This window comes from Mustelus asterias, chromosome 1 (genome assembly GCF_964213995.1).
Source record: "Mustelus asterias chromosome 1, sMusAst1.hap1.1, whole genome shotgun sequence".
In the NCBI taxonomy this organism is placed as follows: domain Eukaryota; kingdom Metazoa; phylum Chordata; class Chondrichthyes; order Carcharhiniformes; family Triakidae; genus Mustelus; species Mustelus asterias.
In genome coordinates, this window is record NC_135801.1 from 20381219 (window position 1) to 20503114 (window position 121896).

The window sequence follows — 121896 nt, forward strand, 5'->3', positions numbered from 1 at the left end:
GGTGGTCCAAAATTTCACTTAAACATGACAATATATATGCTTCTTATATTGCAACATTCAGGAGGCTATACCCCTTTAATTTTCAAAACATGATTTTCAAACTTTCAACTGACTGGAAATTTTGTAATCTGAAATGACGCAGAACAAACTACATGAAAATGCAAGGCACCTTCCAAGCTGAAGATGGGAAACTAACAAATTACCCTCAAGGGAGTGCGAAGACAGATATTTCCTAGGATTCAAATACTCATTGAAACTCGCCACTGTCTAAAGACAGAGATTAAAGTGTAAGGTATTGGATTTTGAAAGAAAGATTGCCACACACAGACCCATCCAAACGTAAGTACACAACGGGTGAAGTATTAATAGGCCAGCATGCAATCACTGGAGAAAAATTTCAAGAAAGTTTTCAGACGAGGAAACAGGCAGAACCCGGGCTCTCCCTCTTTTAGAACAAGTATATTATCCAGTTCAGAATTCAACTTCACTACAAATCTACCAATGAACCAAGATCTTGTAATAATTGCAATATCTTCTACATCTGAGCGTATCCACAAAACCAACTAATCCAAATCGGCCGCAACCTTTAAAAATCTGTACCTCAAGGACAATCAAAGGGCATTCAACCATATATTATTTTACCTTTATTTAAATTGGACTTTAACTTCCCTTATTTCTGATACATGTGTGTGAGATGTTGTGTTTTTTTTTGTCAAGTTTGTGGTTAGTAAATTTACTCTTAACTCAAGAAAACATTGTTTGATTGGCTCCTTAATTAGTTAATACATTTGGATTGAGAAAAGACATTCTCATGCAAAATAACCTTAAATGTTTGTTGTGACCAACTGAAGTGGCCAAATATTATGTCACACGATGTCCATGAGGCAAGGGATCTTGTTGTTCCATAGCCAGCCTTGTCTACGTCACTCCAGTAATCCAATCCCCCCAGAACAGACCTTGTAACAGCTCTCCATTTTCCCAAACTGCTACCACTGGTTCAAGAAAGCGACTTGCTACTATCTCTGGGCGACTAGGGATGGACAACCTTCCCATATCCCAAAAATAATTACTTAAGTAACAGTTATTTAGAAATCTGAACAGAAACAATTCCAAACCCACAACAGGTGTATTTACACTACTTTACAACACCTTATAACTTACAGGAATTTCTGTACATATATGGGGGGGGGCGGCGGCGGCAGAGGCAATTTTCTGGTCTCCCTGCAGCATCTTTCTCACAACGACACAGATGAAAACACAGAAGGAGATTTTTTTAAATGTGAATCAAGTAGTTTTTTTTTAAACAAGCTTTTTCCCTCCATTTTGTATTCAAAACACTATTTTGCAAATCATATTCATTTCGCTGTCCTTCAGTTTAAAGTTTTTAAAGTTTATTTGTCAGAAGTAGTCTTACATTCACACTGCAATGAAGTTACTGTGAAAATCCCCTAGTCACCAAACTCCGGCACCAGGATGTTGCCTGGTATGGTGGGAAAATCGTATGAGGAAAGGCTGAGGGACTTGAGGTTGTTTTCGTTAGAGAGAAGGTTAAGAGGTGACTTAATAGAGGCATACACGATGATCATAGGGTTAGATAGGGTGGATAGTGAGAGCCTTTTTCCTCGGATGGTGATGGCTAACACGAGGGGACATAGCTTTAAATTGAGGGGTGAGAGATATAGGACAGATGTTAGAGGTAGGTTCTTTACTCAGAGTAGTAAGGGCATGGAATGCCCTGCCTGCAGCAGTAGTGGACTCGTCAACATTAAGAGCATTCAAATGGTTATTGGATAAACATATGGATGATATTGGAATAGTGTAGATTAGAGGGGCTTTAGATTGGTTCCACTGGTCGGCGCAACATCGAGGGCTGAAGGGCCTGTACTGCGCTGTAATGTTCTACGTTCTATGTTTGGGTACATTGAGGGAGAATTCACCTAACCTACGCACTATTCAGCCCTCTGCAGTTCCAAGATCGATTTGGAATCAAATGGTGCAGAAATGAACAGCAACATGGGATCAAAACTCTGCAGAGAAGTGTAAATGACAAAGTTAAAAGGTCGAGCGATGCATACCTTCTCCTAATTGTGGTCTTCCTTCAGTTTACAGCATGCTTTCCAATATGTAAAATAGACCCAAGGATTGCAGGTTTATTTTCTTTGCCAAAATGTTATTTCACATAAACCCCAAGAGCACCTAATGTAGTCATTACACTCTTGCTCCAAACATTCCCCAATCCGACAGTGTGCACAACTTAAAATAGACCAAAGAAATTAGATTAATCATAGATCCAGTTAAAAGCCAGAATATGCACAGATTCAATGGTTGAAGTGTGTTCCTTCTCTGCTGTAATTGTCGTTGTTGTATGAATAGTCCAGGATAATTAAGATGCAGTGTCTAGGCCTTACCAACACAGGTCTCATTACAACTATTTTTTCCTTATTCCCATTAATATTGGTTATGTTGCCATTAAACAAGGACCCATTACACATTAGCCCAGAATTCCCGGCCAAGCTACAGCATAATTACAGTTTAAAATTGGAGCTGTGGGGTTTTTAGTTACATATATATTTTCTCATTTTATAATTTACACCCAAGTTACATTTGGCATGCTTCATTAATGTAGCCCCCACTCCAATGAATCCAAAGAGCCTGGTACATTAATGTAGGTTGGGATCATAGTGGTTAAATTACTGGACTACTAATTCAGAATTAATTCCAATAATTCACTAATAATCTAGAAAATGAGTACATATTCTATTTGGTCATTTTCACAGTTTGAATTTGGTGTAAAGAACTCAGAAATTAAACTTGTAGGATTGGCCACAGAGAAGTGGGCATTCAACTGCTTCACCAATATCCATGAGGCAAGGGATCTTGTTGTCCCATAGCCAGCCTTGTCCATACATCACTCCAGTAACACACTTCCCCCAGAAAAGGCCTTGTAACACAACTCCATTTTCCCAAACTGCTACCACTGGTTCAAGAAAAGCGACTTACCACTATCTTCGGGCAACTTGGGATGGTCACCTTTCCCATATCCCGAAAATAATTTCTTAAGTAATAGTTGTTTACAAGTCTGAACAAAAACTCTAATTCCAAAATCCACAACAGGTGTATTTACAGTACTTTAAAACATCTCAGAACTTATAGGAGGGTGGTTTTCTGGCATCCGTGACATCTTTCTCACAGCGGGAGGTGACATGCCATTCACCAGCTGCAGGATCTTCTGCTCCCACCATTGTTAATGGGATTTCCCATTGACTGTACCCCATGTTGCTGGAAAACATGCGGCAGGGGTGCATCATTGGCAGGACCAGAAGATCCCATCGGCATAAACAGTCGGAAAATTCCAGCCATGTTGTCATCCAGAACCCAGGGCTTTTCTCGGGAAGTTTCTGCGTCTAATTAGCCCTCTAGCCGTACAGGTTTAAGCAATCAAATTTGGTTACAAAGATCAGAGAACAGAATAACGTGATCAAACACAGATCAAACCATTGTACACTGCAGGCCAGAGTTTGTGAAAAGGAAATCACAGCTTCCAAACAATGCGTTTTTGATGTGTAAATCAACTGGCAACTTGGACAGAGAAAGCAATATTCATGAATTGTGCATCGTCACCATTCTATGGCCTAATTTTGCTGCAGCGGGGCATTTCACACGAGTCAGACTTGTTAGTGTAGGCTGGCTTTTCATTTTGGGTACCCGGATTCAACTCCCGGCTTGGGTCACTGTCTGTGTGGAGTTTGCACATTCTCCCCCGTGACTGCGTGGGTTTCCTCCGGGTGCTCCGGTTTCCTCCCACATTCTGAAAGATGTGCTGGTTAGGTGCATTGACCCAAATAGGCGCCGGAGTGTGACGACTAGGGGAATTTCACAGTAACTTTGTTGCAGTGTTAATGTAAGCCTTACTTGTGACTAATAAATAAATAAAATTTTACTTCACCTACAAATGTGAGCTGATAATGGCACGGCAAGAGCATCTGGGACCCGAGTGAACAACGGAGCAAACAAACATTGTCTCTCTAAAGGTATTAGCTTCGCAAAAATGACATCTTAACCTCCTTCAGAGTTTCACAAAGTTGATGAATCTGCATATTATTGTCTCATAACATTTACAGAATTTAGAAATTTAACAGCATCATAATAGATAATGACTGTCAATCAATCTCTTGCCCAGGAAGTACGGAATAGTCTTCCTCCAGAATGTTGATTATTTTAGGAGGCTTTACAAAAAGTTAAATTTTAATAGTATTGAATTTATTTTCTTTCTTTTCATTTCCCCCCCCCCCGCAATTCAGTCTTTCCTTTTCTCGCCCTCTTTCTCTTCCTGTCCTGGATTTGACATTGGATTAGAGTGGAAGAATTCACTCTGTTTCTCAGCCCTCCCAAATTTTTTTAATGTATTAGTATCACAAGTAGGCTTACATTCACACTGCAATGAAGTTACTGTGAAAATCCCCTAGTCGCCACACTCCGGCGCCTGTTCTGGTACACGGAGGGAGAATTTAGCATGGCCGATGCACCCTAACCCCAGCATGTCTTTCAGACTGAGAGAGGGGAAACCCCAGCACCCGGAGGAAACCCACGCAGACACGGGGAGAATGTGCAGACTCCTCACAGACAGTGACCCAAGCAGGGAATTGAACCCGGGTCCTTGGTGCTGTGAGGCAGCAGTGCTAACCACTGTGCCTCAAACCTTAAAGAGACACGTCGTTTGTTCCGTTGTTCACACATGTGCCAGATGCGCTTGCCATGGCATTATCAGCTCACGTTTGTGGGCAAAAAGAAAATGCAAACCCAACCTGCACTAACAGGTCTAATTAGTGTGAAATACCCTGCTCCAGTGAAATGAGGCGCAATCCATCCTCCTTTGAAGCTGCTGTTAGGATTGATCGTGTCAGTATTTGTAATACACTTCATTGGACAAGAGAGGGCACCATTTCACAGTGGAACCATTTCTCACTACTCGCATGCTCTGTCCATACTTCACTTTGTCAAACTTACAATTTTACCCCTTCTCTAAAAAAAAAAGAATTTATCCACAAGAATTCTGTTGTTAGCAGTAATATTCTCATTCATATCTTGCCAAGTTTTGTATTCTCCCAACAGTGACATGGACTGGGCTACATGGTCTTCCAGTTAAACATCTGCTACAAACTGCGTGAGCTCGACAGTGCTTTGCCTTGGCTGCTGCCTCAGGTCGAAGCAGACTGTTCACAACCTCTACCATGCGACCCAGAGTGGGACCACTGATCCCGGATCCTCCCTGTCACAAAGATGTCTCAAGGGAGTGCAGCAAAAGGTTTACCAGGCTGATTCCGGGGATGGCGGGACTGATGTATGAGGAGAGATTGACTGGGTTAGGATTGTTTTCGCTGGAGTTCAGACGAATGAGGGGTGATCTCATCGAGACTTATAAAATTCTAACAGGACCAGACAGGGAGGATGTTCCCGATGGTGGGGGAGTCCAGAACCAAGGATCACAGTCTGAGGATTTGGTTAGGCCATTTAGGACGGAGGTGAGGAGACATTTCTTCACCCAAAGAGTGGTGAGCCTGTGGAATTCATTACCACAGGAAGCAGTTGATGCCAAAACATTGAATGCATTCAAGAGGCAGCTGGATATAGTACTTGGGATGAATGGGGTCAAAGGTTATGGGGAGAAAGCTGGATTAGGCTACTGAGTTGGATGATCAGCCATGATCGTAATGGATGGCGGGCCAGGCTCAAAAGGGCCAAATGGCCTCCTCCTGTTCCCATCGTCTATGTTCCTATGTCCCAGTTCCCCTCCTGCATTACCCATATCAGTCCACCTACTCCTGAAATCTTGTAGTACCTCTAGGCCATTCTAATACTGACATAAGGTGCTTCCAGCCTGTGGGCATACATTAAGCTCACACTGCTAAAAACATCATCTTGAACATGAAGTCCCACTCAGCTGTGACCATATTTCTCCTTGCTGACCTGAAGTGGCTCTCTGTCCCACAATATCTGTGTTCCGACCAGGGAGAAGGGATGAACTGGCTCCCCTCTATTCAACCTCCTCGGCTGGTCAGAGTGTCAGCTTCTTTGTCACGAGAAATATGCCTTTTCCAAAATCAGAACGTTTAAACTATTTATGCTGTGAACAATAAGGGGCCAAACAAAGTATTTTGGAGTCAAAGAAAGGGCAAATTTATTAAGCACTTACCCCAAGAAAAATAATAAACAAGCTACATCAAGCATTCACCTCTCATGCTGTCATTTAGACTGCTCGCATGCAGGCAACAGTAATAGAGGGAGCTATCGAGGGAAATAAAACAGGTAAACGAATATCAAATCAAGTGTCCTTTGATTGTCCTTGAGGCAGCATGGTGGCATAGTGGTTAGCACTGCTGCCTCACAGAGCCAGGGACCCGGGTTCAGTTCTGGCTTTGGGTGACTGTCTGTGTGGAGTTTGCACATTTTCCCCCATGTCTGTGAGAGATTTCTCCGGGTGCACCGGTTTCCTCCCACAATCCAAAGTCAGGTAGATTGGCCATGCTAAATTGACCCCTTAAGTGTGCCAGGATGTGTGGGTTAGGAAGATTAGGGGGCTAAATACGTGGGGTTAGGGCCTGGGTAAGATGCTGTGTCGATGAGTCGGTGCAGACTCGATGTGCTGAATGGCCTCCTTCTGCACTGTAGGGATTCTATTAAGTGATCTTAGTTTGCTGGCAGGTTTCTGGTAGAGTTGGCTTCTCAAACTCGGTGACTCCCCCTCTCTCTTTTGGAACGTGTGTAGAAGAGCAGTCTTCAGCCTGTTTCCTCTGCTGAAGACTTTCTTGACACCATCTGGGTTGCTTGCAATCTCTCGAGTGGCTGGGCAGCCTTGCAATACTTCACCTGTTGTGTATTTCCAAGAGGTTTTGGTGTTTCTGTCTGTGGCAGCCATTGGTCCAATATCCTGGTGTTTTTAACGTCTCTTCCTCAGACTATTAAGTGTTTCAATTGTCTGGATTATAGACAATGTCTCTCTATTCACACTTCCTGGAGGATGGTTTTTGTCTCACCTTAGAACGTGGCCTTGCATTTTTAAGCAGTGTGCTCTGTCTCAATCCAAACTTCAAAATTTCCAGTCAGTCCAATGTTTACAAATTATATTTCTGAAATAAAAAGGGGCAATGCCACATGACAGCCTCCAAATTAAAATGCTCATCTCCCCATATCTTGGCATACTCCCCATGCAACCTCCCAAAACACCCAGTTCCTAACACTGATATCTCATACACCCCCCTCATCCCCGACTGATGGCTACCCCTATAGCGCCTCCCCCCCCCCCCCCCCCTTCCCATCCTCTTGCCCACATACAAACACACCTCACTCTGGAATGCCCTCCCCAAGCCTTTCTGCCTCTACACAGATTGGGCAGCAAGTTTCTAGTGACATCTTATTCTCCTGCCTGCTGGCTTTTAGCAATTTCTGTTTATAGATCCCCTATTATTTGTCATTTATATAAATGACATAGATTACTATGTGGGGAGGGTAAGGGATTAGTAAGTTTGTGGATGACACAAAGATTGGTCAGGTGATTAACAGTGAGGCTGTGTGTCTTGGGCTACAGGAAGATATAAAGGGAATGGTCAAATGGGCAGATAAGTGGCAGATGGAATTTAACCCTGAAAAAAGTGTGAGGTGATGCAGTTTGGAAGGAGTAGTTTGACAAGGATGTATGCAATAAACTGTAGGAGACTGGTAAGTTCTGTGGGACAAAGGGATCTTGGCGTGTTCGTCCATAGATCAATGAAAGCAGAAGGGCATGTTAATAGGGTGGTGATAAAGGCATATGGGACACTTGCCTTTATCAATTGAGGCATAGGTCACAAAAGCAGGAAAGCCCTGGAGTTGTATAGAACTTTGGTGAACCACAGCTGGAGGAGTAGTGCACCACATTATAGAAAGGATGTGACTGTACTGGAGGGGGGTGCAAAGGATATTCACCAGGCTGCTGCCTGGGTTGGAAGAGAGGTAGTGTAGGCTTGGGTTGCTTTTGTTGAACCAGAGAAGACTGAGGGGGCGACCTGATCAAGATGGACAAGATCACGTGCATGCACAGAGTGGATAGTGAGCAGCTGTTCCCATTAGTTGAAGGGTCAGTCACAAGGGGACATAGGGGCAGGAGGTTGCGAGGGGATGTGAGGAAAAACTTCATTACCCAGAGGGTGGTGATGGTCTGGAATGCGCTGCATGGGTTGCCTCACATCCTTTAAAAAGTACCTGGATGAGCACTTGGCGCGTCATAACCTTCAAGGCTACGGGCCAAGTGCTGACAGATGGCATTAGGTGGGAGGTCAGGTGTTTCTCATGTGTTGGTGCTGACTCGATGGGCCAAAGGGCCTCTTCTGCACGATGATTCTATGATCCCAAATATCTGTGCGCTTCAATACAGGATAAGTAGCAGAGATAGTGTGATAATCCTAATAGTCAAACTCCTTCCTCCTGGAGGCTCCCAGCATCACAGAAACCAATCTTCTGCTAATTTGATCCAATCCACCTCAAGAAACAGGTGTGCGCATGGCACACAGCAAAGGCCCAATAACATCCCAGCTGTAAAAATGAAGACATGCCTTTGCCAAGCTGTTTCCGTCCAGCGGCAACAGCAACATCTATCCAACAAGGTGATAAATTGCCCAGGGATATGTTCTGTCCACAAAAGTCATACAAGTGACCATCCATCATTCTACCCTCAAACTGATCAAAGGTAATTTCAATAATGCTACCAAGTGGCACATATACACCAACATGCTCAGGTTAGATTCCGCCAGGACACTTGACTCCAGAAATCATTACAGCCTTGGTGCAAGAATGGAAAAAATGGGCAGAACTCCAGAGGTGAGGCAAGAGCAACTGCCTTGGACAAGCATTTCACCAAATGTGGCATCAAGTGGCCCCAACAAAACTGAGATCAGACTCTCCACTGGCTGGAGTGGCACCAAACATACAGGGAGATATGATTGTTCTCCAACAAGCATCTCATCCCCAGCACATTACTTCCTCCTGGTACCCAAGCCCTCAGCTGCTTTACCAATAACCTTCCCTCCAACATGAGATCAGAAGTGGGATGTTTGCCAAAGTGATCAGTATCATGCACAATTCCTCAGATACTGAAGGAGTCCCTGCCCACACAAAGCAAGACCTAGACAAAATTCAGGCTTGGGCTGGTAAGTTGCAAGGAACACACCACAGGAATGCCAAGAGATGACCACTTCCAAACATGCAGAACCTAATATCTCACCGAGACATTCATCATTGGAGTCTCCACTATCAATATCCTTGAGGGTCACAAATGGACCAGAAACAGAACTGGAGCTGGCACATCAGCTATCATGTGACTACAGATCAGAGACTGAAAATTTTGTGGCAAGTATTTCACCACCTGACTCCCAAAAGCCTGTTTATCTTTTACACGGCACAAGTCAGGAGTGTGAAGGAATATTATCCATATCTTGGATAACGTTCAAAAAACCCGACAGTATCCAGAGCAAACCAGCCCACTTGATTGACGGCCCATCCACCTCATTAAACATTGACTCCCTCCGCCAGCAATGCACAGTAACAGCAGTGTGTACCATCTACAAGATGCACTACAGCAACTTGCCAATGATCTTTCGACAACACCTTTCAAATCCACAACCTCTCGATCATCAGTAAACTGATGGAAAGGTCATCAACAGCGCTATCATGCAGCACCTGCTCAACAATAACCTGCTCAGTAACGCCCAGTCTGGGTTTCACCAGAGTCACTCAGCTCCTGACCTCATTACAGCCTTGGTTCAAACATGGACAAAGGAGCTGAATTCCAGAGGTGAGGTGAGAGTGACAGCCCTTGACATCAGGGCCGCATTTGACCAATGTGGCATCAAGGAGCCCGAGCGAAACTGGAATCAATGGATATCAGGAGGCAAACTCCCTGCTGGTTGGAGTCATACCTGGCACATAGGAAGATGGTTGTGGTTGTGGAGGGTCAGTCATCTCAGTTCCAGGACATCTCTGCAGGAGTCCCTCAGGATAGTGTCCGAGGCCCAACAATCTTCAGCTGCTTCACCAATAATCTTCTCTCTGTCATAAGGTCAGAAGTGGGGATGTTCGCCGCTGATTGCACAACATTCAGCATCATTCGCAATTCCTAAGATACTAAAGCAGTCCATGATCAAATGCAACAAGATCTGGACAATATCCAGGCTTGGACTGACAAGTGACAAGTAACATTCATGCCACACAAATACCAGGCAATGACCATCACCAATAAGAGACACTCTAACCACCACCTCTTGACATTCAATGGTGTTACTATCACTGAATCCCCCACAGTCAACATCTTTGAGGTTACCTTTGACCAGAAATTCAACTGGACTCGCAACATAAGCACAGTGGCTACAAGAGCAGGTCAGAACTTAGGGATACTGCGGCGAGTAACTCACCTCCTGACTCCCCAAAGCCTGTCCATCATCTACAAGGCAGAAGTCAAGAGTGTGATGCAATACTCCCCATTTGCCTGGATGGGTGCAGCTCCAACAACACAAGAAGTTTGACACCATCCAGGACAAAGCAGCCTGCTTGACTGGCACCACATCCACAAACATCCACTCCCTCCACCACTGATGCTCATTAGCAGCAGTGTGTACAATCTACAAGATTCACTGCATCAGTTCACCAAAGATAATTAGACAGCACCTTCCAAACCCACTATCACTTCCATTTAGAAGGGCAAGGGCAGCAGATAATTGGGAACGCCACTCCCTGCAAGTTCCCCTCCAAGCCACTCACCATCCTGACTTGGAAATATGTCACCGTTCCTTCACGGTCACTGGGTCAAAATCCTGGAATTCTCTCCCTAATGGCATTGTGGGTCAACCCACAGCACGTGGACTGCACAGATTCAAGAAGGCAGCTCACCCATTAAAAAGGCACTAACATTAAATGCTAACGGCGTGGCATTTTCCTAAAAAAGTAAAACCCTATTGAGTTGAAAAGAATTATCAAGTAAAATCTTGTGCATTTTTGCTCAAACAGTTTAAAAGGAGAAAGGCCTAAAACACCAGGGACAGAGAGCTAGGGGGATCCCAAGCTCAAGGTTTTAAACAGTATCCAGACTGCGCAGCCGATCTGAAAGACCAGCATTGCATTAAAAACAAATTGAACTGTCAGGCTGATGTCTGCGATTTTTCTTTTTTAAAGCCAGTCTTTTGGTCAGTTTCACCAAGTTATAGTGCTGCTGCTTCTGGCTTATTCGCAATTTCATGGTTCTGAACTTGTTGAAAAGCCTGCTGGAAAAACTCAAAGCAACACAAATGTCAGCATTTCAAAGAGTTGGTGCACTCTTTGCACTGAGTGGCCTCCTTCTGCACTGTAGGACTTCTATGGAAGCACTGGATTTTTTTAAAAAAACTTTGTGGTGCGTGGTCGCTTCCATGGCTGCTGCTTCTCTCTCCGTTTCCCACTCTACATCACCTGTGTTCACATACTTTACTACAGCAGGGTTCCACAAGGAACAAATGGGAACATGTACCAATATGTAACAAGAATGGTAAGGTCGTATCAGCTACAGAGTTGAATTGTTTTGTAAATTTAGCCACTTTCCTAACATCAGTTGATTGTCTGAAGATAATTAATCACAGAGCAATCTGCATTGGGCCTCTAATTTGCTTCAGTCACTCTGCTTGTTGCATGTAGTTGTAATGCAAGAAAGAAAAAAACCTACATTTATGCAACACCTTTCATGATGTCCAAGATATATGCTGTTCAATCTTTCCAATTGGCTGCTCAGGACTCATTGGACCTTTCTACTCTGAGATTATTGATAAAATCGAATCCAATTACACTCCTTGCGTGAAATAAATTTATTGAATATCATGCACCCAGGCAACAGAAATTCGTCAACAGAATGGAAAAGATCTTGTGCACTTGTTGCATTTTGCGCAAGCATTAAATGTTTCCCCCAATAGGAATTGACTGCTGCAGTGTTCATATGGTGCAACATGCAGAACATATTAATGGGGGTTGAGGCAGTCACCAATATCATCCACGCAGTTTCATGAATAACTAATGGGAAATTTTCCTGTCAAACAAACAATATTGCAAGATGATAAAGTATAATTTATACTCTCCAGTCTTTGTTGAACAATCTCAGTGGGATCACCTATAGGCTGCACACAATTTACACTGTATTATATCATTGCTGATCTAAGTATCAAAGATCCGTGCTGCATATATACCGGATGATACTTTAACCAGATGCCAACATTGGGAGTTATCATTTTACCCAAACATTTCTGTGATTGTTTGGTGAACCCTGAAAAATTATCATGCACGATTGAGTGGGGGGGGAGGAGGGATAAAAGGGGAAAGAGAGGGAATAATAAGCCTGGGAAAGAGAGGAGCACCAGGGCCCATTATATCTCTCCCTGGCCTTGCTGACAATATAGATTGGGGGGGTGGGGTGGTACGAGGAGAAAATGTTGATTTTTTACTTCTTTCAGGTAACATTGTGAATTATTATAAACTTAAAATGCTTCAGAATATGTTTATTCGACAAGTCCATTAATTCTCTCTCTTCCATCCAGCGAACTTCCGAGCGTTGATGGAATCACCAGCGGTGATTTTTATTTTTGGTTTTGAAAGGAAAGCAAGTAAGTTCTCTCCTGGGGCAAAAAAAAAAAAAATCAATGCATAAACTCTTTAAAATTAACATTTTTAGCTTCAGATAATAAGCACTAAACCTTTTAAAACTGTAAAATCAAAGTGACACCATATTCATTTGCTACCGCAAAGGTGATGCAAGACCTTTTTGTATATAATTCATTAAGCTTTTCGGCAGTTCTTTTATCACTTTCCCACACCTTGCTCATTCAACAAAGATGATTATTGTTTGTGTTCTGAAGCCCTGCCTCCATTTAAATTCAAGTTGCAACTGACACAATTAATCACTCCTTTGAGAAAACGCATTTGCAGAATAAAGCAGCCCTTCACACTATAAAGGTGTAAACAAGATGAAAAGGACTACTTTGCACAACAATGCTTTGCTGCGTGATTTCCATTCATGCGTCAGAGGTAGGAATTGAATCTCACGATACTAAATCATGTGTGCGTCTTAAATCAAAGCAACAAGAGTCAGGTCTGAGCTCTGAAAATACGTCTCCTAAGAATCCAAATATTCTTCTATGTGATTCGCTGTTGCTAAATTTGGAAACAGTGAAATGAATTACGTCACATCCTATCAGCATTTCTATTCAACCTGAAGTAAGAGCCAAGTAGATCTACAGAGCAATGGAGATCTTGAATCAAAATATCGCTTAGCTACATATCATGGATAGTGAAAAAAAAACAATACGCAGTGTTTTATAGAGCAAATTTTTTTAAATCATAATACTTTGCTTGCCATCCATAACAACTGGCCAACTCTTATGCAATACCAAGTAGGGTGGCACAGGCATCATCAGTCGAAAGTAAAAGTGCTCTCTTTTCAAAGTGACACAAAAAAATAATCTCCAAAATTATAAGCAGACCAGAAGTAAATTTACCAAATTAAATTAAAATGTTGTGCCTGGTGTCAAACAATGCATTGCAATCCTTTCAGCGCTCAGCAATGACAGAAGGCCTCCACGGCATGCTCCCTTTGCAGGAATACCTGGTCATGGACTTACCAGTGAAAGAGAGGCAAGTAGTCTGGTCAAATGGTCCTCTCCACCACTTGTGCTGTATCTCTAGATTTGCTTAAAGCAAACTTACCAATCTCACACAGGACTGGTGAACTAAACATCAGTTCTGTTCATTTGAAGATACAGAATGGGAGTGCTCAGCCGATAGATTTACTATAAAGATTCAACAGCTATTGTTAACATGAAAGTACAGTTGCAACTCCTTCGCACGTGCTGTTGGCTAAATAGAATGCTCCTCTGAATAATATCTGCCAGTCACATGGGTACATCAGCCATGCCCTCTGCCTCTATGCACAGATTCCTTTCAAATCTCTCATCAGCGCATCACTCCTTTGACAACCTTTTTATTGTTTATATGTCTGCATGAGATTTTTGGATTCCCTTGAATTTTAGCTGCCAGCCTCTTCTCAAACTCTCTCTTTGCTACTCTCATTTCTTGTTTTACTTCCCCTCTGAACTTTCAATGTAAAGCCTCGTTCTCACTTATAGAATCAAACTGACATCGGTCACATGCACCCTAATCTCCGCTTCCTCCTACTCTCATTATCGAAGGAGCTCTGGCTTTACTTATCCTACATTTTAGAGAAAGTCTGTAATCAGATCATTGTTCGCTGTGTGACGCACAAACTGCAAATGGGCCAAAGGCTATTAGTTTTGGACCGGGGGAGTGTCTGTTCTACTTCAAATCACCCTGGAAAGCCAAGGTCTGACAGAAATATCAACAGTTGGGGTTAAGCAAGCTGTTTCACATCACCACTGCACAGGTGGCTAGACAAGTGGCATTTTGCATTAACAGGATGATGCTGTCAATCCAGAACAGCATGTTGAGTATGTACAATTGAATAAGTTTGTGTATGAATTTCAGTGCCAGGGTGATGGCAGGTATAGAGGCCGTATGGCCCATTGATTGGGTGATCAAATCAAACAGCATCTTCCTTTAGTTGTTCGTAATAGGCAGAGAACAGGTCATACTCAACCAGTCCGCATTTACAAAACATCTGGTGGATGCGATTCCACAACTGGGCAGCACTTGTTGGACAATCAATCCCTAGTGCACTTACTGCTACCCTAACAACCAATTCAAGGTAATCAGTTGAGATCATAACATGGCTCATCTACCCTTGCTAGAAGCAAGATACTTTTGTACACAAACAGAAGTAATAAGCTTAAGCCTTGTGCCTTTTTGAATTATCCAGGTGCTTGGAGAGCCTATAGATGACTGTTGTTTTCTCCATGGAAACACTTTGACTAGAGTCAACTTGCCAACCAAATCTGCACCTTCATCTCAGAGCATAAACTAACCTGTATTGCTGAAAAAAGGAGACATGCTGTCAAAACTTATCGTATTGCACTCATCAGGACAGATTTGCAAGAATGCCAGACCTCCAAAAGAAACAACAATTTACACTGCCTTTGAAGAGGGTGCTGATCGGTAGAAGTGTGGCCATGGAAAATGTACCTGGGAACAGTTAACTGTCAGGTTTTTGTTTAAATTCAAACCAAGCACGTTGACTCTGTTTGATCAAGGTATTGCCATGGGGAATGAACTGGGAAATGGCTGCTCCCAAGCTTTTCTTTGGTTGAAAAGGGCACAATGCGTGAATACGATCTTGCTGGTTGCAAAAACAGGGCCCTGTGTGACTATGTGGAGCTTCTAGCATGTGAAGATTAGCCACACACTGATCCGACAGCTAATTTTAAGCTGCTTGCTAGTGTAATTGTTCGCACAATCGAGATTGTGTAGTAGATGTTATCCAATCGCAGAGTCACATCTAAGGTTGAATGCGGAGTTTGGATTCTGCAAGCATGGGCTGAGTACAGTCAGTACTTTGTCTGTTGCAAACTAAAGGGATGTGCTGTTTGATATGATCCTCCAGACGTACAAATCTGGCATCACAGCGGCAAATAAATCCACGTACCACATCACTCATTTATGTGGGAGGCAGAACCATCTTTTTGGCTTGACGGCAGCATCGCATTAATGGAGAACAGCACTCATGTTGCGACTGCATAACAACAACATGAAACCGCCAGCTTCACCTGTTGGTCAAATTTTTGAGACACTTTACCAATAAATTGTGATTATTTGCATTTTGACCTGGTGAGTGCAAGATGATAAGCTTCAGCAACATGTCCCTTTATAGCAACCTTTATAGCAATATTCAATTCCCAATAGCCTGGAAGTACAGAAATTCGTACCCTATTCAAAAATGTACAATTCCAATGCAAACTTTCCTACCTATAAATAGTACCAATATTTCAAATATCTCATATGATCAGCCAGAATTTAGCCGTTTTTTAAAAAGATTATTCAAGTGAAGATTGAAACTGCCGACAGCACAATTCCATCGTAAATTGCTACTTACATGTCAAGTATTTCAGTTAGTCACGCTCTCATCAATTCCTGGGCACTCTTGTGCATATTGAAAGAAAAAGCTTGCATTTATATTGTGTCCTTTATGGACTGTCTCAAAGCACTTTACAGCCAACAAGGTATTTTTAGAGTGTATTCATTTTTGCAATGTCAGAAACATGACTGCCGATTTACACACATCAAACTCCTGCATGTAGCGAGTGATTATCACCAGATAATAGGTTTTTGTGATGCTTATGAAGGAATAACTATTGGCTAGCACGCCAGGTATTGTTAAATCACTTAATATCCATGAGGTGAAGGAAGAAACTGCAGCCAATCTGCCTTCAACTGCCAACAAGTGCAGCTTTGGAACCGAGTGCATACTTGGAGTTTGGTGAGTGGGTGAGTAAGTGTCAATCCTGTTCTTGAAAAAGCTAGTCTAGACTTTAACTATCAGTAAATTGAAAGTACTGTGCAAGTAGACAATGTTTCTTTCTTTCAGCTTTCAGCAGGGTAAACCTCATTTATCTAAATTAAACTCCATCTGCCCACTGGCCCAATTGATCAAGATCCCGTTGCAATCCTAGATAACTTTCTTCACTGTCCACTATGCCACTAATCTTGGTGTCATCTGCAAACTTACTAACCATGCCCCATAAATTCTCATCCAAATCATTAATATAAACAATAAATAACAGTGGGCCCAGCACTGATCGCTGAGGCACACCACTGGTTGCAGGCCTCCAGTTTGAAAAACAACCCTCCACAACCACCTTCTGTCTTCCGTCATCAAGCCAATTTTGTATCCAATGGCTACCTCACCCTGGATCCCATGAGATTTAACCTTATGCAACAACCTACTATGCGGTTCCTTGTCAAAGGCCTTGCTAAAGTACATGTAGACAATGCTGACTGCATTGCCCTCATCTACCATCTTGGTTATCCCTTCAAAAAACTCAATCAAATTCGTGAGACATGATTTTCCACTCACAAAGCCATGCTGTCCCTAATCAGTCCTGGTCTCTCTAAATGCCTGTAGATCCTGCCTCTCAGAATACCTTCCAACAACTTACCCACGACTGACATTAGGTTCACCGGTCTGTAGTTCCCAGGCTTTTCCCTGCAGCCCCTCTTAAACAAAAGCACAACATTTATTACCCTCCAATCTTCAGGCACCTCACCTGTGGCTGTCAATGATTCAAATATCTCTGCTAGGGGATGTGCAATTTCCTCCCTAGCTTCCCACAACGTCCTGGGATACATTTCATCAGGCTCCAGGAATTTATCAACCTTGATGCGCTTTAAGACTTCCAGCACCTCCTTCTCTGTAATATGTACGCTCCTCAAGACTCACTATTTATTTCCCCAAGTTCCCTAACATCCATGCTTTTCTCAACAGTAAATACTGATGAGAAATATTCATTTAGGATCTCACCCATCTCTTGTGGATCCGCACATAGATGACCTTGTTGATTCTTAAGAGGCCCTTCTCTCTCCGTTGTTACTCTTTTCGCCTTTATGTATTTGTAGAAGATCTTTGGGTTCTCCTTTGCCTTATCTGCCAAAACAATCTCGTGTCCCCTTTTTGCCCTCCTGATTTCTCTCAACTCAATTCCTACGCCCCCTATACTCTTCAAGGGATTCACTTGATCCCAGCTGCCTATGCATGTCATGTGCCTCCTTCTTCTTCTTCACCAGGGCCTCAATATCCTGAGTCATCCAGGGTTCCCTACTTCTACCAGCCTTGCCCTTCACTCTAAGAGGAATGTGCTATCCCGGAACCCTGGCTAACACACTTTTGAAAGCCTCCCATTTACCAGACATCCCTTTGCCTTCCCACAGACTCCCCCAATTAACTTTTGAAAGTTCCTGCCTGATACCATCAAAATCGGCCTTGCCCCAATTTAGATTATTAACCTTTGGGCCAGACCCATCATTCTCCATAGCTATCTTAAAACTAATGAAATTACGGTCACTGGTCCCAAAGTGATCCCTCACTAATACTTCTGTCATCTGCCCTTCCTTATTTCCCAAGAGGAGGTCAAGTTTTGCCCCCTCTCTAGTCAGGCCATCCATGTACTGAATGAGAAATTCCTCTTGAATACACTCAACAAATTTCTCTCCATCCAACCCTCTAATACAATGTTGGGAAAGTTAAAATCCCCTACTATTACCACCCTATTTTTCTTGGAGCTATCTGTAATCTCTTTACATATTTGCTCCTCAATTTCCTGCTGACTATTTGGGGGCCTGTAGTAAATCCTATCAAAGTGATCTCTCCCTTCTTATTTATCAGTTCTACCCATATTGACTCAGTGGGCGAACCCTTGGATATATCCCCTCTCATTACTGCCATGATGTTCTCCTTAATCAAAAACTCAACTCCCCCTCCTCTCTTACCTCCTGTTCTATCTTTCCTATAGCATCTGTACCCTGCAACATTGAGCTGTCAGCCCTGCCCCTCCCTTAGCCATGTTTCAATAATAGCCAAAGTACCCCAGTCCCATGTACCCATCCATGCCCAGAGTTAATCTGCCTTGCCCGTCAGGCCTCTTGCATTGAAATAAATGCAGTTTAATCTCGACTTCCCTTGCTCTCTCAGACCATCTGTCCTGTCATGTTTTCTTTTTCCTGCCCTCCTGTGCAGCAGAGCAAGCCACAGTATCATGAACTTGGCTGTTGCCACCTTCCCCTGGTGAGTCAACTCCCCCAACAGTATCCAAAACGGTATATCTGTTTTGGAGGGAGATGACTGCAGGGGACCCCTGCACTGCCTTCCTACTCTGTGTCTGGTGGTCACCCATTCCCTATATCCCTCAGTAATTTTTTTTCTGCGGTGTGACCAACTCACTGAGCGTGCTATCCACAACTTCCTCAGCATCATGGATGCTCCAAAGTAAAGCCATCCGCAGCTCCGGAGTCGGTAAATGGTCTAACAGGAGCTGCAGTTGGACGCACTTCTTGGACGTGAAGGAGCCAGGAACACTGGAAAAATTCCTGAATTCCCACATCGCACATGAGGAGCATGAATGGGTCTTTGATCTCCAGCCATGACTTAATCCTTAAGTTAAGTTACAACAACTACAATGCCAAGACAAAAAAAAAAGAGAAAATAAAGAAAGGAAAAACTACTTACCAGTCAATCACTTACCTGGTGGCTGTGACAGCATGGTTCGATTTCTTTCTACCTCTCACGTGCCCCCCCCCCCCCCACATCTCCCTCACAGGTCTTCCCTCCCCCCGAAGATGAGCACTTTTTTTCCTTCAACACCAAATTCCCACTCAATTCCAAATTCCCGATACCCTCACTCTGGCTGAATCTCAAGTAGATTGATTCTTGATGCGCAAATGGGTGAAAGGGTGTCAGAGAGAAGCAGGGACGTGGAGTTAAGATTAAAACCAGCTCATCCATGATCTTATTGAATGGTGGAGCAGGCTCAAAGGGCCAACTCCTGCTTTGTATATTCAACATTGGTTTATTCATAAAACCCAGTATAACCCAAGACTATTTTTCCCTTCCACACAGATTCCCCCACCACAGATGAAAACTGGTTCTTATACATGCCCTGATCTTTCCCCAATTAGTACCAGCTATTCTTGATCACAATTAATTAGAGTATATACTCAATTGTCACAACATTTGTAATATTAAAGAGGGGTAAGCTCATGTTCTTCATTGAAATAGTGTAGTGAAATCTTCAACATTTACCCAAGGGGTGAGGCAGCACCTCAGTTTAACATCTCATCCGAAAATGGTCAGGATTCTTGTGCTCATGTCTCTGGTGTTGAACCTGCAACCTTGTTCTTCACAAGGTGAGGGTACCACCCTGCTGGACAACTGGCATTCTAACTGATGGCTCAGTGATGTTGTCCTGGTGTGGTACAGGAAAGCCCCACCTCCTCGCTGAATTAATTGATCTTAACCATTTTAACAGGCATTGACATCTCAGCAACCCTGAATAGGATAAGGATTAAATTCCCAATTGCCATAGGGTCATCTACTTGATTAGATAGGGAGATTCTATTGGTCACTCTAACAGGTCATAACATTGCTCATACATTGCAATTTAGAGGTTATGTTGCTTAACCCGCATAATGCAAAATGAGGGCTCCTGTTTTATGGTGATTATGTCCCATATCCTTTTCTATTATAGAACGTACGAGAGTCCTTGAAGTATTTTTAAGCACTAAGCCCAGGATTGTGGGCATACTTGTACACAATGGCCAAAAATTTCCCATCTTTCCCACTTCGAGAATCTAACAGGTGAGACAGAAAATTCTGCAGATAATTTAAAGGCCCGTTGAGCTCGGGCTGAAATTTAAGGTCTTGGGGGATGCACGTGGGCTGGAAAATCCCACCCAATGTGTTTGTGATAACCCCCATGAGGCCCATTGGGAATCACTAATCGATCTCCCTGTGGGACCTATTGAGTACAAGTTCTTCTGGTAACCCCAAATGGCTTGCCCAGCTGGAAGCCTTGAATAAGGGCAGACCCAGGACTGGGCCTATAGAACTGCAGTCCCAGACAGGGACTCGCGTGTGTGTGTGTGGGGGGCTTTACCTTACATTCTGTAAATAAATGATGTTCCTTTCCAGTCGGGTTTCCTGAGTTATTACAGCGTTTAAGCGAGGAGGAAGAAACATTTCCTTGCCTTTCTCCAAATTTGATAGATACAGCATTTTCCATATTAAGGAAAAGCACTGGGGGGAATTCTGGATAGAATTCCACCACTCCGACTAAATTGATCCCTTGTTATGAACACAAACAGGCTTGAGAAAACCAAAGAAACTTAAAGGCCCATTCTTGATCACAACAAGAAAGTAACACAAACCAAAACCACAAAGAACTGAGTGAAATTTAGGTGGATTTTGAGCTCATGGTCTGTCGTCCCAGATAGACAGACGGCAAACAACGTTATTCTGGAGTGTGAGAATTTACAAAGTATATATGCTGAGTAAATGCAACAGATCTGGCAGAAATAGGGTGACAGGAAGATGCATTTACGTGTTACTTCCTCTCACATAACAAAACACCTCGTGAACCCACACAACACATACCGTTTGTTATTACACATTTACAAATTAGGTGATCAGCCCATTAAACAAATATAGATTTTAAAGAACTATAAAATGCATGCATATCTACAGGCACCAAACACTTAAAACAAATTATAGAAGAATCAGCCAAAAATTAACTTTGAGAAATTTGGATGATATTTGTGGGTAATGTTGCATATTTCCAGAAGTGACATTGAATTGGAATTAACTCCAAAATATTGCACGAATTTCAACAATATTTGAGCAGAGGACTGCAATAACAATGTGCACTTTCCATTCTACATCCCGAATAACACTAACCAACAGTAGTAATAACAGTAAACATTCACACAATGCAATTTTCTTTTAAAGTAGAATAAACGTGCTCCTTACAATAGGCAGGGATCACCAGTTCAGGTAAATCATAAGACATTTTAGCAGAGAAGCAGCCAATTGGCTTGCATCAGTATTAGCTGCCCACTCTATTTTCCACCTACTCTTTCCTCAATAGTCTTCAAGTGTTCACCTGATTTTCAGGATTAGCGAGGTTCAGTAGTCATTTTGTTAGGGTACGCATCAAGGTATATCATGCATTCTTATCCTTACATTTCTCCAGAAACGTCAATGGATTATGATCAGTGGAAATAATCATCTCTGATGAATTGCTAACACCAAACTCAATGTCTCTTTCCCAATGGTCAAATATTTATTTTGATGACTGTTCAGTTTCCTGGAAGAATATCCAATAGGACTTTCTATCCTTTCATCGTCTTCTTGTAATAGTACAGCACCAATGCTCATATCACTTGCATCGATGGCCACCTTGAACGGTTTTACATAATTTGGTGTCGCCAACACTGGTGTGATGGTTAACACGGTTTTCAGGCTGTCAAATGTTTTCTAACACTCAAACATCCACTGGAACTTTGTGCTTTTTCAGCAGGCCGTCAGTGGAGCAAACACAATGCTAAACGTTGGCATGAATTTCCTGTAAAAACCACTCAGGCCCAGGAATCTCATTTTTTCCCTCATCAATGGTATTTGGAACTCCCCAATAACACGGATTTTCACATTCCATGGGTCACCTGTCCATGTCCAATCGTATGGCCTAGGAATAGGAGTTGAGCTTTTGCAAATTCACTTTTAGCCAAGTTTACAATCAAGCACGCCTCCTGAGGGCGACCGAACGGTTCATACAGTGCAGGAGGCCATTTGGCCGATTGAATCTACACCGACCACAATCCCACCCAGGCCCTATCCTCATAACCCCAGGTATTTACCCTAACTAGTCCCCCTGACACTAAGGGGCAATTTAGCATTTCCAATCCACCTAACCTGCACATCTTTGGACTGTGGGAGGAAACTGGAGCACCCAGAGGAAACCCACGCAGACAGTGACCCAAGCAGGAATCGACCCTGGGTCCCTGGCGTTGAGAGGCAGCAGTGCTAACCACTGTCACCATGCTGCCCATAACCGGTACAGACCATTTGGTGTCACAAAAGTACAAATGGAATTCCTTTATCCCAATCCTCTGGATAATAGGCCCTCAACATGGTCTTTAAAGTTTGATGCCATTCCCCATGATTCTGGAGGATAGCAGTCGATTTAAATCACTTCACTCCCAAGCTATCCATAACTTCCCTAAATAAGTTTGATGTAAAATTGGATCCTTGATCTGATTGGATTTCTGTGGGTAGTCTGTATCTGGTAAAAAAAAAGTATTCCTGGACAATCCTTTTAGCTGTATCGTTGCGTAACAAAAAGTCCTCCGGAAATCTAATAGACACATCCAATATGGTCAACAAATACCGATTCCCATTTATTGTGAGGGGACACACACAATAATTTAGGACCCCCGTAAAAGGTTCCTCAAAAGCTGGAGTGAGTATTAAGGGTACTTGTTCCATTACTGCTCGAGGTATCTATTACCTGAAATGCATGACAAGTCCAGTAAAATTCTGTTACATCTTTCTGCAGTCCGGACCAATAAAAAAGTGTTTTTGAATTTTTGCTTGAGTTTTTTGTATTCGTAAATGACCTCCTCCTGAAGGAACCTCATGTGTTATCTGCTACACCTCTTTTCTATAACCCACCAGTAATACAACTTGATGAACCTCTGCCCATTTCTCATTTGCCTGAAAACGTAAAGGTCTCGATATCCTCAATAAGACAACATTTTTAATGTAATAAAGCTCCAGTGTACACTCGGATTCTTCTTCTGTGTATACTTTCTGATACAACTGCTTTCTCTCTACATCTTTCTGTTGTAATTCTGCCAACTTTCCTGAACTAAAAATATCCGCTTCATCCTCCACCTGTTATCAACCATCTGGTCAAAAATTGATCCTGATAACTGAATCTCAGTCTCCTGATCTTTACTCTTTGAATTCTCCTCCTCCTGTCTCAACCTGTGGCTTTGTGATCTTGTTACCAAATAGTCAGAAAATATCCCAGGATATGCTTTCCTGCAACACCTCAGTTGTTTGAGTTTCCACTGGCATTTCAACACAGTAGGCATCACTCCCACCTGTGAACCAGCTATATTGTTATCCAGGATAAACTATATCCCTGGAAAAGATCATTTCTCTATTACTCCTACCATCACTCCACAATTTGTCACTGCACTCTCCAATCTTACCTTACATAATGCAACACAACTCTTTTCACCATGAATTCCACATATTACCACTTTTTCTGGCAATATTCCTTCCAAACTACATATCTCTTCATCTCTCACCATTAAAGATTGATTTGCTCCTGTATCTCTAAAAATGTTAACTTCATTACCTACTCCTCCTGGTACATGCGAATAAACTTTACCCACACAAGTAAATTCTTTAAAGAGATCTGGCACTTGCTTATCAACCAACCCCTGAAAAGGCTGTACATTTTTTTTTGTACCTCTAACTTAAACCATGGTTTCCTTTACTACTTAAAAAACCCACTGGCTTATCCTGTTTTACCACGTCAGTCTTCCCAGTGCTTTTCTTAAGCCACCAATGCTGTGACTTCATGTGTCTAACTTCATTACCATGAAAACATCAAAGGTTTCTTATTTCTCTTCCATCCTCATGTTTCCTTTTTAACCCGAGGTAAACCATCCTTACTATCAAACAAAGTTACTTGCTTCTGGCACTAGCTTATATGAGCTTCAGGTGGCTTTCTTCACCTCATCATAATCCTGAGATCCCTAGGTGTCTGATATGAAGCAAACGCCTCATTAGCTCTACTTAATAACTTCATTTGAACCAATGATACCCATATAGTCTATGGCTATTTTACTTGTTTAACTACTTTCTCAAATGAAATTAAAAAGTTTCTACATCTTTCTCTTCAAACCTTGGCGGAAGTTGAATATATTTAAACAGATCCCCACGAGGCCTTTGACAATGGTGATTTGATTCTTCCTCACTATCCTCATCACTACTCCCAACTTTTACATTTGCCTCCACCAGTTTAAGTTGATGTTTGCTTTTCAGTGGCACTTTCCAAAATCTCTTTCTTTTTCCTTTTGCTCCATCAGGACTATTCTCTCTCTTTCCCTTGCAACGCTTTTTTAAATATTTCCACTGCAATTGCCTCTCTCTTTCTTTTCCTTTAAATTGCAATTCAAACATTTCCTTTTCATGTCGCAACGGTCTTGATTCATTTTTCTGTTCAAGCCGTTTCATTTGTAATGTAATTTTAGCTTTTCCAATGATTCAAACAGTGTTTTTGGCAAATTCAATGAGGGAGAGAGAGAGAGTCCAGATGACCCTTTGTCAAAGCCCTTTGCCTTTGTCAAAGTCTTTCAGAACCAGGCAGCAATTCACTGTTTTAAAATGAAAGATAAACTGTTTGCAGATGAAATATTAATACTAATTAGTAACTAATATATTACAAACTAAGCAGTGATATATTATGTTTTTTTGTTAAAGCCTGAAACAAGTACCAGAGTAGCACTGGTCTGCCACCATCCAAAGACAAGTCGGTCCCCGACAAGAGACAGGGCAGAACTAGTAGCCAAGACAAAATATACCTGACAAACATTCAGAAAAGCTTATGAATTTCATTGCATTTGTTCTGCAACTCAAGTGGGACAGAAGGATTTAGAGAGTTGTTAAACATAAAGTCAAAAATAGCCAAATGAAAAAAGATTTTTTTTTTAAAAAACAGAAAACATTTTAAAACTGTGCGAGAATCAAGCACTCACACGTCGGGTTTGGTAGAGGCTATGGTAAAGTTGTGTCCCAACAACAAAAGTGTACTCCCTATTCTAATAGTGTGAATTTTGCCCCATGTCTCAGAGAAGGCAGGTGAAAAGATGATAAAATGACCTACGCATCATTTTAGATTTAAAGAGTTTCCTCTTTAAATCTAAAATATACAGTATTTTCCTGTTAAAATCAGACAGTCTGCAAACTATTGTTTATAATACAAAATGTTATCATCAGAAGGACCTTGGGGTCCGGGTCCATAGGACTCTTAAATCGGCCTCGCAGGTGGAGGATGCGGTCAAGAAGGCGTACGGCGTACTAGCCTTCATTAATCGAGGGATTGAGTTTAGGAGTCGGGAGATAATGCTGCAGCTTTATAGGACCCTGGTTAGACCCCACTTGGAGTACTGCGCGCAGTTCTGGTCACCTCATTACAGGAAAGATGTTGAAGCCATTGAAAGGGTGCAGAGGAGATTTACAAGGATGTTGCCTGGATTGGGGGGCATGCCTTATGAGGATAGGTTGAGGGAGCTTGGTCTCTTCTCCCTGGAGAGACGAAGGATGAGAGGTGACCTGATAGAGGTTTACAAGATGTTGAGAGGTCTGGATAGGGTAGACTCTCAGAGGCTATTTCCAAGGGCTGAAATGGTTGCTACGAGAGGACACAGGTTTAAGGTGCTGGGGGGTAGGTACAGAGGAGATGTCAGGGGTAAGTTTTTCACTCAGAGGGTGGTGGGTGAGTGGAATCGGCTGACGTCGGTGGTGGTGGAGGCAAACTCGTTGGGGTCTTTTAAGAGACTTCTGGATGAGTACATGGGATTTAATGGGATTGAGGGCTATAGATAGGCCTAGAGGTAGGGATATGATCAGCGCAACTTGTGGGCCGAAGGGCCTGTTTGTGCTGTGGCTTTCTATGTTCTATGTTATCTGCTGATATTATATACAAATGCAATACTATACACAAGTACTTCCAATGTGCAAATGCTTTCTCTGCAGATACTTTCAAACTAGCTGAAATTTAATGTCAGGCTCTGGATTCACAGGACATCATACACTGCAAACCATGCATGGAAGTTTGGGTATTGCAACCAATACAAAAATCACAGACTTTTCAGTAAACAGGTTCATACAGCTGCTGTTTTTTCCTTGGGTGACAAAAAGTAGTGTGAAAAATTCAAACTCTAACAAGTAAATTCCCAAATTTATGCTGATGTGGGAGAGATATTTGTTCTAACCCTTCCAAAAGTTGATTTTGCCTTTGAGGTACACAATGGTCAGAAACCAGCGAGTCTCACACCATTTGGGTTTGAAATTGTAACTGATATAAATTCAATGCGTCAGAAACTTCCCTTACTCCATGTTGTCTCTTTTCTGTTGGACATGCATATCATAGGTGCTCTTCTACATTATTCAACCATATTGACTCTTCAGTTCAATCCATCATATGATCACATTTGCTGAAATTCATTTTGATTCAACACCACCACAGACAAAATAAGGCTTCTCACTAAATGAATGGAGGAAAATACTTGCAAAGAAATGGCCCGTGCAATGAGCATCTTTGCATTGTGCCATTGGATTCTTGCCTCTGTTAAAAATTATGATTTTAATATATTAAACCATATAAAAGACAAATCGACAGAGCTAATTTGTTCAGCAGCTAACCGGTAAATAATTCCATTCCCACATTACACGTCGGCAGATTACTAAAAGAAGTGGTGGATATTAGTGTTTGATTCTTCATTTAGCTACAATAGATGAGATGGTAAAGAAAAGGATGTTTGTTAATCACAAGTAGGCTTACATTCACACTGCAATGAAGCTACTGTGAAAATCCCCTAGGGAAACTGATGAGAGTGATGCAGATGGATTTATATTGTTTCCTCCCCCTCAGTTTCACCATCCTACAGCTAGCTGATGCACCGTCACACCATTGTCATATTAACAAAACAATTAAAGTTATCCTTCCTGATAATATTTAGTGAAGCATTAAATTGAAAACCATGGTAAGCAGATGGCCAAAACAACAAAACATTAAACCTCTACCGTCTCTACAGGGGTTGTTTGAGATGAGCACAGGTTCCCAGTAAAGTGACAAACTCAAAACACTTCAACAAGATCTCTCTACAAATCAATGTATCGGCATACAAAAAAAATTACTGGTGATATATTCCAACTCTGCAGCAATCTTGCCCTCTCTGCCAATTGTTAGAACAAGCCATCATATTCACTTTATCTTACTTCCACAGTGCAAACAAGCATTTTCCAATAACATAACTTATTTTTTTACTTGTTCATGGGATGTGGGTGTCGTTGGCTGGGCCAGCATTTATTGCCCATCCACAAGGGCAATTAACAGTCAACAACATAAGAACATAAGAACATAAGAAATAGGAGCAGGAGTAGGCCATCTAGCCCCTCGAGCCTGCCCCGCCATTCAATAAAATCATGGCTGATCTGACGTGGATCAGTACCACTTACCCGTCTGATCCCCATAACCCTTAATTCCCTTACCGATCAGGAATCCATCCATCCGCGCTTTAAACATATTCAGCGAGGTAGCCTCCACCACCTCAGTGGGCAGAGAATTCCAGAGATTCACCACCCTCTGGGAGAAGAAGTTCCTCCTCAACTCTGTCTTAAACCGACCCCCCTTTATTTTGAGGCTGTGTCCTCTAGTTTTAACTTCCTTACTAAGTGGAAAGAATCTCTCCGCCTCCACCCTATCCAGCCCCCGCATTATCTTATAAGTCTCCATAAGATCCCCCCTCATCCTTCTAAACTCCAACGAGTACAAACCCAATCTCCTCAGCCTCTCCTCATAATCCAAACCCCTCATCTCCGGTATCAACCTGGTGAACCTTCTCTGCACTCCCTCCAATGCCAATATATCCTTCCTCATATAAGGGGACCAATACTGCACACAGTATTCCAGCTGCGGCCTCACCAATGCCCTGTACAGGTGCATCAAGACATCCCTGCTTTTATATTCTATCCCCTTCGCAATATAGGCCAACATCCCATTTACCTTCTTGATCACCTGTTGTACCTGCAGACTGGGCTTTTGCGTCTCATGCACAAGGACCCCCAGGTCCCTTTGCACGGTAGCATGTTTTAATTTGTTTCCATTGAGATAGTAATCCCATTTGTTATTATTTCCTCCAAAGTGTATAACCTCGCATTTCTCAACGTTATACTCCATTTGCCATATCCTCGCCCACTCACTCAGCCTGTCCAAATCTCTCTGCAGATCTTCTCCGTCCTCCACACGATTCACTTTTCCACTTATCTTTGTGTCGTCTGCAAACTTCGTTACCCTACACTCCGTCCCCTCCTCCAGATCATCTATATAAATGGTAAATAGTTGCGGCCCGAGTACCGATCCCTGCGGCACGCCACTAGTTACCTTCCTCCAACCGGAAAAACACCCATTTATTCCGACTCTTTGCTTCCTGTCGGATAGCCAGTCCCCAATCCACTTTAACACACTACCCCCAACTCCGTGTGCCCTAATCTTCTTCAGTAGCCTTTTATGGGGCACCTTATCAAACGCCTTTTGGAAATCCAAAAACACCGCATCCACCGGTTCTCCTCCATCAACCGCCCTAGTCACATCTTCATAAAAATCCAACATGTTCGTCAAGCACGACTTTCCCCTCATGAATCCATGCTGCGTCTGATTGATCGAACCATTTCTATCCAGATGCCCTGCTATCTCCTCTTTAATAATGGATTCCAGCATTTTCCCTACTACAGACGTTAAGCTGACCGGCCTATAGTTACCCGCCTTTTGTCTCCTTCCTTTTTTAAACAGCGGCGTAACATTAGCCGTTTTCCAATCAACCGGCACTACCCCAGAATGCAACGAGTTTTGATAAATAATCACTAACGCATCCACTATTACCGCTGACATTTCTTTCAATACCCTGGGATGCATTCCATCCGGACCCGGGGACTTATCCACCTTCAGTCCCATTAGTCTACCCAGCACTGCCTCTCTGGTAACATTAATTGTATTAAGTATTTCTCCTGCTGCCAACCCTCTATCGTTAATATTTGGCAAACTATTTGTGTCCTCCACCGTGAAGACCGACACAAAAAACTTATTTAAAGACTCAGCCATATCCTCATTTCCCACTATTAACTCCCCCCTCTCGTCCTCCAAGGGTCCAACATTCACTCTAGCCACTCTATTCCTTTTTATATATTTATAAAAACTTTTACTATCATTTTTTATATTAATTGCTAGCCTAGCTTCATAGTCTATCCTTCCTTTCTTTATCGCTTTCTTAGTCTCTCTTTGTTGTTTCTTAAATTTTTCCCAATCACTTGTTTCTCCACTATTTTTGGCCACTCTGTACGCAGCTGTTTTTATTTTAATACTCTCCTTTATTTCCTTCGTTATCCACGGCTGGTTCTCCCTTTTCTTACAATCCTTGTTTTTTGCTGGAATATATTTTTGCTGAGAACTGAAAAGGATCTCCTTAAAAATCCTCCACTGTTCCTCAGCTATCCTACCTGCCAGCCTGCTCTCCCAGTCTACCTTAGCCAATTCATCCCTCTATTGCTGTAGGTCTGGAGTCACACGTAGGTCAGACCAGATAAGGACGGCAAATTTTCTTCTCTAAAAAGGACATTAATAAACCAGATGGGTTTTTGTGACAATCGACAATGGCTTCATTAGACTTTTAATTCCAAATTTTTATTGAATTCAAATTTCACCATTTGTCATGGTGGGATTCGAACCCGGGTCTCTGAGTTACTAGTCCAGTGACAATATCACTACACCACTTCCTCCGCACGACTTACAAATATGATTTAACTTGCTGGGAGTTATGAAGAAAATGGGGCACAAATGTTTAAATTATCTGCAAGAAAACATTAGTATTTCTGGAAACAGAAGACGGCGCCTTACGTAATATGTAAACATTTATATCATGTAATTACAGTAATGCATAATTAAAATGTCAACTAAAATACCTAACATGGCTAGGAAATTCTACGCTTCAAATGTTTTACATCTAACCTTCATTAAAAGGTAACACAAGGGGCTATTTTAAAAATAGAAACACATAATACAGCAATACTCAGTTTGTATTATTCATTGGATAAAGGATGGTACCTGTTAAAACACATTAACTGCTCTTCCATCACAGTTTTCTTCCTCCTCCTCCAGTTTTCCCTCCCAATGATAGATGGGGTCACCACATTACTGTTTTGATCACTTTAATAAAATTATTTCTGGATTTGGCAGTTGATCTTATAGACTGATGCCCTTCCCCATTTACATGGAGCTGGGAACCAGAGCACAGCCAACGGGAGGTTTCTCAGACATGTCCTTCCTTGCCCCTCCACATTGGCTGTGCCAAAGACCCCCAAATCATTTGGATAGTCTCTCTCCAAAATTCTTCCAATGCATTAATGTCCTTCTGAAAGTTTATGTTAACAAGTGGAAAATACAATGTTACAATTATGAGGTGTATGAGATTACTGTGTTTTGGGACCATCTTTAATTTAGAGTAAAATGAAGGGGGCTGTGTGACCTGCTCAGAAGTCTACCTGACAACAAGCCTGGGTGGTTTGATTGTTAGAGATGAAAAGGAGCCCAGCTTGTTCTATTGGGAAGAAGGTACAAGGTTTTTACACCTGGAGACAATGTGTGCTCACAATGGATAGACTGAGAATCGCCACAGTCCCAGAAAAGTATTGAGGATGTTGGGTTGTGGCTTTAAAATGTCCATTTACTTCCAAGTCAGGGTTTCAGGGGTAACTAATCAGTATCTCTACCTGGGTGCAAGGCTTGTGTGATTCACAGTGCCATGGTGATAGGCTTTGAGATGGGAAGGATGCAGAAGAAGTCATTGTAATATGGAGTTAAATTATAGTGAATGTCACAGACCGGTTAGTCGGCTAGGATCTGAGAGACAGCAGCTGAAGTCTAAGGTTCGCTGTGTCGGAATGCGGGTGGAAACTCACACTCGGACTGAAAAGACCATATTCATGAGGAGTTAAAGCAAATCTCAAAGATTTACCTAGCTTATACTAGAAAGAGGATTTTCAGTTATACTGTCACCACAAACAACAGACCTGGAGCTTAGAAGTTACCACTGAACTTCTTAGTGGTTTTGGTTTGTGTCACATCCCTGTTGTGAGCAAGAATGGACTTTATGTTTGTTAGCTGTTCTCAAACCAAGTTTGTGCCCGGGGTAGAGAATCTACTTTTAGTGGAGTGGTGGAATTTTGTACAGAATTCTCCAAACAGCTTTTCCCACATATGGAAAATGCTGTATCACTTTAAAGTTTTCTCTTGCTTGGGCTGCTGATAGGAGAGTGAGAAGGGGCCAGAAGGCGGGGTGTGTGAGTGGGTGTGAGAGAGAGTATGTGTAAAAGAGAGGTGTGAGTGTCTATGTGTGAGAGGGAGAGGTGAAAATGTGTGGGGAAGACAGTGGTGCGTGTGTGAGCGTGCATGAGTGAGAGAGAGGGAGATAGGGTGAGAGGGCAATTTGTGTGAAAGACAGGTCAGTGAGAGAGAGAGGTAAGAGTAAGTGTGTGAAAGAGAGAGGGGAGTGTGTGTGTGAACAAGAGACAGCGTGAGTTCATATAAGAAATAGAAAAAAAACTTTGAGAAATTTGTTTTTGTATGTTTTTACCTATTGTGCAAAAACAATCATATCTTTTGTGGTTTAACTCTTCAACACAACACATCAACTGACAAAACGGCTACAGTGCAGTTGTTGGTATTAAATCTCACCTGTACACATCTCTTACTGCTCTGCACCTTCTTCTTGGAACATCTCATTTTGTTCCTCTCCTTTAATATCCTTGTCCTCTTGCCCCTTCCCAACCCATATTTCTCATCAAGGTATCTTATCACTTCTTCCATCAGCCTCTGCACCAGAATGGCTTATTGTTCTCAGTGATTTCAGCCCCTGTCTCAACTCAGCTTCTTCTCTCTCCCCGAGTTCATTGCTCTCCTTCCCTCCATTCTCCTCATCAATAGTCACAGCCACTCTCCACCTTGTCGTCATCTCAAAGTTTCCCCATCCCTGTCATCTCAGGTATCCTTGCCCTCTAATATTCTTAATGTCTTCCAGCAAGTTATTGTCCCTCAGAGCTTGCCCATTTTTGCTCAAGTAAAATGGACTCAAGTGTGAATGGACGGCTAAAACTAATTACATGCCAGAAACAGGTCATTGCCAAATGTGGCTAAATCACCATCAAGCTTTGCTCACTAACTAGGATTAAGCTGGATACACAGATAATCCGAGGCTTCATTTTGCCACAGCCAAGCATTGCTGTGTACCCCACTCATTGCTAAAAATAAGTGCGAGGAGCTTGTGTATTTCTTCGTCACAGTCCATCAACTCAGCTACCGTTCTTCCACTAACCCACCCAAAACCAAACTTCCCTCTAGCCCGAAACTCAACTTTCTCTCCCATCTCCCCTCACATCCTTCTCCAAGCTCAGCGGGCCCCAAGAGGCCCACCTCCTGCTCGCTCAACCTTATTCCAGCTAAGCTGCTGACACCCAACTCCCTTCCTTGTCTCCAAGGCTAGGTGATATTGTTAATCATTCCACCTTTTCAAGGATTATCCCTTTTCCTTTCAAATCTGCCTCATCACTCCTTATTTAAAAGTCCACCCTTGGCCTTGCAAAATTCAGCCCCATCCCCAATCTCCTTTTCTTCTCAAAAGTCCTTGAACTTGTCAATTCCACCTCCATCAATTCCACCACTCCATGTTCGAACCTCTCCACTCAGGATTCTGTCCTACAGCAAACACTGAACCAACCCTAGTTAAAGCCACAAATGACATCCCTGTGAATGTGTCCGTGGGGCAGGATCTCAACTCTCTTCTCAACCTCTATGGAGCTTTTGAATGGTCAACTACACTATCCTCCTCCGTTGTCCAGCTGTGTGGCAATGCCCTGACCTGGTTCCACCTGTATCTTGCCAGTCTTAGGCACTCACAACCTCTTTTCAGTATCTGTGCTGAAGTCTACAAGGATCTATCCTTGGCCCTCTCGGTGACTCTCTGAAGAAATGATGTTACGTTTCACATGTACATTAATGACATCCAGCTCTATCACACAGATGTGCTTGCTGGTCTACATTCGCTCCTTACTTAATGCACTGATTTTTAAATCCTCATGTTCAAATTCCTCTGTGGCCTCCTCCAGGAGGTCAAACCTCCTCCAGCCCTGCAACCCTTCCTAGCATTCTGCATTATTCAAAATTTGGCTTCTTCTGTATCATCCACTTCCTTCACCCTGCTCTTGTTGGCTGTGGCTTCAGCCATCTAGTCCCCAACCTCTGGAACCACTTCCGCAAGCTCTGGAACCTCTTCCGTATACTTTCCCAAACCTGCTTCATTGATCAAGCTTCTAGCCATCATTCCAAATATCTCACTCTTTGTCTCAGGTCAATTTAATTTATAATGCTTCTGTAAATCAGCTTAGGATATACTTCTGTGTTGAAGGCACAATATAAATGCAAGTTGTTGATGAAAATGCATTAATACTTACATAGTTTCAATCATCCTTTTACACATATCAAGGTTAGATGGAGAGACCGAGACCCCTTGCATAATAAACAAACCCTTCTTGATTTTTTGTGACAATCTTCTTCAATAGTACATGTCGCCTCGCACCACAGTTTATTGAGTTAATGATTTAGAAAAACATATGTTCTTGATAGTTTGCATGTTCTCTTAATCTATCAGGTCAAAAGCTAATGAGTTATAACCCATAAGTAATTAATCAATGTATGAATCCAAAATTAACCAAACAGAGCAGCTTGCTAAAGTTTAAAAGTTTATTAGTGTCACAAGTGGGCTTGCATGAAGTTACTGTGAAAATCCCCGAGTTGCCACACCCCGGTGCCTGTTCGGGTACACTGAAGGAGAATTTAGCATGGCCAATGCACCTAACCAGCATGTCTTTCAGACTGTGGGAGGAACCCCACATAGACACAGGGAGAACATGCAGACTCCGCACAGACAATGGCCTGAGCCAGGAATCGAACTCAGGTCCCTGGCGCTGAGGCAGCAGTGCTAACCACTGTGCCACCGTGTCACCCTGAGACAGACAAAAACAAATAAAAATCCATTCAGCACAAACACTACCATTGAATAAGTTGGCAAGACTGTCACACATACATATTGGTTAGCTATACACTAACTATGGTCCAGAACAAAGGAACCTTCTTCCACACAAACCCCGAGAGACACAACCAGCTGATGGAATTTTCATTTACGTCAATAATCAAAAAGAAAACATACAAATATTCATCTACACAGCGCAAGATTTTCACATCATTTGAAAGTGACAATCTATTTTTGCAGTATTGACATCACAGTCTGTATTTTTTAAGAATATCAAATACTTCATGAAAAAAATTAAACTGTCCTTTATCTTTGGCCACTGTCATCTATTTAAATGGAAATGTGAAGAGAAACATTTTTAAAAATCAGGTCATTATTTACACAGCCCCTTCAAAAACAAGGTATTGTTGCAACCTTGAAACAAAACCTGGGGAGCACATTTAAGTGGCACCATTTTGGAACTTCATCAGGCAATTCCGATCTTTTGTCAGAGAATCCGTACAGTGCAGAAGAGGCCATGTAGCCCATTTAGTCTGCACCAACTCACTGATAGAGTAACTTACCCAGGCCCTCACCCCATCCCCATAACCCCACACATTTCCCATGGCTAATCCATCTAACCTACAAACTTTGGGACACTAAAGAGCAATTTAGTATTGCCAGTCCACCTAACGCATGCATCTTTGGACTGTGGGAGCACCCGGAGGAATCCCACGCAGACACGGGAGAATGTGCAAACTCCACACAGACAGCGACCCAAGGCTGGAATCGAACCCAGATCCCTGGCCTGTGAGGCAGCAGGGCTAATGACTGTGCTGCCCCCTTTTGATAAGGCACAGTGCTGATGTGAGGTACTTCCAGACAGAGAGGACAGCTACATAATGGGGCAGCATGATGGCACCACAGTTAGCACTGCTGCCTCACAATGCCAGGGTTCGATTCCAGCCTCAGGTGATTGGAGTTTGCACATTCTCCCCGTGACTGCATGGGTTTCCTCCGGGTAGTCCAGTTTCCTCCCATAGTCCAAAGATGTGCAAGTCAGGTGGATTCGCCATGCCAAATTGCCCATGAGTGTCCCAAGATGTGCAGGTGAGGTAGATTGGTCATGATGAATGTGCAAGGTTATGGGAATAGGGTGGGGGACAGGGCAAAGTGCTCTATCAGCGAGTTGGTGCAATGGGCCAAATGGCTTCCTTCTACACTGTCAGGATTCTATGATAAGCAGCAAGGCCGACAAAAAACAGAGACCATGTTTCGTGAAAAGTCAGGTGCAGTAATATATACAGTGTGGTATAAGGGTCTGACACAAAGGGTTAACACAGGACCGAGTCATTCCATCCACACACTGATGTCAGAGAGCACATGACCCACACCGAGGGGTCAGTTCAGTATTGGGCAGAGCCCTGTGTAGGAGAAAGCATGAATACAGCTCCTAGCTTGGACCTTTACTGTACCTACAATTAATTACTTAAGACTCTGAATACCTTAATAGGACCTACTATGCCCAACACGTAACAACATACTGGACATCCAGTGAAGTCATTATGAAAAGTGTGGACCCCCCTATTTTAGATGGACCATAGGGTGACAGGTTTGTTGCCATCAATAGGTTTTGTGAGAATAGGACGCAGGGGTTTGGATAGACTCACCTGATCTGAAATCATTTCAGGTGTTTACACTTGTATCTTGCAGGAAGTATTTATAGTGGCCACCTGTCGTGAAAGGCTTCAAGTCAGCCAGTGAAAAACCACACATTCGTACCCGATCGCCACACACTGGAACTCCGAGCATGGGGGAAAAGGGTGAATTCATGTCAGATTGACTATCTGCCTGTGCTGTTGGTTTCTCTTGTGTGTTACTCCTCCTTTCCCCAAACAGTAATTGCAAACATTTAACGGTCTTGGTTACTGCCATTTTTTGACACATCAACAATTATCCTGTGATTACTTGCATTTTTTTTAAAAATCAGTAACAGACAATTCCACCCTTAACGCTCTGGAATAGTTGCAGTCCATTTCAAATGTCAATTCATTTCAAGTAACATTCCCCCACACACAAATTTCTCACCCACCTAATGGGGAATAAAATATTGATTTCAAGTATTCGGAGATAAATCATTGAGGGAGGAAGGAAGAATGTGTGATTAAAATAGAGGTGTGTGTATATTATATATACACACGCGTACACACATAGCACTTCCTCCCAATAACAAATGCTGTCAGAATCACACCCTACCTTCAGAAACATCAAGGTCTGTGGTACCTTTCACTTGGGTAAAACACCACTGAATATCATTCCCACAGCCTCCGGCTCCTAGAAAGACAAATTCATCACGGGTGGGTCAGTTTCACCGCTCTTTCATGCAAACGTTACAAAATGAGCTGCCCTTATAGACAGACCGTGACGGGCAGTGCCTTGCGTTAAGTCCTTGCTTACTTCTCATGGCTGCAAGTTCGCTCCAGCGTTGCAATCCAGGGACTGGGAGGCAGCGCACGGTCACACCCCAGAGCAGCGCTGCTCACACTCAGTCATCTGTCCAGCCAGCCAGTGGGTGTGGAGGCGATCCCATTGACAGCTCCGGAGGTCCAATCCCACCGTCAGGAAGCAGGAGGGAGCCGCCTCAAGGAGCTTCCCAACGCCCAATCACAAAGCAGCCAGGCTGGGGTGGGCTCCGAGTGAAGACGGATGTTTTGGTCGCTGAGGGTTTGCCACATTTTATAGTGAAACCTGCGCTGCTGTCTGTTTGTGTGTGTGCGAATCTAGCTTTTATCTCCAGGTGCCTTGTATATCGGCGGCTTGAAGAGTTGCCACTCGGGGTAGTTTTCTCGCATGAAAAGAAGTTAAATTCTGCTGAGCGGTGGAACACCTGTGACTCTATAACCCTGACTTAGCTCGCAGCCTCTATATACCTGACTGAGTTTCCCCTACGATTTAGAAAGGCAATGGCGAAGTGGGAAGGTCGCTGGACCAGTAAACCCAGAGGCCCATGCTTTGGGATGTGGGTTCAAATCCCACTAAGGCAACTGGTGGATTTTAAATTCAATGAATAAATCTGTTTAGGGTGGGCACAGTGGTTAGCACTACTGCCTCACAGCTCCAGGGACCTGGGTTCGATTCCGGGCTTGGGTGGAATCTGTGTGGAGATCTTTCTCCCCGTGTCTGCGTGGGTTACCTCCGGGTGCTCCGGTCTCCTCCCACAGTCCAACCATGTGCAGGTTTAGGTGCATTGGCCATGCTAAATTGCCCCTTAGTGTCCCATGGATACGAAGGTTAGAGGGATTAGTGGGGTAAATATGTGAGGTTACGGGGATAGGGCCTCAGTGGGATTGTTGTCGGTGCAAACTCGATGGGCCGAATGGCCTGCTTCTGCATTGTAGGGTTTCTATGATTTCAGCATGTAGCACTAGTCTGGATGTCAGTCATAGAATCCTACAGTGCAGATGGGCCGTTTGGCCCATCGAGTCTGCACCGATCACAATCCCACCCAGGCGCTATCCCCATAACCCCATGCATTTACCCTAGTTAGTTCCCCCTGACACTAAGGGACAATTTAGCATGGCCAATTTAACTAACCCGCACATCTTTGGACTAGAAGCATTTTCTCTGTAACAAATGCAGCAAATAAGAATCTGTCAATAGATTTTTTTGTTATTATTGCAGTTCTTCATGTTGAAGATTCCCTTCCCCTATGCTAATAGTGGAGAAACGGAAGTGTTTTGTAATGCATTAAAACTCAAAACATGTTTTGCACTTCATTCCTTATCGATTCTGGAAGCACATCTGAAATTCCTTCCCTTTCCAGAGCCTGCCTGCTCTTGGTGTTTACATGGCAAACAGTTGGCTTCACAATATTCCCATCTTTAGATGCCAAATATTGAGTGGGACAGGAGAGAAGGTTTGTCTGCGATTGACCATCAAATTGTAGAGATGCCAGCATCATTATGCTGTTTCTGTCACTCAATCCTAGTTCCCCACTCCACTCACCCTGAAGAAAATAACCTTATCCAGCTCAAAAAAATATTTCTACAATTCCTTTTTCTATATCACAGCCACTTCCATTAACATGGCAAGTAATTCCTTTGGGAAACACCTTTAAATCCCCCTCCTCAGTTCTTCTGGTAATCATGCTGAACCTCTGCTGTCTTGTTGGTTTACCAATGTTTGCGTGGTGAACAGTTTTCACCCATGTAAGAGATAGATTTTATCAACAGTCTTCATTCTCGCACTGACTCTCTGGAAAGGTTAAATTCTCAGGCCGGTTTCCCCCTGCACCCCGGCCTCAGCAAATGCAACTTGGGCCATTCTGCGGCTTCCAAATTACACAGCAGACTCCTGTCTGATCTTGTGAAGAATTTGTAAAGTGGGAGGAGGGAGTCAGTGTGCAGTCACAATTGGGGATGGAAGGGTACACAGGCAGCTGTTTCCCCTGCCTCTGACCAATAAAATAGCAGTTAAACGGCATTAAACACAAGCCCAGAGTCAGACCTACCACCCCATTGGAGGTGACTTGTGACCATGGCACTGCAACTACTGTGTAGTCTGATGTTGGGTGAGATATTGTTTCCCTGTGTGAGCTGACTCTTGACTGCATTGTCTTAAACCAACATGTGTTGATGGGTTCACTGTTCTCTAATCCAATGTTGCTACTCTACCCTATCTGAGAAGCTTACTGCACCAGGCTTTTGCAACTCCTGAAATCTTTGACATTTGGAGAAAGGTGCAGTTGCTCACACAATTCTGCCCATTACCTCAACAGCAGAGTTCACCTGCTGCACCTCCTCGCTCCAACTCTACCCTCTCACACCCACAACACCCACCTCAATTCATTCCCTTTCACAGGACACAGCACACTGAACACTCCCAGACCTAGCACCACAAAGTAGATCATCAATACTCCGCCAATCCCTTGGACCCCTGCTGTATATATGACCTGTGGCATTGCTTTACATCCTGTTACTTGCAATGCAATGCCTGTGCTGGCCAAACCCTTCCCTTCCATTGGAAAGATCAGGACCTTCCTGATTAACCACTCCTAATGGAATTCTGGCCTTAAAATCTTGTGGACTGGAATATAAGGATGCAAACGCTATGCTGCAGCTATACAGGCGGTACAGTGGCACAGTGGTTAACACTGCTGCCTCACAGTGCCAGGAAGCTGGGTTTGATTCCCAGCTTGGGTCACTGTCTGTGCAGAGTTTGCACATTCTTCCTGTGTCTGCGTGGATTTCCCCCGGATGTTTCGGTTTCCTCCCACACTCCAAAGAGGTGCGGGTTAGGTTGATTGGCCATACTAAATTACCCCTTAGTGTCAGGAGGTTAGTAAGGTAAATAAGTAGGGTTATGGGGATAGGGCCTGGGTGGGATTGTGGTCAGTGCAGGCATGATGGGCCAAATAGCCTTCTTCTGCACTGTAGGGATTCTATGAACCCAGGTTTGACTCCATTTGTAGTACTGTGAGCAGATCTAGGCACCACACCTCAGGAAGGATATATTGGCCTTGGAGGGAATGCAGAGTGGGTTTACAAGAATGATACTTGGACTTCAGGGGTTTAATTATGAGCAGAGATTATACAAATTAGATCTGTTTTCTCTAGAATTTAGAAGGTTATGGGGTGATCTGATCAAAGTCTTCAAGATACTAACAGGGAAAGGCAGGGTAGGTAAAGATAAACTATTTCCACTGGCTGGAGATTCTAGAACTAGAAGGCATAGTCTAAAAATTAGGATCAGACCATTCAGGAGAGATGTTAGGAAGCATTTCTACACACAACAGGTGGTAGAGGTTTGAAATTCTCTTCCACAAACAACAGTTGATGCTAGATCAGTTGCTATTTTTAAATCGGAAATAGTTAATTTTTTGTTAAGCAAAGGTATTAAGGGATATGGGCCAAAGGCGGATATATTAAGTTAGGCCACAGATCAGCCATGATCTCATTAAATGGTGGAACAAGTTTGATGGGCTGAATGGCCTACTCCTATTCCTATGTTCCTCTCATGACCATTAAATCCCATGAAGTTCAAGTCAAGGAAAGCCAAGATAAGCACACATGCCGACTCATATACCTTCTCTTCCTTTATCCCAGGAAAAGTCACACTCCATCCTGATTTGGAACTACATCACCATGCCTTCACTGTCGCTGGGTCAAAATCCTGGAACTCCCACTCTAACAGCATTGAGGGTGTTCCTCCAACCCATGGACTGCAGCAGTCAGGAAGGCGACTCACTACCACCTGGAATCCTACAGTGCAGATGGAGGCCATGCAGCCCATTTGGTCTGCACCAACTCCAACAGAGCATCTCACCCAGGCCCTAGGCTCATAACTGCACATATTTATATCCCACTAAGTCCCCTATTCTATACATCATGGGACACTAACAGACATTTTGCCATGGCCAATCAACCTAAGCTGCATATTTTTGGCCCTTCTCAAGGTATGGGCAACAATGCTGGCCTAGTCAGTGGCATCCACAGGTACATAAAAATAAATAAGGATGCCCCATTCTCAAAGTAGCCAGGAGGCCCAGAATGGAGCTGAGCCAATGAACATAGCCATTGTCCTCCCCTCCTCACAGGTTTGATATCCTTCAGGTTTGGCTCTCAACATCTCCTGCAGGTTGTGTGTCTCTTAAAAGGCAAAGCTAGAAAGGGTGAAGTGTAAGCTCATCAAGATACTTGGAGATGCCTCCAAGATGTCTCATGTGTCTCTCTATGAATTTCCTCTGTTCACATGAGCATTAATTATCTCCCTGTGTACATTTCTTGCTGCTGCATTGCAGGGCATCGTGTACAATCTGTACACACAAGACCAGCCTTGCTGCATGCAGTGAGGCCAGGCTGCATGTGTTAGAAGGCACATCTCACTCACCTTACCATAACACATAAAGCATGGGACCCAAGTTCTCTGGTGCTGTCCCAAGGTACTGACCACCTCAACAATCTTGCTGGAACTGGAAGGCTACCTGGGCCCTAGTGGGGGACAGGACATTCTGCGAGCCTCGACCCAATGCAGGAGGATCTCCATGTCATGTTTGGAGAATCAGAGAGCTGCCCTGAGTCATTTAGGAATATTGTAAGAGAAGGTACATGAGTCAGTACACATATATGTGATGTCTTAACATTTAAAAAAATTATTTGATGGGACGTAGGCATCGCTGGCAAAAACAGCATTTGTAGCCCCTTTCTAATTGCCATTTCAGAGAGCAGTTAAGATTCAACCACATTGCTGTAGGTCTGGAGTCACATGTAGGTCAGACCCCGTAAGGATGACAGATTTCCTTCCTTAAAAGTTATTAGTGAACCAGATGAGTTTTCATGGTCACAATCAATGAATCTCATCATTTTGCAGACTTATCAATGAAATTTCGACTCCAAAGATGTCCGGGTTAGGTGGATTGCCCATTATAAATTGCCCTTTAGTGTCAGGGGGACGAAGAAGGTAAATATGTGGGTTACAGAGGTAGGACCTGGATGGGACTATTGTCGGTGCAGGTCGATGGGCCAAATGGCCTCCTTCTGCACTGTAGCTTCTATGATTCAGCTGCCAGTGTGGGATTTGAACCTGCATCCCCAAAGCACAAGTCTGTGCCTCTGAATTACTCATCCAGTGGCATTACCACCGCCCCACCATCTTCTCCACAGTATGTAGTTTATGGGATGTAAAGGGGATGCCATTGCACTGTATGGGAGGAAAAGATGTGATTGGCAAATGTTTGGTGGCCTAATCATTGTGTGAGAGAGTGGCAAACCATATTCCAGGTTATCAATGTTGTAAGAGATTGAGGGATATGGAGGAGATTTTGTGCCACTGTGAGTAGGCCGGTGATCATTGGTTTGCTGCATCCTCTGAGGGTGGAATGCTTCGAGATGGTTGCTGTGGATGTGAGAGGATCTGAACTGGAGTGAGGGGTGCAGTGGGTGAAGTGTGTTGCTGTGGCAACTGGCAGAGCTCTGTGAGCTGCTGCATGATGTTTGTTCAACAGTAAGAGACTAACACGGGTAAGCACCATAACACTGGTGCAGCAGGGAATTTACAAGATAGGGTAGAGCGTCAACATTACCTTAAGACAATGAACATATGAATAACTAAAAGATTACAGTAACTGGGTGACCTCACAGGGCAACAATGTATCAGCCAGCAAATAAATACACACTACCTACTCTGCAAGGTACCCAGGTCGCCTCTAGCAGAGTGTCAAGGCTGTATCCAGGATGACCTGTGGGTGCTACACTGTTCTGTGCCCTTTTATGAGCAGAGTTTAAGAGGAACCCGCGTCCACTTTGGACATGTTACAATGTGAAAATGAGCGCAAACCCAATTGTGGCTCGCAATCTATACCCAGAACCCACGTCCTACTAAAATGGAAGAAAATGGTGGATGAGGTCATGAGTCCTGTTTACGAGTCATAAGATGACCCAACTCATATTCTGCGATCTGAAGACAGAAGTTTGGTCCAAGAAGTAATTTTACAAAGAAACCCCAAAACTAGCATTTAGCCTTGATGTCAATCTGGAAGCATCTGATATGAGTACTTCTGTGTAATAAATGCAGTAAATAAAAAATTCTCTATCAATAGATTTTTGTTATTCCTGCATGTATTTAATGTCGGGGATATTTCTTATCCCATTCTAACATTTGAGAAATGGAATTAATATTTTGAAATTGTCATGATAATGTGACGAGTGCAAATGTAACATTATTCTTCAATTTCATCGGCTGCTCAAAGCTATATTGAATTGTTTTAAAAGGACTTTTAAAGTAGCAAGCAAAAACACTGTCTTAAGGTGGCTGCCATAGCTCACCTGATATGCCTGATATTATAAGTTGTTCAGTTTCTGGAAATTTCTAATGTGGATTACCATAAGACCATAAGACATAGGAGCGGAAGTAAGGCCATTCGGCCCATCGAGTCCACTCCACCATTCAATCATGGTTGATTTCAACTCCATTTACCCGCTCTCTCCCCATAGCCCTTAATTCCTCGAGAAATCAAGAATTTATCAATTTCTGTCTTGAAGACGCTCAACGTCTCGGCCTCCACAGCCCTCTGTGGCAATGAATTCCACAGACCTACCACTCTCTGGCTGAAGAAATTTCTCCTCATCTCTGTTCTAAAGTGACTCCCTTTTATTCTAAGGCTGTGCCCCCGCGTCCTAGTCTCCCCTGCTAATGGAAACAACTTCCCTACGTCCATCCTATCTAAGCCGTTCATTATCTTGTAAGTCTCTATCAGATCTCCCCTCAACCTCCTAAACTCCAATGAATATAATCCCACGATCCTCAGACGTTCATCGTATGTCAGGCCTACCATTCCTGGGATCATCCGTGTGATTAATTAATTACAATTAAGACTTGTCAAGGCAACCTTGTGTGGAATTTCTCACCTGCTGATGTCAAGAATTATTTCAAATATGTACTAAAACTTGTAACTGGCTTGTACCATTTATATTTAAATAAAGCTACATATCAGGCAGAGACAGGTAATCTAGCAGGACAATGGATGTGTAGAAGGCATTGACATGTTTTTCTTAGCTCACCACAATGAAGGATGGTCCATTCAGAAGTGATGGCTAGGACATTAAAGAAACTTATCAACTAGCCCATAATGCAATGGCCAAGGTCTGTCCAGCCATGAGCTATCAATTACCTATTGTGGAATACTCATCATTATAGGGAGAGAGGTCATGTGACCAGAATAACCATTTTAAAGAGTTATTATTACAACACCCAAGCTGCTAAAAAGAAAACAGTCTTGTCTAAAAGAAATACGGCAATGTAGCAGTAACACTATTTCTTTCTCCACTGTTTGCAAATTCATAGCCCAATCTTTGCCAGACTGTAGAATCCGTCAGAGGGATAAAGAATTTCTATGGAAAGGAACTGTAGGTACAATATCATCGACATTTGGGAAAGACGGATTACACTTTTCTGTCTCCATAAACTACAGTCTGCATCAGCCTCAAATGCAGTGGAATTCCAAGACCACAATGAAAAAGATCTGCCTCAGCCACACACACCAGTGAAGGACTCATGAACAGTGAACTCTCTTTTTTTAACTTTTTATCGCTATGATCTCACTGTATAACTTGTAATTTTGCGTGTGTGAGTGTGTGTGTTGCAAAGGTTGGGGTGTGGGTTTATCTTTTTAAATATCCTTATATCTTTACCTGGGTGCAGTGATAGAGTGGGAGGGGATGGCAGGGTTTGTGGAGAACAAAAATGGCAGAAACTAAAGGGTCTGCAACAACAAATTTATCCTGGCTGAAGTGATTGATTCCATAAGGAATGGGATGGGACTGTTGGGAGAGATGGTAATGGCAAGGGTTGAGTTGGGATGGCATGAGAAGGGGAGGGGATGGTATGGGAGGAATGGCATGGGAGGAGCAGATAAGATGGCGAAATTGGTTACGTGTGGAAAAATGGCAGGAACAATCATTTGATGTAACCTTTTATTCAAAAGCTATTCTTTGTGCAAAAAATTCAGTAGACTTCAATGAAAGTGTTTTAGAAAAGCAGCCAAGTGAATTAAAAGAATAAGAACAGAAAATACTGCATAAATTCAGCAGGGCTGGTAACATCTGGAGAGAGAAACAGTTAACATTTTGAGTCCAATTCTTCAGAATTTGGATTCGAAATTTAACACTATTTCTCTCTCCATAGATGCTGCCAGACCAGCTGAGTTTTTCCAGAATTTTCTGCTTTTATTTCAGATTCCAGCATCTGCAATATTTAAATGTTATTTTCCAATTAAAAGAATACACCGGTGTTGAATCTCTATGAAGGTGATAACAATCCATACCTCCAGAGTTTCTACACTGTCTAATTCCAATCAGCCTGCAACCACAAAAACTTTGACTCAAGGAAGAATCAGCCATAATGTTGCTACAAAACTTGAATCCGAAACAAGGGCTTTGTCATGGAACAAAATTGATAGTTAGGGAGTTGTTTTCTTCAATCTTAGGTGCTGAAATTACAATAGGCAGATTTCAAAGAAATTGGGTGTTTATTCCTTGAACCCATCAGATGTGGAAATGCCTTTTCAACTCAGGAAAGACGGTTCCCAATTAAATTGTCATTTGCTACGACAATAAACAAGTCACAAGGCCAGATTCTCAACAAAATCTGCAGTTATATTCTCAGGCCTGCTTTTATGCATGGATAGCTTTATGTAGCTTTGTTCCAGGATGAGAATTTTTGATTCTGTTAAAGTCTCTGGTGAAAAGAACAACTAGAAATCTTTTATTTAAAGAAGAACTGTTGCAGGAAAGATACTAAATTGACCGCAAATATTTTGTGGGTCCCAGTTAATATTCAGTATATTAAAATCAGGATCTCGTGGGGATGATTTTTGACTGCATTTCTTTAATTCCAGTGAACAATAGTGAAATGAATCAAAATTTGGCTACATCTCACAAATCACCGCAACACCACTAAATAAAATCACATTCTACACAATTTCACAGATCTTATCTTTTCCGTTAATGTGAACCGCCTATCCCTCCTCCTTCCAAGTTCTAAATACATAAAGATTAACAAGAAAGTGTTTGTTATTCGAAGTTGACATTCTATTTTCTTTCTCTGATGTTTGTGTTTAAATTTTATGCTTTTTTTAAAAGGACAGTTTAGTTAAAAAGGAAGAATGGATGAAAACAAGACACTGTCATCACATTGGGCAGTGTTTTGAAGATGAAAAAGGTAACACTTTGAAAGGGGTAGGAAAGAAAAATGCAAACAACCAGTCCCTAAATCAGGCCTACAGGATAGGCCTTATCTGTAATAAGAACAGATTGTGCTGGAAATACTCAGCACGTCAGGCAGCATCCGTGGAGAGAGAAACAGAGCGAACATTTCAGGTCAATGACCTGTCCTCAGAACTCTGTGGTCTTATCTATACACGGATGCAGGGACTTGTTTGCTGACATTGGTTAAGGAGAGCTGTCTTACCAGCTGCCTTACCAGCTGTCTTCTCACATTACGACATTATTCTGACTGCTCTAACCCCTTTCATCTTGCAAGTGTGAACCTCTTGGTTCACACCCACCATGGACTAGGGGACACAGGTTTAAGGTGCGAGGGGCAAGGTTTAAAGGAGATGTACGAAGCAGACTTTTTACACAGAGAGTAGTAGGTGCCTGGAACTCGTTGCTGGGGGAGGTAGTGGAAGCGGATACGGTAGTGACTTTTAAGGGGCGTCTTGACAAATAAATGAATAGGATGGGAGTGGAGGGATATGGTCCCCGGAAGGGTAGGGGGTTTTAGTTAAGTTGGGCAGCATGGTTGGTGCAGGCTTGGAGGGCTGAAGGGCCTGTTCCTGTGCTGTAATTTTCTTTGTTCTTTGTTTTTTGTATGTTGTAGCTCTGTGCTAGCCTTAGGAAAAACAGTGTTTCCTCACAGTGCTGCAGACAAAATGAAATTCTAGATGTCCATTATATACATTTCTTCTTGGTTTCTATCTCCCTGAGAATTTTAATCCACTCCCCCAATGGAAAAGTATTTGCCTCTTTACACCAAAGGATCATTCTTCTTGGATTTGACTGAACCTCCAAGCCCAGGATATTTTCTGGAATCATCGCAGTGTGTTTCTTACTCAGTAAATTTCAGCTTCCAATTAAACCAAGTGTGACTAAGTATTGCCATCCAATATATCAAGACACCAGCTCGATCATTTGTTGAATATTTTAAGTTAAATTGCTTCTGTGTATTTCAAACAGAACCCACAACAGGCATTTATTTGTTCTGTACAAGGTTTACATAACGCTTGGATAAAAAATTCCATATGGGTGGCACGGTAGCACAGTGGTTAGCACTGCTGCTTCACAGCTCCAGGGACCTGGGTTCGATTCCCGGCTCGGGTCACTGTGTGGAGTTTGCACATTCTCCTCGTGTCTGCGTGGGTTTCCTCCGGGTGCTCCGGTTTCCTCCCACAGTCCAAAGGTGTGCGGGTTAGGTTGATTGGCCATGCTAAAATTGCCCCTTAGTGTCCTGAGATGTGTAGGTTAGAGGGATTAGCAGGTAAAATATGTAGGGATATGGGGGTAGGGCCTGGGTGGGATTGTGGTCGGTGCAGACTCGATGGGCCGAATGGCCTCTTTCTGCACTGGAGGGTTTCTATGTTCTATGTAACATAATTGTTGCTGCTGTGGCATGTAAACTTTGAATTTCTTTTATAATTTGTGATGCTTGAAGGATATCTGAGTGTAACTCAATAGTCTTGTCTGCCTTTGTTTATTTATATATGCAGCAAGTCAGATCAATAGCAGAAAGAAATAATCACATACTGCAGGATTCGGGCTACTGAATTTTCAGTGACAGCCAAGGAGACAAGGCCAATTGTCAATTTGAAGCAATATCCCCATTGCTTTGCATATGTGTCTCAAACTGTGGGTGCTGATGGATACAACTGTTCTGATTTACAATGCATACGTCAAATGAGACAACAGCCCTAAGAATAGCCATGATCTCAGGCCCACACATTTTGAACAAAGCCCAACAGGTAAGAAACATGAAGAAAGTAGAACAGAGTGGCCTGAGCTCTACTGGTTGGATTGTCCACAAACTGCAGTTTGAAAACTCTAACATAAAGTGAGGAAGTCTTGTGTCGCATTCCTGCCTCCAAGCTAGGAGTTCCCGCTAAACGACTTGATGGCTAAGGAAGGTGCCTTTATAACACAGCCAAACAGGTTGAGTGTCAACTTCTAAATCCTTCCAACGTTTGCCAATGACAGTTGATAATGGTGGGAGAGATTCCTGGTCAGTCATGTGAAAGAAAGAAATTGAAGACTCTACCATAGCTCAAGGCTACAGCACGCACGTAAAAATATATGTTGCCATAACAACTCAGATTCTTTGGGGCAGCCAGTTGGCTGGATGGCTGGTATGGATCAGATTGGAGCTGACAGCATGGTGTTCGATCCCCGTTCTGGTGGGGATCACCTTCTTGCTCTAGGGTAGAGGCCGTAGCATTATGGACCAGACCTGCCTTCCAGCAGGGAATTCAAGAAGAAGAATCCAAAATAATTTCCTTGAATTTAAAATAACCATGGGGGGATATTTTCAATACAAAAAAAACATAGTGGGGTGATTTTCCCCAAGTTCTTTAGATAACAGCTTCCATGGTGGTTCAGATAGGGTTGTAAGCTGAAAGGCCAGCTCAGCCCTCACTTTAGTGCCAGATACCAACATGCAAACCCAGTTGAGGTTTGTGCTAGGAATGGCTTCCCAGAGGATCAATAGGGGGAAGATTGTCACTGAAACTGTCTCCTGGCAGTCATTTAAGGAGGTGGCATGCCATTTTGGTGGCTAGCACTTGAGGTTACACCCTCTCCTAATAGCAACCAACTGATTGGAAATAAACAAGTCACTGCAAAGGATTTCAAGAACCACTTGAATATATATTACCATTTCAATTATTTGCTTTGAAAAGGATTTTTGGTAAAAATCAGAAGACTTTCAGAACCATATCGCCAAGACTTCACACACACGATCAACATTAATTCTGGAAATTTTCTGAGGGCCTTATCTGTAAAGAACAAGCGCTGTGTTCCTTGACATTATCAAACACATTTTGGGACCACCTGGAGAAGGGGAGTATTTGATCATCTGCATCTTGCTAGGGGTCCCCCTTGGTCTGTCGGAAGAAGCCACAAGGCTAGACATGCCAATTGTTGCAGGAGAGGGGGGCAGGAGGTGCTTCCCCTGCTGTGGGTTCAGGACACCCCTCCTCCATTTGGATCTTGGAGGCTGCATTTGATAAGCCATGCACACTCTTACCCAAACACTGATGTAATGATTTGAACGAGGCCCATGACATGAATATAAAATCCGAGATTAAGACAGTAATAGCTTGTCCAATCAGGGAGACCTCCATGTGTACATAACGTGGAATGTCAGCGTTATTGGCACTCTAGGGTTGTATGAGATCTGTACTAGGAAGCATCTGTACGAGGTACGAGGAAGCACCTGTCTGAGTATTGCTTACTATGTAAATAAATCTAAATTTGGTGAAAGTGCACTGGAGAAGTTATTTCAACTGAGCCACCCTGAAAGTTGCCGCTGTCTGTCAGCCAGAACACTCCACCTTCAGTGGAAATGTGTGTGTGTGTGCATGGAGCTCACATCAAACACAGCATTAAAATTGTATTTAATCAGCACCTGAATGTGTCTACTTTAGCACCTCCAGCCAAGTTCCATGTCATGGCAATCAGGAATTTGGGTCAAAACTGCATAATAAAACCAGACTTTCAAATAGGCACAGTGCCTATTGAGCATCCATTTTCCCCTTTCCATCAAAATAATCCCAAAATAATTCCTTGGGATCACATCTGTTTGTTTAAGACAGACATTTCTCCAGTGGCTGCAGGAAGAGTACGATAGCAATGGTCTGATGTTACCTTTACAAGGGTTTTACACAGTGTAACATAGAAGCACTAACGCATCACACTTCTTCATTCAAATTTCTTGATTAAAAATGTGAAAATTTTCAAAATTGATGAAAGTTACTATTTAAAGTCACATTCAATCCTATTAATCATAATCACAGATTTTATAAATTTGCACACATGCTTTTTTCATGAGTTTAGATTACTGACATCACACAGGTCAGAGTGTTGGACATATCATGAACGTAATCTCAGGCTTTAGACATAGTCATGGGAAGTATAAAGCAGCCTGTATTCTTTTGGTCTGGTGGATTCCCTTTATAATCAGGGACAATTCGTAGTATTTCAAAAAGCCACCTGTAAACTCAAACCTTTGTGTTACACATGTTGCAAAGTTTGTTATATACATTTTGGTAACAGGTTTGAAAGGAAGTCTAACAAATCATTTCCAAATATATATAGATCTTCATGATTTGTGTGATTCTGAATATAGATAGCCTGTTGCTTTCTGAATGAGGCTGCCAGTTACAAATTGTTAAGTAGCCTTGGTAACAGGTCCATAGTTATAAAGGGTCTGATCACATGCAGTTTTGTGACTGTTACCAAGGCTCAAATAGAAATAAATACTGCCATCCTCACTCAAAAATGGCAGGTTGACAGATTTATAACTGAATCAGTAATAAATGCTATACGTATTTGAGATTAGTGCGCGAAGGCGTAAGCAGCTCTTCAAAATGCAAGTTTTAGTAGCGGATTTCAGGAACAACTAAAATGACAAAACACATTGGCCAATTTCCCCCTCGTCACACGACAATTGTCACATAACTGATAATGAAATAATCACAGTCCCAAACCATAAGATTCCCATTTGTTCTCTAATCATTAACCCCATTCCCCACCCCTTCAACTTCATGCACTGTCATTACGTTCTCCTTGGTGATAAAATAGTTTTACAATTTACATTTGATGAACCATACCTCTCACAGCAAGATTGCTGTCAAGGATCATTACATCTTGCATCATATCATCATGATTGATCTTTTATGTTTGGAATAACTATGTGGACATGCCTCTATACATGTTTTGCTCCACATGGCCTATATTCAAGAATCAATATAATATTTGGGCAAGAAATTGGGATCGATTGCACCTTACGATGGCATGCTTTGAGTGCCTTTGCAGCTCTGAAATGTCATCTGAGACACCCATACACACATTTGAGGCTAGTCGCACTGGAAGCCATATTGATGAGGCCATTAGAGCAGTGAATGGTTGACAGGACATAAGAAATAGAGGCAGGGGTAGGCCCTATGGCCCCCTCAAGCCTGCAATTAATGCATGGGCAATCTGATTGTGGTCTTAACTTCACTTCTCTGTCTGCCCCCCATAATCTTTGACTCCCTTGTAGATCAAAAACCTGTCTAACTCTGAATATATTCAATGATCCAGCCTCCACTGCCCTCTGTGGTAGAGAGTTCCAAAAAATGAACGACCCTTCAAAGGAACAAATTCCTTCTCATTTCCTCTTAAATAGGAGACCTCTTATTTTAAAATTGTGTCCCCTAGTTCTAGATTCGCCTTTGAGGAAAAACATTCTCTACCTTGTCAAGTCCCCTCAGAATCTTATGTGTTTCGATAAGTTCACCTCTCATTCCTCTAAACTCCACTGAGTTTAGGCTCAACCTTTTCCCCTAAAACAAACACCTCATCCCAGGAATTAACCTGGTGAACCTTCTCTGAACTGCCTCCAATGCAAGTTTGTCCCTCCTTAAGTAAGGAGACCAAAATTGTACACAGCACTCTCGGTGCAGTCTCACTAATGCACTGTACAGTTAGAGCAAGACTGCCCTACTCCACCTTGTCCTTGCAAGGAAGGCCAACATTCCATTTTCCAAATTAAATATGCAGAGTAGACAGGCCATGGCACCAATGTTGTCAGCTATGCCATTTTGGAGCTCAGTGCACCAACTGATGCCTTCGGCTAACCTTGTACATACAACTCTGTACACTTTCAGCAGCAGGGAGGAACCCCACTAGCACTATTTAAAAAGATCATTGACTACTTACAAGTTAATTGTTGATTGATTTCTTCTGGCTGTTGCTTCAATTCTACAAGTGTTGGATGCTTTAGTTCTTTCAAGTTGCAAAAGCCTATAAGGAACAATGTGCCAGATGCTGGAAGCCTTGATGCTGACTTCAAGGCTTCACTAAGGATGTCCTTAGTCTGCCACCTGTGATAATGACACTCAGAGCAGGGCAAGAACTGCATTACCAGCAGCTGTGAATATGGCCATGACAATAACCTTCGCTGAATCTGGCTCCTTCCAGGTCGGGGCTAGAGAGTTTGCAACATCGCACAGTTTGCCATTCTATGATTTTTAAGGGACGTTCTCACTGAAGCTCCTGACTTGTATCACCCAGAGAGCAGGAGGCGAAGTAAGTATGTGGCTTCATTTGGATTGCAGACTTCTCCATGGGGCAGGATGTCAGACAGCACTCACGTTGCTTTGCAGGTGCTGCATGTCCACTCTGCCCTATAATGGAACCTAAAGGGATTTCACTTCCTCATCATCCAGCTGGTCTCTAACCATATACAATGGACCATGCAGGTCGGTGCCCAGCAGGTACCCTGGCAGCAGTCATGATGCCTTCATTCTGTGACAGTCGCCTGTGCCAGTTGCATTTGAGCTGCTATGGCAAGCCAACAGGTGGCTTTTGAGTGACACGGGTTATCTGCTGAACACATGACAGATGACTCCAGTGCGCAACACCTACACGTGTAGTATATAATATATATATATATAGTTTTTAAAGTTTATTTATTAGTGTCACAAGCAGGCTTACATTCACACTGCAATGAAGTTACTGTGAAAATCCCCTAGTTGCCACACTCCAGCGCCTGTTCGGATACACTGAGGGACAATTCAGCATGGCCAAAGCACCTAATCAGCACATCTTTGAACTGTGAGAGGAAACCGGAACACCCCGGAGGAAACCCACGCAGAAATGGGGAGTATGTGCAAACTCCACACAAATAGTGACCCAAGCCAGGAATCAAAGCCGGGTCCCTGGCACTGTGAGGCAGCAGTGCTAACCACTGTGCCACCGTGCCGCCCCTGGCCATAGTATATGTATTTCATATACAGTATCTCATATACACAATGAAAGATCCGCTATCATGTGAAATGTAATCGAGTAGATCATTGACATGCTGGAAAAATGTTTCTGATGTCTAGACTGCTCTGGAGGAGCCCTGCAGTGTAGGGCAGAATGGACATCAAGATTCATGGTGGTCTGCTGCATGCGCCACCGTCTCACCATCGTGAATGAAGAGTCTTTGCCAGCAGTTGTCCATCAAGCTGAGGAGTAGGAGCATGAGGAGGGGTGACGTGGAAGAGGAAAGATAAATGTGATCTTGACACCCTCTTTCTGGCCAGGTTCTGTATGAAGCACTCATCCAAGAGCAAGCCCAGTAACTGCAACCCCATTTCCCCATTCACCAACAACTTTCACATCTCAGTCTTAAATGAGCAACCCTGAAGTTGTACCCTGGCGTTCTCGATTTGCCAGACAGAGGAAACAATCCTGTGAACCCTTTCAGAATCTTCCTGAGTCCTGACTGATTGAGTTTGTTGGTAGGTGAGTGATGGAGCTGTGGTGATTTGTGCAGTGTCTGAGGCTAGTGGCACATGCCATTAGGATATACCATTTGAAAATGCATCCACTGAATTTGACTACTGCTGTGAGGTCATCGAACTTCTTGTAAAGGTCCAGGTCCTCGGAATTTGACCTTCATAGCTCTTTGCTTCCACTGCCATCTGTCCAGATGGGCCTGGACATAGGGAGAAACGATTCCCATTGAGAGAAGGGTTGAGAATCAGGTGAATGGCAAAAGAACCAAAGGTGACATGAGGGAACTTTTTTTTCACAGTGAGTGGATCTGGAATGCACTGCCAGAGCGTGTGTGTGGATGAGGCAAATTTAGTAGTGGCTCTGAAAAGGAATTGGATAATTACCTGAATCATTAAAAAAAAAGTTGGCTATGGGATAAAGTGGTTTGACTCAGTTGCTCTTGCAAAGAGCTAGAACATCATGGTAGGCTGAATGGCCTTCTATCTTATAACCATTCGATGATTCTAATGATCATAGACTGATGAAAAATAGATCATATTCTCTGATAAACCTTATATTGACCATGAGAGCTGGGTCACTTCAATGGATTTGCAATGTAACTTGGGTGGCACGGTGGCACAGTGGTTAGCACTGCTGCCTCGGCGCCGGGGACCCAAGTTCGATTCCCGGCTTGGGTCACCTGTCTGTGCGGAGTCTGCACGTTCTCCCCGCATCTGCGTGCGTTTCCTCCGGGTGCTCCGGTTTCCTCCCACTGTCCAAAGATGTGTGGGTTAGGTTGATTGGCCATGATAAATTGACCCTAGTTTTGGTGGGGGGGGGGGGGGGGATTAGCAGGGTAAATATGCAGGGTTACGGGGATAAGGTGGGATTGTTGACGGTGCAGGCTCGATGAGTCAATGGCCTCCTTCTGTACTGTAGGGATTCTATGAGCTGCAGTCCATTTGCAGCCCTGACCACTCTGCCATGTCTCTTAAGTGCAGCAACATAACCTCCGAAAGTCACACACATCACTCAGCTATACACCACTGATACACTCTGAGGGCGCTGTCTGGAGACCTCCACCTGCTCGATTTTTTAAAAAAAACTTGGCGTTGACATTTTAAATAAATGTTCAGATGAAATATGAATGTAAAGCAGACTTATTTCAACACAGCTGTCAATTAGTCACTCTCTACACTGCTTTCAACATCCCAATTACAACTGACAGCATGGGAGGCGGGGGATGTTGGACATTTGTGAATAGTATGTTTCGAATCAAGCATTTGGAACAGTACACTGATATTTTTAAATGGGTAATATGGGGGCAAACTGGATTAAAGGTCTAAACCCATTGTCTGGTCATCTGGTTTTGTGGCAATCCCTTTAAGGGATATATATATATATATCCTCAGCCTTGGCTGTTAATAATTGCTCGGAATGAGAAGTTGTCTTCTTTCGCAATTGGGCTCCGACTCTTTCCGTATGAGATTGTCGCCTTCCCCCAGAAAGGCGGAAGGAACGTTGGGACAATGAGCGGCGTTCCACAAGTTGTTACTGTAGCCATATTCGGAAGCTTGCTGTGTCTCAGCGTTCCCGGGGCGAGGCTGCAGCCCAGCGACAACTCCGGCAAACAGGATGGCATCCAGGCGTTTGTCATTGCTCACAGTCATATGGATGTCGGCTGGGTTTACACCGTGCAGGTACGGCCCGGGCAGCAGTCGCTGTATTGCCTCCCTCTCCGCCTCTAGTTGCACCGTCTCTTCTAGAAAGGAATCCTGATCCCATCTTGATTTCCTTCATTGTAAATGTTACGGTTCTGAATCAAGACTTGACACATATCCCAGCTGATGGACTTGCATTATTTCTACGAGCTGCAAGTCTTTCAAGAGTGTTTTACATATGAAGTGTACTGATTTAGGAATGTGAATTCCCCCAAACAGCAGTGTAATGATGACCACATAATCTACTTCTGTGGTGTTGATGGAGGGGATACATGTTGGCAGGGGCACCAGGGAGTAACTGCCATACTCTTTTTCAAAATAATGCCTGGGATATTTTACATTCATAGAAACCATACAGTGCAGAAGGAGGCCATTCGGCCCATTGAGTCTGCACCGACCACAATCCCACCCAGGCCCTACCCCCACATATTTACCCGCTAACCTACACATCTCAGGGGCAATTTTTAACCTGGCCAATCAACCTAACCCGCACATCTTTGGACTGTGGGAGGAAACCGGAGCACCCAGAGGAAACCCACGCAGACACGAAGAGAATGTGCAAACTCCACACAGACAGTGACCCGAGCATCGAACCCAGGACCCTGGAGCTGTGAAACAGCAGTGCTAACCACTGTGCTACCGTGCCGCCCTCAGGCAGAGACATTGGTTTAACTTATGTTGGGAGACAGTGGCACAGTGGTTAGCACTGCTGCCTCACAGCGCCAGGGACCCAGGTTTGATTCCCGGCTTGGGTCACTGTCAGTACAGAGTCTGCATGTCCTCCGCGTGTCTGCATGGGTTTCCTCCGGGTGCTCCGGTTCCTCCCACAAGCCGAAAGAAGTGCTGGTTAGGTGCATTGGCCATGCTAAATTCTCCCTCGGTGTACCAGAACAGGTGCCGGAGAGTGGCGACTAGGGGATTTTCACAGTAACTTCATTGCAGTGTTAATGTAAGCCTTACTTGTGACAATAGTAAATAAACTTTAAACTATGTGACGGGACTAGTAATCCAGAGGGCCCAGGCTAATGCTATGGGGACAAAAACAGAAAATGTTGTTAAATCGTAGCAGGTCTGACAGCATCTGTGGAGAGAGAACAAAGCTTCTAGTGTTTCTCGTGTCATCCAGACTCAAAAAATAGCTCTGTTCTCTCTCCACAGATGCCGTCAGACCTGCTGAGATTTTCCAGCATTTTTTTTGTTTTTGTTTCAGATTCCAGCATCCACAGTAATTTGATTTTATCTTAATCCGACCACAGCGGCTGGTGGAATTTAAATTCATTTGATAAATCTGGAATAGAAAACTGGCCAAGGTTAGTGATGAAGCTATCAGTGATTGTTTTAAGGGCCCAATTGGTCCACTACTGTCCTTGCTGTAGTTGTACTGAACCTTATTTAGGCCTCATTTGGAGTATTGTGTATAATTCTGGTCGCCACACTACCAAAAGGATGTGGATGCCAGATGGCCAGACTGTAGCGAGCCCAGGGAAATCGGGTGATAGTGGACTATCTTTCAGCTCCACGTAGAATTAAGATCATCCTTCTATTTGGTGCCAAGCTTAGTTTCTATCCTTAACTAGTGGCTAACATTTTCTGTGACACATTTTGCTTTTGTTTGGTGTATATTTTGAGGAACAACTACATTGAAGAAGATTTTAAAAACAAACTATTGGAACAAAGGGCTTGGAGTACAAGAATGAGAAAGTCTTACTATTCAATGACAGCCGGAGTAACTGTGTGTAGTTATGGTCTCTATAAGGAGAATAGACTTGCATTGGAGGTGGTACCATAAAGGTTCACCAGGTGGTTTTTGTTTAAATTAATTGGATATGGGCATCGCTGAGGGCCAGCATTTATTGCCCATTCCTAATTGCCCTTGAATTAAGTGGCTTGCCAGGGCAGTAAATAGGCCAGATGTTTTTTTCAAGACAGTGGCTTCCATGGTCATCGTAAAGCCCTATTAATTCCAATTTTTTAATTGAATTCAAAGTTCACCATCTGCTGTGGTGGGATCCAAACCCAGGTTCTCATAGAATTATCCTAGGTCTCTGGATTAAAGGTAAAGTCGCCATAGTCCCAGGTGAACATAGGCTGGTGGTGATTTAACCTGAAGATCGCCAGACCTTGGGTGAGGGGTAGGATTGAGAAAGTTGACCTTCATGAATAACCTCAGCTGGTATGGGAATTGAACCCATGCTGTTGATATGACTCTGCATCACTAATCAGCCGTCCAGTCAACTGAACTAACCGACTCCCTGGTAATCTCTGAATTACTAGTCCAGTGTCAATACCACTATGACACCACCTCCCCATATTCCTGGGATGAAAATGTTCCATCATGAGAAACTAAGTATTTGGCCCTAAATTCACTGGAGTTTAGAAGAATGAGAGGTAGTTTCACTAAATCATACAAGACTCTGAACGGGCTTGGCAGGGTAGACACTGAGAGGTTGTTTACCCTGGCTGGGGAATCTAGAACCCAGGGGTTAAGAAGTTGTTCATTTCAGATTCAGATGAGAAATTTCTCATTTATAAAGAACTTTGGAAATCTTTGGAATTCTGCATCCAGAGGCTCCATCATTGAGTACAATATCCTACTTAAGGATAGGCAATAGTTTTTCCTCTCTGGGAGTTGAGGGATATGGGGAAGCAGGCCAGAAAGTGGAGATGAAGTCCAAAATCAGCCATGATCATATTGAATGGTGGAACAGTCTCGAAGGACCATAAGATCTACCCCTGCTTCTACTCCCTACATTCTTATGAACACGTGAAAGTGCCTGGGATACTTAAACTGCAGTTATATTTTGTTTCGGGAGCACCAAGAATCCTGATTCCCAAATGCAAGTTTTCTAGAAGTCCATATTAGTTTGTGTGGGGAGTCTTGTCTCCGGTCAGTGATCACTTCTACCTTCAGCAAAATGAGGTCATCTGGTGCTGGAGTACTAACTTGCACTGTCCCATTTGCCTATCGCCCCAGTGCTTGCTGTCCTACCTTGGCTCCCAGTCAAGCAACATCTTTGTATTAAAATTCTCATCCTTGTGTTCACATTTCTCCATGGCCTTGTCTCTCTGTACCTCTGTAATCTCCTCCAGTCCCAAAACCATGGTGCTTTCTTTTGTTAAGCGCCTCGGCATTTTATTACACTGAAGATGCTATACAAATATGTTGTTGAAGTACAAATGAATTTTAGTAATACCATACACCCATGCACAGTCTTACTCTGTATCAATATGTTCAGCTCTCAAATTATAGTAGATTCTAGTATGATGGACTGAAGATATCCTGGGCGGAATTCTCTGTTTTTGAGATTAAATGCGGTGGCGAGTGACTCTGGCAGCAGCTTTCCTGCTGGTCAGAATAGTGGGACTCTGCGCTCAAACGCTCATTCATTTATACACTAGTGATTCGTACACCTGTCGTCAGCTGGATGGTTCAAAGGCCCCCCTGCCATATTTAAACACCAGTCCAGCACACTCATATCACACTCTCATCTGTATTTACCAGACTGTGCAGGATGTCAGCAACCCTGAGGAATACAGCTAGCAGCCTCAAGAAGAAGTCTATTTCTCGATCCAACCACCCACTCCCCCCGAGCCCATCACCTACCCAAGCCCAACTTTGAACTCTGCTCTGGAGTCTTCGTGCATCCCCTTCCAGTAAATAATGTGGTATCCCCTTGACCCCCTTGTTTGTGAGCTTTTCATGTAGCTTTGTCAGGATCCAGCTTCCCACCCCTCAGTCTTCCCCCTGCCTTCCATTGTTTGTCTGCTTCATCCACCTCCACTGTCTGCCATTGTGAGCCCTCATTCTTTTCCCTCTTCGTCCATATTGCCCCACCTCCCCAGATAGACACCAGTGTGTGGAACCAGGGGGAAAGAGATGCCTGTACTCCCCAACCCCAGTCACAGTACTGATCCGACTCGCTGACACAGGATGGTCCATGGGTCCAGCAGCATGGTGCTGGAAATGGTCTGCCCCGGCAGAGTGGTGAACAGCACATCTGGAGCAGAGCAGCACTATCGCAGAAAGTTGTTGCACTCACCTCAAAGTCTGTTGCAAACTGAGGACCACCTTGTGCATGCCTCTCTTTTTATCAATCAAGTTTTAGACCGATGTAAGGATGTGACACAAGATTGGAAGGCCTGACAGGATACTGGTGAGCAACCGTTTTAATGAACATTCATGAGATGCAAATGACATTCACACCAAGAAGAGCAGGACAGTTAATCCTGGTGACTTTATCAATATTTATCTCATTCAGCATCACAAAATGGATTATCTGTTTATTATCAAATAGTTGTTCTTGGGATCTTGATGTGCATAAATTGGCTGCCCTATTTCCTACGTTACAACAGTGACTACAATTTGGCTGTACAGCGCTTTGAGATGTTTGGTAGTTGTAAAAGCTGCTGCTATATAACAGCAAGTCTTTTTGTTTTTCCTTTTACAAATAAGGTTTTGGTCATTTACTGTCGAGTGTTTGTTCGAACAGTCAGAAAAGCTAAAGGTGAATGTTGCGCCATCAAAATTAAGTTTTTTAAATTTCATTTTGAATGAATATTACATAATGCAAGCACAAAAACAAACTATTCGGCCTATAAGGTCTGTGCTAGTGTTTCTGCTCCACACAAGCATCCTCCCATCGTATTTAACCATATTAGTGTAACATGTTTCTGTGCGTATCTAGTTTCTCCTTCAGTAGATCCATGCTATTTGTTTCAACTGCTGCAGGTTCCTCATATTCATCACTCTTTGGGTAAAGACATTTCTCCTGAATTTATTAGTGACTGCCTTTGTTTATGGTCCCTGCCTTTGGACTCTCCAAGACATCTGCAAACCCCTCTCACTCTTCTGTGAGACATTTTCAGGTGCACATTTTGTGCATTCTATTTCATCACGCAGAGTGCAAATGCAGCATGTAAGACTTAGAATGAAACCATTTCCAATGAAATGTTTTCTCAAAGAGAAACATGGAGCAATAAAAGGTAATAATTAAACCAAATACCCTTGACGTGGGTGCCCAATCAGCTGAAGGTCCTGCTGTCCGTGAAATGTTTAAAGACATTAAAATTTATACCATTTACAGATAGTGCATTTGACGGAATGTTTATATTATTATTATTAATCGCCCTTTGAACTAAAGTGACTAATCGGTCAAATCAGTCTTCTCTAAAATCTATTAAACTGTAGTCTTATTGAGCAGTGACTTATCAATTCAGTTATTTTTTATATACTGAGCTTCCTGATTTTCATTTTATCTGCATCTATTTCTGTTTTTTGTCTACCCTAAGTAAAGGGAACTTTCTCTGCGCCTCTTAGAATCCTTACAGTGCAGAAGGCCCATCGAGTCTGCACCGACCACAATCCCACCCAGGCCCTGTCCACGTAATCCTAATAACCCCCTGACACTAAGGGGCAACTTAGCATGGCCAATCAACCTAACCTACACATCTTTGTGGGAGGAAACTGGAGCTCCCGGAGGAAACCATGCAGACATCCATCCGAGAACGTGCAAACTCCACACAGACAGAGACCCAAGCCGGGAATCGAACCCGGGTCCCTGGCGCTGTGAGGCAGCAGTGCTAACCACTGTGCCATCATGCCGCCCCATTTAATGCTGTGACTAAATCTTGGCGAGCTTGGTGCTGACACTTGTGTGCCTACATAGGAAATACTCCATTTCCCAGCATCGTCATCTTTCATTCTGAGGGTAAAATTTTCAAGGTGAAAAGATATATTTTTCAATGTCAATTCTTGGTCCATTCTGTCTGGCAAGATTATAGACAAATGTAACAAGTTTGACCAGAATCCTGCAGACTTGACATGAAATACTTGAAGGATGCTATATCCATTTTTGAAATTGGAATGACTATCAATTTCCACAATTCGAGGTGCAGTTATTCCACTCTATTTAAGATTATTAAATCATTATCCACATAAACCAGTTTAGCCATTTTGCATTGAGAATGCACCTGGGTGTTTCAGTTCAACCCTGCAGCATTTATTGATGTTAGTGTCTGTGTTAATATGTATCGGCGCCCAATTCCCAGTTTTGGATTATTGCTAACTCACCGTCTAAATTTCATTAATTGTATTTATTGTGGACACCATGGCGGAGATCCCAGTCGTTCAAAGGTGAAGGTACAGGATGAGGAATTGCTGTATGTATGCCAGCAGACTCTTTGTGAGTGATCAGCTAATTTATCACTGCCCACTCGTTTTCTTTCCATTGAAATTCACGTGACGATAGTTTAAAATAATTTCCTAATATCACTGTGACTTTTATTTGGTTTGGAATTAAAAATGTTGGCAATATTTTCGGAGTGAATGGTAAGCGAAAACCGGTGCAATGAAAAATTGGCTGTTGTTTCCCTATGACCCGTTTAGCATCACTGGCATAGATCTATTTCAGCTCACTTCCCTTGGATCATGCAGGGTTCAATCCCTGCTTTGTGCTGAATAACCTGATTTTGCTGTTGGAAAGATGTTACTAACAGTGTGAGAGGCTTGCCAGTGTTACTGGTCGTGCTTTGTACTGTGCACTAATCTTGGAAAAATGACCTCTAAACCAGTGACTAGTTTTGTTATCTTTAAACAGGAGAGCATGCATGCATACGCAGCCAACGTTTACACGACAGTCGTGGAAGAACTGGTAAAAGGGAAACAGCACAAGTTTATTGTGGTAGAGCAGGAATTCTTTCGACTCTGGTGGGACAAGGTGGCCACTGATGCACAGAAAGAACAGGTAATGGGAGAAATTTGGTACGAGTGTACTCTTATTTTTCATTGAACTTTACAACCACAGAAACAGGCCGTTTAACTTGTCTTGTGGTGGAAACAATAGTAATTGAGTAAATATTTGACGAAGAGAAAATTGCATTGCCAAGTGGAAAGCTGAGGGAAGTGGGACAAACTGGATCATTCTTTCAAGGAACTAGTTCAAGCACGGTGGCTCGAATGGCCTACTTGTGTGCTGTAAGATTCTATGACTTCACTGGAGCTTTCAAGTTGAACCTCACTCTCCTAGCCATATCTTCTGATATTTCTTTTTATTAAACAGTCATCTAATTCTGTTTTTTAAAACAATTTATCAACTCTGAAAAATGGTTAATGGCAGAAAATTTCATAACTTAATTATGATTTTGTCTTTTTTGGATGAAACCCAGGCCCCATCTGCACCTTTTTAAAAGTTTATTTATTAGTGTCATAAGTGGGCTTACATTAACGCTACAATGAAGTTACTGTGAAAATCGCCGAGTTGCCACACTCCGGCACCTGTTCGGGTACACTGATGCAGATGGCCGATGCACATAGCCAGCACGTCTTTCAGACTGTGGGAGGAAACCGGAACAGCCAGAGAAACCCACACAGACACAAGGAGAACGTGTAGACTCCGCAGTGACACAAGCCGGGAATTGAACCTGGGTCCCTGGCGCTGTGAGGCAGCAGTGCTAACCACCGTGCCACCATGTTATTTGACATTGTTTGAAAACAAGGAGGGGACTGCCTCCCATTTTCCCCGTTGTCTTGGAGAAATATTTATCCCTCAACTGGTATAATTTAAAATAAAATTCAGACACCTGTTGGGGGGGCGATCTGGGACCAGGACCTGAGGGTGGATTTACTCCTGGATTAGAATTGCTTCATAGAAATCATAGAAACCCTACAGTACAGAAAGAGGCCATTCGGCCCATCGAGTCTGCAGCGACCACAATCCCAGCTAGGCCCTACCCCCATATCCCTACATATTTTACCCGCTAATCCCTCTAATCTACGCATCCCAGGACACTAAGGGGCAATTTTAGCATGGCCAATCAACCTAACCCGCACATCTTTGGACTGTGGGAGGAAACCGGAGCACCCGGAGGAAACCCATGCAGACACAAGGAGAATGTGCAAACTCCACACAGACAGTGACCCAAGCCGGGAATCGAACCCAGGTCCCTGGAGCTGTGAAGTAGCAGTGCTAACCACTGTGCTACCGTGCTGCCCGCTTCTCACGCACTTGTGGTAGTTTAAATTGCTAATTGTCATTGGTCAGACTGTTGCCACAGCCATTGATGAAGGAGTGCTACTCGAGTGGTATGGTGAACACAAATTCAGCCGATAATCCTGCAGTCTGAATTTACTGTCAATCTAGGGTTCTTGTGCCACCAATTCCAACAGATGAGTGGGGGAGTGCGAGGTCCTGCCCCTCCTGCCAATTGAAATAAATCTAACCATGGGATTGGCCCCCCGCATGGGACATGGAGCTTTTTTCAGCAGCAGTTTATCATGGCCCCCACTTTGTGAGGTGGGTTAATGCACAAGAATACAAATTTTTGCTTAGCCCTACTGAACTTGTAGTAATAGTGTAGGGCTAACAGAACAATTAAAGTATGAGTTACTAGACACAGATGTCCAAGGGAGGACATTTGCTGGCTTCGCTGAGAACCAAGGTTATGAGGTGGCATAGTGGTTAGCACTGTTGCCTCACATTGCCAGGGACCCAGGTTCGATTCTGGCCTCGGGTCACTGTCTGTGTGAAGTTCTCCCCGTGTCTCCGTGGGTTTTCTCTGGTTTTCTCCCACAATCCAAAGATGTGCAGGTTGAGTTGATTGGCCATGCTAAATTGACCTTTCGTGTCCAGGGATGTGTAGGTTCGGTGGATTAGCCATGGGGAATGCACAAGGTTATGGGGATAAGATGGGGGTTGAGCCTGGGTAAGATGCTGTTTTGCAGAGTCGGTGCAGACTCAGTGGGCTGAACAGCCTCCTTCCATACTTCCATAGGGATTCTATGATGTTGGATGTATTAGAACCGCTATTTTTGATAAGTTCCTGATTCTTGAGAAGAAGAGCCAATGAGAGAGAGGGAAGCAGAAAGTTGAGGAGGTCAGAGCAGGTAGGGAACGGGATGCTCGTAACGCTGCTTCATCCAGACGCCTGGTGATTTTGGACTTCATAGTGAAATCCCCTCTTAATTTCTCATCTTCGAGGAGCGCAGCCCCAGCTTCTCCAATCTATCCGCCCAACTGAAGCCCGTCAGTCCCGAAACCATTCTCATCCATCTTTTCTGCGTCCTCTCTAATGCCTCCATGTGGCAGCAGTTTTAGAATCATAGAATCACAGAATCCTACTGTGCAGAAGGAGGCCATTCAGTCCAGCGAATCTGCAATATTCCAATGCTAATTGATTTAAGTCATTTTGATATTGTTTTTAAAAAAAATCCTGCTCGAAGTTTACAATTTTTACTGAGTGTTAATTTCAGGTGCACAAGTTGTTGGATGAAGGACGCTTGGAGTTTATCATTGGAGGCCAGGTGATGCACGATGAAGCGGTAACAGAACTCAGTTCACAGATCTTACAGCTCACAGGTTGGTATCCTTCCCCCCCCCCACATCTGTACTTCAAACAATAATATTGAGCTAGTGTAACTTTCTGAACTTGTCACTTTATCTTTCTGTTAATGTCTAACACCCTTTTGATGCCTCGATGCTGAACTCCAGCCTTCAGGACATGCACTTGCAATCTTTCCCAAAGAGCATTGGATGACTGTTTTCAACTGCAATTGGAGAAGTATACAATGAACTGTAAGAAGCCTCACAACACCAGGTTAAAGTCCAACAGGTTTATTTGGAATCACGAGCTTTCTGATGAAGGAACAACGCTCTGAAAACTCGTGATTCCACATAAACCTGTTGGACTTCAACCTAGTATTGTGAGACCTCTTACTGTGCCCACCTCAGTCCAACGCCGGCATCTCCACATCAATGAACTATAAGGTCCAGACCTTATTGGGACAAACAGTTCCTGCACATCAATCATTAGGAGACATTGGTTGAAAGATTATTTTCAACGTGTCTTTTTGGTTCTAATGATGTATATGTGCACCCAAAATGACAAGAACCTGCCTCTTCTCTTAAAGTTGCTGATTGATTGACCCACAGTATTTTTCCCAAATTTCCTGTTATTATCACAGTACATCATTGTCTTTTCTCATCTGATTTCCCAGCGTTGCTAAATGTATTTAAATTTAACCTTTAAAACAAAATGATTCTCCACCCATGTTAAGTTGGCTTGCATTGGTGATGTTGCCAGTCTTATTTGCCTCATTTTAATTTATGCAATTGTAATTTCCAAAAAGCTATTTTCCTTGGTTTTGAGGCATTTATGAAGGTAGGTCTGTCTTTGCAGAAGGACATGGCTTCCTGTATGAGACGTTTGGAAAAAGACCTCAGTTTTCATGGCACGTGGATCCCTTTGGCGCATCAGCCACCACACCGACAGTGTTTGCTTTGGCTGGTTTTAATGCTCACCTCATTTCACGGATTGACTATGACGAAAAGGAAACAATGCAGAGAAATAAGGTGAACAGTGGGGGCAAGTGGTGGGGGAGAAGTGAGGGTGGGGTAGACATGAGGTGGGGTAGGGAGGCTACCTCTTAATGTCATCCAAAGCTATCACCCATTTGTCTGCTGGCGTTTGTATGGTCTGGTGTATGTTCATCCTCTTGCATTGTAGTTTTCCCCCGTGTGAAGCAGAAGGCCGTATCCAATCTAGCAATGAAGTTTAGGATGTCTAAACTCTGTCACAAATGTATTTGGAAGGACTGATGTGCCAATCTGCGTTCCAACAATTCACTAATCACAATTACATGTGAGCTCAAAGCGCCTGAATCACCTGCCCCAGGGGTCATCTGAGCACTTCCGAGCAGGGAGCGCTGCATGGAAACAGCTCCACAGCGCTTGATCTGATTCAAGCCCTGAGGATGGCAGCTCGGAAACCAGCTCCAGATTTACGATGGGGGCCCTCAGAGATTGAGAGAGAGAGACAGTCAGGTTGGTGTAGCAGCCACTTAACTTCAGTACCACCCCTCACCCATTGGCCTCCTGGTGCTGGAAGCAGCCAGTCCATATCTTATATTGCGGCTACTGTTCACTCACAGCTCAAGTGGCATATCATCTCTAATTACAGAACTGGACCTGGGAATATGCCCTCACCCAGTCAGAGTCACCTCTGGCCTCCCTTATTCTGTTCAGACAGGAGGTGTCTATGTTTGCCCATCCATCATGGGCAGGGTCTACTGGATGGTGATGTCTGATTTGGGAGCTAATGGATCTTCTTTGATAGGCGCTGGGGTCCGGCACACATGCAGATACTGACCCTCTTGAAACTGTGAACCTAAACGCTTATCCTTGACTTTGGGAGACTGTGGGCACTTGACATTGTTCAAGATTTACACATGATGGCCAATTAGTTTGATGAACGTGAGTCTCAGGAATGTTAGAGAGCGCAATTGCTTTCTGCATCAGGGTTAAGGAAAGCTAATAGGCACCTTCTCACTCGCAATGCATCAGTCATGCTGTCAGGCCGAAGGCTCCTGGACAGCCACTCTGCTTTTTTGCTCCCGCAGCTAACAGGCTAAATCCCGCCCAGGCTTCCTGGAGCCCTCTTCACTTCACTACCCTTCCAAGTCACTCATAAATCGTACAGTGCAAAAGGAGGCCATTTGCCCATCAAATCTGCACCGACCACAATGCCATCCAGGCCCTATCCCCATAAACCCATGCATTTACCCTAGCTAGGCCCCCTAAAACTAAGGGGCAATTTAGCACGGCCAATCCACCTAACCGGCACATCTTTTGGACTGTGGGAGGAAATCGGAGCACCCGGAGGGAACCCACGCAGACACAGGGAGAACGTGCAAGCTCCACACAGACAGTGACCCAAGCTGAGAATCGAATCCAGTTCTCTGGCGCTGTGAGGCAGCAGTGCTAACCACTGTGCCGCCCAGAGACAGAGAAATTAAAATGCCACACTGAAGCTGCACTCAGGTTCTGAATTGATTAAACTTAAACTTATTTAAATTTATTTATTGATTAAATGGAAATTTAGTTACATAAATTAAGCAAGTAGGACACCTGCAAAGCAACATGCGTTTTGTGTAATGACACCAGTAAATTTTAAAGCTACACCAGTATCTTTCTTTTAAGTTTTGGATTTCTAGCATTAGTGATACCTTGCTTTTATATTAAAAGCTTACACTGCAGATATTTATAAAATGTCTCTTTGACTGTTGGTATGTAACTATCTGCAGTGTAAGCTTTTAATATAAAAGCAAGGTATCACTAATGCTAGAAATCCAAAACTTAAAAGAAAGGTACTGGAAATAACCAGCAGATCAGACAGCAAATGTGCAGGATGAAACATTAGCTGTGTTATTCTCTCCACAGATGCTGCCTAAGCTGATGAGTATTTCCAGTCTTTGCTGTTTCAGTTCAGGAGCCCCCTTTTTGTTTCCAAGCTCTCTGGCTGGGAACATCGCCATCAGCTGTCAGTTCCCCTCTAAGCCACTCACTCCCCTGACTTGGAAACATATCACCATTCCTTTGCAGTCGCTGGGTCAAAATCCTGAAGCTCCTTCCCTAACAGCACTGTGGGTGTACCTACACCACGTGGACTGCAGCGGTTCAAGAAAGCAGCTCACCCCACTGCCTTCTCAAGGGCAATTAGGGATGAGCAGTAAATGCTGGCCTAGCCAGTGACACCCATTTTTAAAAAATCACACTGTTCACCCCCGCATACCAGGCATTTTTGTATTTTTGTTTGCATTTGTTTTTCACATAGCTCACAGCAAATAACAATTATTGATGCCAAAGGCTAAATGGTTCAACAGTTGTTGTTAAAGGCACATTTCAAGTTTTATTACAAGGGACTCTCGATGTTTTTAACCAGGGTCATAGGTTTGTTCCCCCCCACGACTTTCCCAGGGTTCCTGCGGGAATGTGGGGCGTAGAATAGAATGGGAATCCAGATAATATGCAAAGAAAGTAAAGAAAGTGCTGCTTCCATTCGGCTGTGGTTCAGTTGGCAGCACTCCTGCCTCTGAATCAGGAGGTTAAAGGTTCGGGTCCCACTCCAGAACTTGGTGACAAATTCTCAGCTGATGTAGCGCTGAAGGGATGCTGCGCTGTTGGAGCTGCTGCCCCTCGGATGTGAAATTAAGCTCTTCCTGCCCTTTCAAGGGGGAAGTAAAAGATCCCACAGCATTATTTTGAAGAAGAGCAAGAAGCTCTCTCGGGTGTCCTGGACAATCTTTATACCTCAAACAACACTACTAAAACATATTATCAGACCATTATTGCATTCTTCTTTGCGGGATCTTGCTGTGTGCAACTGGCTGCCGGACTTTTTACAGCGAATACCATTTCAAAGTACTTAGGTAGAATCATAGAATCCTTACTGTGCAGAAGGAGGCCATTCGGCCCATTGAGCCTGCACCGGCAACAATCCCACCCAGCCCCTATCCCTGTAACCCTACGTATTTACCCTGCTAATCTCCCTAACCTACACATCTTGGGACACTAAGGGTAAATTGAGCTTGGCCAATCAACCTAACGCGCATGTCTTTGGAGTGTGGGAGGAAAACAGAGCACCCGGAGGAAACCCACACAGACATGGGGAGAATGTGCAAACTCCACACAGACAGTGACTTGAGGCCGGAATTGAACCTGGGTCAGCAGTGCTAACCATTGTGCCACCGTGCTGCCCTGCAAAAAGGCTAAATGGTTCAACAGTTGTTGTTAAAGGCACATTCCAAGTTTTATTACAAGGGACTCTCGATGTTTTTAACCAGGATGTAAAGAGCTTTGAGAGGTCTGAGGCCATGAAAGGTGCTATATGAACGCAAGCCTTTATTTCTTTGTTGCCAGGCGGTAGCAATTTTACTTAAAGGCTGTGGAGAAGTATGGTAATATGATGCAATAGAAGTGGCGGAACATGGGTTTAATCTCCCTTTCCTCTCATTACCCCCCATCGTTAGTTTACTGAACTGAATGGTGTTGTGAGTAAAGATGCTGGGGTAAGTCGCACTTCAGATTGAGAAGGGGAAATCAAAGGAAAAATTGCCTTAGGCCTGTGCGGTTTTCGGATATTAATTGGCAGTAACCTCACCAATGTGGATTGGTGCCCACAATGCCTTGTCCCTGTAGATTCTGTCACTGGACAGAACTTCTTGATCCTTCATGAGGGGGTGGAGAAGGGGACAACTTAAGAGACATATATCCGTTCCGAGGTTATCTCTGACCAGTTTTGAGCTGAAAGAAGAGCAACAAAATGTATAATGATGAGAGACTGAATGAATAATACTGCTCTTTCTCCACCCCACCCCACCTCTCTCTCTCTCTCTCTCTCTCTAATCTTTGAGGTAATAAAACAATTTAGTAGAATGCACAGCATCTTAGAGAAAATGTAATGTTCAGTTTTCTGAAGATTATTATGTAATTTATGGTTTTTCTCTCTATTCCTGTTCTCCTGACCCATATAGAAGCTCCAGTTTGTGTGGCAAGGATCTTCCTCTTTGGCACAGCAGCAGGAAATCTTCACTCATACCATGGACCAATACAGTTATTGCGTCCCATCATTTTTGCCATTCTCCCACAGGTAATAGTGTAGCTTCTCTTTAATGACCCAAATAAGTCAACAGTGGATGGCTGCTCATTACTTAGAATGCAATGTTTAATTCACTATTGTCATTTGGTGATACAGAACTTGAGTGTTGCTGAAAGAAGACACACACTGTTGAAGCTTTTTGTCTTGCACTCATCAGGACAATTTGCAAGAATGCCAAATGTAAAGGGAACAACAGTTTATACTTTATGAGAAGAGACTGCTGATTGGTTGGCTAGTGGTCTCTGATTGATTGAGGTGCCGCCGTGGAGAAAGCACCAGTTAGCTGTTACTGACAGTTAACTGCCAACCTTTATTTAAAACTCAAACCAGGCAGGTTGACTCTGATTAGTCAAGGCATTCTTCTGGGGAATGAACCAGAGAATGGCTGTTGCCTAGTTTGTTAATCACTTGCTGTCCCCTTTACATTTGGAATTCTTGCAAATTGTCCTGATGAATGCAAGACGAAAAGTTTTGAAAACATGTGCCTTTTTCAGTCATACTCAATACTGTTATGTGATGAGGTGGCTTGTGTGGTGGTGGGTTGCTTTGTGTTGGAGCATCAACATACAAGTCAGAACGATGCTACATAGGTTTGCCTTTTGTTTCTCTTCACTGTGTTTATGAGGAGGCAGTGAGCAGATGTCATGTATCCACAGAACTGTAATAGATTAGTACAAAACTAAGTCATGTCTATGTGAGCCCCTAAGAAAGCAGAATGCATACCTAATGTCATTGCTAATGAGAGAGCACAATGGCCCTGGATCTTCGACTCATTTGCTACAACACTGTCAGTCCAAATAATACATTTCAAGATAATGTTTTCACTTTACTTGTTCCATTCAGATGATGATAAGACTATAGACAAACAAACAGTATACTGTAGCAGGAATGAAATCAGTACTTGGGATCTTTATCAGGAAGATAAAGCAAAGATGGACCTTGTATGGATAAATTCTGATATAGAATGGGGCATTATTACTGGAATCAAAGAAAAGGGGAGAAAAAAAATCAGAAGCGATAATGGTGAAATGTTGCACTACATTGGGAGATCAAAGTAGCATCACTGGAAGTAGAAAGAGTATTAAGGGAATTATTTCCTACATCTCAACCATGCCACACCTGAGTCATGATTTTAAGGAAAATCTATGTCAGCACAAATAAAATACAAACAAAGGAGATTATTCAGCCCATCCTTGGTCATCTATCCAGAACCATTCTAAGGTTCCCCATTAAAGCATCTAAGTGATTTTTAAACGATTTCATGGTAATTTCCTGCACTCTTTTATCTGCAGAACCATTCCAAGTTTTCATTTGCTGTTAGTGAGGAAGAATTTCCTTATGTAACTTTGAAATTTGTCTTCCACTATTTTGAGTCGGTCTCCCCTGCTTCTGCCCTTGTAATACACTTCCAAGTAAGTTTGAGGATTGATCTTTTCCATACCATTTACAATAATTGGCCCAATTACTTCTCAGATGCATCCCTTCCAGGCCGAAAAGTCCATTCTTCACTGCTCTTGACTCTAACAACATTGATTCATTTTATGGCTCTTTGAACTACTTGCAATGATTGAATGTCGCCCATCAGTCTTGGTAACCAGTACAAGATGTAGTACTCAGAGCAGTGTACAGTTTGCTCATGGCTTCCTCTGACTTGACATTTGACTACTTTAGTGTTATGTGCACCATTTTGGCTGGTTTCCAATCTATTGCTGTGTCCCCTGCTAATGCGCTTTGGCAGGATTAGTAAGCACAGTAAGAAGTCTCACAATACCAGGTTAAAGTCCAACAGGTTTATGCCAACATGGACTTTAACCTGGTGTTGTGAGACTTCTTACTGTGCTTACCCCAGTCCAACGCCGGCATCTCCACATCTGGATTAGTAAGAGCATTCCTCCTAAGCTGAATGTGGTACTGGTATCAAGTTATTGGTTTCTGCAAAATTAGGAGCTTTCTTCACTTTCACGCAATGCAAAACAAAAAAATTCCACAAACATCATGACACTCAATATAACTAAGCTGCAATATTCGTTGGTTCTGCAATGGATGAAATGTTCAGTGGCCATTTCAATATCTTACGGCCAAATGGTTTGTAAAGAGTGGATACTTATTTGGTGAGGGAGAAGGAAAAGAAGTTTATGGTTGATCAAATCGGACTCGAGGAAATAACGCATCTTTTAAAATCTTGTTTAGGTCTGGCTTTTATTGGAATGGAATTGTTGTTTTTCCTGACCCACCAAAAGATGGAATTTACCCGAATATGAGTCTTCCGGTGACCAATGAAACAATTCATGACTACGCAAAGACTATGGTGTTAAACATAAAAGAGAGAGCAGCCTGGTTCCGATCTAGTCATGTTCTGTGGCCATGGGTAAGACGTGCAATATATAAAACTGATTGTTGAATGATTCTTGGGTACAGGTATTTGGTATGCGGTAATGTACATTCATGGATTTTTTTAAAGTTCATTCATGGCACCAAGGGCAGCATTTTATTACCTATCCCTGAGTGTCCTTGAGAGAGTGCGCTGCTGAGCCACCTTCTCGAACACTACTTGTGAGGACATTATTTTTAAAATTTATTTTATTGTCACAAATGGGCTTACGTTAACACTGCAATGAAGTTATTGTGAAAATCCACTAGGTGCCACACTCCGCCACCTGTTTGGGTACACTGAGGGAGAATTTAACATGGCCAATGCACCTAACCAGCACGTCTTTCGGACTGCGGGAGGAAACCGGAGCTCCCGGAGGAAACTCAAGCAGACACGGGGAGAACGTGCAGACTCCACATAGGCAGTGACCCAAGCCAGGAATCGAACCTGGATCTCTGGCGCTGTGAAGCAGCGGTGCTGACCACTATGCCGGCCACTGTGCCACCCTACATTTCAAAGGACAGTTTGTTGTGGCTCTGGAGTCACAAATAGGCCTGACCAGTTTAGGACAGCAGATTTCCTTCCCTAAAGCACACTTGTGGTCTAGTTGGGGGTTTTACAACAATCTGGAAGCTATATGGTTGCCATTGCTGAAACTAGTGTTTTAATCCAGAATTCTTTAGTTAGTTGAACTGAAATTCCTCATTTGCACTGGTTTGTAAGTCTCCGTCCAGTGGATTACTAGTCCAGTAACATAACCACTATGCCAATGTGACCCTAAATTTAGATTGGAATTATAAAAATATGATTATAGTAAGTTGTAACAAAGAAAAATCTGTATTCATTTTATCTATAATTCACAAATGAATGGGCCAGGTTTAGTTGTTCCAGGTTCCATTACACACGTTATTTTTCCCCTATTTACTTTTTACATGTCACTTGTTTTCAGCTTTTGACAGTCATTCTCATGTAAAGGTTATGTTGACATCAGCTTTGAATCACTGAGTTGTTAATTCAGTGAATGACATTAAGGCCTGATGAGTCTTAACTTTCCCAAACTAAATGTCAGAAAAACTGAAGTAATCCTTTGTGATTCCTACAATCTCCTTTATACCTCCAACACCCACTGCCTTCGATCGGCCTGGCTGTCACCTCTGACATGGAACCTTTGTGTACAGCTTAGGAAAAGCTCCGCTCCATCCGATTGTATCTTTTACTAAGTTCTGTATACAAAACATTTCCAATCTCTGCCTCTCCCTCTCTCGCTTCATTACCAAAATATTTATTGCTAGTAAACTATGAGTAACTCACCTCCTGACTCCACAAAGCCTGCCCAGCATCTACAAAGCACAAGGGAGTGTGATGGAATACCCTCTACTTGCCTGGATGAGTGCAATTCCAACAACACTCAAGAAGCTTGACACCATCCAGGACAAAGCTTCCCAATTGCTTGGTAATCCATTCACCTCCTTAAAAGTTCAGTTGTCCTACCCTAATGCACAGTGACAATGCTGAACACCATTAGCAAGATGCATGGCAGCAACTCACCAAGGTTCCTTTGACAGCACCTTCCAAATCGGAAGCCTCAGCCATTCAGAAGGACAAGGGCAGCAGATCTGTGGGAACACTGCCACCAAATTCCCCTCCCAAGTCGCTCACCATTCTGCCTTCAAACTATATCGCTGTTCCTTCCCTGATGCAGGATCAAACTCCCTTTCTAACAGAACTGAGTGTACCTACACCACATGGCCTGCAGCAGGTCAAGGCAGCTCACTGCCACCTTCTCAAGGGCAATTATGAACGGACAGCAAGTGTTGGCCTTGCCAGCAACACCCACATCCCATGAAGGAATAAAAAATAAACTAATTCGAGCTCAATTTCCACCATACCTTCCTCACTGCCTTGACGGTTTTCACCAATTACAAGCTGTAATTCAGCGATAATACCCTGACCCATGTCCATATGTACCTTTTATCGCCCACCTTTGGCAAGTTTCACTGGCTCCCCATGCCCTAGTAAATTGACACTAAGATCAGTACTCTCATCTTCAAATCACTCCACAGCCCAAATTAAAACTTGCTATGGCTGTATGTTCTTCCAATCCTCTCACACTGTCTTACTATTTTACTGTTCCACCACCAGCAGCATAATTTCCTTCAGCCATTATGGCCTTACCTCTGCAAATGCCAAACCGCCCCCCCCCCCCCCCCCCCAACCATTTTGGTCTTCCTCCTCCTTTTCCAACTTTCAAAAGCTATCCAGAGACCTTTCTCTTCTGTATTTTAGCTCCTTGTCCCCCTCTCCACCCGACTAACCTCTCTTCCCCTCTTCCTCCTTCGTGCAGAGTGTCTATTCTAGTTGTTTATTTTGTCTGTAAAGCATTCTCAGTTGACTCGTCATGTATGAGGAGCATTAAGGAGGTACAAATCATTGCTTCATTTTACGGTGTTGTCAGTTTGCCTGTAACCTGTTGTTCCCCTTTTTTATTTTTAATCTCTTTTTGATTACAGGGCTGTGACAAGCAGTTTTTCAATGCCTCAGTCCAGTTTAAGAATATGGATCCACTGATGGATTATATTAACCAGCATAAAGATGAGTTTGGAGTTACAGTGCAGTATGCTACATTAAGTGAATACATGCAGGCTGTTCACAATGCAAATCTGACCTGGGACGTCCGAAAAAACCAAGACTTTCTCCCTTACTCCTCAGGTAATGGTAGGCAACCCAGAAATGTCGTCCCAACGGCAGCACACATTGTTTTAATTGTAGAGGGAGCGTGATGTTGTGTTCATTTGTAAAACTCTTCTGCTGTTGCTGTTGTTAAGAGTTATAACTTCAAAACTTGAGTGCATGGGTTAAAAAGGTTCTGACTCTGAATTCCAACAGTAGTCTAAGTCCACTTACCCAGCCATTATTCCATATTCTTCAGTACCTTTGGTTAATGAAAATAATCTATGATTTAAAATTAACAATTGATCCAGCATCAGTTTATCATCTGCAAAAGTGACTTCCACAATTCTACCATTCTTTGTGTGTACAAGTGTTCCCTAATTTCACTCCTAAAGGTCTGGCTCTGGTTCCCTAGTAAGAAGTTTAACCTAGCCCTGGGCTTCAGTGGCTCCCTAGCCCTAGGCTTCAGTGGAAATGGTGCTTATCTACCTTACCAATTCCTTGCGGTCGTGTCATCAGCAAACTTGAAAATCAAGTTGGAGGGGAATTTGGCCACACAGTCATAGGTGTATAAGGAGTATAGTAAGGGGCTGAGAATACAGCCTTGTGGGACACCGGTGTTGAGTTCAAATGTATTGTTAATGACCTCAAGGAAAGTTGTCGACAGCTAATTTTGATGGCACAAAATGGGAGGATGTCTTGAGTTATGTGATGTTCCTCCGTATCGATGGACACTGAGCTCTGAACATTCAAACTTCTCAATGATGACTGTTTAAGAATTAGCTAGCATGTGACTGCAGGTGGCACAATTCATTTGCAGTGATCGGATAGTGTATTTGCAATTCTGTGCAACAGCACATTTTAAAAGATAAAACTGTCACTCCAGTTTAAAAACTAAGTCTGGTCTTAGTATAATGTTTTAAAATGCTTAAGAAAATTGATTATATCAATTGTTTTAAATCCATCCTAATAAAAAAAGTAGAAGGACTTTTTAAAGATATTATTAAGTGGCCATTCTTTCAAGCATTCTTCATTCTGTGCACTGGACAAAATGATTGTCTTAAATGGCAGTGTGTTGGAAGATTACCCAAGACAGCGACATGGGTCATTTTTTTAATATGTATCCATGGACCATTTCAGTAGCTTTTTTTTCAGGCAGAGAAACTGTACAAACACGTGGCTGTAAACATTTGCAAGGCGATCTGGCAAGATTCCACAGCTCTTCCTGTTTGAGTGCGATGCCTGTGCTGTGTATTGCCACCTCCTGCAGAGGGAGCTGTTGTGTGCTTGACGCACCGGCTATTTATAATAACAAGAGTCTGTCTGGATGTCAAAACTTATTCTGATTACTGTTCCATAGGGGGTTGATTTGAGATCTTTGGAGATGTATGGGTTCTTCAAGTTAATCAGCAGTAGCATCCGTTTTGTTTATTAATCTTAACAAAAATGAGCTCTAACCTTACAAAATTCGGAAGAGGTTCACCTCGTAGTTTGAAGAGCGCTTTTGTAGGTATCTGTACTGGAGGAGCAAATTCTTTGCTGAGCAAACCCATTGCTGAAACAAGTTGGAGTGTTATTGTCTTCAATGCAAATAATTGATAATGTTGCAATTTTTGAACACTAATAGGTGGGGGAGCAATTTAGCATGGCCAATCCACCTAACCCGCTCATCCAATGTGCAGGTTAGGTGGATTGGCCATGATAAATTGCCACTTAGTGTCAGGGGACTGGCTAGGGTAAATGCATGGGGTTATGGGGATAGGACCTGGGTGGGAGTGTTGTCGGTGCAGACTCAATGGGCCGAATAGCCTCCTTCTGCACTGTAGGAATTCTATGAACCGGCATAATTGCCCCATTTGGGTCCACGACTATACTTCTGATTTATCGCACTGATTCGCCCCCTCTTCAGTGAGGCCAATCGAACTTGCTCAAGTATTTAAAGAATTACCAAAAAAAAGTATCCAGTTTTCAGCTTTTGTTTCTCGTTGCTGAAGGCTGTGGATGGCAGTACTCAAATATTTTTTTTTAATATTCTGGCTGCTGCCGGATTTTTTTGGCTATTTGAATGTTCTAAAACCAGAAAGGTTTGTATCCAAATTTGAGGTATGTTTTCAGGCCTTTTGCTGCTCATTTTCGACAATGCCAAGTCACACTGTCCAATTGAATCAGGTACACCGGTTCCTTTTAACAATGTTGATATTTCTCCTTTTGAAAATGGCTATGCTCTTTCTCTCCACTCACGAGTTCCTGTTGTTGTCTACGTTTCTCAGGCAGTACAGAATGGAAGCCAGGTGCTCACTCCTAAGGAGGGAGCGAGGATCATTAGGAACACAGCCACTCACATATGGTGCACTTTTTTTTTGAAATGCAGTTAGATCGAACTAATGTCCAATCTGTAGGATAGAGGAAGAGTAGCAGGTGGATGAAACCTTTGCTATATTGGTTCATGGACTTCTTCCTTTTGCTTGGCACAGCATTGACCCGGTTAAAAAGAGCTTATTTATCCAATACTGCGACCAGGAAAACCAGTCGAGCAAAGGTACAGCCAGCCTGGAGTTGTCAGCTCGATTTCCAGTTGTACATGATTATGGAATGAAAACAGACCGACAAATTGGGCTTGAACCAAACCATTGTGACTAACTAGGCCACAAGAGAATTGTAATCTGATTTGACTGCAGTGTTTTCGTTTGTGAATTTTATCTTGAATTAGGCATGGTGCGAATTATTTTCTGATATTCTCTGTTACTGCTGAGTAACTATGTGGTTTCCATTCACTGATGCCACATCCTATAGCTAGTGCCAATCATAATCATAGCATAACCAAAGATCCCACGCACCCCGAACATACTCCTTCCACCTTCTCCCATCAGGAAAAAGATACAAAAGTCTGAGGTCACGTACCAACTGACTCAAAAACAGCTTCTTCCCTGCTGCCTTCAGACCTTTGAACAGACCTACCTCGCATTAAGTTGATCTTTCTCTACACCCTAGCTATGACTGTGACACTACATTCTGCACTCTTCTTTCCTTGCCTATGTACGGTATGCTTTGTCTGTATAGCGTGCAAGAAACAATACTTTTCACTGTATAGTAATACATGTGACAATAATAAATCAAATCAAAAAGACCTTTTCCCTAACAAAATGTTTTGGCGCACCAACACTGCCCTTCGTATTCATTCTATAATTATTAACTGTCTTTTTTTTAAAACTGTACCATTGTCTTTGCTGCTGAACTCATTTTTTCATGTTTTAAATTCCAATTGTAAGGAAGAGAAAAAATTTAATTCTTTATTGGCACTGGACGCTGTTGGATTATATTTTGCTTCTCTCATTCCAGAGCCGTTTCAAGCCTGGACTGGATTTTATGCCTCTCAGAATAGACTCAAAGGAATGGCACGGAGAGCAAACTCATTCCTGTACGCCTGTGAATCCCTTTTCACGTTGTACCTCTTGAGGTTCCCTTCAGGGTCTATAGACAAACTTTGGGCTCTGCAACGAATTCAGCAGCTGAGATGGGCAGTGTCGGAGGTGAGGACTTTCAGGTGCCTAGCCGATCAGCTATGTTTCCCGTGAGGCAGAAAATGAAGAAATGCTCCAAATTCTAGTCATGGACTCTTTTGAAATGCTAATCAAAACTCTGACGTGCTTTTTTAAAAAAAATTGTTGTCTGAAAAGTAGCATTATCAAACATGACCAAAATGCATAGCATTTTTTCAAAAAAAGAGGACAATGGGACAAATGTAATTATGTGAATATTTCTGGGGGGAGAGGAGTTCTGTTAAATCCACATGAGGAATGCAAAGCACTCCATGCCTGTTCACGCAAGACATAGCTCTATGGGATAATACAGTACAAAACCTATTTTTGGTGCCAAGTATCTGGTGTAGTATCCTGTTCTTGTAGAACTGTGCTTATGATAAACATAGAAGATAGGAGCAGGGGGAGGCCATTTGGCCCCTTGAGCCTGCTCCGCCATTCATCACGGTCATGGCTGATCATCCAACTCAATAGCCTAATCCTGCTTTCTCCCCATAACCCTTGATCCCATTCACCCCAAGTGCTATATCCAGCCGCCTCTTGAATGCAGTCAAATGATAGTGTTGAAGCTACTTATTTAACCTGCAGGCTTGAGGGGCCAAATGGCCACCTCCTGCTCCTAATTTGTCTATACATGTGTTACTATCCTTTTTGATAATGCATTTCCAGAAAAATATGTTAATTTTGAAAAACACTAAAATTAAGATTTTCATGATTTGACTTGCAATGGTAACCCAAAAACAAAATCACTGTTTTAGTTATCCTAACTGTGTGGAATTCATCTGTGTTTATTGAAGCAAGGCAAGTTAAGGAGCCAGACTGATTTCTTCATATTGGAGCATTTGCAAAAGTAACCACTCAGTAACTAAGAAACATGGAGGGAATTTTAAAAGTTAGTACTCCCAGCCATGCAGAGCTCTCACTGGAATTTGGGTGTGAAAGATTGTGCTGCCAATATTGGTTTGGTCCTTGGCCAGATCTATAAGTTGGTGAGATCCGGTACAGGACTGATAGCGTTTTGTATAAAATGAACAAAGTTTGAGATTCAAGTCACTTACTCAGTGAATACAGCCACAAGATTCCACAGGTTTTGAACAAATAGAAATAAACTTAACGATACAAAGAAAAGATAAAATAATTTACAATCTTATACAATGAGATTCAGGGTACATGTGAATTAACAAGCAAACTTTGGTCGAACACCAGCACAATAAATGCCAGATGTTACCAAAATGGATTCCATGGATTTACACATCCATGCATCATTAACATTTTGATTTAACTAATCCCACTGAAACTCTGTTTTCTTCATGAGGGATTCCAATCTTCACTTTCGAAGGTCTTGCCTTGGATTTTTCTCCAAATATTGCTCCAACTTCGCTTCAATGATGGCCCAACTTGCATGGTTTTAATCATCTCCACCGAGATTCTGTTCCCCCTAAATTCCCAAGTACACTCGAGCACCAATTCACAGCACAATTTCAGCTCTTTAGCCATGCCAAGCAGTGATACGTTTGCCCCAAAGATCCACAGCACAGAGATCTTCGGGTCTTCTCTTGAACCCTCTTCAATTACCAGACTCGGATGGCATCAACAACTGCCCACCTCTAAGTTTCAGTCTTGTTTCCTGAATTTCTATTTGTCTGGATTCCTGAATATACATCCAAACATCAAATTACAGAGACAGTTTCAGATCTTCAAGTACACAGAGCTTAACATTACTGCTCTAAAGAGGTAACTTTGCTCCAGTGGCTGTCTTCATTTACCAGGCCACTTCCTGGGCCCTCTTTATTAAGATCTGCTTTCCGCAGCCCTCTCTCAAACTTGGAGCCTGTTTCTCCACTCCTCTCTTTTACCTGAACCTAACTCAGACCTGGCCCCTGTCTTTGTCCTTTAACTGGGACATCCTTTTGGGTCCTCTCCGTGTCCCCTCTTACCTGTTTGGGACCTCTCCCTTGTCTCCTGTCTGGGACACTTGCGCTCTGCAACCTGTCACTTCACCTGGATTTTTGCACCCTTCTTCTTTTCTCTTTATGCGCTGGTGTGCAAGGCCTATCCTGGGCCTAAAGAGTGGAAAGATGCAGAACTACATATGTGCAGACCACTCCTAGCCGATGCAGAAAGTCCAAGGTCCATTGGGAGATGAAGTTCCCAAGCTCTGAGCTCAAGATTAAGGTAAGCTGAGTTTCATAACAATGATGCAAAGATTTGCCACACAGTGGGCAGAGAATGACGAAGGTCATGCTGTGGCCTGCACTAAGATTACAGCTGAGTGAGAATGTTTACTTCAATGAGTGATCCAACATTATTAAATAGAAAATTGTGATAGTTTCCTTTCACAGTGTTAGTAAAGCATTATAAGTCTTTACACCATATCCTTCAACATTGGTCTATTAGGTACAACATCATGATGGCATCACTGGGACGGAATCTCCCAAAGTCAGAGATATGTACATGGATCATCTATTACAAGGGATGTGGGCTGTGAAATCAGTAATGGCTGCTATATTTCAAGAAACCCTGAACACTCGAAAGGATAAATTGGATTTTCCTCGTCCCTATAGTCAAGACACTAGAAGTACAGGTACAGATATTTTCTTGAATAAGTTGCAAAGTGTTCTTGAATGTTATATACAGTGTTCAGTGTTGACTGGGCATAACAGGTAAGCTAAGCAAGTTGACAATAAAAGCAGTCACCATACAATAGAACTCTTACAGTGCAGGTGAGGCCATTTGGCCCAACAAGTCTGCAATGGCTCTCTCCTCTCTTCTGCCCTATCTCTAAGTCCACACATTTACCATGGCTAATCCCATCTAACCTACACATCTTGGGACACCGAGGTGCAATTTAGCATGGCCAATCACTTAACCTGCACATCTTTGGACAGTGGGAGGAAACTGGAGCACCCGGAGGAAGCCCACGCAGACATGGGGAGAATGTGCAAACTCCACACAGACAGTTGCCCTAGGCCGGAATTGACCGGGTCCCTGGAGCTGTGAGTCAGCAATGCTAACCACTGTGCCACCGTGCTGTCATTAATTTTTATTCAAATTAATTGGCACAATAGGCAAAAATAGATTAGTCAATGTATAATAAACTTTTCACCAACTATTGAAAAGTAGTGAAAGGTTGTGTCATAAATTGCAATGATTTCCTCGTTTGCACTCATAGGGCGATTCTGAGCGTAAGTGGGTATGTGATGGCATTCTGTCTTACTAAACCTGGTTATAGCCTTGTTTTATTGTCAAACAGTTTTAATGTTACTTATTTCTTTATCTTCCCTCCATTCCCAGTTCAGAGCCTTGTCAACAACTCTCTCCTCTCATTTACACTGTCCACATTGATAATCCTTATTCCACAGAAACCCTTGTCTGAAGACACAGATTCCAGGTTATAAGGCGAAAGCATGCTTTGATCCCTTGACGTAGTAACAGCATAGGTATCAGCAACTTTGGTAATGATCGCTTCTCAGCCTTTTGGCTAAGATCAAGTGTAGTTTTTGATCCCGCACTTGATAAAAGTCAGTGAGGTTATACTGTGGCTGCATTTGAAGCAATTTTTTTAAAATGGCATCGAGGCTTTTTGGCTAAGATGCAAATGAGATCAAGCACTAGGGCAGGTGCAACACCTGCTCCTATCAGCTTGGATCATGTAGATCGAACCCAAGACGGGAAGAGGGCAGCCTGTCTTGTCAGCTTGGATCTGTAATGTCTCACTGGTCGACACTTTGAACTGGACTTTGGATATAACTAAATAAAAATGATTAGCAAATAGAATTTACAGGAGAGACCGTGTACTTGCAAATCTGCATCTCAATGTAGATTTTGACTATTTTGCAAAAAAAAAGGTTGCTTGACAAGAAGTTGCCCTTCAGAGCAATTGTAGATAAGATTTTAAGATCTTGTGGTAGATTCACAGAAGTTCCAATTGGTTGCATGTTTATGTCTGAATCTTGGTGCGATGCAACAAAATTCATGCAAATCTTGTTCAAATCAGCCAACCGTTGGAAACAACTGTAGTGAATAAAATTATTGTGGAAAAGTCTGCAATTTGCAGCCTTGTTGACCATATTTTAGAATAAACTAAAAGGACTTCACGGGGATTTAAGGAAGCCAATTTGATGAAAAGTAAACATTAAATGTCACAAAAGTAAAAGTGATTCCAATTAAGTACCGAAGAATTTTTTGTGGATGCATGTACAGACACAAGCGTAAAGTAAACTAAAAAGGAGTATTTTAATTGCATGGTTTTAAGATAAAATGCACGTTTCAAGTTATTAATTCATACAAGAGTACTTCCATAGATTGCCCTGTTTAGAGGAAGCTATTATACTTTTTTTTGGCGCACAGTGTTCAAATTTTGACATGACCCTTGCAATGGGTAACAGCTCTCTGAGAGGAATAAATCTAGTTCATGGAAATCTAAACAAAAAATAAGCCACAAATGCTCGAAAGTTTGAAAGCATCCAGCAAGTCAATCAGCAGCTTTATTGAAGAGGAACGATAGGTTGGTGTTTTGAGCAAGATTCTTAAAAAGCTCTGAAGAGGAGAGGGTGTGGTACAGGAAAGGAGCTCAAAACATTAACCTGTTTTCTCTTCTCTCTCCAATGGTGTTGACAGCCCAATTGCATGTTTCAGAGAATTTCCTATTTTTATTTGAACTAGTCTATAGAAATCTTTTAGCGGCTTATTAAATGAGGTTTTGAGGCATTGTTTATTTACCTCTTGTGTCAGCAAAGCATATTCATAGAATCCCTACAGTGCAGAAAGAGGCCATTCGGCCCATCAAGCCTGCACTGATAACAATCACACCCAGGCACTATTTCCGTGACCCCAATGAATTTACCTTGCTGATCTCCCTGACACTAAGGGGCAATTTACCAGGGCCAATCAACCTAACCCGCACATTTTGGACTGTGGTAAGAAAGCGGAGCACCCAAAGGAAATCCATGCAGACACGGGGAGAATGTGCAAACTCCACACACAGACAGTGACCCAAGGCTGGACTAGAATCTGGGTCCCTGGCGCTGTGAGGCAGCAATGCTCACCACTGTGCCACTCTATCGTTAAGTTTTACTTTAGGAGTACATCTTTGAATGCTCAGCACAAATATTATTGTCAGTTTTTACTCAAATGGATTTACAGTAATAAATTCAGCCTGCTACTCATTGTAATTTAGGATGACTGGCTCCATACTTTTCATTGGGGATGGGGCCAATTTTAAACATAGCTTTGTAATTTTCTTGCATTTCTTTTGATAGTTTCTGTAAATCGGTACAGCACTTCTGTCCATGTCTATGTTCACACTTCTCTCGAATGTCAAACTGTTTCTGCTTTTTTGTCTCTTCGAAAGAGGATGGCTCTTTACAGATAACCGTGTACAACCCTCTTGGATGGAACATAACGACAGTTATTAACATCTCTGTTGCTTATTCAGCCGTCAATGTTCATGACGATGCAGGCAATGTTGTGCCATCGCAGGTATCTGACTTGTGTTTAATTGCGTTGAAAATATTGACAAATTAATGCATTTAAATAGCTTGAATGACTATGCAGAGTCCATGGGTTGAATGTTTAGACCCTGGTGTAAATTGGAGCTGTTGGTTGGTATGCCTGCTTCATCCCGTCCTCAGGCCATTTTCCCAGATATTGGATAAGGGAGACAGTGGGCCTTCCTGCTTACAGGTGGCGAGTGGCCAATTGATCGAATTAAAGGTCGACTGCAGGATGTTAACTGTTCACTAAACCACACTCTTCCAACTCGAATGTTTAATTCAGAAACTAGTTTCCACTCTGGTCAAAAATCTAGTAAATTTTGCACAATAACTTTCTGGATGTGGCTTTAGTTTCCTTGGTTGGTCTATTTTTGCCCAATGCCCTGACTATTAAGGCATCAAAATGGGGACAGGGTGCTTGAGCGCATTGCCCTCTGGAAGTGTGTCTGCCACATTGGGTAAGGACAAACAAGGTGTCCATGACCCGTGCCTGAAGTGGACATTGAACAGTCTGCATAATTAAATTAGGGGCCGAAAGCTTGTTTGAAGCTCGCTCCTGCAAAATTCGTTTGCCCTAATTGGATGCACTCGGAAACCAAGACGGCAGCAAAAGAACGATTTACCTGAATGTTGAGCCATGAGGAGAAGGAATTCTCCTCCCAGCCACATGCTAATGGACTTGATCAGCATCAACGATCCCAGTCATTCCCCCCACCAAGCCTTGCCACCCCTGACCCAGAACCTGTTTCTTGGCCCAACCCCAAGAATACTCAGCTGAGTCCTCTTTGCAGTCTTGATGATGCTTCATGTGCACCATTGAAATGAAGCCCAGTACTGGAGAGCCTCCACCACGGGAACGACATTTATCTCCCCCGCCCCAAAATGTTCGCGGCCCAATTTCTAAGCCGTGCTTTGTTTCTGCTCCAATCAGAGCTGAGCAAAGCTGAGTATGTAGAAAGGAAAATTGGAAGGGTGATTCATACCCAGTGGTCCTTGGCGTTTCCTGGAAGCTGAGTATAGCACATATGGAGCTACCCTGGGAATATGCTGTTTATTCCATAGAAGCATAGAATCTTGCAGTGCACAAGGAGGCCATTCGGCCCATCGAGTCTGCACCGACCACAATCCCACCCAGGCCTTATCCCCATAACCCCATGCATTTACCCCAGCTAGTCCCCCTGACACGAAGGGGCAATTTAGCATGGCCAATCCAACTAACCCGCACATCTTTGGACTATGGGAGGAAACCGGAGCACCCGGAGGAAACCCACGCTGACACGGGGAGAATGTGCAAACTCCACACAGTCAGTGACCCTGCCGGGAATCGAACCCGGGTCCCTGACGCTGTGAGGCAGCAGTGCTAACCAGTGTGCCACGGTGCTCTCTCGGAACCAGAGTTGATAAAATCAAGCATCTTGAATAGGAGAGAGAAATTACAAAAACTAAATCCCCTCGGCATATATATTATACATATATATACTTTTAGCTTCTATTGTTTAAAAAAACCTTGTGGTAAATTACTGAATGATTTTCTAGTTCAGTTTCTTTAAATTAAATGTCCTTATGTTCAATGTGCATGGTGAAATAATAATTTTCATTTTCTGTTGCAGATCCAGAAATCTGCTTCTAACAGCACTTTTGACCTATATGTCCTTGTAAGATTAAATGCACTCGGCTACAGTAGGTACCTCGTAAAAAATAAAAAATCAACTTGCACCAAGGAACTAGACGACCAGTGCTCAAACAATCCTGCCTCGTATAGAGGGAGAGTGATTACATTTGACAGGAAGCCAGCCAGCGAATGGAAGAATCCGGGGCACAGACTACTTCCATTGATGAATGACTGCTATTTATTGATGCTGAATGAGGACACTAACCTACTGTACAGCATCACTGACAGGTGAGAACCAAGGTAAATGGCTCATTTATAAACCGAGCTTGAGAACAAAAACTCCAGCTTGCTTTGTTTAAATTTCAGCAAGCTTTAGAATAGCAACATAATGTAGAATGTGATTTGGTAAGGGAACTTCTTAAAAAGGTTCACCCCTAGATCCCTATTGAAGATGGTTAATATGGGCTTCTTTTAAACATGTAAACCTAGCTTGTGAAAATTAAGTTTATTTATTAGTCACAAGTAGGCTCACGTTAACACGGCAATGAATCCCCAAGTCACCACATTCTGGCGCCTGTTCAGGTACACTGAGGAAGAATTTAGCATGGCCAATTCACCTGACCTGCGCATCTTTGCTTCTCAGCCTTTTGGCTAAGATCAAATGTAGTATCAACATGCTGTGCTTGGTTGAAGTCATTAGCTTCATTTGAAGCTATTTTTAAAAGCGGCATCTTGGCCTTTTGGCGAAGATGCAAATGAGATCAAGCCTTGGAGGAGGAGCTATGCCTACTCCAATCAGCTTGGATCATGTAGATCAAGCGCAAGACAGGAGGTGAGAGCCCTGTCTTGTCAGCTTGGATCGGGAATGTCTCAACTTGTTGAGACTCTGAATTGGACTTGATTTGATTGAATTGGAATAAAAACAAAAAAAAACCTGCGCATCTTTTGGACTGTGGGAGGAAACTGGAGCACCCGGAGGAAACCACACAGACAGGATGTGCAAACTCCACACAGACGGTGACCCAAGCCAGGAATCGAACCTGGGTCCCTGGCGCTGTGAGGCAGCAGTGCTAACCACTGTGCCACAGTGCCGTGAAGTTGAATAGGGTAGAACTACTGCACAATTAATAGCTTGCATTCTATGTCGGGAATAACTTTTGCAATACAACTGCACTTGCACGATGCAAAACCTCTTTCCATGATGCGTTTTTGAAAGCCTCACATGTCTCAACAATAATTGTGACTCATTATCCAGTTATGATTTTTTTTGTTCCATTTTTTAATGTCAGCTTTCTCCGTGCTCTCCTTTTTGTGGAGGTGTGGATTCCTTCATGTGGCAGTGCTCCAGAATCTTACCTGGGGGACCTATTCTCCACGATTTCACTGCCTTTTACTGCTGGCCTGGCTGAGACTCGGCACGGGTCAATACTAAGCAAGTGACTTCCTGGCCTATACAATTCAGTTACCCCTTACCTTAATCAGCCCATCTAATAATGCACAAAGAGTCTGAGTCACAGTCATATATTTTTGCATGCTTTTCCCTTACTAATTTAATGTGAATTTGCTAGAGAAACAAATAGCGGAAAGCAAGTTACTTGTTTAGAAGGAATTAACACCAAAACTGCCACTATGACCTCTTCTGACTATGCTGAAACTGCTTGGTATGTAGTTTGATTCTCACTGGAGAGACCGATGTAAACACCATCAAATATATCTTTAATTCACAGTAAACATTGATTCTCAACATCAATCTTGTCACTTTGTGCCTTGCTCTTGTGGAATGGAGGATTGATTGGAAACCTTGAGATAGAAAGCATGAGCCATTGGGAAATCTTTGTTGTATGCGATGACCCTGTTGTCATAATAATAGCTGCTCTCTGTTGTAAATGCCAGATTCTCCCAGAAGGCTGTCAAGATAAACCAAGAGTTTTTGGAGTACCACGTTAATGGAGACATTAGACAGGGTCCAATCTCCGATAATTACATATTCACACCGAGTGGCTCAGCAATGCTGGTGTCAAAGTCTATTGGTATGGAAATAGTTACCGGAAAACTAGTAACTGAAATAAGGCAGTACTTCTACAGGTAATGTGCATCAAATGTAACATGTTCAGAATCTTTATATACTGATTTCTCATTAAGGTTGGGGTGACTGTAAATGAAAACAAAAAGAGAAAGATAGAATAAACTTGCCATTGTACATAAATAATCTTTTTTTTAATGTCGTTTTCTCGGGGGGTTAAGTATTGGTCAGGACGCTAAGAGAACGCTGCTGATTTTCTTTAAATATAGTACCATATAATCTTTCACATTCATCTGAGAAGCTAGACTGGCCTTAGTTAAACATCTCATCTGAATGAGAACATTTCCAATAACACTCATCTCAAAATTCCACTGAAGTGTCAGCTTGTACTCCAGCTTTGAACTCACAATATTCGGGTTCCAAGGGAAAGATGGTCCAACTTTAATTTGTTCACGATGTAGATGTTGCTGGCAAGGCCAACATCCCTAATTGCCCTTGAGAAGGTGGTGGGGAACAGCCTCCTTGAACTAATGTTGCAGACTACGTAGTGTTAGTGTACCCAAAATGCTGTTAGGGAGGGCGTTCCAGGTATTTTGACCCAGTGACACTGAAGAAGCGGTGATACATTTCCAAGATAGGATGGTGTGTGGCTTTGAGGAGAACTTGCAGGTAGCGATTTTCCCTTGTGTCTGTTGCCCTGTCCTTCTAGGTGGTAACGGTCGCTGGTTTGGAAGGTGCTTTTAAAGGAGCCTTGGTGAGTTGTTGCAAAGCATCAGGTGGTGCCATTGTGCAGGAATGATGGAGGGAGTAAGTCTCTCTGCTGTTGACTGAAGTGCCAACCAAATGGGCTGTTTGTTCTGGATGGTGTTGAGCTTCTTGAGTGTTGTTGGAGCTGCACTACTCCAGGCAAGTGGAGAGCATTCCATCACACTCCTGACTTGTGTCTTGTAGATGATGGATAGGCTTTGGTGGGACGCAGGATGGAATTTAAATCACTCGCCGCATTTTGCGGTCTCCCCCACCCCAAAAGCAACACAAAATTTCGCCCTTAGTTATCTGACTTTCAGATGCCCTCTACAGGAAAATTGGCATCTCTGACCAGGAAAAGCAATTTTGAGGCTTTTCAACAATCAGATTGAAATGTCCTCACTGAGAGCACCAGCGAAAGATCCCACTGTACATTCACACTGGCGTGCAACCGATTCCTGGCCTTCCCACCATGTTGTCCCACCGTGCTGGCCATCAAACCTGCCAGTCGGGGTTTGGCAGAACTCCACCAATATTATTCTTTTTAAATGTTGCAACATTAATTTTCTTCTCAGAGACTGAAACTCTACATTTGTAAAATTAATTTTTCAGACCAAAGAAGTTACTCATTAAAGATAATTTATTATGCTACTCCTAAATGTGTCAATCCAAACTTTTCCAGCTACAAATATAGATTCGGGCCATTCCAATGATTTCCGTGTTGCTTCTATTGACGAGGACTATAACAGCATGCACTGTAGAAGATCAGGGTATCTCTGACAGCAGCTTCTGGATATTTATATTTAGCACGTGTGACCATATAATTTGCTGTCAGCTTTCCACTGCATTGACAGTGAGTGCGAACAGACTCATTGGGCGGGATGGGCGAGATTCCCTCCCACCGCCCCCACCGCATATTTTCTGGTGGCGGAGACAGCCTACCTCCGTTTGCAGTGGGATCTTCCAGTCCGACCAGTGTCTACAGTTTTTTGCATGCCCTGTACCCTCTGTCGCCGGGGAACATGCCGCAGAGTGTCACCATTGGCAGGACTGGAAGATGTTGCTGGTGGGAAGGGCTAGAAAATTTTGGCCACTGTTATTACATCAGTAAAACGTAAGTGGAAAGTTAATTAATCTGTCGTCATTTTGTGGTGTTCAGCACTCATCCTGTTTAGGATCCCATCCCTGATGCTAACTTCAAAACTTAAACCTCTCTCAATCTTTTAGACCTGAGGAAAAACTCATTGTAGTATTAGGTGTACCTTGTTTCATTGGAAATGGGTTTTTCTATATTTGTAAATTCCTACTTTCTCGTGGCAGTCAATTAAAAATCTGTTCAGAATGGAATGGAGCTCGAGCTGCTGTATGTACTATTAAACACCAGTGATTTTTATCTATTTTAAACAGCAATACTTCTGCTGGTGCAAAAGATTACCAATATGCGATATTCACAAGGATCTATCGTGTACCTAATGGGTATGATGGGTCAATGCTATGCAATAGAATTGAACAGGAGTATACTGTTGGACCACTGGACCTGAACAGGGAAGCGATCTTAAGGATGACAACAGATCTGAAAACCGACAGGACCATTTACACAGACAATAATGGTTACCAGATGATGAAGAGACTGTACAAGTTACATACCAACAATACTCTGGCTCGAGTAGGTAGACTGTTTATGTTGCACTTATACTTAGGGTATGGGGGGGAAAGGAGAGTCTGAATTCTTGCTACTTTTAGAACCTTACAGCAGAAATCCTTTCTGACATTTGGGAAAGTACTGAAGATGAAATAATATCTTCATTCATTGTGGGTTTCATTGTATTATCCCTCCTTTATGGTTCTTCCTCTCTCCAAATGTTACTATTTAGATTGTCATGTTCATAATTCACCTCTGTTACTCCATGTGACATTTGCCTTTCTCCTCACGCAAATGCCATCCTAGTGTTGATGGCACTCTAATTGCAAGTTGTGTTGCAGACCATTGCGTTTCTTAAGGTTGGTGAGAATCTATCTTGCTTTTACCAGGAAACCATTTACACCTATTCATGATCTTACTTTAATGAGACAAATCACCAATGCTCTGTTCCAGTACCTGAAACCCCCACTTTTCCCTGTATGTGGCTGTCTTTTGTATTATGGTGCAAGAACAATCTGCAATTCAAGCAGTTGCATTTCTTGTGCTTTTTGTTCCTCCCTTCCTTTTGCTTTCGCTTCCTTTGTTCGACTGGAATAGGACTGAGGGAGAGATTCTTAGCAGGAGTACTGAGGGTAAGCAAAGTACTGATTTATTTATTTAATTGTATTCCTTGTTTGTTTCGCGGGCTTTTTTCAAGGTTTTAAATTAAAGGAAGTGAGGTCAGCTGAAGGGGATTCTGGTAGGTTGAGTTCTTAGTATAAAAGTCAGTTACCTGGGGGCTTCGACCTCTTTGTTCGACTGGAACATAAAAAGCCGGCCGCACTATACAGCGGGCAGCGTCGGGAGCGGGCAGCAGAGTGTGTGGGAAGCAGAGTGTGAGCTTTAAGGGCTTTGGCTCACAGGGCTTAGGCTGAAAGGGCGAGGCAAGGTAAGTTATTTTTATCCAAACCTGTATCGGATAAGGGTAGCTATGAGCGATAGGCCAGTTCGGTGCTTCCAGTGTGGGATGTGGGAGTTCCTGGAAACACCTAGCCTCCCAGAGGTTCACATTTGTGCCAGGTGCGTGGAACTGCAGCTCCTGAGGGACCGTGTCACGGAACTGGAGCTGCAGATTGCTGACCTTGGTCTAGTCAGGGAGCATGAGAGAATAATTGACATGAGTTATAGGCAACTAGTTACACCGGGGCATCGGGAGGAAGACACGTGGGTCACAGTTAGGAGGAGTAAAGGTCAGAAGGGTAACGTACCAGAGAGTACTCCAGTGGCTGTCTCTCATAATAGGAAGGGCTCAGCGACAGGTGTGAGAGGGGAGGGGAGTGAGCAATTAGAGGAGGGGTCACCTGTGGTTGTCCCACTCCAAAACAAGTATATTGTTTTGGATAGTGTGGGGGAGGATGACTCTCCAGGGGTAAGCCACAGTGACCAGGTCACTGGCACACAGTCAGGCTCTGTGGCCCGGAAAGGAAAGAGAGGGGTTAGGAGAGCAATAGTGGTGGGGGATGCGTCGGTTAGAGGCACGGACCGGCGATTCTGTGGGTGCGAAAAGGACTCCAGGATGGTAGTCTGCCTACCTGGTGCTGGGGTCATGGATGTCTCCGAGCGGATAGGAGGCATATTAAAAGGGGAAGATAAAGAAACGGATGTCATTGTACACATTGGTGCAAATGACGTAGCTAGGAAGAGCAGGGGGATCCTACGAGAGCAATTCAGGGAGTTGGGAAATAGGCTAAAAAGTAGGGCCTCCAGGGTAGCCATGTCTGGGCTGCTCCCAATGCCTCGTGCCAGTGAGGCTAAGAATAGGGAGTTAGTAAAATTGAATGCTTGGCTAAAGGACTGGTCCAGGAGGGAGGGCTTCATTTTCCTAGATCAATGGGAAGTTTTCAGGAGAGGATGGCACCTGTACAAGAAGGACGGGTCACAACTAAGTTGGAAGGGCACGAATATCCTGGCTGGGAGTTTTGCCTGTGCAGTTCGGAGGGGTTTAAACTAGTATGGCAGGGGGGAGGGGATCAAAATATTAGGACTACAAGTGTAGAGGCTGGGGACGAGCTTGGGGCTGGGACAAGGCTGGCAAAGAAGAAGAGCACTCTGGGGGAGGATGACCTCACTGGGCCTGGAGGTCTGGAGTGCTTATACTTCAATGCAAGGAGCGTAGCAGGTAAGACAGATGAACTTAGGGCCTTAATGCTCACGAGGAATTTTGATGTGGTTGCGGTGACAGAGACTTGGTTGAAAGAGGGACAGGACTGGCAGCTGAATATTCCGGGGTACAAGTGTTTTAGGCGAGACAGAGGAGGGGCCAAAAGAGGTGGGGGAGTAGCAGTATTAGTTGGAGAGCATATTACAGCGGTGCAGAGGGAGGACAATTCAGAGGGGTCGTGTAACGAGTCACTCTGGGTGGAGCTTAGAAACAGGAAGGGCGCAGTCACTATGTTGGGGGTGTACTACAGGCCCCCCAACAGCCCAAGGGAAGTGGAAGAACGGATATGTCAGGAGATACTGGATAGGTGCAAGAAAAATAGGGTTGTTGTAGTGGGAGACTTCAATTTCCCTGGTATAGACTGGAAATCGCTGAGAGCAGGGACTCTGAATGGGGAGGAATTTGTAAAATGCGTACAGGAGGGTTCTTTGGAACAATATGTAGATAGCCCGACTAGAGAGGGGGCTATACTGGACCTCGTACTGGGGAATGAGCCCGGTCAGGTCTTCAAAGTTTCGGTAGGGGAACATGTGGCAAATAGTGACCACAATTCTGTTAGCTTTAGGATAGTGATGGAAAAGGATGAGTGGTGTCCCAAGGGTAAGGTGTTGGATTGGGGGAAGGCTAACTTTAGTGGGATTAGGCAGAAATTGGCAGCTCTTGATTGGGAGAGGCTGTTTGAAGGTAAATCCACATCTGGCATGTGGGAGTCTTTTAAGGAACAGTTGTTAGGGCTACAGGACAGGCATGTGCCTGTTAAAAAGAAGGATAGGAAGGGTAGGATTCGAGAACCGTGGATAACCAGGGAAATTGAGGGACTGGTCAAAAAGAAAAGAGAGGCGTATGGTAGGTCCAGGCAGCTAAAAACGGAGGGAGCTCTGGAGGAGTACAAAGAAAGTAGGAAAGAACTCAAACGGGGAATTAGAAGAGCAAAAAGGGGTCACGAAAGGTTCTTGGCAGACAGGATTAAGGAGAATCCCAAGGCGTTTTATTCATACGTTAGGAACAAAAGGGTTGTCAGGGAAAAAATTGGACCTCTCAGGGACAAAAGTGGGGAATTATGCTTGGAGCCCAAAGAAGTAGGGGAGATCCTAAATGAATACTTTGCGTCGGTATTCACAAAGGAGAGGGATGTGTTGACTGGGAGTGTCTCGGAGGGGAGTGTTGAACCGTTGGAGAAAATCTCCATTACAAAGGAGGAAGTGTTAGGTTTGTTAGAGAATTTAAAGACTGACAAATCCCCAGGGCCTGATGGAATCTATCCAAGGCTGCTCAGGGAGACGAGAGATGAAATCGCTGGGCCTCTGACACAAATCTTTGTCTCGTCACTGGACGCAGGTGAGGTCCCAGAGGATTGGAGGATAGCTAATGTGGTCCCGTTATTTAAGAAGGGTAGGAAGGATAACCCGGGTAATTATAGGCCGGTGAGCTTGACGTCCGCGGTGGGGAAGTTGTTGGAGAAGATTCTTAGAGATAGGATGTATGCGCATTTAGAAAGGAATAAACTCATTAACGATAGTCAGCATGGTTTTGTGAGAGGGAGGTCATGCCTCACTAACCTGGTGGAGTTGTTTGAAGAAGTGACCAAAATGATTGACGAGGGAAGGGCCGTGGATGTCGTCTATATGGACTTTAGTAAAGCGTTTGACAAAGTCCCTCATGGTAGGCTGGTGAAAAAGGTTGGATCTCATGGGATAAAGGGGGAGGTGGCAAGATGGGTGGAGAACTGGCTTGGTCACAGAAGACAGAGGGTGGTAGTGGAAGGGTCTTTTTCCGGCTGGAGGCCTGTGACTAGTGGTGTTCCGCAGGGCTCTGTATTGGGACCTCTGCCGTTTGTGATTTATATAAATGATCTGGAAGAAGGTGTAACTGGGGTGATCAGTAAGTTTGCGGACGACACAAAATTGGCAGGACTTGCAGATAGTGAGGAGCATTTTCAGAAGCTACAGAAGGATATAGATAGGCTGGAAATTTGGGCAAAGAAATGGCAGATGGAGTTCAATCCTGATAAATGCGAAGTGATGCATTTTGGTAGAAATAATGTAGGGAGGAGCTATATGATAATTGGCAGAACCATAAAGGGTGTAGATACGCAGAGGGACCTGGGTGTGCAAGTCCACAGATCCTTGAAAGTGACGTCACAGGTGGAGAAGGTGGTGAAGAAGGCATATGGCATGCTTGCCTTTATAGGATGGGGCATAGAGTATAAAAGTTGGGGTCTGATGTTGCAGATGTATAGAACGTTGGTTCGGCCGCATCTGGAATACTGCGTCCAGTTCTGGTCGCCACACTACCAGAAGGACGTGGAGGCTTTGGAGAGAGTACAGAGAAGGTTTACCAGGATGTTGCCTGGTATGGAAGGGCTTAGTTATGAGGAGAGATTGGGTAAACTGGGGTTGTTCTCCCTGGAAAGACGGAGGATGAGGGGAGACTTAATAGAGGTGTATAAAATTATGAAAGGCATAGATAGGGTGAACGGTGGGAAGCTTTTCCCCAGGTCGGTGGTGACGTTCACGAGGGGTCATAGGTTCAAGGTGAAGGGGGGGGAGGTTTAACACAGATATCAGACGGACATATTTTACACAGAGGGTGGTGGGGGCCTGGAATGCGCTGCCAGGCAAGGTGGTGGAGGCGGACACACTGGGAACGTTTAAGACTTATCTAGACAGCCATATGAACGGAGTGGGAATGGAGGGATACAAAAGAATAGTCTAGTTTGGACCAGGGAGCGGCGCGGGCTTGGAGGGCCGAAGGGCCTGTTCCTGTGCTGTATTGTTCTTTGTTCCTCTTCCCTTTATTTCGAATTCAAGCTGCTTTAATTATTTTCATGTTCAGGCTGTTTCATTTGTAATTGAATTCTAGCCATTTCCAATGATTCTGACTGTGTTTCTGGCCATTTTAAATGCTGAGATATTGCCACAATTATCTCCCATCTTCTTTACGCTGTTGGGTAATGTCACTGCAACGTTTTTGCCAATTCCAAAAGCTTTGTTTTAGTCACCTTTTGTAAACCACCTTGCATGACTTCTTCCACACGCAGGAACTTCTTAGCCTCTGAAAGATCCATTATTACACTCCCTATTTATACCTGAATACAACACCTGAAAAGCAAACACAAATATGCTTACCGCTCATTGTCTTTGAGTTCAATAATCCCAAATCAATCAAGAAATATAGATTTTAATCCCGCAAAAGAGCCCCCAAATGTTTTAACTTGGGTCAGAAACTCCAAAGTGTTCCAGAAGTCTGCCTGGATCATAACTTTTGCAATTTGAATTTGGCTAGGGTAAGCATGAGATATTTCTCTTCAGGTATGATTCAAGTGACCCACTAAGGAGCTTTTATCAAATAAAGTTTATTTAAGTATATAGTTAACATGTATAGGAAAATAATTAGCAAAACTTTTACCAATTACAAACAAGAAAAAAGCAATCATGATATTGTATAAACCTTACCAGCTAAACACCATTCCAACGAAACAAATCCCATAAACAAAACCTTTGACACAGGTTTAATACATAAAATACGAATGCTCACCTGATGCTGGAACTTAGACCTTTGGGTGGAGAATGGAAACTCTGATTTCCCAGCCTTGTAACTTCTAGCAGCCCTCTGGATATACACCCAGAACAGCTTCTCAAAACACCGGGGTGAGACACTCGGCAAGCCAACCACCGACAGCAGATTTTCTACTCCAGGAAGGCCAGGAACCTTGTTTGCAGCTAACAGCAGACTCTGTAATACCGGGGGGAGAGAGAGAGAGAGAAACAATGCTTTCGATCTGATGTCTACTCCCTTCTAAACTAAAACTGAAAATGAATCCTTAGATTTTTTTTTTCCTGGGGATGAACCACCTGACTTTGACTTGTCAATCAATCTTCCCCCTCACAATGCAAGGTCATAAAAGATCCAAGAGTAAAGATAAACAAAACTCCATTTAAGCCATTGAAGTAGCAATAAAATGACTTCTAGCAGCCGGTCCGGCAACAATAAAAAACCCAAAAAGGTCTGCATACATCTGCAGAGAACACGATTTAAAAAAAAATCTCTTAAAGGTACATCAACATCACACTGTGCTACCAATACGGATCCTGTTGCCACAGCGCTGATGCAAATGGCAAAAGTAAAGCAATGCTTTAGAATTGTTGCACCCCATTGCACTGGGTGTTGCCATGAGGTGATCTGATACGCACTTGGGATTAATATTCAAAATTGCAGTATATTTTGTTGATTTAACATGTCTTTTTTCATGCAAGTAGAATATAATTTAGACTGCAGCGATTCAAAAAGGTAGCTCACCAACCCTTTGTCACCAGGGCAATTAGGAATGGGCAGTAAATGCAGGCTTGGGAAGCAACGCCCACATCCCTTGAATGAATAAAAAATGTGTACAATTGCATTTTGAAAAACCAAGTTGTTCAGAGGTGAATAATTTTTAAACCTTGTGAGAGTCTTTCCTTCTATAGTAAACTATGGCTGTCCTTGGATTTTTTTTTGTACAAGTACCAGCTGCCTCCTATGGAGCATGGCAGCTAGAAGGGAAATATTAACAAGTTTTTTGCTTGTGTTACAGAACTATTACCCTCTTGTGAGGACCGCTTATGTTGAGGAAAGTGGCACAAGGCTTGTCATATTAGCGGAGAGAGCACATGGCATTTCCAGCCAAGCTGATGGGCAGTTGGAGGTGAGAAGTTTTTACAGTTTGAAGCAATTTTTTTGTTGTTATTATCAGTTTTTATGAATGACATCATTCTGTATTGTACCACTGAAATATCCACTACACAATACAAACCCATTCTTTAAAGGTCAGGCAGTTAAAATGAAGTGAGTCAATTTCGAGATTAGTTTTACATTTTTTGTTTAGATGGAAAGTTTAGCATTTAAACCTGAAGGAACTGAAGTCCACCTTAATTTTTATTCATTCGTGGGACATGGGCATTGCTGGATGGCCAGCATTTATTGCCCATCTCTAGATGCCCTTGGAGGGCAATTGAGGGTCAACCACATTGCTGTGGCTCTGGAGTCACATATAGACCAGACCAGGTAGGATGGCAGATTTCCTTCCCTAAAGGACATTAGTGAACCAGATGGGTTTTTCTGACAATCAGCAATGGTTTCATGGTCATCAGTAGATTCTTAATTCCAGATATTTTTTATTGAATTCAAATTCCACCATCTGCCTTGGCGGGATTCGAACCCGAGTCCCCAGAACATTAGCTGAGTTTCTGGATGAATAGTCTGGCAATAATACCACTTGGTCATCACTTCCCCTGAAGTCTGTGTCAGGGATGCTAGTTAATTCTCATCCAAGTCGTTAATGTTGTTGAAATCAGTCAGTTGTTTGAAAACAACAACAGGATTTTGCCTTTTGGGTTGGGACCTCACCACTGAGGTCAAATGGCGGTCACAACCCTTCACTGTGTGGAAACAGTCACTTGGCACTGATGTGAAGACTGCTTATTCTGTTACTAGAATAAAACCAAGCAGAGCCAATGGGCGATGCATCAAATTGGAGGCCATGACAATAAGTAGTTCACACAAGCTGGATCATCCAAACTACCAAGGGAATCCCTTTGTCCAACTGAGATGATTTTCTCATAACTTTGTCTTGCTTCTGTGCAGTGCTATCCCTGTGGCTTCAGTAGAGGTGGAGGCAGGCTGCTCACTGCCCTGCTCTGACACATGATGTGACTGTAGCGGATGTCCTCTGGGTTCTGAAGCCTGGTCCCACCAAAGCTTTGCTGCATTAGGAGCCCACTCGATCTTTGGGCAGCACGTGTGGCTTCGTCCAAGGGAGCAAGGGCAAGGGCCAAGAAGTGGGTTCACCTTGAGAAGAGCCCACAGTACCATGACCTCTTTCTCCATCTCTGCATATTCCCTTTCGTGGGCCATCTTTGCTTCCCTGCTAACCAAAAACAAGAGAGCATGTGAGTCTGACATTTAGCCAAGTCAAGGTTTTGATTAGCGTCCTGTAAATTCATGTCCACAGGATGTATTGGTGGTGATCTGGTGTGTCTGATTCGACCACTAAGTTATATTTCATTGGTGATCAGTGAAAAGTATCTATTTGTGATGTGTAATTATTCAATGAAAGTTACAATTAGGGATGAGGTAAGCCCTAAGTTGAACTTCATTTTTTTTGCTGTTTATTTGCATGGCTGTCTTGCGCAGACCTTATTTCTCTTCAAAATAAAACCAGACTCTGAGTTTAATAAAAATAAAGGTTTACTGTAGAAATTTCAGTGGTTAGTTGATAATATCCTGATCTGTCTCTATCGCCACCTCAGCTGTGTAACTTTAGTGATCAACTTCTCCCACAATGATACTGTTGCAGATGATGCTTCACCGGAGATTATGGAACAACAAAGAATGGAATCTGGGCTATAATCTTACACTGAATGACACCTCTGTGGTGCGCCCACTTTTCTGGTTGATGTTGGGCTCAGCGTCGACAACCTCATCGTTATATCAGAGTGGGATGGCACTCGAGTTCAGACCCGTTGTTATGTACGGCCCTGTCTCAGGTATGTGCTTCTGAGCTTATAGACGGGGTCAGAGGTTGAAAATCTGTTTTGAGGAGCTTTGTTGTCAGTGGGTATGGCTGACCAGTTGTTGTATTAATGTTGCATTTCTTTTCCGTCAGCAGCAGGGCAATATCATATTTAGAACTCGTAACCTGCAGCAGAATGGTGGGGACGGGGGACATGATGTGGAGATGCCGGCGTTGGACTGGGGTAAACACAGTAAGAAGTTTAACAACACCAGGTTAAAGTCCAACAGGTTTATTTGGTAGCAAAAGCCACACAAGCTTTCGAGGCTCTGAGCCCCTTCTTCAGGTGACTCACCTGAAGAAGGGGCTCAGAGCCTCGAAAGCTTGTGTGGCTTTTGCTACCAAATAAACCTGTTGGACTTTAACCTGGTGTTGTTAAACTTCTTACTGTGGGGACGGGGGAGACAGTTCACGTACTCCATTTTCCAGCAGCAGCCACAGTCTCCTCTGTGGTGCTGGCGAGTGCAACAGCTGCTGGACTTTGATTGGCTGGCAGTTCGGGGTGGCTGGCAGTTCGGGGTGGCTGGCACCTCCAGGCGGGCACGATGTTGTATCCCAGGATCCTCAGACAGGAGAACGGACCACCACTGTGGTCCTTTTAAGTGCCTAATGGGTCTTCCTCCTAAGAGTCTTCATGGGTATCTGTCCAGTTTTTTGGGCAGTATGTAAGACACCCGCTGAAAACAAAAGGTTCTGCCTGCTGTTTGCATTATCCAGCATTCAGTCATACAACCTGTTGTTTTTGAGACAATAAGATAAGCTTTTTCTCCCAGTGCACTTGCTAGCCTATATTTGCTTTTTTTAACATACATTAAAGTCTGAAACTGGTCAATGCACAAGCAAAAAAAAACCTTGTTCCACATATTCTTTCTGTATTTTTATTCTGATAACAATGCTTTTTGTGACGTGCTGTATTTCACAGGAAAGGAGGCAGATGTTCCATCACACAATTCACAGAGCAACAGTTCAGAAAGTTCTGTCTTTCTCCCACCTAATCTCCATCTCCTAACACTTTGCCTGCCTGGCTGGCGATATAATTCAAACCACACTGAACATGTGCAAAATATAGTCCGAGGTAAGACATTATAAATTTGTACTGTATCGATGTGTTCTTGTCCAGAAGTATTTACAAGGTCAAGGAAGAACATTAGCACCTGAATTCACAGGCCACTTAATTGTTTTACGGAAAAGTTTATAAAGATTGTGTACTACGGATCTCATCCTTCTGTTCTGCTAACCACAGTGATCTTTACAAACTGTCAGGTTAAATTTGATGTCACCACAGACAGCCGGAGGAAGAATTAATGTGGTTGTTGTTGGCTAATTGAGCTGTTGTGTTGTGCTTATTTTTACATTAGCCTTTGCAAAAATAGTTGCACTGGTCAGATGGCACCACGTTAGCAACCTGAGGTTGCAACATACCGAACTCTGCTTGTTGTAAATCTTGATCTTGGCCATTAAGTCAAAAGGAAGACTGGGCTGAGACCTGGGGGTCATCATCAGGCAAGTGTAAACAAAGAAAGAACAAAGAACAATACAGCACAGGAACAGGCCCTTCGGCCCTCCAAGCCCGCGCCGCTCCCCGGTCCAGGATTGAATCCTGAATCCAGGATCCCCGCCCAATTTTCCAGCCTATCTACATACCAATATCCTATCCACCGAGCTGTCCCTCACAGCTACGATGCTTTGTTCATTACAACCTATTAACTCACCCCCACCCCCCTATTCCAGACCATGTGATCCCCAGGGAGAGGCGAAAACCCAGAGTGAAAAACCCCAGGGCCAATATGGGGAAAAAAAAAATCTGGGAAATTCCTCTCCGACCCCCTGAGGCGATCGAAACGAGTCCAGGAGATCACAATGGCCCTGATCAGAAAATGCTTCCCAACCCTAGTCATTTCCACTTCCATGAACACCATATGAATTCCCTGCCCCCGAGACAGGTTCCCAACTATCCGCAGTCTCGCTCTGTACTGGCACCAGCAAGATGATCATAGAATGAAGCCTTGAAACGAGAAACAAGGAACAATTAGCCCGCGCCGCTCCCTGGTCCAAACTAGACCACTCTTTTGTATCCCTCCATTCCCACTCCGGTCATATAACTGTCTAGATAAGTCTTAAACGTTCCCAGTGTGTCCGCCTCCACCACCTTGCCCGGCAACACATTCCAGGCCCCCACGACCCTCTGTGTGAAATATGTTCTTCTGATATCTGTGTTAAACCTCCCCCCCTTCAAAGAACAAAGAACAAAGAACAGTACAGCACAGGAAACAGGCCTTCGGCCCTCCAAGCCTGTGCCGCTCCTTGGTCCAACTAGACCAATCGTTTGTATCCCTCCATTCCCAGGCTGCTCATGTGACTATCCAGGTAAGTCTTAAACGATGTCAGCGTGCCTGCCTCCACCACCCTACTTGGCAGCGCATTCCAGGCCCCCACCACCCTCTGTGTAAAAAACGTCCCTCTGATGTCTGAGTTATACTTCGCCCCTCTCAGCTTGAGCCCGTGACCCCTCGTGATCGTCACCTCCGACCTGGGAAAAAGCTTCCCACTGTTCACCCTATCTATACCCTTCATAATCTTGTATACCTCTATTAGATCTCCCCTCATTCTCCGTCTTTCCAAGGAGAACAACCCCAGTCTACCCAATCTCTCCTCATAGCTAAGACCCTCCATACCAGGCAACATCCTGGTAAACCTTCTCTGCACTCTCTCCAATGCCTCCACGTCCTTCTGGTAGTGCGGCGACCAGAACTGGACGCAGTACTCCAAATGCGGCCTAACCAGCGTTCTATACAGCTGCATCATCAGACTCCAGCTTTTATACTCTATACCCCGTCCTATAAAGGCAAGCATACCATATGCCTTCTTCACCACCTTCTCCACCTGTGTTGCCACCTTCAAGGATTTGTGGACTTGCACACCTAGGTCCCTCTGTGTTTCTATACTCCTGATGACTCTGCCATTTATTGCATAACTCCTCCCTACATTATTTCTTCCAAAATGCATCACTTCGCATTTATCCGGATTAAATTCCATCTGCCACCTCTCCGCCCAATTTTCCAGCCTATCTATATCCTGCTGTATTGCCCGACAATGCTCTTCGCTATCCGCAATTCCAGCCATCTTTGTGTCATCCGCAAACTTGCTGATTACACCAGTTACACCTTCTTCCAAATCATTTATATATATCACAAATAGCAGAGGTCCCAGTACAGAGCCCTGCGGAACACCACCGGTCACAGACCTCCAGCCGGAAAAAGACCCTTCGACCACTACCCTCTGTCTCCTATGGCCAAGCCAGTTCTCCACCCATCGAGCCACTTCTCCTTGTATCCCATGAGCCTTAACCTTCTTAACCAACCTGCCATGTGGGACTTTGTCAAATGCCTTACTGAAATCCATATAGACGACATCCACGGCCCTTCCTTCATCAACCGTTTTTGTCACTTCCTCAAAAAACTCCACCAAATTTGTAAGGCACGACCTCCCTCTTACAAAACCATGCTGTCTGTCACTAATGAGATTGTTCAGATCTCCCAGACTTCCATCGAGTTCTACTGAGAATTATGCATATGTATGAAGTAGGAGAAGATCCTGTCCTGTCCCAGCCTGTAACAATCAACCTAAAGGTTTGTTGGACATTTTAGCAGTTATTATTTTTTTTAAAAACCCTATTCACTAGTCCTGTATAATGTAAAGGAGGTATATATGTATAAACCTGGGCTGCCACTGGATACTTTCTTGATGATAGGGCACAAAACGCCCTTGACCTACAAGTAGGTTTCTCGCCAGTTCTCTTGCCTAGTGCATGAAATGTTAACATGGAAGAAAGTAATGAAATAAGTGAAACCAGTGCCTGCTATTGGGAAAGAGCATAATGTGAAAATAATTAACTCTGTCCAAGTTATTTTGAGTTAATTTGATTGCAAAGCAGCTATTTATTTCTCAATAGAGGAAATGAGGACTGCTGGAGGCATGGAAGGGTGCAGTTGGAGAGAGAAGGAGGCAGAAGGAAAGGGTGGAAGAGGGAATGGAAACTGCTAGAGGAGGGAAGGAAAGAGTAAGAAGGAAGAGGAAATGGGGAATGGTGGGTGAGGAAGGGATAATTCTGGTCAGGGTGATGGAGTGAGAGGTCATGGTTAGGGGAGAGTAGAGGAAGGGCATTTATTTAGGAGCAGATTTGAATTCTGACACTTCACCAAAAATATTCTATTTGGTTTAAATCTCTGCTTCCGGGCCACTGAAGTTGCTTTCTCTTTTTCAAGGTGAATCTAAACAATCTGATCTCCCAGACTTCCATCGAGTTCTACTGAGAATTATGCATATGTATGAAGTAGGAGAAGATCCTGTCCTGTCCCAGCCTGTAACAATCAACCTAAAGGTTTGTTGGACATTTTAGCAGTTATTATTTTTTTTAAAAACCCTATTCACTAGTCCTGTATAATGTAAAGGAGGTATATATGTATAAAGCATGTTTAGTAAATCCTCAGAGTTTCGAGTTTGGTGTTACCATGTGGAATATTAGTGTGTTGTTACGATTCCAGTGAGAGAACCATAATCCAGCATAACCAAGTGACTCCCAAGGAAGAGATTACCAACAAGATTCCACTTTTTGTCACTTTTACTTCAGCTCAAATCAGAACAAATGCAAATCACACATGGATTAACAGGCAAATTATACTTCCGATAAAAAGGTAAATCTCACTCTTAATATTCGAGGCAACAAAGGTGCATCCTGCATGACCTCAAGCACCTGAATCACTCCCTGCACAAGTGTGGCCCTGTGTAGCTATATAGTTCCACAATGTGTGGTTCTTCATTCACGCAGGGGAGATCAGGATTGCTATCCTTAAACAGTTTTCACCTTCCAGTTTCACAGGTACAATTATCATCAACAGAGCACACTCCTTCAAACCTTCTCCCCCCCCTCATATCGCAACAATCCTGATAGTGTAGCTTTCCAGTGTTTTCAACCATCCAAGGCCCCAGTTCGCAAATCAGAACAGAAAATGCTGGAAAAACTCAGCAGCTCTGGCAGGATCTTTGGAAAGGGAAACAGAGTTAACGTTTCAAGTCCGTATGGCTCTTCTTCAGGATGTGAACCACAATTCAATTTGGAAAACACCCAACTGTTTAGCATCTCCGAGATGTCCGCATAGCTTTCCAGGTTTGAGACGAGTGGTAGGCAACCTGCAGCCCTTGGGCCGCATGTAGCCCCTCGGGATTCTGACAGCGAAACATTCTGTTGAGAAAGTGGGTGCAGAGCTGGGAGATAAAAGAACATGGGGGGAAAAAGTGAGACTGAGAATGGAGCCGGGAAGATAAAAGGGTGTGTGAAAGAGCAAGACTGAGAGTGGAGCAGGGAAGATAAAAGAGTACATGAAAGTCTCGAGAGTGGAGCTGGGGAGATAAAAGGTCGCAGGAAAGATCGAGAGCAAGAGTGAAGTCGGGGAGATAAAAGAACGTAAGAGAGAGTGAGAATCAAGAGAAGAGTCAGGAGGATAAAAGAATGTGAGAAAGACCGAGAACGGAGCTGGGATGATGAAAGGTGTGTGCAAGACCGAGACTGAGCAGAGCTGGGAATAATCTTATTCATGGGGTCATGGTTAGTGCATATGCCCGATTTGAACATTGAATCCCACTGAGATGAAGGAGGGCCACTCACGTGGCCCACTCACTAGCCTAGGTTGCCCATTAGTGTTTTAAACCTTTATAGCCAGCTTACCCAGTACCTCCAAAAGCTCCTGTCTCCTCTTCTGCCGAACAAAAAAAACTGACTTCCTGAGACTGATTTCTCGGTCTCCTTCTGGAGAAGGAGCTCCTATTGCACTGTGTGCATTCTGATTCATTGATTTGCTTCTTTTCATTTCCAGAATTCTCTATCTTCCTCTTTCTGTCTCTCTCTGGTTTCTGTTGTGTCTGCATCTGCATGCTGCCTTCACCCTCCAGCTCCTCTACTTGTAGCTCTCCTTTGTATCTTCTAGCCACTCACGGTGTCGACAACTTCCAGGGCCTGCCCAAAACATCCTGCAAAGGAACATGATTAAAATGCATTTCTTAAAGGCACAGTATCATCACATTAGTTCTTCTCAGTCAATAGATCTTTTAGTTTGTTACTAGCCACATTGAGTCGCCTCAAGTCACTACACAAATTATTGCCACTTAATTGCTCATTGCCTTCATGCATACTTGGAGCATGTATATTTGGAGCATGTAAACATTCAGCATATTAACTACTTTGAGCTCATTCTCTATCTAAGGCAGTTTACATCTTTTAAAGTTCTCACATTTCTGATAGTGTACCTTTATGAACTTGATTTTGCAAGTTTTTTTTCATTCTTAAGATGTGAGTGTCATTGGACCAGTATTTGTTGTTTATCCCTATTTGCCCTGAGAAGGTGGTTTTGAGCTGTCTTCTTGAACTGCTGCCATTCATCTGGTGTTGGCTCCAAAATATTCATCCCAGTGACACCATTCACCTTTCTCCCTGGATAGGTGAAACTATCCCTTATTTCACTTAGACTAATAAACTGTGCCACTTAAGTTTTTGCCCTCGTTTGCATGAAGTCACTTGTTTTAAAATAGTTTAAAAGGCATCCCCGGCTCCTATTTCTCAGGTCTTCTGAATTTCAGATCACATTGAATATTGTCATTATTATTCCCCAAAGGTGAATGGCTTCAATTTCCTTTGTTTCCTGAGACATTTTGACCAGATCAATGTGGTTTGTAGACTGATTGGATTATGAAACAGTTGTGAATCACTTTTACTACATTGGATTTCAAACTGCATAAGTATTTCCAACTTGGATTGGCTGATCTGAAATAGCCATTAAAATTCCTACATATACAGATCTGTATATCCTTCCATAGAGAAAACTCTCTTGCGGCACGGTAGCACAGTGGTTAGCACTGTTGCTTCACAGCTCCAGGGTCCCGGGTTCGATTCCTGGCTCGGGTCACTGTCTGTGTGGAGTTTGCACATTCTCCTCGTGTCTGCGTGGGTTTCCTCCGGGTGCTCCAGTTTCCTCCCACAGGCCAAAGATGTGCGGGTTAGGTTGATTGGCCAGGTTAAAAATTGCCCCTTAGAGTCCTGGGATGCGTAGGTTAGAGGGATTAGCGGGTAAATATGTGGGGGTTGGGCCTGGGTGGGATTGTGGTCGGTGCAGACTCGATGGGCCGAATGGCCTCCTTCTGCACTGTAGGGTTTCTATGATTCTATGATTTTCTTCTGACCTTTTGATCTGTAACATAACCTTGTTATGTCTTTTTCATATTAAGGATGTTTAACTGGAGTTGTCCATGCTGTCTTTTTGTACCTCGCCTTAACTAATCTCCTTAGTGTTAATGGCTTAGAGGTCTACTCCATTTTCTTTCCTGACCATTTTGCTTTCTGTACCCTTGTATATTATGTGTTACCTTTCCCTGGAGCTTGCCATGTAGCTCATTTTTATAATGTCGTAGTTTCCTACTTTCCCAACACATCCAATTCTGATGTCTTATTTCAGCTGCTGCATTATTCCTGTAAATATGTTTTATCAGAGATAAGTTTCCTGGCTTCCATTTTCTATGTTGCTAATGTCTGGTTAAGGCATACCTGAGTTGCTGTGTTCATGCTACCTATCTTCCACTCATGCCTGTGAGCTAAAGCTTAAACATTCAATGGCTAAGTGTTAAACTTCCTGTTTGAATTATCTCTAAGGAAGTGGTGCGTGATATAGCAAATGTATACTGCATGGATATAGGGAAGGAATATCATTGAGGTAGTGGGAAAATTCATTTAATTATTCACACCCACAATTTGAGAGAGATCAAAGTTTTCCAATGCAGGAACTAAAGTAAGCTTCAAAATCTATTTTTGTTTGGTAATGAGTGGCTTTTTATTTGCAGCCCAGTTATATGACACCCAAGTTCCCCATCAATTAGATTAAGTCTCTTTCTGCATGAATCTCTGATAGGACCTGTTGAAAGTGCTGGGATCAGTGGTGTCAATTGAAGAGCGCTCACTCACAGGAATCTGGAATATTAACACACTCAAACGCTGGAAGTGGAAAACAGAACAACAACATGATAGAGGCGAGTTGCTCACATTTACTTATTGTCAAATAATTTGTGAGATTTCCAAAGCAAAGGGTACAATATTCCTGTGAGTAGTGCATTTATTTTGCTTTGGACACCCAATATTCACAATGAAGCATTCTCCAGTCAAGTTATGGTTGCTTGTGCAGGGACATGTTTGGCTTGCTCCTTGCCAGCAAGAATAGTACTTTTACATCTATCTGCAATGTGCTTCTTGTCGTAGCTTTTATCTTTCAATATTTTTTTCTTGCAATTTTCACAGCTGTCTTAGAAATTCTAAGAAATGGTTTTGATTCAAATCTTCAAGCTTCAGCCTTCACACCTAGTTACCTAGCTCAGAGGTGCTGGAACTTATCTTTAAAGAGATAAGTGAATAGAGTGTTAAGCACACTATCTTGTCCAGATTGTCCTCATCCTTCCTTCCTCCTCGACCTTAACGATTAACAATCATCTCTGAATATTTCTCAACTAATGTAAGATCCCTGTGCTACCAATGAGTTGTATTTAATCCAATAGTACTGAAAAGCATTGCTGCCAAAATAGCACTTTATATTTTAATGAGCAAATCCTACAGATGCTGGAAATCTGAAATAAAAACTGAAAATTAAGGAGACCATGCATATAATCAAGGCTGCTCTATCCAGAGACTGAACAATTACAGATTACCTGCCTAGCATCTACCTGGTGATTAACATAATTTAAGGAATGCTAAATTCCTTTATTACTATTTATGAATAAATGGAACAGCGGTGTTTAATATTTACAGCTCCTCCCACCCCCTTTGAATACATGTTCCAATTCGTTGGTGTTGCCTGACTTGTAAATTAACCATCTCTGTTGAGAATCTGTCCGACCTGTGTACTTTTCTGCAGAAAGATTTCAAATCTCCACCCCTGTCAAAATTTGTAACAATTCTACTTTTCTCGCAAACATAATTTTTCACGCCTTTTGCACTTTAGTGCATGTGGAAACAGGAACTAGGTGTGTTGAGGGGGTTTCTGAGTTGCGTATTTGAGTATCTGCACATATCTTTATACATTAAAAATCTTACTACGGTGTGAACTTCCTATGTGCAACTATGTTTTTGTTAGTCTTTTATAACTTTGTAAGAGAGACTGCTTAAAGATTTATGAGTATCTGTTTGAAAACTGTACCAAGTTATATCGCTCTTTCAGTTTTTTAGTAAAGTTTGTCACTTAAACTGCTTCTTGAAAAAGCTTTTGTCCAGCATGTATGGTAACTATAAATCCTAATAGCCAAAGTAATAGAATCATAGAATCCCTACAGTGCAGAAGAGACCATTCAGCCCATCAAGTCTGCACTGACTCTCCTAAAGGGCATCTTACCCAGGCCCTCTCCCCTGCCCTATCCCTGAAACCCTGCACATTTACCAGGTTAATCCATCTACCTATACATCTTGGGACACTAAAGGGCAATTTAGCATGACCAATCCACCTAACCTGCACATCTTTGGACCTGAACATCTTTAATATTTTAAACAAAAAAAAAGTCAAAACTTAAACATTTCAAAACGAAATGTTTGAATTTGTCGATACTGAGGCTTAAATACAATTGGGGAAATTATTCAGTGTTTTCATGCTATACTGAAGATTTTGAAGTTAGAGGGTGGGATTTTCCGTCCCTCCGCCTTGTGTTTTCAGTCAGAGGAGATGGCTCTGAATTTGCCTGTGGCAGGATTTTCCAGTCCCACTGATGTCTATGGGATTTTCCATGACTCACCTGTCCTGCTGCCAGGGAACCCACTGTGTGGGGTTGCCTTTGGCAGGAGCAGAATATCCCGCCAGTGGGAAAGCCTGGAAAATCCCGCCCAGACTCTTTTGCAGTTTGGGAATTTATGAAGTGTTTTCTCGCTAATTAAGTACTCTTGAAACATATTCACTATTGTATTGCGGGAAATGATGGAGCAAATTTGTGCAAAGCAAGATATTACGGAGAGCGTGTTCTGACACTTGTCCTGTGTAGCAACCTGTATCTTCCAAGGCAATTTTCATTTGCTAGTTCTCCTCATCCCACTAACACTTACTTGCTCACTCCTGTCCTGACTGACTTACCCATCCTTCTCCTTCTCTTCAACAAATGTAAAACATATTTTAATATATTGCTTAAAATAATTCAACTGTGAGACACTCCTGTGTCTGTCTCTGTGCCACAGGGAGCAGAGCACATCTATGTTCCTGTCTCTCCCCTTTCGGCGTTTACTGTTCGTATCCTAATCAATTTTTCTCCAGTTCTCAGCATGTGTCTTGTACATTTTGGGCTCAATTTTAATTTCTGGCAGTGCATTGGTTCAGGATGGACAAGGAGTGAGGGGTGGGGAGGAGGAGGTCAAAACTGGCAAAATTGATAGCGTCTCAGGAAACCGACTCCGATCCACAAACTCATCAGAGTGCAGTATTCTGCATCCATCCAACCCTCTCGGAGTGTGAATCACTCAATTAGAAGGATGTTGACATGGGATCTCTACATTAACTTCTGGTCTATGGGTGTTATAGCCTACCTGGAACTTGCCAGTGAAAGACAGTGACAATTGAGAAAAATAAAGCAATCTTGGCGAAATATGGCCAGTCTCTGCTTGTGGTAAACTGTTTACTATGCATACTACAGTACTTGTGCTGAGAGGTTAGCTATACATTTTGGAGGTGTCTTCAAAACGTTGGGGGGATTTTCTGGAGGTATTGATGGGTCTTGCCTGACAGCTGGAAAGCCAGCAAGAGACCCGAGTTATACCTCCCTTGGGCAGGTCTACCAGTATTAAATGTCTCTGAGGCACTTAAGCAGCCAGCGCTGAGCCTTCCCTGGGATCAAGGACCCCAGGTGGAAATTCCACCCCCGAGAGCTGTGGCCAATATCACTGGAAGACGATGGCTGCTGCCAGAATGACAGGCACTGGAGGCTCTGAATCGAGGAGTGATGGTGCCCATGTGTAAGTGAAGATTCACAAAGTGAAGGTCACATCACAAGGGAAGGGTTGTAGGGAGTTTGGGCAGCAAGGGCTGGGGTTGGTTCCCAGCAGGACATGCCCTTCCTTCCCAATGCTGTTTCCCTCGATTGGGCACTGATGAGGTGCACCTCCACTGCACTCCAGGAAACAACCAGCGTCCCCACACGGGTTTGCTTGTAGCAGTCCTTGTGTAGTGACAGGCCTACCTGCTGCTAGTTAATATCAGCGGTGGCGGGCTGAGACTTTTAAGTGGCATTAAATGTCCACTTAAGAGCCTCAATAGGGAGTGTGCGGGACATCTATTCCTGGGCATTCTAGCCTCTGATTTCATTTTGACAGGGGGCTGGGGAAGGTGATGCGGTGCTTGCATGCAACCCCCCTACTTGATAAATGCTCCATCACCTCTAAACGCACCTCAAATGAAAACATAAAATTTGTCATTTGGTGGTTTGCAAGATTAACATGGGAACTGCTTACGTTACCGTGCACTGAACTTCAGAAGAGGATGAGAGTGACCATCAACAGGTTTCTGCTCACAGACCTGTTGCCCCACATGAGGAGATCTGTCGGAAGGTACAGCTTGCAGGAGGCTTCACCTGGAAAATGGATAAACTTCCTCGGCTTATTTTCTGCCTCTGGGCTCGCCTCCATCAGGGCCCTGAAATCAAGTTCAAGTTGGTTTCTTCGAACAATTTGAAGAAAACAGATTATGTGAAGAATGAATCACCAGAGGTGCCCATTATTGTGAACATTACCTAATATTCCACCAGTGTGCACATCTTATAACCACATGCAAAATTCACTCCCTCCCACCAGTCATGCAAACATCCAAGCTTTTCAAACTCTTCCCCCACCGCTCCCCCCCTCACTGGGATCCCCCATTGGAATCTACAAGACAGGGAAGTGGTGCAAAAGAATAATATTTATGTGCTTCAAATGAACAACAGAAACTTAACAAGACAAGATTGTAACATATACACACACACTTCAAGCAATAACACATCTTACCTCTTGCTGTTTTTAACACGTCTACCTCTGTGGTTTTAACAGAGTTAGAGACAGGCTGCTCAGATCCTGGCTCTGACTTTTGAGATACTCTTAGCTGATGTCTTATAGCTTTGGAACCCAAGAGTGCCCTGCCAAAGACTGTTCCACCTGCACCTGCATTGGGGCATGGGGCGGTGTGTCCGGTCCTGACTGAGGGGGTGAGTTAATGGACAGTGGATGAAAAGTGGAAATACTATAAGCAAACCTCCATGTCCCCTTGCCCCATCTTAATTTTGCCGGACAAACTGTACCGTAGGAGGGTAATGAATGGCCAAAACTGGGATATCTTCCATGGTATTTAAGGTGACATTGAGTGTGCAGCTCATTGTTCAAGGCTTTCATGCACTTGTGTGGTTTCCACATTTGATTCTGCCACTCTCTCTTTTTCAATTGAAGAACGTATTATCTGAAAGGTCTGAGACATCATGTCGCTTGTGCTTGAGACAAACTTTGTCAATCCTTCTGTAGTCATGCACTAAGAATGCCTGCCAGTGCATCACAAATTCTCAACCATTGCTCCAGAAGTGTTCTGTTTGCCAATGCTGTTGCCCCTGCACCCCACCACTCTTCGGAGTACAGTATCTGTATCCAGCTGAGCAGAGCTTGGAAAATCCTGCACCCTTCAACTGTCCCTGATTCCTTTACTCAGGGTGAAGCGTGAATCAGCATGTAAAAACCCAGTTATCTCTCTAACTTATTCTACTTAAGTGTGAGAATCTGAGTTGGTCCAGGATCTGCATATGTTGAGGGATGCAGCACTCTCAAAGGGAATGAGCTCTCAGGGAGGTCAAAGTCATCCTCGACCACTTTCTGCTGGACAGGTGAAGACCCTGTGAGAAATGAAAGACATGAATGAGCACTTTCAAGATGAGAATGTGTGAAAAACTTCAAACAATCTTGTTTCAGTTACTGTTGACATCAAGTCAATATGCTGTGAGTGTTGTATGCCATGTGACTGATAATTATTTCGTCACCAGGTAGCCCGTCTCCACATCTCTGATGGCCAGGCACATTGAGACTCAGCTGGTCTCCAGCAGCTTCTCCTCGGCAGGTTTTACTTGAGATATCTGTAGAAGGCCACATCCTCCAGTTCTCTGCCTCTCCCTGATTTATTATTGTCACATGTATTACCATACAGTGAAAAGTATTGTTTCTTGCGCGCTATACAGACAAAACATTCCGTTCATAGAGAAGGAAACGAGAGAGTGCAGAATGTAGTCTTAGTCATAGCTAGGGTGTAGAGAAAGATCAACTTAATGCAAGGTAAGTCCATTCAAAAGTCTAACAGCAGCAGGGAAGAAGCTGTTCTTGAGTTGGTTGGTACATGACCTCAGACTTTTGTATCTTTTTCCCGAAGGAAGAAGGTGGAAGAGAGAATATCCGGGGTGCGTGGGGTCCTTAATTATGCTGGGCTGATTTGCCGTGGCAGCAGGAAGTGTAGACAGAGTTAATGGATGGGAGGCTGGTTTGCGTGATGGATTGGGTTACATTCACGACCTTTTGTAGTTCCTTGCGGTCTTGGGCAGAGCAGGAGCCGTACCAAGCTGTGATACAGCCAGAAAGAATGCTTTCTATGGTGCTTCTGTAAAAAACTCTCCTGTCCACGGAGGGGAAGACACCAGTGAGTGAGAATAATGGGACCCAATGGATGGAGAGTGTTTTGGTGAGGGTAGCTATGGGGGTTAGGAATAACATTGCAAAAGGAATGAGGGTGAATTTGAGTGGTGAATAGTTAGTTAGGGAAGTGACAAAGTGCCAGAGAGAGGGTGGGTGCACCTTACAAGGTGGTATGAGCAGTGATGTAGGCTTGAGAAGGCACAGTGAAAAATACATCAGAAAGTACGGCAATATGCAATTACTATCACCTTTCCTGCCCTGCCCAAGGACATTGAATTGGTTTCCTGCACTGGATTGAGGAACATGACAACATTTTTCTGCACTAGGCTTCTTCTTCCTGTCTCTGGAAAACAGCATCTCCCTCTGTCCATGAAATCAGCTGTGGCCTTTTCCCAGGATGACTCCCTTGCATTGGTAGTTTTTCTCTTCATGGTAAGTCCAACTATTTCAACTGCAAGTTTGGAGTTTCCCTTCAAATACTGCAGTTAAATCCTGCAAGCCATCATCAAGCCTGCTGATGCTAATTGGACAAGAAATTCAGAAATAAAATTATAATGAGATAGCGGAGTTAAAAGGCCACTGACAGACTCGCTGCACTTGCGGATTTTCTGCGCCACATCGGACCATTGTAAAAGTGAGTTTGACCAGGGAAAGTGACAAGAATGACACAACAAAGCTGAGTGTGGGCTCAAGGAGTTTCTGATGCTGCACTGGAGGCCTGCATGCAGGTATTAGAGAGCAGGAGAAAATTAATATGTGCAGGGGTCCAAGAGACCCTCCAGACAAATCTTGTAAAGGCACTGGGAGCAGATAGCTAATATGGTCAATGTAATCAACCTGACTTCATATACCACCATCTCGTAACCACCAATAATCTCTGTCAATTGTGACTCGAGACAAAAACACTCATAGCTTCACCTCACCGTCATACACTTAACACTGCCGTAAACCTCAAAGCCGCATCTCATACCTTGTTCATATGCAGCTAAATTCAACCATGACAACCATATCACCCAAACACACTCACTCAGAGTTCTCTCTTTCTTGCAGCACAGGGGAGGTAGAGGCATTGTGGTACTGTCACTAGAGTAGTAATCCAGAGACTCTGGGTAATGCTCTGAGGAAATGGGTTCGAATCCCACCTTGACAGATGGTGAAATTCTAATCCAATAAAAATCTGGAATTAAAGGGCTAATGATGACAATAAAACCATTGGAAATTGTCAAAAAAAAACCCATCTGGTTCACTAATGTCCTTTAGAGAAGGAAATTTGCTGGCATTATCTGGTCTGGCCAACATATAACTTCAGATCCACAACAATGTGGTTGATTTTAAATGTCCTCTGAAAGTTGAAGGGCAATAAATGCTGGCTCATCCAGTGATGCCCACATCCCATGAATGCGTAAAGAAAAAGGTGGCACATACCCTGAGGCAATGGCACCTAATCTCTGGGGGTCAGAACAACTATATGCCCTTGAATGGAGGAGATGGTTCTCCCCTTCATTGGAACAACTATGAGTGAGACTGTGCCAGCAGAGCTGAAACCATTAAGAAGACTGCTGCTCGTACATAATTCTCCTCACTTCCCAGTTTCCCTTTAATCACCATGTCTTCTGTGTAAGCCTGCATTATTTGCTTTCCATCCCTCCCCTCACCACAGCCCACCTCTGTATCTTTCTCCATTCAGACACCCCAATCCTGCATCCTGACACAGGCAGTGATGAAAGAGCAAGAGATGGAAGAATGGAAAGATGGTGATGGAGAAGAAACCCCATCATTTGATCTCACTGCAGCTACCAGCTCAGCTACTGATATCATGTGCGTTTTAGTGGAAAGCTTAGAGGTGAAATCTGTATGTGGCTGGACACTGGTCACAAGTGGACCACATTTAGAGCTGGAGACAAGTACCGTACCGGAAGGAGAGGTTGTACATGTTCTGCATTAGAGGACTCGGGTGAGGACTTTGGGGCAGTTAGAGAAGAAGCTGATGGGTGAAACTCTTGATGCATCGGCCGGCCTGCCAGAAGGCCTGCAGTCAATGTCATGGAGCATGGAGGAGTCTGGAACCAAGTTGAACAGGACTTTGCACAGACCTTGGAACCCATCCAAGTGGAAGTAGTGGCCAACTCCATAAGACTTTCAGATTCAGCTGCAATTGAATATCTGATGGTAAACAATTCAGCTTCCAGTGCAACACAAGGGAAAATCAGCCAAAATCTGAATGCTGGTTTGGAAGCACAGGCTGAGGTCATGCAAGCTCAGCTCAAGCTCAGACTGCTGCCATCATAGCACTGGATACCAGTGCTCACAAGGGCTTGTAGCATCCCTCAGCCATCTGGCAATCTATCCCACAACATATTGCTAGGGTTGTTGAAGAGTGCCATTGGTAGGTGGCAGTAACTCAATAGTTCATGGCCACGGTTGCCTTTACAACCACTGGCAAAGCTGTTCTCTCCCTGCTCTAATGGCAGTACCATCGAAGGATCATAGTGATGTTCCAGCAAAGAAGGACGCCATTCAGCCCATCTAATTAATTCTACATATGTCTACATTTTGTGCATGGGCCTGCTGTCTCCTCTCAAGATGACAGCATTTGTCCTCCCACCAGTGCCAGTCAGTGGATAGCCTTTTTCACCCACTAGCCACCCTTTGATTCTTGGTGGCTTGGCACTGTGTCTGTTAGAAACCAGCCCAGACTGTTGCTGCTCGTGCCGAGATGTTGCAGAATGATGCCGGGCCTATTGGGGCCAGAACTGCTCATGTTTGTCCTCTAAGGCCATCTGCTACCTCCTGAATTGAAAGTCAGCAGCCTTCTACCAGCCATGCCGCGACCAAGAGGGTAGCACTGCATAGGAGCAGCAGGAAAGGAACAGGTAAGTGGACAGTGTGCATGAAGGAAGACACAAGGTTGATTAGTTGACAACTCTATGCAATGGTTTGATTTATAAACCTGAGGGAATGGTTTATATTTTAGCATTGTGGTCAAGAAGATGATGGTCAGTAATGACACTCTAAGATAAGGTATGACACTGTTAGTGAATGGGGAATTGGGATTGTGTTCACCGATGCCACAGCCAAATGAATCAATCGTGGACAGCCAGAAAGGGGTTATCTTGGCTTCCTCCTTGTCTTCCTCAACTGGTCACTGTATAGCTGATGACAAGGACCAAGTCAACATAATGGCGAGGTTATGCAGGATGTGAATCTTGTCCCGCACTCTGCTGAGTACTGCAGGTCTTCTGCAGAATGTCCCAGACAGCACAAGCGTTATTTAAGCTCCCCAATTCTCTGCTCAAACACATTTTACTAAGTGTGGCTTTCGTGACTGTATATGCATATGTGAACTGTGCTTGGGTATCATCAGCCCAATTGTCAGCGGATAGCCTTTATCACCCACTAGCCACCCTCTGATTTTTGGTGGTGGCTGGGCAGTGTGCCGCAGCATGTGTCAGGCACTTACCAGCACACATCAGCTGGACTTCAACGGACGGGAATCCTTCTATTCATGGTAAAGCTCAAGAGTTTGCCCACAGAGCAAGGCACATTCAGTCAGTGGCACCATGGGGAAGCCTGCAATCCAGTGTAGCCATGTTCATACTCTGCCTGTTTCTCTCTCAAATGTATTCAGCTCTCTCGGAATATAGAGCCTCAGTAACCTCCCTCTTGCAACAGTAAATAGTGAACTGAAGCAACTCCAACTTGGAAGGCATCAGGCACGTAAAAGTTCATGGCCACAGTTGTCTTTACAACCACTGGCTAAGCTGTTCTCACCCCACTCTGATGGCAGTACCATCAATGGGTCATAGTGCTATTCCAGCCCAGGAGGAGGCCATTCAGCCCATCTAGTTAATGCTCCATGTGTCTACATTCTGTAGACATGCATTTAAATGACAGCAAGACTGGCCATTCACACGTTGTGCTTCTGTGCCCTGTCATGACTCAAAACGATCGAGAGCTGATGGTGGCAACACATACCCTTTTCATTGAGAAACCTCTGCAGTAAAAGATCCATGGACCTTGCAGCCAGCAATTGCAGATGACTTTGTGTGTAAAGTCACATGTTGCTTCATACGAGAAGTGGGCTGGCCTGTTTACACAAAGGGAAAATCCTGGGGAAATCTGAAATGTAAATAGAAAATGCTGGAAGCCCTCAGGTCAGGCAGCACCTATGGAGTGGGAATCCAAGTTAATGTTTCAGATCACGCACTGATCTTTCGCCAGAACTGGCAAAAGTAGGAGATATAACAGACTTTTTTGTGGAAGCATAGAAGTCATTACATTCAATTGTTAGATAACTGATTCCTAATTCTGTCCTCTTTTATAGATACTAAAAGATGGCTAACTGAAGACTTCACTGTCACTATTCAACCCAAGGAAATTAGAACTTTCTTTGTACATTTTAAACAGTAAGAAAACTATGAAGAAAATGTGAAGTCTGGAAAACTTCACACTGGCTTTTGTGTCAAGTCGCAACTTGTTTTCATTACTGGCTGGAAGAAAAACAATTGGATAGTATTTCTGCTTAAGTTGGAAGAAAATACTTTTTCGCTGCAGATGAGGGCAAAGGGGATGTGAATAACAAACAAATTTTAAAATAAAACCCCTGTTGTCTGTGAATGAGAATGAAAGAAAATGCATCAGAATGAAACACACTTTACCGGCTTTATCCAAAAGTTTGAAAATTGTATTACTGACCAAATTAATTTAACCTTAAAAAAATTAACGTTTACTTGTCTGGAGTTTCTGGAAATTTCCTGTTGAGAGTGAAACTGGAATATCAGAAGCTGATACTGGAACACCAGTCTCCTAATGTTTGTGAGTTTTACAAAGTTGCAGAGATGCCCCAGCCCATGTTTGATATTATAAAACAAAGTTGCAATAATTTTTGAAGAATCCTCTAGCTCATGATTCACATGTCAGCGAAAATAATTTTTTTGTATATAATTTCTCATTTCTATGCTAAATACTGGATCCTAATCAACATCTTTGCCCCTATGGAGAGAAACCGAGTTAACGTTTCAGGTCAATGACTGTTCAACAGGTGGAGGTCTTCCAGCGTAGTGGGTAACGTTGCGAGTTCAAGTCCCACCCCAGGACTTGATGGCCAAGGAAGGTGCATTTACTCTGAGTGTCAACCTGCAAATCTTTCCAAACACACCAATAACCAGCAGTAAGAGCGGGAGAGACTCCTGCTTGATGTGGAGTGGCACCCTGTCAAGCTATGAGCCTCTGGTGACAGACTAGTGACCTGTTCCGGGAATTGCTAGCTATGGAAACAGATGAAAGTCTGCCTTAGTGCATCACTAAGAGAATTGGAACTCTTCAGTTGAAGAGATTCTGATGAAGGATCGTTGACCTGAAACTTTTAACTCGTTCTACAGAAGCTGCCTGACCTGCTGAGTATTTCCAGTATTTTCAGTTTTTATTTCACACTTGGAACATCTGCTTTTTTTTTTGTCCTCTGTTGCCTTTTGGACACATTTTGTTAAAACTTTGGTTCCTGACTAATCTGCATAGTCCTTTCCCCTATGTCCTATATTTTCGATTGGTTTTATTGTGGGTGTGACCATCTAATGCTATTATTGACCTTTTGCTGTAATATTGAGGACATTGAGTGTACATACTCAACTCATTGTTAATGAGTTTTATTAATATATTCCTATTTATAACATCTCATCTATTTGAATCTGAATTCTATTTTTAAGTGGCACACATTCTTCAAGTGTTCACTAAAGTACATGGCTGTTCAATCTTGACTGTGCTACCTGTGGGTTAGAAAACTGGAGTGACATAGATAGAATTGTCCAACAACTAGCCTTCTCACCCTTTCTGCCAGTTTGACCCAGTAAGTAGCAGTTAGATTTTGGAATGTTTTGATCATTTTTCCACAGGTGATTTAGATGTGTTTGAATGGAACTTTTTAAGTTAAGATGTGCTTGTACAATCAGTTGCTGCCACTGAAACAAAGAGGAGGTGATAAATTTATAAGCCAGGCACTGGAGATTTACAGAAGGTAATTTATTATCTTGTATCACATTTCTCCAAGCATCCAAACCCATTAGCATTGGAATAACCTTGGCCCAGCATTCGATGCTGCTGTCCAGGGAGATGGGATGGGCACAGTGTGGAGGAGAGGGTGGGAGGTGGTTTTATTAACAGGCCTCTGGCCAATTGCAAAATAGGGTGAGTGTCAGATGGACAGCCCTTGACCTCATGTGGGCAAAAAGAAAAAAGGAACTTGCACATTATGAACTTGGCGATAGAAGCTCAGGAGCTATCCAAGTTTCAGATATCTGACTAGGCACGGACAAGATTAAACTCTGATTAGGTTGGCCAGGATGCATGATGTAAGGTCACTATGTTTCATAATTTTGCTGCAAGAAATACTGCAGAATCATCATGATGTGAAAATTATAAGTCTTTCTCTGTTCAGTTAACAATTGTAAATTAAACCACTTGAGAGTTTCCATTTGACCTCATTATTATCATGTGAATTGATGCGTCTTTTGAAAGATTGACAAAACTTAGTGATGCTTAAGAGGGCATATAAAAAACAAGGGGATTGAATTTTAAAATATTGCATCCATTTTTGTAGTCTTAAAACAAGATTAATAATGTATTAACTAGGGCAGAGACCTGTGCCTAGTCTGATTGCTAAATTTGTTCGGGCCTTTTTTTTAGGCAGCCATAGGCCATCTCCTGATATGAATGCAGGCCGCATTTCAATATTGAAATTAAGTTCTCCCTCTCATTTCAAACAGCAGAATGTGTTGCAATGGGACCTTCCTTGCTTTTGCTTTTGGTTTTTCAAGTGACCCCTAGAAGCAGCTCAATCACCCCCCCCCCGGCCCCAACCTCTCCTGAAAATGTGGAAAACCTATCTGATTTGCTAGAGTTGGAAGGAGCAAGACTTATCTTTCCAGCTGCACAACTGGACACTGTCAACCTCTGGGGGATTGTTGCCCCTCACCCCTCAATAAGACCCCCCCTCTCCAGCCACACAAGATGTATCTCTAGGCCGTGACCTGGGACAAAATTGGTAAGGCCCCAAAAGGGAGGCTACATTGGGGCTCCTAATTGTGGCTCACCACCTGAGTTATTATCTGAGACCCAAAGATAAATTTTCTTTAGTTCCCAGCCCTCTCTGCTCCAGTGCAATGTCTTTGTGCAGACTAAATCTCTTCTAGATTAGTAGAACACAAAGAAATTTAGCTGATCTCCAGGTTGCGTCACAAGGGGATACTATTGTTACACGCCAGTGTTACACTGTCATCTGATTAGACAGTAGGCAGTGTGGGTACACTCTTATACATGAGAAGCAAGGACTACTTATTGAAGTGACCAACACTTACTATCCCAAATTTGTAACAGCACTGTCATCCCTATCTGAAAGTTGTGGATTCAATCTTCATTCCTGAACTGTCCAGTATCATTAGACGTGCTGTCTTTCAGCAACACATTAAACTGAATCCCTGTTTACCTCAGAATTTGGACGTAAAAGATCCAATAACAGTCAAGGAAGAGCAGAATGTTCTCCCACAGTCAATATTCATTTCTTGAATTCGAAGCACCAAAAGTTTTTAACTATTAATCACATCTTCCCTGTGAAGAATCTTGCTGTTTGCAAATTCGCAGAAATGTTTGTCTACCTAACAGTAGGGAGCACGTTTTGAAAACCAGAAGTTGGTTGTAAATTGCTCTGAAAATCTTGGAAGTCATGAAAACACAATATAAATAAATGTTTGGCTGTTTTAGCTCTCTTCATTACATTTATCTTGCATCTTTAATGTCAAAAAAAATCCCAATATACTTCAGAGGTGGAAGGAAGATAGGTAATGAACCAAAGAATGTAAAAAATAGGAATAACAGTGGATCATTTAACCCTTTTTAATCTTCCCTTCCAATGAAGACAGTCATTACTGATGGCCCTAAACTTCACCTTCCTGCACTATCCCCATATCCATTATCTCCCTTAGTATCCAAAAATCTATCAGCCTCTGTCTTGAATATATTCACCCACTGAGCTCTGAAGTAGAGAACGCCAAAGATTCACAATCAACTTTAACTGAAGAAATTTCTCACCACCTCAGTCCTGCGAACAGACTGGGGCTCCTAATTCTTATCTCCCCAGTAACCGGGTAGGGGGGAATTCCAAGGGGGAAGCTTGGGTTGGTGGGTTTCCTGGGGGGAATCCCGTATCCATTGGGGGTGGAGCGTGTCCCATGTTCATGGGAATGGGGACAGTTTCCATGTCCATGGTGGAATTTCTTTTTAGATCAGGGTGCCTTTTAAAGAGTGCCCTGGTCTGTCGGGCTGAGTTTGCTGGTGGGGCGGACTCATTCAGAGCCCTATGCACCAGCATGACGTGATGAGACCCACCTCCAGGATATTTTTTATTAAGTGGCAAAAAATATGGCAGGAAAAAACCAGTAGTGCAACCAGCGGGTTACGTACCATTTTTCCCACTGTCAAAAAATGAGAAAATTCCACCCTATGTGTCATATGCAAAATAAATTGGGATTGTCGTGGCCCAGGTAACCAGAGTACAGACAACTTTATTCAAATTTAGAAATCTCATTCCGACTACTAGGGTGAATGGTGTGGAGGAAGAGCATTGTAGTAATGTTGAGGTTAAGCACATTGTTGGAATAGAGTAAGAGGTACTTTACAAAGAGGCTTGTGCTCAGTCTAACTTAGCAGTACCTACTCACAAAATCATGATACAAGTATGGAGGGCTATTTGGCCCAAGTGAATTTATCCAGCCAGAGAAATCCTAATATTACGCTATAATATCATTGAGAGTTCCTTCAATTCTTTCATTTTTTTTCCACCATTACTCCATCTCGAAGTTTATTCCATGTACTGATCATTATTTGTATAAAGAAAATAAATCCTGTTGTCTTTCCTACAAGTACCTACTCTAGTTTGAAACTGTCCCCCAGTCCTACTCCATAGTTTAATTGAAAGTAACATTTTAGAAAACTTTTCTTAAACGCTTGATCTTGTATATCTCTGAGATCATCTCTGACACCTCTTTTCCAGATTGAAAAGGCCAAATAGCCTTTGCAGTATTCAGTGCCTTCAGCCGTTTCCTAATGAGTGAATGGAATTGGCTGAAGGCTGGCATCTTGATGCTGGGAATGTCAGGAAGAGGCCAAGGTGAATTATCCACTCGGCACTACTGACTGTAGATGGTTGCAAATGCTTCAGCTTTGTCTTTTGCATTGATGCGCTGAACTCCCCCACATTGAGGATGAAGATATTTGCGGAGCCCCCTCCTCCAGTTAGTTGTTCAATTGTCCACCAGCATTCAAAACTGAATGTGGCAGAACTGCAGAGCTTAGATTTGAACCGATGGCTGTGTTAATGCTTAGGTTTGTTTACATGCTGCTTCTGCTGTTTGGCATGTTAGTAATCCTGTGTTGTAGCTTCACCATCTTAACAGCTAATTTGTCGGTATGCCTGGTGTTGCATGCCCCCTGAGCATTCCTGAGCCAGGGTTGATCCCTTGGTTTGATAATAATGGTAGCATGAGGGATTTGCCAGGGTATGAGGTACAAATTGTGGTTGAATGCAATTCTGCTTTTGCCCAAAACACCTCATGGATGCCCAGTTTTGAGTTGCTAGATTTATTTTAAATCTATTTAGCACAGTAGTAGTGCCACATAATACGATGGAGGGTTTCCTCAGTGTGAAGGTGGAACTTCATCTCCACAATGACTGTGCAGTGGCAACTCCTACAAATACTATCAGGGACAGATCCATCTGTAGCAGGTAGCTTGGTGAGGACTAGGTCAAGTAGGTTTGCCCTCCAATTGGTCCTCACCATCCGC

The 121896-nt window shown here is 43.2% G+C and overlaps 2 protein-coding genes and 2 non-coding genes across 6 annotated transcripts in view; 3 read left to right on the forward strand and 1 right to left on the reverse strand.

The window, feature by feature from the left end:
* Nucleotides 1–36905, reverse strand: part of LOC144492104 (serine/threonine-protein phosphatase 2A 55 kDa regulatory subunit B gamma isoform) — a 348625-nt gene extending 311720 nt beyond the window's left edge. Inside the window, exons 1-2 of one of the 3 annotated variants that reach the window (XM_078210211.1) lie at nucleotides 36808–36905; nucleotides 36634–36684 (exon numbers count right to left, since the gene is read on the reverse strand). In XM_078210211.1, coding sequence (XP_078066337.1) covers nucleotides 36634–36684; nucleotides 36808–36814 — 58 coding nt within the window. In that variant the 5' untranslated portion in view covers nucleotides 36815–36905. Of the gene's footprint in view, nucleotides 1–36606; nucleotides 36688–36807 lie in introns of those variants that run through there. The other 2 variants (XM_078210209.1, XM_078210213.1) reach the window with 2 other exon arrangements.
* A 17961-nt stretch (nucleotides 36906–54866) lies between these two features.
* Nucleotides 54867–118529, forward strand: man2b2 (mannosidase, alpha, class 2B, member 2). Its single transcript, XM_078210291.1, has 19 exons — nucleotides 54867–55060; nucleotides 61678–61824; nucleotides 64329–64434; nucleotides 65255–65427; nucleotides 69387–69502; nucleotides 71702–71879; nucleotides 74393–74591; nucleotides 77892–78082; nucleotides 80489–80675; nucleotides 83445–83572; nucleotides 85197–85486; nucleotides 87092–87283; nucleotides 89376–89634; nucleotides 96384–96494; nucleotides 98145–98334; nucleotides 99283–99435; nucleotides 102626–102741; nucleotides 106316–106433; nucleotides 116387–118529. Exons 1-19 carry the CDS (start codon nucleotides 54890–54892, stop codon nucleotides 116470–116472), a joined length of 3111 nt encoding a protein of 1036 aa, XP_078066417.1. The 5' UTR covers nucleotides 54867–54889; the 3' UTR covers nucleotides 116473–118529.
* Nucleotides 81553–81736, forward strand: LOC144501475 (U2 spliceosomal RNA). The gene has a single exon (XR_013499116.1). It is a non-coding gene; the product is annotated as a U2 spliceosomal RNA (small nuclear RNA).
* Nucleotides 85830–86016, forward strand: LOC144501568 (U2 spliceosomal RNA). The gene has a single exon (XR_013499155.1). It is a non-coding gene; the product is annotated as a U2 spliceosomal RNA (small nuclear RNA).
* Nucleotides 118530–121896: the final 3367 nt, after the last annotated feature.

What these genes read in the sequence shown, in the direction of transcription:
- man2b2 (XM_078210291.1), top strand. Translation starts at nt 54,890, where the DNA reads ATGAGCGGCGTTCCACAAGTTGTTACTGTAGCCATATTCGGAAGCTTG. An exon ending in GCTGGGTTTACACCGTGCAG is followed by an intron (nt 55,061 to 61,677) that starts GTACGGCCCGGG and finishes ATCTTTAAACAG; the next exon opens with GAGAGCATGCATGCATACGC. An exon ending in CTTTCTCCCTTACTCCTCAG is followed by an intron (nt 74,592 to 77,891) that starts GTAATGGTAGGC and finishes CTCTCATTCCAG; the next exon opens with AGCCGTTTCAAGCCTGGACT.